The sequence below is a fragment of the Microcebus murinus genome, chromosome 7 (assembly GCF_040939455.1).
Source record: "Microcebus murinus isolate Inina chromosome 7, M.murinus_Inina_mat1.0, whole genome shotgun sequence".
Classification (NCBI taxonomy): domain Eukaryota; kingdom Metazoa; phylum Chordata; class Mammalia; order Primates; family Cheirogaleidae; genus Microcebus; species Microcebus murinus.
In genome coordinates, this window is record NC_134110.1 from 25546264 (window position 1) to 25682305 (window position 136042).

A 136042-nucleotide genomic window follows, 5' to 3' on the forward strand; every position below is an offset into this window, starting at 1 on the left:
CAGATAATGTGGGAATTTTACTTTCAACAATCATAGATATTTTATTAAATTAAAAACGTATTTATCCTTTATTTGTATACATGTACAAAGAGATATGTCCAAGAATGTTCTCAAAGGCATGATTTAAAATGTAAAAAATTAGCAGCAACTTAATTAAATATTTCTTTGTAGGGAAATGATTGAATTAATTATGGTTCATTGATTTTATGGAATACTCTGAAGCAGTTAAAAATAATATAATTAGGCTGGGCATGGTGGCTCATGCCTGTAATCCTAGCACTTTGGGAGGCCAAGGCAGGAGGATACCTTGAGCCCAGGAGTTCAAGGTTGCAGTGAGTTGTGCTGATGCTACTGTACTCCAGCCTGGGCAAGAGAGCAAGACTCTGTCTCAAAAAAAAAAAAAAAAAAAAAAAAAAGGGAGGAAAAAACCCAGTAAGTTGGCCGGGCGCGGTGGCTCACGCCTGTAATCCTAGCTCTCTGGAAGGCCGAGTCGGGAGGATCGTTTGAGTTCAGGAGTTCAAAACCAACCTGAGCAAGAGCGAGACCCCGTCTCTACTATAAATAGAAAAATTAATTGGCCAACTAATATATATACAAAAAATTAGCCGGGCATGGTGGCGCATGCCTATAGTCCCAGCTACTCGGGAGGCTGAGGCAGGAGGATTGCTTGAGCCTAGGAGTTTGAGGTTGCTGTGAGCTAGGCTGACGCCACGGCACTCACTCTAGCCTGGGCAACAAAGCGAGACTCTGTCTCAAAAAAAAAAAAAAAAAAAAAAAAAACCAGTAAGTTGCTGGTGAGGAATTTTATACATATACCAAATCTTTGGTTTTCAGAAGAAGTTTGATTAGAATGTTTTGGGGCATGGTTTTCTTTGAGTTTATCTTATTTGAAGTTTGCCAAACTTCTTGATTCCATAAATTTCTTTCACTAAATTTGGGAACTTTTCAGCCATTATTTCTTCAAAAAAATGTTTTATGTACTAATATCTTTTCCTTCTCTTTCTGGAACTCCAAATATACAAATGTTAGATGTTTTGGTATTGTTCCTCAGGTCTTTGAAGCTTTATTCCTTTTTAAATTTTTTTTTTCTCTTGTTTTTCAAGTTGGATAATTTCTATTAATCTCCTCAAGTTTTCTGATTCTTTCCTCTATAATCTCCATTTTTCTATTGAGGCACTCAGTGGATTTTTTATTTCAGGTAATATATTTTTCACTTCTGACATTTCCATGTGTTACTTTTTTTATATGTTTCCTATTTTTCTAAGAACTTCTGTCTTTCCATTCATTTCACAGTGTTTCCTTTTACCCCAGGGAGCCTTAATGGAATAGCTGCTATAAAGTCATCTTCTGGTCATCCAGGTCTGATCCTTGTGCTCTGCTGCCTGTTATCTAATCCCTTGAGATTGGGTCAGATCTTCAGTGTTTGGAATGTCGAATAATTTGGGGTTGTATTTAGGATATTTTAGATAATATGATGTGAGGCTCTGGGACCTGGTAGGATCCTCCTGAGAATGTGGACCTTTTGTTTTGGTTGGTGCTTTTCCTGGTGGGTCCAGACCATGAGTGCATCCCACCCTTTGTGTGCATGGGCTCAGTGTCAGTTCTGTCCTCAAAGCTCTTGTCGTGCTGCGTGGGTTCCCCACACATGCTGCACAGCACAGGACTGAACCCCAGACCATGCTGTTTACCATGTACAGTGAGGACCTTTCCTCTGCTCTCCTCTTCAAGGCCTCCCCGTACATTCTGGTGCCCCTGAGCCCTGTTCCTTGGTCCTCATGTAGAAAGGCTTTTCTCAGAGTTCTGGTCCCTGGGCTATCGTGCAATTTCACACCACCAGGGTTGTGCTTAGGACAAAACAGCAAAAGAAAAGAGAGGGGAAAATAAGAGGGATCCTGCATGCACGCCCTGGACCGCAAGGGTCCCTGTGCTCAGATCCTCTGTCTGCAAAGGTGGCATCTCCTGCAGGATCTTAGGTGCCCACAGTGTCACCAGCACTGCCACCAGAGGGTAGGCCCAGGACTGGGTTAGGAGAGGAAAGAAGGGAAGTGGGGGTTTCTCTCACAGCTGGCTTGCAAAGGGAAAGTTTTCTCGCAGGGTCTTTGTCTCTGCACCCACAACACAGTCGTGAGACTCAATCCATACTCAGATCAAAGCTATGGATACAGTAGGAAAAAAACTGCCCAGTGAACTTGCCACCATACCAGTTATTCTCAAGTCCTGACTTTCCTCCCCTGTCCAGCTGCTCCTGTTAGCCCTCCAGGGTCTGGCAGCACTGCATGTAGAACTGTCGTGGCCTTGCTTCATCTCCGTGAGCCTCAGAAGCCTCAGGACTTTCTCAATTGCACAGGTGAGGAAGCTGAGTCCTGGGGGGGTTAACCTGCCCAGGTCCCCACGACGGCGGGGGCGGGGGGAGCCCATGGGCACCGCACTCTTCCCCCATGGGCCTCGCTGGGCACTGGGACTCCCACACGGCCCCTCTGCGGCTGCGCCCGGTGATGGCTGCATGGACGGTAGCCAGCCAAAGGCTGAGAATGAATGCCCTGTGAGGCGTCCTGGAGTGCCTGAGAGGGAGCACGGAGGGCGGCCGGTCCTTGCTGAGTCTGGACGGCAAGGCAACTGACAGTGGGCAAATGAAGCCGCAGCGGGTAGCCAAGCCCAACGTGGTGGCGGCAGAGCACACGGGTCATGCCAGGCTCATGCGCGAGCCACTCACTCTGTGGCCAGCGCAGGGCACGGAGGAGTCAGACATGTGCCCAGGTCATAACGCACTTGCACTGTCTCCAGTTTGGAACCAAAACAAATTTAGAGGCACCCAGGATCCCTTGACAAAATTTCTCTCTAATCTCTAGGTATCTGAACTCAAAAACCTTTATATTTATTCATATAAAGAGTAAGATTCCAGGCTCTGGGATTAAACTCTTGCACTCAAATGCCAACACTGCTCCTTAATAACTGCATACTCTTTGCAAGCTACTTAATTTCTCAATGCCTCAGTTTCCCTTTTTGTAAAATGGGCATAAAAATAGTACCCAACTTATACAGTGGTTGTGAGTGCTACAGAACCTGAATCCTGTAAGTTCAAAATAACCTACAATAATTATAGAGCAGGATTAGCAGAGTGTTGCTTTTTGTTATTTTTCACATGCCTGTGGCTTTAATCTTCTTGTCTGAATATAAGATTTTTCTCCCGAGTCAGCCCAAGGCATCTTCCTAGCTGAAAGAAAATTAGGATTGTCATAAAAAGAATCACAAAAGAAAAGACTAGTTAATATTCAGACTTTTATGTTCAAGTAACTATGAAAGACGGGTTTGTGCTAGGCTTTCTGCCTTCCTTTGGCTCCTGTAGCCCAGGCGTGATTTCTCTCCAAGTCCTTCACTGCCATTTGCCCATTTCCTCCTTTTGTCTTGGAGGATAGGGAGAAGAAAAGGCAGATATTGAGGTCAGATACCTGGGTTTGCCCTTCCCTGATTCTACTAGTAGGGGTTGTTTCAAAAACACCCTGACAGGTGAGGAAATGCCAAGACCAGAGCACACATGTGCCCACAAGAGCAGCAGCATCACCTATATTGAGCCCCTCAAGGTACCCAGGCAGCGTGGAGGCTGAGGTAGGAGTGACACCTGCTATGGGCCCACAACAGGGCAGGGGACCTCACAGCAGACACATGGCTGGCAGCCTGCACCAGGGCAGAGACTGTGAGGGTCAGGGAGCACTCTGAGCCATAGCCAGCCCGGGGAACTGACCATGTGTCACATCTACTGCCAGCTTCAACACAATGGCCAGTGGACACAGTGCCACACTCTAGACTAAGAGAAAGCTGGCAATTCTGGGACTTCAGGCCACCTAGGGTCCTCCAAAGACCCTTCTACTTTAAAAAAAAGTCCTGAGAGGCCACAACCTCAGGCTAAACTGGCCCCCTGTACAGACTTGCAGCCCATTAGGGTGACACCTGACTTTGGGATAATGTGGACCAGCAACACCCCAGACCTTGTCACAAGTCGACAAAACCCTCTGGAAGAAGATGCATCATGTGGTGCCTTCAGTTTATTTCTTCTCAGAATAGTGTCCAGCACACAATCAAAGAAACCAGATCACATCAGGAGTGAAGCCGCCACAAGCAAGAACTCACAGAAATAATAGAACAAACCACAGAAACAAACCCACAAAGACCATAAAACAGCCCTGGTCACCATGTTTAATAAGTCAAACCTGAAAATGTCATGGGAATTGGAAACTATAAAAGGAGACATAGATTTGAAAAATAAGAAATTCTGGAACTGAAAAGAGTAATAACTAAAATTAAGAATTCAGGCCAGGTGTGGTGGCTCACACCTGTACTCCCAGCACTTTGGGAGACTGAGGCAGGAGGATGGCTTGAGCCCAGGAGTTCAAGACCAGCCTGTGCAACATAGTGAGACCCCATCTCCACACACATACAAAATTAATAAAATAATTCAGTGAGCAGATTTAATCAGGATATCAGATCAGTCACAGAGGGAGCAGGTGAACCAGAAGACAGAAGAAATGGAGAATGTGGCACAAAACACTGCAGAGGGCAGGAAAAAAGATCAAAGAGAACGGTAAGATGGTCCAAGGTATATCAAAGGGAGTCCTCGAAGGAAGGGAGATAGAAAATGGGGTAGAGGGAACATTGGGGATTTTCCACATCTGATCAAACACATTAATGTCCATATTCAAGAAGTCCTCAAATTCCTAGCAATGTCATAATGAAACTACAGACATTCAAAGGCCAGCCAGAGAGAAAAGTCAGATTGCCACAGAGCAAGAGGTAGACTCACAGCTGACCTCCCCCAAGCAGCAACGAAGCCAGACCAGAGGAGCTTCCACAGACAGCCAGGGACCTAGACTCTTCCCCTCTCCTCACATCTCAACACTGACCCTGGAACGGGGGCGTGTTGTGGAAGACTGAGCCATCTAAGAGGTTTGTCCCTAGATCTGGAGACACTAGCATCACCTAACAGGACCGGTTTTAAGTATTGCAAGGAACTAGGCCAGAGTTGGTTTTTGTCCCTCCTGGCCCAGGGTGAGGCTCCTGAGTATAGCTAAGTCAGTCACAGAAGTGCCTTCTTGTCTTCTGCACTACGGTGAGCCAAGGCAGAGAGAGAGCAGGGTGAGGAAGTAGAGCTTGGGAGGAGGAGGCCCAGACACAGGGGGAAGCAGCCTGGACAGCAGCAGACCTAGAACAGACTCCATGCTGCAGTCCACTGGGCTGCCCCCACCCAGGTCCTGCTCTTAGACTTCTGGGAGATTTGTTCCTTCTTATTCCATGCATAGTCTCGAAGCACACCTCATGGTCGTGCAGGCATTTAGGGGATTCATACGCAATGTGGCTGCACATCCTTTATAGCAGATGTGTTAGGGAAGCTAATGATGCCATTACAGAGCATCTGTTTTCCCTGAGGTACTTAATGTTATGCATAGAGTTATGAGCCACTCTGTGGTACAAATAGATATTCTGGTGAACTCTGACAATAGCTATATTACACAAAAGAGAGGGTGCATTTTGTACCTAGTTAATGTCCAACAAAGTGATCATTGATTTAGTTATGATTTTTCCTTTTATTTTTTGAAAAAAAGCCAGGATCTCCTACCTTGGGTATGGATTTAATGTTGATTTTATTTTATTTTATTTTTTTGAGACAGAGTCTCACTCTGTTGCCCAGGCTAGAGTGCCATGGCATCAGCCTAGCTCATAGCAACCTCAAACTCCTTCTAAGCCTTTTACACTTAGAAGAGCCTGCCATAGGCATCAGTTATCCTCCTGCCTCAGCCTACTGAGTAGCTAGGACTACAGGCATGCGCCACCATGCCTGGCTAATTTTTTCTATGTATTTTTAGTTGGCCAATCAATTTCTTTCTATTTTCAGTAGAGACGGGGTCTCACTCTTGCTCAGGCTGGTTTCACACTCCTAACCTTGAGCAACCCGCCTGCCTCAGCCTCCCAGAGTGCTAGGATTACAGGCGTGAGCCACCGTGCCTGGCCCATTGATTTTATTTTTATATTAAAATGAAAAAACTAGGCCGGGCGCGGTGGCTCACGCCTGTAATCCTAGCACTCTGGGAGGCCGAGGCGGGCGGATTGCTCGAGGTCAGGAGTTCGAAACCAGCCTGAGCAAGAGCAAGACCCCGTCTCTACTATAAATAGGAAGAAATTAATTGGCCAAGTAATACATACAGAAAAAATTAGCCGGGCATGGTGGCACATGCCTGTAGTCCCAGCTACTCGGGAGGCTGAGGCAGGAGGATTGCTTGAGCCCAGGAGTTTGAGGTTGCTGTGAGCTAGGCTGACGCCATGGCACTCACTCTAGCCAGAGCAACAGAGTGAGACTCTGTCTCAAAAAAAAAAAAAAAAAGAAAAAAACTATATTTAAAATGTAAAGATCCCTCTAAATAATAATCCAGTAACAGTCAACAACATAATTTTAAAGTAACTTTTATGGGCTGAATTCTGTCCATCAAAAACTCATGTTAAAGTTCTAACCCCCAGTACCTCAAAATGTGACTATATTTGGAGACAATTAAAGAGATAATTAAGATAAAATGAGTTTGTAAGGGTGGGCCCTAATCCTATATGACTGGTATCCTTAAAGGAGATTAGGACACAGACACACACAGACTGAGGGGTGACTGTGTGAAAAGATAGGGAGAAGGTAGCCATCTTCAAGCCAAGGAGAGAGGCCTCAGGAGAAACCAAAACTGCTGATACCTTTATCTTGGACTTCAACCTCCAGAACTGTGAAAAAGTAAATTTCTCTTGTTCATCACCCAGTCTGTGGTATTTGTTATGACAGCTCAAACAAACTAATACAGTAGCTACCTTTAAAATGAGAAGAAAGGCCGGGTGCATTCGCTCACACCTGTAATCCTAGCACTCTGGGAGGCTGAGGCAGGAGTGCTTGAGGTCAGGAGTTCGAGACCCGCAAGAGCAAGACCTCTTCTCTATTTAAAAAAATAAAAATAAAATAAAATGACAAGAAAAATATGACATTGTATTAGTTATTACACAAGTTAATTTTTTCTTTAAAGTTCCATCTTTAATTTGTAGTCAATATTATTAATAAAAAATAAACCAAACTTCCCTATGATATCTATTGCAAATCTATTGTAAATATTTCTCAACAAGGGAAATAGTCATATCTTTTTATTTTGGTTATTGCAGGACAGACATGTGTTTATTTTTCTCATCTTAATTCAGCCTCACAGCTGGGTGCAGTGGCAGCACCTGAAGTCCCAGCTACTTGGGAGGCTGAGGTGAGAGATCACGTGAGCCCAGGAGTTCTAGGCTGTGGTGAGCTATAATCGTGTCACTGCACTCCAGCCTGGGCGACAGAACAAGACCCTGTCTCTATTAAAAAATGTTTTTAGTTAAAAAAAATTAAGTTCAGGCCGGGCGCTGTGGCTCACGCCTGTAATCCTAGCTCTTGGGAGGCCGAGGCGGGCGGATTGCTCAAGGTCAGGAGTTCAAAACCAGCCTGAGCAAGAGCGAGACCCCGTCTCTACTATAAATAGAAAGAAATTAATTGGCCAACTGATATATATATATAAAAAAAAAAATTAGCCGGGCATGGTGGCGCATGCCTGTAGTCCCAACTACTCGGGAGGCTGAGGCAGGAGGATCGCTTGAGCCCAGGAGTTTGAGGTTGCTGTGAGCTAGGCTGACGCCACGGCACTCACTCTAGCCTGGAAAACAAAGCGAGACTCTGTCTCAAAAAAAAAAAAAAAAATTAAGTTCAGCCTTACACTTGTGATAGCCCTCTGCACTTTGCAATGCTGAATACCTGTGGTTATTACAGCCCAGAGCCTAACGTACATGATGCAGCAGACAATTTCATACTTACTTGTCTTTACTGCTCTTTTGAAAAAGTGATATTCAATCTTTTCAGCAAGTTTTTTAAATTACTAAAAATGCCCACATAGTCCCTGAACACAATTTGATGTACATGCTAAGATGCCACCAGGAAGGGCCTTTTACACTTAGAAGAGCCTGCCATAGGCATCAGTTATCTTCTATTCAGACATTGTTGTATGTATACACTGTATGTATACCTCTATTTCCTTCCTTCCTTTTTCTTTCTTTCTTTCTTTCTTTCTTTCTTTCTTTCTTTCTTTCTTTCTTTCTTTCTTTCTTCCTTCCTTCCTTTCTTTTTTTCCTTCTTTCTTTTTCTTTTTTTCTTGACAGGGTCTTGCTCTGTTGCCCAGGCTGGAGTGCAGTGGTGCACTCCCTGAAGCTTTGAACTCCTGATCTCCTGCCTCAGCCTCCTGAGTAGTTAGGACTACAGCCACATGCCAACCATGCTCAGTCAATTTTTCAATTTTTTTTTTTTGTAGAGATGGTGTCTCGCTATGTTGTCCAGGCTGGTCTCAAATTCCTGGCCTCAAGTGATCCTCCCACCTTCACCTCCCCAAATGCTGGGATTATAGGTGTGAGGCACCATGCCTGGCCTATGCCTCTATTTCTTATAAATAATTTATGATTAAATATATTGCTATCCTCCTGAAATCTTTTTGAAAGAATTGATAATTTATTTCCAATTAGTACTTCTAAACACACACACACACACACACACACACACACACACACACACACACACACACACGAACACACATACTCACCCATACCCACTTCCAAACTGGCTGTTGCCTGACATGGGTGGTCAGTGGCTGTCATCCAGACACGCCAGTTTCTTGCCACATGGGCCTCTACTTAAGGGCAACTCACAGGATGGCAGCAGCTTCCTTGGAGTGGGTGAGAGAGCCACAGTCTCTGCTACTTGGTCTCAGAGGTTCTAGCCCATTGCCTCTGTTGTGTTCTTAGAAGCAAGGGCAGTTCACACTCCTGAGAGGGAAGTGTACACAGGTGTGAAACCAGGAGAGGGGATTGGGGGCAGAAATTTCGAGGGGCCCTCTGGTGCTCCTCTGACCCCTGGATTGGGACCACCTGGCTTTCTCCCACCCCAGGATTCCTGGCATCTAGGACACCAATCCTGAGCCCCTGAGCTGGGGAGTCATCCACTTGCAGTGGGAAAGAAATGGGCAGGAATTCAGAGAGCAGGTCACCTGCTTGCCTCACGTGGCAGGGGGGATTTGGAAAGACCCCAAGGGTCCACAAGGTGGGAGAGAAGGAGGAGGCAGTGGGCAGCCAACCTGCAGTTGGTGCTATGTGCCATTACAAGAGGACGGGCTGTCTGGAAGTGCTGACAATGGCTCCTGAGAACAAGCATGGCCCCAAATAATGTCTAATAAATAACAAAGGGCCTGGCAGTATCTGTGGATGGGCAAGCACAGGGGCAGGGTATAGGGTGGTCCCAGTTCTGGAGCATAGGCCCAAGGAAGCCACCTCCACTGTGAGTTGGTGGGCAACAGTCAGACCCACTGTGTGGGGTGGCGGGGATAAATGGCTGAGGACCACCTGTCCACCCATACTTGCATGTGAATACATGTTACTCTTGTGTGTCTTTGTTCCCATGTGTGCAGGGCATGCTGAGAGCTTGCACTAGTCTCCTGGAGCTGCTGCCCTCAATGGAGTGGCTTAAAACAATACAAATTTACTCTCTCACGGTTCTGGGGCTAGAAATGCAAGCTGAAGGTGTCACCAGAGTTGGTTCCTTCTTGAGGCTCTGGGGAGATTCTGTCCCAGGCCCTTCTCCTCACTGCTAGTGGCTCTGGTGACCCTAGGCACTCCTTAGCCCCTAGATATCTCTCTCGAGTGTCTGCCTCTCTCTTTGCATGACCATCTTCTCTATTTCTCTGGGCCTCAAATATCCCTTTTCTTTATCTTAAGAAGGCACCAAACATTGAGTTTAGGGCCTACCCTAAATCCGGGATGACTTATCTCAAGATCTTAAACTTAGTTGCATCTGCAAATACCTTTTCCAAATAAGGCATCTTCCTAGGGACTAGGAGTTAGGACATGGACATATCTTCTGGGGGGGGGCTCTCTTTTACCCACCACAGAGCATGTATCTAGTTATGGGGACAGAGAAAGGGAAGGAAATTCATTGAGATTCTGCTCAAATGTTACCTCTTCCTTAAGAGCCCCTTGGACCCCACCTAAAACACCCTGTCAGCCCACACATCCATTTGACAAACATCTGCTGTGCCAGCTGCTGTCCTCAGCATCACAAGAAGAGCAGGGACAGTGAGCAGACACCCCTGCCCCCCTGGAGCGCTTGGATCCCAACAGAGACACAAAGTGAAGAGAGAAGAGCAAAGTGCATATGCCGGTAGGGTATAGGTGGATGCCAAGGAAGAGGCAAGTCCAGCAGGGGAAGCAGGGATGGGCTGTGATGTCAGATGGGTGACCAGGGCCAGCCTCTCTGAGCAGATGAGTGAGGACTTGCAGGAAGTGGACTCGGAGGCAGAGGGCACAGCCAGGGTGAAGACCCTGCAGTGTAGGGCCTGTGTGCCTGGAGTGGCTCAACTGGAGAGGGTGGGGGAATGAGTTAAAGGTGATGTGGCCACTGCAGGGCCTTTGTGGTTAGGGTGTGGTCCTCGTGCTGAGTGAGCAGGGACCATTGGGGGGTGAACCTCAGGTTCAATGACTCCCTAGGAGGACGGTTATACTCACCGGGACTATTTATTGCAGCAAAGAATACAGATTAAAATTGGTAGAGCAAAGTCTCATGGGAGAGTCCAGGAGAGACCTGGCACCAGCCTCCAGTTGTCCTCTCCAGTGGAGTCATGTGAATAACACTCAGCTCACACAGCAGTGTGTGTGACAGCATGCCTGGGGTACTGCCTACCAGGGAAGACCCAAGCCATGGAGTCCAGGCATTTTATTGGGTAGGTCACATAGGCACTGCTGACCTCCTGGGGGCTGACTTCAGTCTCCGGTCCTCCAGCAGTCACACTGATGCTGAGTGGCCCCAGGCCCTAACAGCTCACATTGTCAGCACAGACTCTGGAGTGGCCCAAGGCCCTGGCGAACATGGATGCTTGAATCAGGCAGCATATTCCAAGAGCTTAGAGGTTGTCTCCAGGAACTGGTCAAGGGCCAGTTTCTCTGGAAGGTGTGGGATTTGAATACCCTCAACTTCCACTGCACAGGGGTTCTAAGCAGGATCACTGGTGCTGGTGGAAGCCGGGAGCATGGGGAGCACTGCTGGTCAGAGAAGAGTGACAGCAGTGGACACAGGGAAGGGTCAGATGCAGCTATACCAAAGGCTAGGACAGAAAGAGGCATCACAGGTTCTCAGAGACTGGCAGGACTGAGCCCACAGAGTGGGGCTGGGAGGAGCAGTTCACCTGGGGTCCAGGTTTTAGATTAGGCAAGCACATTTGTCCCTAGAAAGAGGCAAAGGAGGGGCCAGGAACTGGCAGGTGGGAGAGGGAGGAGACCGTGGGAAGGGAGTGGGCTGGGGGGGTACAAGGGGATCTTAGCTGAAATGCCCGAAGGTGGCCTCCTTGGGGGTGATGTCCCAGGAAGGTGGAAAGATATGGTCGTGTGGGCGTGAAAGGGAAGCACAGAATTGCCGGCCAGTGAGAGATGTGCAGCTAGGGTTAGCTACGAATTAGTCAACCGGGTCAGCCTGCTGTGTACGGACCTCCACCTCCAGCGGCCCTCCCTTGTGTCCCCTGGGGCTGAGGCTGGGGGCATGCTGGCCCGGAGTGCCACTTGGCTTCTGAGGGCCTTCTGCAGCTGGAGCAGGCTGGAGCCTGGGTGGGCCCCCGATGCCCCTGCCCCGGGCCTTCCCCTAGACTCTCAGGGGCGCAACCGCGCGCAAAGTGGGCTGCTCTAGGTCCCGGCTCTATGCCTGGCCCGCCACAGGTCGGGTTCCGAATGTGCGTGGCCAGAGTGGGGAGGGGAAGAGGGGCAGGATCCCGCTCCTAGAACTGGACAGAGGCAGATCCCACACCCGTCCCCCACGCCATGTCTGCGAAGGCTGCAGTGAGCCCAGGGAGGCCCCGACGGACACGGCTCACGGTGGTCCGGTGGCTTTCTCTCCCCAAAGCGTGACCAGCCCCTGCAGGAGCCCGGCGGGCCCAGGAAGAGAGTGGGCGGGACATCGGATGGGAGTGGGCGGGCCTCAGCCTGGAAAGGGCGGAGCCTCTACGCGGGGCGGGGCACTCGTCGGGGCGGGGCGGGGCGCGGCCAGGACTCGGCCGCCAGCCTGGAAGCTCCGCTCCGGCTCCCGACCGCAGAGGCGGCTCGGGAGGGGCGGGCCGGCTCCACCCCGGGTCCCTCTCCCGGCCCGCCTCGCGCTCGCGCTTCCAGGACTGGAGCCGGGGTGGGGGCTCTAAGCGGCTGCGGCTCCGTGCTGGGCGGCTGGGCGGCTGGGCGGCTGGGCGGCTGGGCGGCTGAGCGCCTGGGCGGCTGGGCGGCTGGGGCCAGGGCCAGGGCGGGCCGGGAGCGGCGGCGGGGCCCGGCGGTGGATTTCGCGGAGGGCGGTGGCCTGGGTCTGCCGAGCCATGGCGGCCCCAGAGCCGGCGCCGAGGCGGGGCCGGGAGCGGGAACGGGAGGACGAGAGCGAGGACGAGAGTGACATCCTGGAGGAAAGCCCATGTGGCCGCTGGCAGAAGCGGCGGGAGCAGGTGGGCAGGGGTCGGGGGCAGGGTGACACCGCCCTCCCTGAGGTGGTGGGGCCGGGAAACCACTAGGGGCCATAGGACGCCGGGGAAGCACAGGGGCTGAAAACCTCTCCGCGGCCTCTCTCAGGCGTCTGGCGACTTGGCCAGCTCTTGGACCCCTTTGGCCCGTCGCCCACGCCCTGGTGAGAAACTCCATTCTTGAAGTCACTAGTCTCCTTCCGGGACCACTTCCCCATGCTTCTGGGATCTGCTGCTAAACGTCCTGAAACCTGATCCAAATCCCCTTAGCCTAGCCCCTGGGTAGGCCTCCGCCCCCACCAGCCATCCCCCCCCCCCCAGGACCCCAGGTCACCCACCGGGGGAATCAGGGCCTGTAGCACATGCTCAGGCTGCAGGAAGGGTGTGCACAGGGACTAAGTCCTCACCCTCAACCCTGACACCCCAGGGCACACATAACCCCTCATCCCCCCACTCCCAGGTGAACCAGGGGAATATGCCTGGGGTCCAGAGCACCTTCCTGGCCATGGACACCGAGGAAGGGGTAGAAGTGGTGTGGAATGAGCTCCACTTCGGAGACAGGAAGGCCTTCGCAGCCCATGAGGTGAGGCCCACTGCTCCCTCCTCATCCCATCCCTTTGACCACCCGTTGACTGCCCCCACCCTCCCCAGGAGAAGATCCAGACTATGTTTGAGCAACTGGCCCTAGTGGACCACCCTAACATCGTCAAGTTTCACAAGTACTGGCTGGATGCCTCTGAGGCCCATGCAAGGGTGAGTGGGCAAAGCCACTAGGCATAGTGAAGCTACAAGCTGGGTGGGGCTGCTGTGGGACAGGCAGCTGCTGGAACCTCTGATCCCCTGCTCCCCACCCCCCATAGGTCATATTCATCACAGAGTATGTGTCATCCGGCAGCCTCAAGCAATTTCTCAAAAAGACTAAGAAGAACCACAAGGCCATGAATGCGCGGGTATGGGGAGTAGGCTGGGGCAGCACGGGGGAGAGGACAGGGCTGGGGTGGCTTCAGGGACAGGGGCAGACTTGGATGGGCTGGGTGAGGGCGCAGGATGGGCTCCACAGGCCCAGCTGCCTCTCCCGCGCCCACCCGACGGAGTCGTGCGTCCGCCGCTAGGCCTGGAAGCGCTGGTGTACGCAGATCCTGTCGGCGCTCAGGTGAGAGCCAGGGCTTGCCCTCCCGCCTGTCCCCCAGCCCCCACCTCTCAGTACCCCTGACATGGCTCTGCCTGCTCTCCCCTCTGCACACCTGCAGCTTTCTGCATGCCTGCAGCCCCCCCATCATTCACGGGAACCTGACCAGTGACACCATCTTCATTCAGCACAACGGACTCGTCAAGATCGGCTCCGGTGCTGGCGGGGCGGGGCTGGGCAGGGCAGGGGGAGCAGGGCTGGGGGACAAGCCGGGAGCCGAGGGCAGAGGACGCCCAACGCCCCAGCTTGCTGACTCGGCTCTTTCTCCCCGCCCTGGCCGGCACAGTGTGGTACCGCATCTTCTCTAATGGTGCGTGGGAACCCTGGGTGGATGGGGTCCTGGAAAGGTCCCATCCGCTCAGCCCCATGCTCTTCTATAGCGCTTCCGGATGATCTTCGAAGCCCCATCCGCGCTGAGCGAGAGGAACTGCGGAACTTGCACTTCTTCCCACCAGAATATGGCGGTGAGTCCAGGGGCCCCCTCCACCAGGCCCTGTCCTGCACATCTGTCCTACTCGCCTTTCCTTGCTCTCTCCTTTTCAGAGGTTGCTGATGGGACTGCTGTGGACATCTTCTCCTTTGGCATGTGTGCACTGGAGGTACTGGCTCTGGCCTCCTAGCCCCTTCCCAGCTGAGCTCTACCCTATCTCATTTGTGCCCCTTCCCCATGCCTGATCTGACCCTGCCCCCCAGATGGCTGTGCTGGAGATCCAGTCCAATGGGGACACCCGTGTCACAGAGGAGGCCATTGCTCGTGCCAGGCACTCACTGAGTGACCCCAACATGCAGGTAAGCAGCTTTCCCTGCTCCTCCCAGGCTGGTTCAAGGTGCTCGGGCAGGGCCAGTGAGTGTTGTGGGCTGGCCCTGGGGTGTGTACTGGGCTAGTGCAGCTGAGGGTATGCCAGCTGGAGGAACCCGCAGGGACACATTCCCATCATGAAGGCCCTAAGGGATCAGCACGTTCTAAGGAGGAGACCAGAGAGATACTCCCTGTGTAGGCACGATTACTATGCCCATTTTATAGATAAAGAAACTGAGGCTTACAAGGGTTAAGTACTTTGTCCAGGGCTTTAGTGTAAGTGGTGGAACCAGCATTCCTACTTGGGTCTGCCTAACTCCAAGTCCTTGCCTTTAAACTTCCAGGAGGTGAGGAGAGGCCCCAGCTTGTCAGGGACATGGTAGGCATCAGTGGGGAGTACAGGATGAAAGCTGCATCCACAGCCTCTCTGGTGGGAGGCCAGCAGCTTAACTCTACAGACCCAGGAGACAGGGGTACATGGAAGGGCATGAGAGACAAGGAGGGCACAGATGTGGAGCAGGTGGGGATCCATCAAGGTCAGCTCCGGAGTTGAACCTGAGCTGGGGCAACCAAATGGGGGCAGGCTGTGTATAGGAGGGCTCTCATCTGTGACTTGGGGACAATAGCACTTGCTCTCCACGATTTTTGTGAGGGTTAGGGAAGTAAAGCCGGGGTGCTCAGAGCTCAGGATCTGACTGTCCTCAAGCTCACATGATCAGGTCCTGGCCTGGCCTTCCCCTATGTGTGTCCTGTGGTGTCCCTGAGGAGGGAGGACTATGGGGTAGAAAGGAGCACCTCCATTCACTGCCAGCCTCTCCTCTCCATGCCCAGGAATTCATCCTTTCCTGCCTGGCCCGGGACCCTGCCTGCCGGCCCTCTGCCCACAGCCTCCTCTTCCACCGCGTGCTCTTTGAGGTGCACTCACTGAAGCTCCTGGCAGCCCACTGCTTCATCCAGCACCAGTGTGAGGAGCAGGCCATCCCAGGGGATGGGCTGGGGGGCCAGGGTCCAGATGTGGAAGGGGGCCCTGTAGGATCTGAGACTTGAGCCACCGCCTTGGTGCTTCTGTGGCCACAGACCTCATGCCTGAGAACGTGGTGGAGGAGAAGACCAAGGCCATGGACCTGCATGCAGTCTTGGCAGAGCTTCCCCGGCCCTGCCGGCCCCCACTGCAGTGGCGGTGAGCATCTAGCACCTTGAAGCCTCCCTTCTCAACTCTCCTAGGCCCTCATGTGCCTTCCACCCCATGCCAGGTACTCGGAGGTCTCCTTCTTAGAGCTGGACAAATTCCTGGAGGATGTCAGGTGAGAGCTGGTGCAATGTCGGGACCAGACAGCTGTCAGGTCTGAGCCCCCAGCCACATTCATGTATCCCCAGGAACGGGATCTACCCACTGATGAACTTTGCAGCTGCTCGACCCCTGGGGCTGCCCCGAGTGCTGGCCCCACCCCCTGAGGAGGCCCAGAAGACTAAGACCCCGACACCAGAACCCTTTGACTCTGAGACCAGAAAGGCAAGTCCCACTCCTGCTGCTCTGTGCCATCCCTCAGACCTCCCACCAGCCAGAGAGTGGGTACCCTTCTCTCGGTGCCCAAGTGCTCCTAGCCCAGCTCTCTGCCAGGCTGACTCCATGTAGAGTTGTGGAGGTCATAGGACAAGCTGGGACACTTCCCTTTCCAGAAGCCCCTTGCCCCCTGCAGACCCTCCCTACCACTCCTGCTGCCCCCATCCCCCTGTGCCCCATGCAGCCTTCTTCCGGAGGCTCCTCCAGTCCCATCCATCAGCTTGCTGTTCCCTTGATAGTGGTGTCTTGGTGTTTCCCTTGACTTCTCCCAGCAGGGGCTTCTCTCAGTCAGCCTTGCTACTCCCTCTCCCTTTTCCTGTCCATACTCACCGTGCTCCAGAGGGCCTGGCTTTGGCCCTGGGTATGTCCCCCTGGCCACTGCCCTGATCTGGGCCACCCCTATTCTTCACCTGGATGCTGCACCAGCCCCTGGCCTGATCTTCCACAGTACAACCAGAATCCTGTCCTAATAGTCAAAACTGCCTGGCTCCTGGCTGTCTGCAGAGATGGTGGGAGCCCTTGGCCTGGTCCCACTGGAGCACCCCCCCCCTTTGGTGCTGTCACACCTGCCTGACCTCCCCTCCCTTGCTTCCCACAGTCCCCTCTTTGTTCAGGTATCCTCTCCACCTGTGAAAGCTCCTGTTCATCTTTCAGTACCCAGCCCCGCAACCCCAATGTCTACTCTTCTCAAAGTTTTCCTTAACTTGCCAGGCCACTAGCAGTGAGATGTGCTTTCTGGGCTCCTCCCAGAGATGTTTCCCATGTCAATCTCTGCTGTCCCTGTGGGCCCCTCTGAGGCAGCATCTGCTCAGTCACTGAGCTCCAGCCTTTGTGGGTGACTCCTGCAGGTGGTCCAGATGCAGTGCAACCTGGAGAGAACCGAGGACAAGGCTCGCTGGCATGTGAGCTGGGCCCTGGGCTGTGGCAGAAAGACATGGGGGGCGCGGGGGGGGCGGGGACTCCTGGCACCGCCTCCACTGACTCCGCCCTGCCTCCCCCAGCTCACTCTGCTTCTGGTGCTGGAGGACCGGCTGCACAGGCAGCTGACCTATGACCTGCTTCCAAGTAGGCCACAGAGGCCCCGGGCGGTGGGTGGCAACCTGGGGCGGCGGGCATAGCGGCGGCCTCACTCACGCGTCGCCCCTGCGTCGCCCCCGCGCTGTTGCTGTTGCCGCAGCCGACAGTGCCCAGGACCTCGCCGCGGAGCTCGTGCACTACGGCTTTGTCCATGAGGTGCGCAGGTGGGCGCGGCCGGGCAACAGGGTGCGTGGGGTGCGCCGAGCCCCTCGGTCCCCCCATGCCTCCCTCCCTGCCTGCAGGACGACCGGACGAAGCTGGCGGCCTTCCTGGAGAGCACTCTCCTCAAGTACCGCGGTGCCCAGCCCTGACCCGCGCCCCAGCTGGGGCCTCCACATGGAGAAGAGCCCAGACTTGCAGAGCTGAGTCCACCTGTGTGCCCCGGAGCTAGTGAGGACCAAGTGGGGCTGAAGCTGCCTCCCAGGCGCCTGGGGGTGGGGTTCACTCCTGGGGAGGGGAGGGTGCTGTGAGGGAGTGCATAGGCCCTGCATGTCCTTAGGGTCAGGGCTGCCCTGCCCACCCTGGCTTCCACAAGGCAGCCCTGTCCCATGTCCTGCATCCTCCTGACCATGAGCCCCTGCCCCACTACCCTACCACCCACCAGCACCTCTGAATCCTCAGCACTGGGACGCTGCCCTGCAGGGAGCCCCACTACCCACCTTGCCCACCTCATGGGTGGGGTGGGGTCAGCCCTGGACATAGCTCTGCTCAAGAATTGCTCCATCCTGTTGGGAGAGTGGCCATTCCTGGTTGGCACCATGGACCCACACAAGGAGCCTGGATCTCAAGATAGTGGTGGAGCACCTACAGGTGTCAGCCATGGCGCTGGGCGCTGGGCAGGGCCGTGATGTGATGAGAGAAACAGACGGTAGAAAGCCCTGGAGCCGAGGCTGTTGTCAGCAAAGCCTCTGTTCTTGCACAGACCAATCCTGGACCCCCTCTCTGGCCCTCCACCCACTCTGAGACCAGCCCTCTGCAGACTCTGCTCTGCTCACCCCTGCAGCTCCCTCAGTAGCCAGTTTCTCTCCTGTACACCCTGGCCTGGAGGGGTCAACAACCAGGCATCCTCCCTGCTCCTCAAACTCACACCCCTCCGTGTTACCTCCTGCACCTCCTCCCTGGGCAGCTGCTCCTTGGGCCCTGAGGATGTCACTACTGGTCCCTGTCTGTCTCCCTCCCAACTTGCGTCTCAGTCTTAGAGGTTCCAGTGTCTTCCTGGATTCTGCGCCCCCACCTCTCTGACCCCTTAGTTCTTGGACTGCCTCTTCCAATTTTAAACTGTATGTATAAATTTAGTGCATTCAGATTTCTTTTTAAGCATTTCAAATGTCAAACTAGAAAGGTTCACCACTGTATTAGTTCTATATTGCTGCTGTAAAATTTAACACAAATTTAGTGGCTTAAAATGACACAGACTTACTATTAATTCTGTAGGTTGGAAGTCTTGATGGGGTCTCCCTAGACTAAAATCAAGGTGAGCAGGCTGCAGTCCTTTCTGGAGGTTCTAGTAGGAACCCTTTTCCTGCTTAGCTAGGCTGTGGGCAGCACTGGCTTCCATGCAGCAGTGGAGCTGACCCCCCATTCCTTGCTGGCTGTCTTCTGAGGGCCATTCCCCATTTTAGAGGCTGCCCACATCCCCTGGCTCTTGGCCCCTTATTCCATCTTCAAAGCTAGCAACAGCAAGTTGAGTTTTTGTCTCTGGCTCTCTGTAGCAGGAAAGGTTCTCCTTAAGGACTCATGAGATCAGCTTGGGGCCTACCCAGATAGTATAGGCTAATTTCCCCCTCCCAAGGTTTTTAATATTAATCACATATGCAAAATACCTTTTGCCATGTAAACTAACATTCATTGGTTCCCTGGGGATTAAAGGAGTGGACATCTTTTGCGGAGGAAGGATGGCATCCTGCCTACAACACCACCCTAACCAAAAGCCAAAAACTAAAACAAAATTTACCAAAGCATATTAAATAAATGTACAAATATGGGGAATCTCAAGTTATCTTAAACATTTCAATACTATTTGTAGAATTATTCAAATTATCATACCTTTGAACTTAAAATTACCAATCTAAAATAATTTACACATTCTAGATGGAAAACCTGATGCTAAGCTGTCTAATTTTGCATGGTCTTAAACAGTTTGGTAAATTCATAACATTATACCAGTGATTAAACTGAACTTAAAAGCATCAGTACTTCATTTCTCACTTTTATGGCACAAAAAAAAAAAAAAAAAAAAAGCATCAGTACTACCATTGCTACACTTAATCATAACTATGTTGAGTTTGTCATTTTAAGTTTTATCTTTTCAGAGTTTTATCCATATTGTTTTGAAAGTGGAATGGTTTATTTGAGGCTAATAATAAATAAAAAATGTAGTCTCCTACTCTGATCCTCCCTATATTCAACTCTCTTAGCTGTTTCTTCAGACATTTGAAGTACATGTTTCTCAAAATCACATGTGTATTTTTAGTCCAGTTTATGAGTTTTTCTATATTAGGCGACCCAAGCTGGCATCCTCTGGGGGTGGGGTCACCTGCCTCGATCCTCTGAGCCAACATCGATAGTCCCAACTGTGATGGATATCACAGCTGCCTGGGTATTATTACAGTTTCATCACCACAGGTCTCAGGAGGGAACAAAGTGTCCTAGGATATTTTCTTTCTTGCACAATTTTTTGTTTTTCCTGGAGTTAATAATTGCCTTTTTTTTTTTTTGGTTTGCTTAGTTTTCTATATGTGTCTGTTATTAATTCATTGTTAGATGTCACTGCAAAAGTGCCAGTTTCCTCTCAATATTTAGGACACATCACAATTGAATGCTCAGTTTCTTCTTTTCCTGAAGCCCCTAACATGAGATTCCTTTGCCCCAAGCTGTTTGTTCTTGTACTTGTGACCCAGATGTCAGCCTGGGTCACTCCTTCCCCAGAGTCCTGGAGCACCTCCTTTCTTTTGTCTCTGAGTCTCATGCTTTCCTCTTCCTTCATCTGCCCATTTGAGGAGGAACATCCTCCAAGTTTCCTGAGAGAGGATGCATGGGAAGTTACGGAACCTTTGTCTGTCCTTATTCTAATCTCACCTGTGCTTGAAAGTGTAACTAGGTACACAAAGCTTGGCTTGGTTGGAAATCATTTCTCACCAGGATTTTGAGGGTATCACATAATTTTCTTCTAGTCCCAAGAACTCTCATGTCTTTTTGAATTCTGACTCATTGTCTATGATCTCTCTTAAGTTTTTCTTTGCCCCATTGTATTGGAAATTCTCAATGACATGTCTTGATGTACAATTTCTTTTTCATCCATTGTCCAGAAACCTGACCCTTCAGTTCTAGGAAATTCTCTTGAATTATTTCCTTGGTGATTTCTCCCCTTTTCTTATTTTCTGGACAATTTATTTAGATGTTGTACTTATCCTTTGAGAGGAGCAATGATGTGCTGGTTAGCAAGGCTCTGGAGCCTTTCTGCTGTTCCCCTGCTGTGTGGCGTTGCACATCTTCATCTGTAAAAATGGGGATTAAACAGTAGCCACTGCATAGCATAGGGTTGTTGGAAGGATTGCTTAATGAATGTGTGTGAAGTAACAGTGCCTGCCATTACACATCATTATCAAGAGGAAGTAGCCAGCAGAGGGTGGTGCTTATGACTCCTCTGATGGCAGCTACAGTAAGACAGCCCACCCCTCCCATCCATCCCCTTTTATGGTGAGGCCTCAGGTGTGCCAGGCCAGTTTCGAGCACTGGAGAGTACTGACTTGTGTGATAATTATTACATTTTCTATTTTTTAGCTATCTGATTTTGTTGTTATATATTCTGTAAGATTTCGATTATTTTTCAAGACTATTGAATGGTTCATTTTCCTCTCATATTTTTCATTTCTTTTTTTTGTTGTTGTTGTTCTTGCTGTGTATTTTTTTTTATTTCGGCATATTACATATTTTTCATTTCTAAGAGCTCTTTCTCATTTCCTGAATGTTCTTTCTCTATAGCCTCCTGTTCTTGTTTGTTGGATGCAACACCTCTAATATAGCTAAGGATATCATTTAGCTCCTCCCCCCCCTTCTGCTTCCTTTATTGTCTCTGTTCCTTTGAGTCCCTTAATTTTTATTGAGACAGGTTTTTCTCTGTCACCTGGGCAAGTGCAATGGCACAATCACAGCTTACTGCAACCTCCAACTCCTGGGCTCAAGCCATTCTCCTGCCTCAACTTCCTGAGTAGCTGGCATTACAGGTGTGTCCCACCACACCTGGCTAATTTTTCTTTTTCTTTTTTTCCGTTTATTTTTTTTTAAATAGAGACGAGTTCTCACTCTCTCAGGCTGGTCTCGACCTCCTGAGTTAAAACAATCCTCTCACCTTAGCCTCCCAGAGTGCTAGGATTACAGGTGTGAGCCACCGCACCTGGCTGAATTTTTCTATTTTTTGTAGAGATGGGGTCTTGCTCTCGCTCTGGATGGTCTCAAACTTCTCTCCCCAAGCAATCTTCCTGCCTCAGCCTCCCCAAAAGTACTAGGATTACAGGTGTGAGCCACTGTGCCCAGCTTCTGAGTCCCTTTTCTTCTTCCTCAGTTGTCTGGTGATCCTGGGCCATCCAGTTGCATCTACGAGTGAGATGGTCTTAGGGCCTGGGGCTTATGGCCTGGTGAGCTTTGAGGCCAGGCTACTCTAATAGGCACCCCTACCCCCACCCCCAGCTGCAAGTCTTTTGAGTTGCTAGCTGCTGCAGAAGGCCTCCTCTCTGAGGAACTGGGTGACACCTGTGGGAGGCCAGACTCAGCCAGTGACAGAGGTGGGAGAAGCAGTCAGGATCTCACCTACTCTTCCAATTTCAAACAGGGCCTTGCCCATAAGCCAGGCCTCAGAGCTTCTCTCCTGGACAGGGGCAGTCCCTGCCAGCTCTAGCAGGTAGGGATAGAAGTTTGGGGTCTCCTTTTTCCAGGTGCGCTTTCACGCACCACCCCTCAGACACTGACCTCTGCAGTCCAGAGGGCTAAAGCAGCTCCCACCGCCCACCTTCCTCCAGCTCCACAATATTCCACCTCTTTGCCCCTGCAGGTTTTGCTTTTAATAAAACTTTCCTGTCATTTTAGAGGGGTTTCAGGAGGAAAAGGGATTAAATATACTGCCATATTAGAAGTCTAGATTGAATTCTAAACTTGCCCAGGTTGAAAGAGATTAGCCAGGCTAGACAGAGAAGATGCTTTGTTGCCTCAGGCAGCACAGGGTGCCTGAGATTACAGATGTGCTTTCTTCCTGGTGGGGTGGTGGTGACTGAGTTGGGATCTTAGGACTGGGTGCAGCATATGGCAAATGTCCAGGGCAGCTCTTCCAACAGCACGGATGGATACTTCTAGCCTTGGAAACCGGTTCAGGGACATCAGATACAGTTTTAGGAATCTCACTAGTAACGAGAAAATGCTGCCAATTAAATGAGTGCTGCTGACTGTAGGGATGTCACAATGCAAAGACGCTGCATCTCCAATCTGAGTCTGAAGAGGCGGTCCTTTTGTCGCCTGTAATACCGGATAGTTTGCGTAGACGGGACTCGGCGTCTACGCAGACTCCCTCAGACCTGGAGGGGATAGCCGCTCTTTTCCCTGCCTCCTTGGTGAGCTACGTCTGCGACAAGTTTTTTGTAAAACACACAGAGAAACCGAGCAGTGGCCGGAGGAGCCATGGGAGCTGCCACGGCTCCCACGTGTGAGAAAACCAGGCTAGGGGCGAGAGAGCTCCCAGCCCCGCCCCCGCCCGGCTCTGGTCCCGCCTCTTCCGCTCTCCCCTCCCGGGGGGCGTTAACTGTCACGCCCCATCCCGGAAGCGCCTTCTTCTCCCACGTCGAGGGCGAAAAGGTCTTTTCTCGCGAGAGTTCCGTCCGCCAGTGCCCAGATCGCGCGAGACCGCGGAGGGAGCAGAAGTGTGTGGCGCGCGCAGCGGCCGCGACGGACGCAAGATGGCGACGGCGACCATAGCTCTCGTAAGTGAGCCGCCCTAGCCACGGACGGCCTTCAGCTGGCGGGAAGGGGTCGTTGGCCCGGCCTGGGCGTGGAGGGACCCCGGGGGCGCGGCGGTTTTCCCCAGCCAGCGCAGACCGTCCCCCGCGGACCTGGGTGGTGCGGGGCGGGGGCGGGGCGGGCGCGCGCAGACGGCCGGCCCTCGGCCGCAGCTTCCGGCCCGCGGACTCTAGTTTCCGGCTGGGTAGGCCGGCTCGGGAGGGGGCGTGGGGGCGCGTTTCGGGGGTCCAGGCGAGTTCGCGCTCTGGCCAGCCGGCTCCAGCGAGCGGCCCTTCGGCCGAGCTGGGCGATAGGCGGGCATCGCCGCCTTTCTTCTGCTGGCGGAGCTGTGCGTCGTTTTCCCGACAGAAGGCGGGATCCTGGGGTGACGGCATCTGCTGGCTTGTCTCAGTGGGCCTCTGGGTTGATGGGACCAAAAGGGGACGGGACGTGTAGAAAAGAACTCACGACTCAGTGACAAGGGGCTGGCCTTGGCTCCCTGCGCCCGCGGCTGTGAATCCTCTCTTTGCCGTTGCTTTACAGGGAAGTGGTTATCTCCATTCTGTTAATCCTCACTCAGGGAGAGAAGGTCATGCTCTCTCATCACACGTTTTTTGAGCAATCGCTTTGTTCCATGCTTTATGGGAGAGCTTTGGGGCACAGTGAGAAACCAAACTGAGGCAGCCTCTGTCTTGTACAGAGATTTGGTGGGCACAATAAACCAGTTCCTACTCAAGATGTCACATGCAGGGTGCCCAAGGGAGCTGTGATCAGGGTGGTGTGGGCACCCAAAGGAAGGAGCCCCTCAACTGCTCATTGCCCACCTCCCAGGGAGGGGGAAGGGTGCACATCGAGTGACTAACATCTGTGCACATAGCACCTCCATGGTGAAGTCTCTCTTGCCTGTCTTTTTCCACACTTAGCTTATGGGACTTATCCCATAAGCCCCCTCTTCCCAGACCTTTTCAGTCGCAGTTCATCCCTTTATTACCTGCCACCCTCCCCCCAACCTGCACTCAGAGGGATGGGATAAGGCCTATTTGAAAAGGCAACTTGGGCAGGTGGCAGGAAGCTGGACTGATAGGGGCAGGGAGTATTCTTAAACTTCCATTGCCAGACCCTGAGCTGGGGGTTGGACCCTGTTCCACTGGGGTGAAAACCAAATCCCAGAGGAGGGAGACGTTTGCACAAGATTCCTCAGCTTGTAAGGGGTAGCCCAGTGTGTGATTGTCAGGTCTGGCTAACTTTATCATGTCCTGTTTTCTCTTGAAGCCACAGGAGCAAGTGATTTTTGTGAGAGAAAACCAGAAAGAAAAGAGGTGAGGGTTGAGGACTTGGTGACTGTCCCTGGGCAGCAGTCAGAGTTGGCGGTGAAGGAGAGGGAGGCTCAGAGACAGGATGAGACACTCAGGAAGATGGAGGAGAGTGGATGCTTCATCTCCCCAAGCCCCCGCAGAGCAGTGCCCTGTGCTCAGGGGTCGGGGGTAAATTGGGGCTCAGGTCTGCTGTGGCACAGTGCCAGACAGGTGGTGTCATTGTTAAGGTGGACATGGGCAATAAATCTGACCCTTGAAGGAGGGGTTTTCAAAGTAGGGGTGTTTATTGCTATCTTAATCCTTTTGAGGTTAACATATGTGTTTGAATTATCAAGGCTCAGGCTTGCTGCAGTAGACTCCAAGAGTGAGCTCCAGCCTGTGGTCTAACTCATTCCTCTTTTAATATTTTGAATGGAAAGACTTCTAGAAGGATTGCCTGTTCCCCACTGTTGTGGTTGACACAGGAGTGAGTCTGCTCCTGGTCTTATACTGCTTCAGCCCTTGTAGGAAAGCAAATGGAGAGCTGACCTTGGCTGACTGTGGTCTGGTGGGGGCTGCAGAGGTACCTCCTCTCATTCAGGTGTGCCTCCTGCCTGGTGGCTGCAGAAACAGACAGGCAGCCCCTTCCCAGCAGGGGTGCAGTCTCCTGGCCACACTGTTTCACTTTGACTCATTGTTCTGTTCTTCCCTTCTCTGACAGCCTGACTGGCTCCCACTTGGGGCCACCCCCTTGGGTTTCTTCAGGCAGGAGTATTGGGACAATCTCCTCTCCCCATGGATGCAGCCGCTTTCTTCTGTGGGTCCCAGCCTGCAGTGTCACCTCCCAGAGAGGCTCTCCCTGGCTTCCAGGATCTCATATACCTCATAGTCACTCTTCTTCTTGTCCTGTATTTTTATTCTTAGCACTCTTTTAACTACAAGAGTCATAGCAGGTGCTGGGCAGCACATTCTTTGTCAGCAGTTGCCCATTAGGCTTCTGAGAGAGCATCTTTCTCTCTCATCTTGTTTTTTCTGCATCTGCAGTGTCCAGGCAGCACGGAGCCCGGCCACACAGTAAGCAGTGTTGCACCACATGAAGGAAATTGAACAGATAGAAGGTAGCATTCTGCAGCCAGCCCTGCACTGGGAATCTGATGCTGGATGAGATTAGTGATACTAAAACTTGCTAGAACTTGGGGCTTGCTTCCCACAGCTTAGGTACTTCACAGAGGGTGTTTCACTAAATCTTCATGGCAGCCCTGGGAAACAGATCATCCCCTTTCGTAGCCGAGTAGCCTGAGGCCTAGAAACCTCATGTGATCCTGCCCCAAGTTACTTTCCTGTCTTCCAGTGGGAAGTGCTTCTCTGTGCTCTGGCTGTTGAGGTGTGGGCAGGGCTGCGCTGCTTGATGCTGGGGGCGTCCTGAGGGTGATGGCACGTAACTAGCTGTGATCCCAAATGACCATTTCCTCCAGGGTCTGATTAGCAGAACACCCTAGTGGACTGACTTTTCCCACAAAATCTTTTCTGAGTTGTGTCTTGCTCTCAGCACTGTCCTGGCCCACGTATTTGCTAGTGCAGTAATTTGGGGGCAGGAAGTTATGAAAGTGCCCTGAGTTCACCCTATTCACAAGTGTCTGGCTGGACCTGCTAAGATCTCTTGCTGTGGGCATTGAGAGGCAGCCTCTGCTCTGGGTGTGCTCACAGTGGGTTGGGCCCATGTCAGAGGGGCCCCCTTCTCCTTTTGCTCTCTCTGGGGCACAGTTTCTAAGTAGCAGTGGGGCTGAGTTGGGCACAGCTGTGCTGGCAGCATGCAGAGCAACTTCAGTGTCGAGGCTCATTACTGCTTTGTCTGCACAGCTGGGCTTGTGCTGGTGTCCCTCCGCTGAGGGTCAGGGTACCTGAGACATGCACTGGTAGAGTTAGCCCAGCTGTTGGCCTTGTCTGTGCACATGGCTCCCAGGGTGGACACAACTGTCCCCTCATGTCCTTAGACATTTGTAGGTGTCCTTTAGCTGGAAGCCGGGTGAATGCATTCTGCCTTCAATCTCTGCTGTGTAGCCTCTGAGGGTAGAGTAGGTTTCAGGGCACTTCCAAGTCTCCCCAGCACCACAATATTGCCCATCCTCTGCCTCTATCTTGGCCCCGCCACCCCACGAGGCCATGGCAGGCACTGCTCCTTCCTTTCATGCTTCTCTGGGTGTGGGTCCCTTGGAGTGCAGTGGGCCAGGTTCTCAGCGTTCCTCCTAGTAGGCTGCTCAGAGATGTCCTCACAAGGGACCTGGGGCTGGACTTGGCCAGAGCCTGTGGAAGGCACTGGGACGGATGCTGCTTTAGGAGGGGTGGGTGAGACAGCCGGCTGCTTACTTCACCTTCTAGCCTGTTGTGGAGGAGGGCAGCTTTCTCTGTCCTGGAGCAGGAGGAGCACAGCTTGTTCTCTACCCTTTCTTCCCTGTCCCTTCCTCGGGTCCTGCTGGCAACTCTGGGGCTTTCCCTGACTTTGCTCTGCTCCTTGCCGAAGCCCTGGGCAGCTGCAGGTCTGCTGGCAGATCTGAGGCATGGGCAGTATGGGCGGGGTAGTGTTGGGAATGTTCAGGGGCCATGCTGGAACTGGTTCCTTCCTGTGCCCTGCCCAGCCTCCCTTGCTCACCCATGGGAAGCTCAGCCCTCAGCTTGGGAAGAGGAGAGGAGGTCTGGGAGGGTGGGGCTGTGTGACTGTCCCTTACAACGTCTCCTTCCTGCCTGCAGCAGGTCAATGGCCAGCAAGGAGGGGGGTCCGAGCCGGCGGCGGCAGTGGTGGCAGCGGGAGACAAATGGAAACCTCCACAGGTACTGACCTTAAGCCTCCTCTTCCTCAGGCCTAACTGCCTGCCCGCCTGCCCGCATGTCCCTGGGCCCAGAGAGGCCTGGCTAGGGGTGGGTCAGGAGGAGCCCCAAGGACCCTTTTCTGCTTTCTGGACAGACAGCTGCTCACAGGACCCTGGCCTAACCTTGTGCTGTCCTGCCCCTCCCACCCAGCCTCCAGGCCAGCCTCTCCTCTGCCCTGCTTCAGACACCAGGCAGGGCTGGGTGGGGGTGCTGGGGACTGGAGTTCAGCCAGTGTTCACTCTTAGCCATCAGCATTGTGCAGAAGGGTGGCCCACTGCTCTAGAATGTGCAGTGTTGTTTTTTTTTTTGGTTTTTTTTTTTTGAGACAGAGTTTCGCTTTGTTGCCTAGGCTAGAGTGAGTGCCATGGCGTCAGCCTAGCTCACAGCAACCTCAATCTCCTGGGCTCAAGGGATCCTTCTGTCTCAGCCTCCCAAGTAGCTGGGACTACAGGCATTCGCCACCATGCCCGGCTAATTTTTTCTATATATATATTAGTTGGCCAATTAGTTTCTTTCTATTTATAGTAGAGACGGGGTCTCGCTCTTGCTCAGGCTGGTTTTGAACTCCTGACCTCGAGCAGTCCACCCGCCTCGGCCTCCCAGAGAGCTAGGATTACAGGCGTGAGCCACCGCGCCCAGCCTAATGTGCAGTGTTTTAAGAGCCAGAGATACAGGTTTTCATTTCAGATCTCTATGTTTTAATTTAAATAAAACAACAAAACTGTGTGTAAGTCAAAGCATGGATCTGGTTAGGTCTCAGCCCTTTGCATCTTTTCCTGTCCCCAGGCTCCAGGGTGGGTGCAGGTGTACTCTTGACCCCTCCAGTCACCCAGCCCTTGGGAGTGGGTCCTACTGGAAGTGGAAATGGGCCTTGTCTCTGGGTGATCTGGTTCTTTGTGCTTCTCCATGGCAGCGCCCGCCTCCAGAAGGTTCCAGCTGGGTCTCAATGAGGTGGCTTGGGGGCCTCTTGGGGCTGGGCCCTACTCTTGGTCCCCACAGGCACATGGGGGGCGGGGGACAGGGAGGTGGTATGCAGCCTGGATCCTGGGAAGTCGTGGGGACTGAAGCTCCCGGCCCTTGGCTGGCTGTCCAGCTGGCTCTTGGTTGGTGGGAGAAGGGCCTTTTGTTCACCAACACAAAGAGGAGATTGAAAAGTTTCTAGGGGGATGGAGGGGGATTGGCATTGATTACCATGGTGACAGCTGCTCTGGAGTTGCAGCCTCTGGCTCCTGGGCCCTCTCTCCCCCTGGGGAGGAACAGGATTGTGGCCAGCTGGGAGGGTGGAGAGGACAGGCCTAATATGAGCCTGGGGCACCTGGTCCCGCCACAGCCAGCGTTTGACTGACCTTTGCGGCCTGCTTCGGGCCCTGGTTGCTTGTGGAGGGGCTTCCAGGGCTGTGTGCCCTTTGAACCTGTGCCAGAAACCCAGCACTGGGGCCAGTCATGATGGGGGTTCTCAGGGTTTGGGTCAGCCAGCCCCTTCGTGCCTCCTTTGTGTGTCTGTCCTTGCTTAACGCTCTTGTGCTGGGGAACTTCCTCTCTTCTCTATCATCCCTCTCAAGGCTTCCTCTGGATGTCTGGAAGGGGCTGGCCGGTGGTCTTTCTGAGCTGGTAGACAGGCAGGCGTGCTCTGTCTGCCGACACCACAGGCTCCACTCGGCCTAATAGCCATGCTTCCCTTCCTGCTTACACACTATGTTCTTCCCTTTGCAAAAAGCATAGAAGCGGATCAGAAGGGATGTGAACATAATCCTAGTAGCATCAGCTTGGATCTGCGGCCAGCTGTGACTGTGATCCAAGTACTGCCTGGTCCCTGGGCTTGCCTAGATAGGGTGCTGGCGGGTGTCCACTTCTGTCTCCCTATAGTTAGTCTGCTCCTGGCTTCTCCTCCCAGTGGGCTGAGGACAGCCTGTGCAGGAGTGTGGTAGGGGTGGGCTGGAGCCCTCTGTTGGGCTCTCCAGGAGGAGTGTGGTGTCTGTAAGGTTCGGAGTGGGGCACTGCCAAGAGGGAAGTCTTTTACCCACACTTGGGTGACTCTGGAAGTCCAGGTTTGTGTCCATGGCAGAGGCCCAGAGCAGCCTGGGTGCCAGGCAGCCTGGAAGGATGGAGTCCCAAGAACATCCAGAGAGCCTTGGCCCTTCTCTCCCTGCCTTAGAGGACAGCAGAGGCTGGCTGCCCTGCGTGGCATGGGATGGAGGCTCTGGGTTTAGGGCTGGGCCCCTCTCCTGCCACCTGCTGCCTATCTTGGTGGCTCCTGAGAAGGTCACTGTGGCCTGGGCCGCACAACTGCTCGAGTTTAGCCTAGGGCCCCCAGGGTACTTGCCTGCCTCAGTCTGTGTCCTACCCGTGGGTCCTAGGGGAGACAGGGGCCTGGGCTGGGGACAGCAATGTCAGGAGGGCAGACCCAAATCCGGGCCAGCCCTGGGTTTCCTTGGGAAGGGGCTGAGCCAGAGGCCATGTGCAGGTGTGAGAGAGACAGGTGGGGTGGGGTTTCTGGTGCCACATGAAGGAGAACTTGGGCTTGCTGCTTAATGATATCCCCCATTCCTCCCACCAGGGCACAGACTCTATCAAGATGGAGAACGGGCAGAGCACAGCCGCCAAGCTGGGGCTGCCTCCCCTGACGCCCGAGCAGCAGGAGGCCCTCCAGAAGGTGAGAGTGTACCTCCTGGGGCACAGCAGGTGGGAGCTAGTCAAGTTGGGGCGGGGGAAGGCCCATCTCCTCGCAGGCCGGGCCCCCAGCGCTCCTCACCACCGTCTCTCGCAGGCTAAGAAGTACGCCATGGAGCAGAGCATCAAGAGTGTGCTGGTGAAGCAGACCATCGCGCACCAGCAGCAGCAGCTCACCAACCTGCAGGTGAGCTGCCCAGCCCCACCTCCTGCCACCGCCACCCCAGGGCTGGCTCTGCTGGAGGCCACCCCTCCCTGCCACCTCCACCATCTCGTCCTCCTCCTCCTCGTCCTCTTCCTCCTTTTATGCCTGTGGCTGTCCCCAGAAGGTGTTAACGGTTCTCAGATTCTCAAGGACTCATTCTTGGGACCCCCGGGGTCCTCCCTGAGGCACGAGTGGCCCAGCCTTTCCCAGCTGTTGCTTGTTAGAGCCCCTAAAGGCCCGTGGCCCTTTCCCTGCCCCTTCTCTGTGGCTCTGCCCCTCCCTTTCTTGGTCTTCACACTGGTGCCTCCTCCACAACCCCCCACCCTTGGTGTGCAGGCAATGGTGGCTGCATGTAGGGTGTGTTCCTCTCTGCCCCCACCCCTGTAGTGAGTCCAGACCATCTGACATGGGGCCCAGGACTGAGAGAACAGTCTGGGGGTGCCTCCACTGGACCCTGCTCTAGGCCTGTGGCTGGAGGCTTCACTATCTGTGTGGAAGAGGCCAGTGTGAGACCAGCAGGTTCCTGGGCCTTGAGCCTCCTGTCCCCGCCCATCCCTCAGACACATTCATGATGCTGGGAGCTGCTATCCGTCCCTCCTCCTCCTCCCTCCCTTCTGCCCCAGCTGGCCCAGCTGCAAAGGCTGCAGGGCAGGACACCTGGGTCTCTGAGGCCCCCCTGGGCAGGTGCTGGCAGCCAGTCAGCCAGCAGTGTGGGAAGGCAGGCAGGCCTCCCTGGCAGGGCGGGGACTCCGGGCCTTGCCGCTGTCTGCGTGAGGTGTTGACGAGCGGGAGACTGCTCGGCTCCAACAGACTGAACTCTGTCTTTACTGTCTTTCAGATGGCAGCAGTGACAATGGGCTTTGGAGATCCTCTCTCACCTTTGCAATCGGTCAATAGAAATGCTCACTTCTTCCGGGGCTCATGTCCTTAGTCAGGGCTAGAGGGGGGCAGTGCAGCCCACGCGCTGGGGACCTTGCTCCCCTAGCCGGCCCTGCCCGCCAGCTCTGGACGAGCGCAGCAGAGCGCCAGGCATGGCGGGGCCAGTGGTGTGGGCACCCACCCTGGGACCGCCCCTGGGGAGGCCTCCATCTGCTCTGAGGGCCCGCCTTAAAACTAACCGGCCAGGTAACTGCGGAGGGCAGCCGGCCAGGGCGGGGCACTGCCAGCACTAGGCCCGTCTGCACCCATGCCACCTGCACGCACTGGGTGCACCCACGGACCTCCAGCTCCGTCAGTCTCCAGGCTGCCTGGGCTCTTGGGTTGGGGTCAGGCCCCTGAGGAGAGAGGGGTCCTAACTCATGGCCCCATCAGACCCTGGAGGGAGGATGGATGGATGGATGGGGTGGGGGGCTGGGGGGACATCAGCAAGCGAGAGAGGGAAGGGCAAGGGCTTGGGCCTTTGGCCTGGCTGTCAGCAAGGGGCAGGCCGCACAGCCAGGGAGGAGGAGGCAGAGGCCATTGGCTGTGCCCTGGCTGCAGTGGGCAAGAGTCTGGGGAAGGAGATGCCCCTCTCTTCCCCCTCAGAGGCAGGCTGAGGAGGAGGCCAGGCCCCATTTGGGGGAACTTGAGGGGAAGACATGGCCCTTTCTTTGGAAACTTCTACTCAGCAGGGCATACTGGGCATACTCCCTGGGCATACTGCTGTCATGGGGAGACGCACCCACTGTCCTTTTTGGAAAGCGTCTATCTCGAAGGGAGCCATCGACCCTCTGGGGAGCCCTGGGCTGTGGGGAGATGAGGTCAGGGAGGGAGCTGTCTGCCTGCCTGTGGTTGGGGAGCCCACACTGATGAGCAGACATGGCTCTGTCTTGGGGGGACTTAGACCTGAGTGACAGATCTGGTTTTATGTCTGGGGAGCCTGCTGTGAGAGGGAGACATGGTTCTACTTCTGAGGGTCCTTGGTCTGTGCAGGGAGCCTGGGGCCTCTTCGTTGGGGAGTCCAGTTTGAGGAGAGAACAGTTTCATTTTCAAGGAATTCCTAGTTTGGGGAAGATAGATATCCCACCTTGGGGAGTCCCATGTTGGGGGGAGATATGGACCTTTTAGGCCCCTCTGAGGGTGGGGAAGGCTCTGCCTGTACTACGCCAGCTGATGTCTAAAGAAGGAAGCTGGTCTCTGGCCTTTGGGACCTGTGTGAGGTAGAGAGGGTCAGGCCCTGGTCTCCCTGCGGCCTGCTGCATTTGGCTCTAGAACTCCCCTTCCTGGCATGTCTCTCCTGTGAACTGGCAGGGGAGGAAACCCTGTCCCTGAAGGCATGGGGAGGTCCCTCAGCACATACAGCTAAGCTCACAACCAAGGCCCCGGACTTACTGGGCCTGTCAACTCCCCAGCTCCAGGGAGTCCTGGGGCTGCTGCTTTTAGGGTTGCTGCTACCTTGTGATGCCCAGGGGCCAGGCCAGTGGGTCTTGCCTGGGCCAGCTCTCTTGGCTGTGGCGTGGGCTCCAGGCAGCTCTTTTTTTGTGAGAGGTTTCAGGGGACTAGGAGGGTGCAGAGCACTGAGTCCCCGCCTGAGTTGGCCCCACATGAACAGCTTCTCCTCATTCTCTTTCCAGGGAGCCCCTGGCTGGGCTCCTGAGCTCCTCCCCTGGGGTCTCTTCTGGGCAGTGGCTGCCCTGTCTTCTGCCCTCTCTTCTGGCTTCCAAATCAGTGGGTCCCTCCAGCTTGGACAGCTCCTTCCCTCTTTGGTCATAGCACTTGGCTGGGACAGTGGGAGGATCTCCCAGCCCAGCTGGGACACCTGGCCTCTGGACTGGGGGGTGGACTTGGTGAGAGGGCACATGACCCTGCCTCTGGACCACTTGTCAGCTTTGCCGCCACAGTCTGCCAAGGACCTGGGCGGACTGGGGTGCGTCTGCGTCCTGCTGCTGGGCCTGGCCTTCCTTCCTGGGGCAGGGTCCTGATGACCCCCGCACCCAGACTATAGGGGCCGAGCCTGCACCTGCTGCCGTGTGGGGAGCCCTCCCCACAGTGGAGCTGAGCGGGTGGGCCAGTAGGGGAGTGGGCTGCCCAGTCTCCTGCCACCCCTGACTGGCCAGTGGTTCTCTCCCCCTCTGTCCTGCTACAGATGGCAGCTCAGCGGCAGCGGGCACTGGCCATCATGTGTCGGGTCTACGTGGGCTCCATCTACTACGAGCTGGGGGAGGACACCATTCGCCAGGCCTTTGCCCCCTTTGGCCCCATCAAGAGTATTGACATGTCCTGGGACTCCGTCACTATGAAGCACAAGGTGAGCAAGCTGGTCGCCTGCCTGCCCACCCGGGGTTTGCCTTCCTCATTGGGCTCTCCCAGCCTAACAGGTGTGTCTCTGTGTCCAGGGCTTTGCTTTTGTGGAATACGAGGTCCCTGAAGCTGCGCAGCTGGCCTTGGAGCAGATGAACTCAGTGATGTTGGGGGGCAGGAACATCAAGGTGAGGGCAAGGGACTGGGCCTCAGGTCTCTCTCCACCCCCCGCAGACCCACAGAGCAGCCCCTCCGTAGGAGCCCGACATGGCTGGGCCTGGGCTGATGAGTGACTTTCCGTTTCCCTGCTTTTCCCCAGGTGGGTAGGCCCAGCAACATCGGGCAGGCCCAGCCTATCATAGATCAGCTGGCTGAGGAGGCGCGGGCCTTCAATCGCATCTATGTGGCCTCTGTGCACCAGGACCTTTCAGATGATGACATCAAGAGTGTGTTTGAGGCCTTTGGCAAGATTAAGTCTTGCACGCTAGCCCGGGACCCCACAACTGGCAAGCACAAGGGCTACGGCTTCATTGGTGAGCTTGGGGTGGCTGAGGCAGGGGAGGGGCCACCCAGTGCTGGGACTGGCCCTCCTCACTGCTACTCCTGCCCTACAGAGTATGAGAAGGCCCAGTCGTCCCAAGATGCTGTGTCCTCCATGAACCTCTTTGACCTGGGTGGTCAGTATTTGCGAGTAGGCAAGGCTGTCACACCCCCCATGCCTCTGCTTACACCTGCCACGCCTGGAGGTCTCCCACCTGCTGCTGCTGTGGCTGCAGCTGCAGCCACAGCCAAGATTACTGCTCAGGTGAGGAATCACACAGCTGGGTAGGCTTGAGAGTGGGTGGATGGGCTCTTGATCCTTTGGGAACTGGCTCTTTAAAGTCATCTTAAGTAGCTAGACCAGGAGCTCAGTGTGGTAGCCTTTTGGATTGCAGGAAGCAGTGGCCGGAGCAGCGGTGCTGGGTACCCTGGCCACACCTGGACTGGTGTCCCCAGCACTGACCCTGGCCCAGCCCCTGGGGGCTTTGCCCCAGGCCGTCATGGCTGCCCAAGCGCCTGGAGTCATCACAGGTGAGTCTTAGTGGGGTCCCTGCCCCCTCCTTTCCTGCCTTGTCATCTCCAGGCATGCTGCCTCGGCTTCTGGGCCCTCTTGCTCCAGGTGTCACCTGAGCCTAGGACAGCCATGGCTGACCAGCTGTGTGTTCCTGGGGAGGGTGGAAGATGGGGAAGGGGGAAGGAGTGACTGCTGGACCTGGTTGGTTTTGTTGCAGGTGTGACCCCAGCCCGTCCTCCCATTCCAGTCACCATCCCCTCTGTGGGAGTGGTGAACCCCATCCTGGCCAGCCCTCCTACCCTGGGTCTCCTGGAGCCCAAGAAGGAGAAGGAAGAAGAGGAGCTGTTTCCCGAGTCAGAGCGGCCAGAGATGCTGAGCGAGCAGGAGCACATGAGCATTTCGGGCAGCAGTGCCCGCCACATGGTGATGCAGAAGCTGCTTCGCAAGCAGGAGGTGGGCAGCCAGGTCCTGGTATGGTGGGGGGAGTGGGGGTGATCCAGACAGGCCACAGCTCTCAGCTGTCCCCTCCACCACAGTCCACAGTGATGGTTCTCCGCAACATGGTGGACCCCAAGGACATCGATGACGACCTGGAGGGGGAGGTGACAGAGGAGTGTGGCAAGTTTGGTGCTGTCAACCGCGTCATCATCTACCAAGAGAAGCAGGGCGAAGAGGAGGACGCAGAAATCATTGTCAAGATCTTTGTGGAGTTTTCCATAGCCTCAGAGACTCATAAGGCCATCCAGGCCCTCAATGGGCGCTGGTTTGCTGGCCGCAAGGTGGTGGCTGAAGTGTATGACCAGGAGCGTTTTGATAACAGTGACCTTTCTGCGTGACCTTGGCCCCATTCCCCGGACTTGCACTTACTCCTTGTTTCATTTGGGTTTTATAGTGATACAGTGGTGTCCCTGGGGCCAGGCGCCCTCTGCCCAGCCCAGCCTATAGTGTGCATAAAGTTGCAGATGCTGCTGGCCCTGAACGTCTGTGTCTGACATTGGTCCTGCGGGGCCCAGTGCGAGTGTGTGGCTGTGTGTGTCCGTCCGTCTCTCCTATAGTGGTGTGAGGCAAGGAGGCAGTGGTGCCTCCCACTCCGCCACAGGCAGGGGGAGGGGCCTCCGGGTGTGTGGAGGGAGGAGGGGTTGCCCCAGCTGGGGGATCCTCGCCTGACAGGACCTTAATCTGGGAAGCTCCGCCAGGAAGTGCTTGTGAGTGGGCTTGCCGCCTCACACCGTGGCCTGCATGGGTAGCAGGAGGAGGCTGGCACAGGGTCGCTGAAGTCCTGGGGCACGAACACCTAGACGGAGTGTTGCTGCTGCAGGGGCTGTCGTGTTTGGGGAGCCGGCCTTCCCAGGCGAGGAAGCAGGTGGACGTCATCACGCCCTGCAAGGAGGCTGCAAATTGAAACGCGCAGCCGACCGTTCCTGGGACCCCGGCGGAACGGAAGGCTGTGTCAGCGTGGACTCCAACTCCCATGTCGCTTTGCGCTCGGGATGGGAGCCTGGCTTCCCGGCAGGCTGTGCGCTGGGCCGCTACGGATCCTCGAAGGCGTCGGCGCCGCGGGGCTTTCTGGGGGCTGTAGTTCTGGCGTCGATGGTCGGCGAGGGCGGGACTCGGCTTCCCGGCGGGCTGCGCGGCGGCCGGGCGGTTGTCGGCGGGGCAGTCGGGCGGGCAGCGGCGGCGGTTCCGGCTGCGGCACAGCGGGCGGCCGGGCGGACGAGCGGGCAGGCCGAGTTTAGCGGGGCCGGGCGGGATGCGGAGCCGCCGCCGCCGCTCCCCCGCCTTTCCCTGAGAGTCTGAGCGCCGGCCCGGCCGCGCCCCCCGCCCAGGCCCGCAGTCCGAGCGTTCCGCGCGTTCCGAGCGCGGGCCGGGCCCAGCGCCGGCCCCGGCTCCGTCCCGGGCAGCCCGCTCCCTGCCCGCGCCCCCTCCCCGGCCTGGCGCTCATGCGGGCCGAGCCCCGCCCCCCGGCCCCGAGCCCGCCGAGCGCCGCTGCTTGAGCCCGCTCCCGCCCGCCCGCACCATGCTCAAGTGCATCCCTCTGTGGCGTTGCAACCGGCACGTGGAGTCGGTGGACAAGCGGCACTGCTCGCTGCAGGCCGTGCCGGAGGAGATCTACCGTTACAGCCGAAGCCTGGAGGAGCTGCTGCTCGACGCCAACCAGCTGCGCGAGTTGCCCAAGGTGAGCGGCGCCCGCACCTGCGCCCCGTCGGCGTGGGCCCAGCCCTCAGCCCCGTGATCCGCGAAGTCTGCCTGGGCGAGCCACCGCAGCCTTTAGCCGGTCCTGCTGGTTTCTACTGGCCAGAGCCCCACCCTGGCCAGCCCCACCCTCTGACCCCCGCCCCCGTGAGATGCCTAGGTTGGCACCTGGTAGTAGTGGTCATCAGATTCCTGCCTGGGGATGGGGTAGTCGCTGAGCCTAGAGGAGGAGCCTCAGAATGAGACTGTGGGGCTTCGGGAGGTGGATGGTGGGATCAGGGTGGAAGGTGGGCCCGCAATGCTTGGCAGACACTCACTTGCTGGGCTGCTCTGAAGGTGGAGAGCTTGGCCTGCTCCCCAGGCTGCTCTCCTCCTCTTCCTGGGTGCTGGGGTGGGGTGGGGGAGCCCTCTTGAGATACCCAGCTCTGTGCAACTCGCTGTACCTCCACTTTTCTTTGCTCTTGGTTTTTCTGGGGAGTTGGTTTTCCTTTCTCCAAGTCCTTTCCAAAGAGGATGCTAGAGAAAGCAGGTTATAAGAAGCATTCCTTTTGTGAAGACGAGGTGCTGAGAAGTCTGTTGCCTGGGATCTATGTTTTGTAAAGGCCGGGGCCCCGCATAGGCTTGGCTGACATTCCTGTCCACTATGGTCACCTACAAGTTCCACGTTCCTTCTCCGTATACGTCACCACACACGTCTGTGGTACCTTGCTGTTTTTTTACTGATTTTTTGGTGATTGTTTGTTGAGTTCTGACCTTGGGCCCAAGCCAGGCTCCTTGCTGGGTGCATTAGCAGGAGTCGGCGTGGCCCCTGGAGGGCTCTTCTACAGGGCAGACACAGCAGCTCAGTGTGGGTGGAGTTCTGAGTTGACACTGGGTAGGAAATGTCTTGTCCAGACACAGGGAGGCTGCTTTTCATCTGTATGAGGTTTCAGGTTGGGAGTTGGATGCAGCAGGTGTGTGTGCTGTGTATTTCCTTACTTTCCTTGAAATGGTATTGTCATGGCTGGACCTTAGGACTATATGTGCCCTGGAACAGGCAGAGTCCCAGGGACCCGTGACTATGAGCCCCTGTGTCCAGGAGCTCTTCTCTGTTCTGGAGGGACCCCTGGTACAGAGCCTGTCCCCCCTTCCCACATCCCCTCCCCACAGCCCTTCTTCCGGCTGCTGAACCTGCGGAAGCTGGGCCTGAGCGACAACGAGATCCAGCGGTTGCCTCCTGAGGTGGCTAATTTCATGCAGCTGGTGGAGCTGGACGTGTCCCGGAATGGTGGGGACTCTGGGTGGGACTGGGGTGGAGCCTGGGGCATGCCTGCTAGGGCTAGAAGCCGCCTGGAGGCCAGGGGCATCTCTCCACCATGGTTGTCTGTCACAGACATCCCTGAGATACCCGAGAGCATCAAGTTCTGCAAGGCTCTGGAGATCGCGGACTTCAGCGGCAATCCCCTGTCCAGGTGGGCGGCAGCCTGTGTTAGGGGTTGGCAGTGGGTTGTCGAAGTTTTGCAATCCTGATCTGGTGTCTGAGGTCCTCTGTTTCCTCCTGCCTAGGCTCCCTGATGGCTTCACTCAGCTACGCAGCTTGGCTCACCTGGCCCTGAATGATGTGTCCCTGCAGGCGCTGCCTGGGGATGTGGGCAAGTGAGTGTCCTCTTGGGTGAAGCGGGCAGGGAGAGGGGCTTGGGTTGGCCTTGCCCCTGCCTTGCTGAGGCCCCTGGTTTGTCTTTCAGCCTTGCCAACCTGGTGACCCTGGAGCTCCGGGAGAACCTGCTCAAGTCCTTGCCTGCGTGAGTGTGCTGGGGTGGAGCTGCCACCTGGGGGCCGGGGGCCTGTGATCCTACCACAACTCTGTTTCTTCTGCAGGTCCTTGTCGTTTCTGGTCAAGCTGGAACAGCTGGATCTGGGAGGCAACGATCTGGAAGTGCTGGTGCGGGTGGGGGCGGAGCACAGGGCGGGGCCTGGGGGTGGGCCGTCCTGGGCAGGGCAGAGCAGAGCAGGAGTATCTTTGTTAGACACTCCTTCTCTATTCCTTCTTACAGCCTGACACTCTGGGGGCTCTGCCCAACCTCCGGGAGCTGTGGCTGGACCGGAACCAGCTGTCAGCACTGCCTCCGGTGAGTGAGGGTGGGGTAGGCCTCCCACCTGGTGCCCATCTGCTCTCTGACCCTCTTCCTGCCCTCAGGAGCTTGGGAACCTGCGGCGCCTGGTATGCCTGGATGTGTCTGAAAACCGGCTGGAAGAGTTGCCTGCAGAACTTGGCGGGCTGGTGCTTCTCACTGACCTACTGCTCTCCCAGAATCTGCTGGTGCGGCTACCTGATGGCATTGGTCAGTGCACCCAGAGGAGTGTGTGGCGGGGTGTACACAGAGCCTGGCCCCAGGAGGAGCATAGGGGCCCAGACACCCTTGTCAGGTGGCTCTGTGTGATGTTGGATCCAGGTGCTATTGGAGAGTGAGGCGAGGCCCCTGACTTCTCCAGGCTCAGGGAGTCGCCCCTGAGGAGGGGCAGTCAGGCCGAGGTCTGATTGGACATCAAGTCCACCAGAGGTGGGTGGGTGGGTGGAGCCAGTGGAGGAGCCTGGTATGTTTCTGCAGGGAGATGGGGTAGGTGGGGCTGGGTTAGGTTTGTGGGGAAAGGTAGGAGGAGGCGGCATGTTCTCCGGAAGAGGGGTAATGGTTGGGGGGGCACAGGGAGGGCTCTGGCCACCCCCAGGGCCTATCTCCTGTGAGGGTGGGTTGGCACTCAGGGTTGTGCCCTCAGCGCACTCAGCTCCATTGCTGTGTCCCCCCAACACCAGGTCAGCTGAAACAGCTGTCTATCCTGAAGGTGGACCAGAATCGGCTGTGCGAGGTGCCTGAGGCCATTGGGGACTGTGAGAACCTCTCTGAGCTGATCCTCACAGAGAACCTGCTCACGGTGGGGCTCAGCCCTGGAGACATTAGGCCTGGTAGAAGCTGGTTTCAGAGTTAGCTCGGGAGGCAGAGGGGAAGGGGGATGTCAGGGCATGTAGATCGAGGGTAGGGGTGCCAGTTTGCAACTTGGTGCCTGTGGGGGCAGGGGGTGGGGTGGGAGGTGCATGTAGGGGGTGTCGGTGGTGGCCTGGCTCATGGGAGCTGCTTGGGAAGGGCACCCTTCAGATCAGAGGAGGAAGTGCACTGGCAGGGGACAAGGTGCGGCCAGGGCAGTGGTCATTGCTATTGGTGTAGGCAGTTCAGGCTTTGTTTTGTCTGATGCGTAGTAAGGCCAGGGAAGAGGGTGGATTTGCACTTAGGGAGGCTAAGTCGGGGCAGGAAGCAAGGCTGAGGCCCTGGGGACTGGGTCCCCAGCTGGGAAGCCAGGATCCACCTGTGGGAAGGGTGTTTACAGAAGGGTGTTTCTGTGGGAGATACCCCCACATAAGAGGTAAGAAAGGGGAACCTGGTTGTGGGGTTCTGGGAAGGGGGTATCCCTGAGCAGACAGGCTGGGCTTGGGGGCCACAGGAGCCCTAGGGACTGAGGGGTAAACAGAGGCAGAAGCCAGCTGGGGTGTCAGACGGGATTGTAAAGTTCAGCATTGGCAGGTCAAAGCCAGGGCACCCGTGGGGCAGAGCCGGGGTCAATAGGGTCACCAGTCTTGGAGGACCTGACGGGTGTTTAGGTGGTAGAGTCAGTTCACAGGTCCTGGCCCAAGTTTCTGAGGTCTTTGGCAGGCCCTGACTGGAGCTGGCCCACTGTGTTTGTTGACCTTATCTGCCCATTGGGAATCTCATTTTCCTCCTCCAACCCTTAGTGGCTTCTGCCAACCTCTGCCTTCCCCCCACCAGGCCCTACCCCGCTCTCTGGGGAAGCTGACGAAGCTCACCAACCTCAATGTGGACCGGAACCACCTGGAGGTGTTGCCACCCGAGATTGGAGGCTGCGCGGCGCTCAGTGTGCTCTCTTTGAGGGACAACCGCCTGGCCATCCTGCCACCCGAGCTGGCCCACACAGCTGAGCTGCACGTGTTAGATGTGGCTGGGAACCGGTGAGTGCCTGCCCAGCCCCGGTAGACCTGACATGTCCCCAGTGCCCACTGACTGTGCCTACCCTGGTCCCTAGGCTGAGGAGTCTGCCGTTTGCACTCACCCACCTCAACCTCAAGGCGCTGTGGTTGGCGGAGAACCAGGCACAGCCCATGCTCCGATTCCAGACTGAGGACGACGCCCAGACGGGCGAGAAGGTGCTCACCTGCTACCTGCTGCCCCAGCAGCCCCTGCCCAGCCTCGGTAGGTTGCTGGCAACCGGCAGCCTTGACCCAGGGTGGGCGTGGCTTCAGGCGAGGCCAGGGACTAGCCTGGGCCGCTGACGCTTGCCTCCTGCAGAGGACCCTGGGCAGCAGGGGAGCCCCTCCGACAGCTGGAGCGACGCCCCTCTGAGCCGTGTCAGTGTCATCCAGTTCCTTGAAGCCCCCACAGCCGATGACGACGCTGAGGAGGCTGCTGCCGAGAAGCGGGTATGGGAGGGTGGGGACCCTGGGCAGCACCTTTGCCCTTCCCGCCTGACCCCTACCCTGCTTCTGTTTCTCATCCCTGTCCCCAATGCAGGGCCTGCAGCGCCGGGCCACGCCTCACCCCAGCGAGCTCAAAGTGATGAAGAGGAGCGTTGAGGGCCGTCGGAGCGAGGCCTGCCCCGGCAAGCCAGAGCCCAGGCCGCCCTCGCCCCCAGAGGAGGTGGGTAAGAAGCCTCAGCAGCCTGGATGGAGAGCCACTTGCCCTCCCACTTCCCCCGTCTGTCCTGGGATGGAGCCATGAGGGCTGGGGCACCACGAGGAAGAGGGCGGGGACCAGGTTGCCAGGGAAGACCATAGCGTCAGTTACAGGGCTGTGCTGGGCAAGGGGTACTGGGGGTGGGGTTGGAGGGCAGGAGGAACAGATCAGGCACATGGGGGCATGTGGTTGGCCTGCCCTGGTGGCATGGGGAGGGTGATCTGGCCCTGTAGAGCAGGGCCTTCAGCACCTTCCCCGGGAGCCCATGCCTCGGCATCGTCAGCTTCTGGGAAGGGCTTGGGGCCGGAGCAGGGCAGGCCTAAGTTTGCTCACATAAAGCTTATTATTATTATTATTTTTTTGAAACAGAATCTCACTTTGTTGCCCAGGCTAGAGTAAGTGCCGTGGCATCACCCTAGCTCACAGCAATCTCAAACTCCTGGGTTCAAGCAATCCTCCTTCCTCAGCCTCTGAGTAGCTGGGACTACAGGCGCGAGCCACCACGCCTGGCTAATATTTTGTTTCGTTTTTAGTTGACTGGCTAATTTCTTCTATTTTTAGTAGAGATGGGGTATCGCTCTTGCTCAGGCTGGTCTCGAACTTTTGAGCTCAAGCAATCCTCCCGCCTTGGCTTCCCAGAGTGCTAAGATTACAGGCGTGAGCCACTGTGCCTGGCCACTTGGAAGCTTTTGATGTCAGGGCCTCCTGCTACAGCAGGACCAGTGACCTGGGCTGGGAAAGGGCAAGCATTGGGCTATGCAGGGCCACTCACCTGTCTGGGGAGGAGTCTCCCATTGGGCAGGCCTTTTCCTTCCCTTCGCTGGGAGAGGCTTTCCTAGGGGCTATGCATGCCCGAGCATCTGAGGCAGCCCGCTCCTCAGGAGCTGGGATGGGGAGTGGCCATGAGGGGTGAGCCTGTTGCTGTGCTGTTGTTGGGGCAGTGGGAAGCCCATGGAGGACTGCATGTGGCCAGCCAAGCTCCCACACAGCTTGACACCACTGTCTGCCACAGGGGAAGAGGCTGAGCACCGAGTCTGGCCTGAGTGGAGACTCTCAACCGTCTGCCAGCACAGCCTCCACAGGCGAGCCCATGGGTCCAGCAACTGAGACACCAGAGCTGAGCCAGCAGGAGGCCACGCTGGCTGGACAGGAGGAAGGCACAGAGGAAGACTACGAGGAGGTAAGGACAGGGAAAAGGGAGAAGGTGGGCTGTGGTTGCCACCGGCCCTGCACCCTCCTGAGTAGGTGCATAGTTGGGGTTAGTCGCAGTGACCATTGGGTGGTGCAGGATGCTTCCTGGGCAAGGGCAGGCCCTGCAGGGGCTATGCTGCTGTACAGGCCTAGGAGAGGTGCTACCCCCAGCAAGAGTGACGGTCTTTACCCTCAGCCAGACACAGCACAGTCAGACCTGTCACTCGAGTGCCATCTGCAGACCACAAACTTTTTTGCCCTCGATGCTTCTGACCATGTGGGTGCCCCCTAGCCTCAGGTCTTTGTTGGTCTCTGCATTTCTACCTGTTGCTACTTATCTCCAGGAAGAGTCCACTGGTCCCCTGGCCTTCTCAGGACTGAGATTTTTGTGTGCCCTTCACCAGGCAGTTGTCCTGAGTCCTTGTCTTTGGTACAGCAGGGACCCTTTGAAAGCTTCTGTCTGTCGCCAGCCCTCTTCAGCAGGGTTTCTGTGTGCCCATACGGACACCCAGCCACACAGTCTAGTGCTCCTGATGGAGGGTGGGGCCAGGAGCCACTGCCACTCTCACTTTCATGTCCACATAGCCCACAGTGCACTTCGCAGAGGACACACTCCTGCCTGGGGAAGACAGGGAGAACGAGGAGGGGCGACTCGAGGCCCCCTGGGCCCTGCCAGGTGGGAGGCAGCGGCTCATCCGTAAGGACACACCCCACTACAAAAAGCACTTCAAGATCTCCAAGCTTCCCCAGCCCGAGGCGGTTGTGGCCCTGCTGCAGGGGAAGCAGCCTGATGGAGAGGGCCCTGCAGTGCCTGGAGGCTGGCACAACGGCCCCCACACATCCTGGGCTCCTCAGGCCCAGGAGGAAGAAGAGGAGGAGGAGGAAGAGGACAGGGCTGAGGAAGAAGAGGAGGAGGACCAGGTCGAAGAGGAGGGCGAGGCCACCACTGAGGAGGAGGACAAGGAAGAGGCCGTGGCCTCCGCACCCTCTGTCAAGGTGGGTTTCAGGCCAGGCGCGATGGCTCACGCCTGTAATCCTAGCACTCTGGGAGGCCGAGGCGGGCGGATTGTTTGAGGTCAGGAGTTCGAAACCAGCCTAAGCAAGAGCAAGACCCTGTCTCTACTATAAATAGAAAGAAGTTAATTGGCCAACTAATATATACAGAAAAAATTAGCCAGGCATGATGGCGCATGCCTGTAGTCCCAGCAACTCGGGAGGCTGAGGCAGCAGGATTGCTTGAGCCCAGGAGTTTGAGGTTCTTGTGAGCTAGGCTGACGCCACAGCACTCACTCTAGCCTGGACAACAAAATGAGACTCTCTCAAAAAAAAAAAGGAGGTTTCAGCCACACCCTGGGCTCCTCTGCCCTTCTGGGCAGCAAGGCTGTGGTAGGGAGCAGCTGGAGGCCAGCCCAGTCCCGAAACCCGACTGAGCCTTGGCCTGCTGGCTCCTGACTGCCTGGAGAAGGTGGCGGGCGTGTGGGTGCCATGGAGGGCAGTGGTGCCCCATGTGCTCCTCTAGGCACTGGCATTCATCTTGGTCCACACTCAGGGCAGCTGTGTGGGCCAGCATCTGCCTGACGCGCCTGCAGGCACTGGCAGCTCAGCAGCACTAAGGGTGTGCTCTCCAGCCCTCCTGTGCGCAGTGGACCTGGGGCAGGATCCTCTCCTCCCGAGAGCTCCTCCCTGCATTGGGCACTGACTCCGGGCTTGAGGCCCTTCAGCTGGCCTTGTGTCCACATCTGTGGGTCTGGCAGCTGCCCTACTGCTGGCCTGCCTGGCTCTTCTGCCTTGTTGGGTCCTCCTCAAGCTCCAGCAGACCTGTGGGGCACTAGCATGTCTCTTCTTGGTCATTAGGTTTGCTCTCAACAGTTCACAAAGGGTTCCTCCCCCCTGCTCGCTGGGCACACTCAGGTGCTAGGGAAAGTCCTGGGCTACTCTGAGATCTCATTCTCCCTGGTTCCCACTGTGCCCCTACCCTGAGCATGAGCCAGTGGTGTGACAGTTGAGGGTCAGAGCAAGACAGCCTTGCCTGGGCTCAGCTCTGCCCTGGAGCACCCCCCAGCTGAGCCCTGTCTATGCTGGCAGTTGTGTGGTGTCACTCACACCTCCAAAACAGCGTGCACCCACACCCCGGGATAGTGCCAGGCCCCAGCAGGGAGGGGTCCGCTCGGCTGCAGGAGCTTGGTGTGGTCTTCCTTCTGTCCTTTCTGCTCGTGGTGGGGGTTGGGTGAGGTGGTGGTGGTCCCCGGCGGTGGCTAACCTGCATGCCTCGCTGGTCCTGTCCTGACAGGGGGTGTCGTTTGACCAGGCCAATAACCTGCTGATAGAGCCTGCTCGCATTGAGGAGGAAGAGGTCTGTACTGCTCACTGCTGCTCGCGCTCTGGTCCTGGGGCCACTCCTGACCTTGCTTCCTAGGCTGCAGGCTCTCACCTCTCCCTGCTCCCATCACTTCAGCACAAACTCCCTCCCCAAAGAGTTCCAGCAGCCACTACAGACCTGGGGGCCTGGAACACAGTCCCATGGGGCCTGCTGGCCTCTGGAGGGGCAGCTCCTCCTAGTAGGGCCAAGTGGCAGTGCTGGACCTTTCCCGTTTCCCCACCTATGGTGGTTCCATGAGCCTCCAGGCCACCTAATCTGGAGAAGTGGGATTAGCCCTCACTGTCTGGAGGGCGGGCAGTGGGACCTCAGGCCTCCATCGCTCAGAGGCAGGCAAGCCCTGGACTGACCATGCTGTGCCGTGGTGGTGCATACCTGCTGGGGTCTCTGGCCTTTCTCCAGCTGGCCCTGTGCTATCTATGCAGGCTCTGGCAGACAGGCTTGAGACCTAGTGTGGCTGCTCAGGGAAGAGCTGCAGGTGACCGTCTGTAGCACTGGCCACTTCCTTCTGGGGACCCAGGCAGCTCCTGGCCCTCTGGCCCTCTCAGACATGCCGTGTCCATTCTGTTCTCAGCTGAACCTCACCATCGTGCGGCAGACCGGGGGCCTGGGCATCAGCATCGCAGGGGGCAGGGGCTCCACACCCTACAAGGGGGACGATGAGGTGAGCAGCTGCTGCCAGGTCCAGGTCCCTGCGGGCCCCTCCCAGCCCACGCCTGCCTAACTCGGCCTTGACTGTCTCTTCTGTTGCCCTTTTCTCTCTCAGGCTTCTTGTGGCTTTAGGGGCTGTTGGGTTGGCACTTCAGACTTAACAGCTCACTTTTCCAGGTGCTTCACTTGCAGTTGGGTGCCTGGCCTTCAGAATACACATGTTCTTGGATGTTCTTAGACACAGGGGTCAGGCTCAAGAACCTGATTGTTTTAAAAACCAAGCCAGCCCACAAGTACGTTTATGCTGGACTTTAAAGCCTGAGAGCAGCTGTAGGGTGTCCGGGTCTGCACTCCCACCTTCGAGGCTACCATTTCACCTGGTATCTCTATGCCAGGTTTGGGGTCAGAAGCCTTTTCTGGGGTTGACCACCTTCCAGCTCCCAGGCTCTCAAGGCCCACTGTCCCCTGCCCTCTCTCTGCTCTGGGTGTCTGGGCTTTCCATGGCCACCACAAGCTCCTCCCAGAAGGGCTACGACTGAGAGCCCAGGCTCTGCCTCTTTCTCTAGGGCATATTCATCTCTCGGGTGTCTGAGGAAGGCCCTGCAGCCCGCGCTGGAGTCCGAGTGGGTGACAAGCTCCTCGAGGTGAGTCACCAAGTAGCAGCTGTGCTCCTTGGAGGTGCACATAGGCTGCTATTGGGGTGTTTGGCTACCTTCCTCTCAAGAGGGTCCCTCCTCCCTCTGAGAGCGCCAAGCACAGGACCCTAGCCCCTGGGTGAGGCCTGGGAGGCCCACTGGGGTGGGTCTGGGCTGCTATAGGGTCAGAGGCCTCTCCAGAAGGGGCTGCTCCAGGGCTGACGAGGAAGGTGGCCAGACCCCACCTGTGCAGGCCAGACCCCACCTGAGGAGCTCACAGGAGGCCGTGTGAGGGCAGGCCTGGGGCCTAGGCCAGGGTGGTGTTTGCCTGGGGAGCTGACACTATGTGTACTCATGTTCTCTGGCTTAGCCCTTGCCCTAACTTTTGCATGGAAACTACTGTCCCTTGGGTGGTCGGGGTCCGGGGTGGGAGTTGGTAACCTAGTGACTTCAGGTGTTCTCCATTGGACGGCTCAGATGGGGACAGGATGTTTCCAGGAATGGGTCCACAGGTGCATACTGGCCACAGAGATGTCCGCCTACCTCTCATGGCCAAGCTGTGTCCTGGCCCTGGGGCTGTACACAGGCATTTCTGGGGGCCAGGTGGGGAGCGCAGACATGCCAGGAGCCTGAAGCTGGAGGTAGGGGGTGTTCCCAGCTCAGGCACCCTCACCCTCGACCTCAGGCCCCCTATCCACAGAGGGGGTGGCGTGGAGCCCTCCTGAGCCCTCAGTGTTTGGCTATCGGGGTGGCCATGGCTGGGTCCAGAAGTGCAATGTGGCCTCTGTCCCCTGCTGCCCACAGGTGAATGGTGTGGCCTTGCAGGATGCCGAGCACCACGAGGCTGTAGAGGCACTCCGGGGGGCTGGCGCTGCTGTACAGATGCGCGTGTGGCGGGAGCGCATGGTAGAGCCTGAGAATGCAGTCACCATCACGCCTCTGCGGCCTGAGGATGACTACAGCCCCCGAGAGCGGCGAGGAGGGGGCCTACGCCTGCCCCTGCTCCACCCGGAGACCCCTGGGCCCCCCCGCCAGCGCCATGTGGCCTGTCTCGTGCGTAGTGAGAAGGGGTTGGGCTTCAGCATCGCCGGCGGGAAAGGCTCCACACCCTATCGGGCTGGTGATGCGGTGAGGCTCAGGGCCTGGGGTGGGGCTCTCTGGAGTCAGGAACAGGAGCTGCCCTCGGCGTCCACACTGTCAGCCTCACCAATAGCCACAGCCGTCCTCCCCACCCCTGCAGGGCATCTTCATCTCCCGCATCGCAGAGGGGGGCGCTGCACACCGGGCTGGCACGCTGCAGGTTGGCGACCGCGTCCTCTCGGTGAGTGGGGAAGGTGGGGCTGGCTGGCATTCTTTGTCCCATCCAGGCCTCAGCCTCCTTGACCCTGGGGCATTCTCACAGATCAACGGAGTGGACGTGACCGAGGCCCGACATGACCACGCTGTCTCTCTGCTGACTGCTGCCTCCCCCACCATCGCCCTGCTGCTGGAGCGTGAGAACGGAGGACCCCTTCCCCCCAGCCCCACACCACATTCCTCCCCGTCCCCTACTGCTGCTGTCACCACCACCCCTGGGGAGCCTGGGTTGCCACGGCTGGCCCCCAGCCTGCTGGCCACTGCACTGGAAGGGCCATACCCAGTGGAGGTGAGAGCCCCACCCCACCCAGGCATCCACTTAGCTTTAGGTGTGGAGCACTGGCTCCAGGACCCCACTGTGGCCCCATAGCCCACTCTGGTAGGAACACCAGCATGCACACCCTTTCCACTTGGGGTCTGTGAGACTGGGGTTTTGATCCAGGCAGACTGCTTGGTGTGGTTTCCCAAGTCCCCCACATGGCCATTTCACAGCAGTCAGCAGGGGCCCCTACCCCTATCCCTGAGGACCTGGCTGTCCTCTGGGGAGTCTACCAGTAACCACCCTACCTCCTGGTGTCCCCTTCTCTGCCCTGACTGAGGCCTGGCTCTTGTTCCCAGGAGGTCTGTCTGCCAAGAGCTGGGGGCCCACTGGGGCTTAGCATTGTCGGGGGCTCTGACCACTCTAGCCACCCGTTTGGCATCCAGGAGCCTGGTGTGTTCATCTCCAAGGTAGAGTGGGCCTGGCTGGGCAGCTCTGTGCACAAAGGACCATCCTGCTGTCCTGGGCATGGGTCAGTAGAGCCCCAGCTGGCTGGACACTGCCCTCCTCCCCAACAGGTGCTCCCGCGGGGTCTTGCTGCTCGCAGTGGCCTGCGGGTTGGGGACCGCATCCTGGCAGTGAATGGGCAGGACGTACGGGAGGCCACACATCAAGAGGCAGTCAGCGCCCTGCTTCGGCCCTGCCTAGAGCTGTCTCTGCTTGTGCGGAGAGACCCGCCACCCCCGGGCATGCGGGAACTGTGCATCCAGAAGGCCCCAGGGGAGAAGCTGGGCATCAGCATTCGTGGAGGTGCCAAGGGCCACGCAGGGAACCCCTGCGACCCCACGGATGAAGGCATCTTCATCTCCAAGGTGAGGGACCTGCCTTAGCTGGCCCTGAGTCCGCACACCTCACCAGGCCTCTCCCACACTGGCTCTCCCCACAGGTGAGCCCCACAGGGGCAGCAGGGCGTGATGGCCGGCTGCGTGTGGGGCTACGGCTACTGGAGGTGAACCAGCAGAGCCTGCTGGGCCTGACGCATGGGGAGGCCGTGCAGCTGCTGCGCAGCGTGGGGGACACCCTTACTGTGCTGGTCTGTGATGGCTTCGACACCAGCACCACCACAGCCCTAGAGGTCAGTGCCCCACCCCTGGACCAGGTTCTGCCCCCAGCAAAGCCCCCAGGTGTCATGATGAGCTGAGCCCCAGGTTGGCTGGGGCAGCAGATCCTTTACCCCTCCAAGTGGGAAGTGCTTAATGACCCTGAGGCAGCCCTGGGCAGAAGCCGAGAGGCATGGCCCACACAGCTGCCTTTCCTTCTGAGCTATGGACATCATGCTGTCTGGAGGCCCTGGCCAGGTTGGATGAGGTGTGTGAGCAGATGGGGCATTTCTGGGGCCCAGCATGGTGTGGTCTTAAGAGGCAGAGTCACTGGCCTTCAGGTGGGCAGCATGGGTGGCCACTGGCTGGGATAGAGATGGCTCAGACCCCTGCCCAGAGCCCACTAGCTGAGCAGAGACTGCTCAGGACTCTGCCTGCAGATGTGCGCAGGGGTCCGTGCCCTGTGCCTCAGTGGCATCCTGTTCCTCCCAGCTTGTCCCTGGCCCCTGCTTGACCCCAGGGTGTCTCTCCATTGGTCCCCCAGCAGAGAGCTCTCTCCCTAAGACCTAATGTCCATGCTGGTCCTTCACTGCCTGGACCCTGGAGCAAAAGCCATGACTGGGTGCAGCCTTGCCTCTCTTGGGGCTCATCCTGCCTCACATCTCCTCCCCGCTGCTGTGCCTGGGGCCCCTCGGCACTGTTTGCCCAAAGGGCCTTCTCAGGGCTCTTTACCTGCAGTGGTTGCTGCTCCACTCAGAGGGTGCCCCAGTCACGCTGTTCCCGGGGTGGTGGGTGGCTGTCACTGCTCCCCAACAGCACATATAAAGCTTTTGCTGCTTGCAACAGCTTTGGGGATGGGCAACCACCTTATCCTGGCTCTTTTGCAGTAGATCTCTGGGATAGTGACTTGCTGCTGGGTGCCAGCCAGAAAGATGCCCCAAGGCTGACAGCCGCAGACAGCCCACACTCCAGTATGGGGCTGCCCTGATAGGAAACGAGATTGCATTTGTTTATTTATTTAAAATATATATTTATAAATGTTTTATTCAATACATTTACTTATTTTAAACTTTTTACTCAGAGAATATCTCTTGGGGAAGGGCCCCAACATCCAGAGGGGCTGGTGGGCTCTAAGGTGCAGCTGAGTGTGTGTCCCCTTTGCTCTCCCGTATGGCCGCATGCTGCGTGCTGTAGGTGTCCTCACTGCATCTGGTGGGCCCTTCACAGCAAGTGCAGGCCTGAAACATTAAACGCTGGCCAGGCCACTGACCCTCTTCCAGATAGTATCAGTGCCACTTCTGGATCCTCCCTGGAGTTTGGGAGCTTACACTATCATTAGGTGGGTCGGGCGGGTGCAGGAGCCTGTGGTTGAGCCCCTTTTCTGCTTGTCACTGCCACTTCCTATCTCAGGACAATGGTTGCTTTTGTGTCGTAGGTGCTGGTTTTCTGTCAAGTAGGGCCTGCGTTCTGATCTTTTGTTTTGTGGGAACAGGTGTGTTTTTTTTCCATCTGTCACTTAACTTTTCCATTTTAAGATGGTGTCTTTTGAGTTGCAAAAGTCTAAATTTTTATGAATGATATTTTTTCCTTTATGACTCCTGGATTCTGGTTTTTCTTTAGGAAAACCTTGGCTATTGCGAATTATAAAAACATTGTCCGGCCGGGCGCGGTGGCTCACGCCTGTAATCCTAGCACTCTGGGAGGCCGAGGCGGGTGGATTGCTCGAGGTCAGGAGTTCAAAACCAGCCTGAACAAGAGCGAGACCCCGTCTCTACTATAAATAGAAAGAAAATTAATTGGCCAACTAATACATACAGAAAAAATTAGCCGGGCATGGTGGCGCATGCCTGTAGTCCCAGCTACTCGGGAGGCTGAGGCAGTAGGATCGCTTGAGCCCAGGAGTCTGAGGTTGCTGTGAGCTAGGCTGCCGCCATGGCACTCACTCTAGCCTGGGCAACAAAGTGAGACTCTGTCTCAAAAAAAAAAAAAAAAATTGTCCTTTGTTTGCTTCCAGTGTTTCTATAATTTTCAAAAACACATACCTCTAGGCCGGGCGCTGTGGCTCACGCCTGTAATCCTAGCTCTTGGGAGGCCGAGGCGGGCGGATTGCTCAAGGTCAGGAGTTCAAAACCAGCCTGAGCAAGAGCGAGACCCCGTCTCTACTATAAATAGAAAGAAATTAATTGGCCAACTGATATATATATAAAAAATTAGCCGGGCATGGTGGCACATGCCTGTAGTCCCAGCTACGTGGGAGGCTGAGGCAGGAGGATTGCTTGAGCCCAGGAGTTTGAGGTTGCTGTGAGCCAGGCTGACGCCACGGCACTCACTCTAGCCTGGATAACAAAGCGAGACTCTGTCTCAAAAAAAAAAAAAACAAAAAAAACATATACCTCTACAGTCCAGCTGGAATTGTTTTTCAGGTGAAGGGGAATGTAGTTGTCTCAGCAGTATTTACTGAATAATCTGTTGTTCCCACTGATTTGGGGGAGATGTGACTTCATTGTATTCATTTCTAATGTGCTCTGGGGTTTGTTTCTGGACTTGGTCCCAATGCCACACTGTTTTAAGTACTGTCACTTTATAGCATGTGTTAATACCTAATTCTAGTTGGTCAAGTCACCCACTCTTTTTTCTTCTTTTGAAAAGTTTCTATTGTCATGTGTTTTCTCTCCCAGATAAACCTGCCAAAGTGTCAGGGCACTGGGGTTGTCTTTATGATAAGTTTTTCTCAAGTATATTCCTAGGTTGCTCTTGTTTTCTTACTAATTCTGATAAATGCTAATCTCCTGGCAGAGTCCTACTGTCTGCAGCCGTGGCAGTGGCCCCTCCTTCCTGCTGTGCAGCCCATCCCATGTCCCCTTGCTGGAGCCTGGTGTGGTGGCAGCCAGCGGCCTGGCTTTGTGCTCAGCTTTAAGAGACTTTCATCTTGCAGTGTGATATTTTCTGCAGTTTCTTTTAATATTTTTTAAATTTGGGGCTATTTCTATTTATCACCTATAAGAATTATCTGAAGCAGGAGTTGGGTTTTCTGGAGTGCTTTTATCTTTGGTTTTTATATCCGCGTGCTGAGTGGGGTTGCTTCAGCCCATGGAGGTTTCGCCATTAGGCGTGGCACTTGCATTGACCCTTCACAGTGGCATCCAGATTCCTGGCTTCTCACAAAGAAGCAGGACGTAGCTGGCTGGGCCTTGTCCCTGCCGGGCCATCTGTGTTTCTGATCTCTCCAGGGGATGGGGTGCTCACGACTCTGACCCCCACCCCATCGTTCTTAAACTTGGCCCTGCCATGCTAGCGTCAGGGTTTGCCAACTGGATTCTATACCTGTCGTTTCATTCTCTGCACCAGTCTTGGCCTCAGCTCCTGGGCTGGCAGCTTCTCCATCTCCCCAGCTCTCCTGAGTAGAGTCTGTGACGGTCTACCTGTTCTGCGTTCTAGGGCTGCTGTGTCTTGAGGCTCCTGTGTGGTTCTGATACACCTGGGCCCTCATTTGCTGGAGGCCTTGGGCAGGTGCGGGCAGATGCGTGGCTTCTCCACTCCTCATTCTCCCATTTGCACAACAGAATAGCAGCAGTGCCTGCTTCTTAGGTCTGTTTCGAGGATCCCAGAAAGCAGATGGTACAGTGTGCACCTGCCTCACCACCGGCAGCACCAAAACCCCTGAGCACATCTGGGTTAATGTGTACTTTCTAAGAGAACTTTTCACTCTGATTTTCCACATGGTTTGGAATTACTTTTCTCCTCTCCTGGAGGTAACCTCCTTCTCCTTGATCCTGATGTTTGTTGTGTCTTTTCCTCCTGATCATACTGACCAAAGTTTTGTATATTTTAATAGTCTTCTCATCCAAGAGCCAGCTTTTGAATATTGATGAAGACTTTCTCTTATTATTATTTGTCAATTAGAAATAAAACTTTAAAAAGACTACCTTTCTTTTTAACATTGCCTTGATGTATGCTTTAAGGAAGAATACTTCAGTCATTCCTTCGGCATCTGTTGCTTTTATTTTTTCTTTCTTTTTTTATTTTTATTTTTTATTTATTTATTTTGTTTTTGAGACAGAGTCTCATTGTGTTGCCCGGGCTAAAGTGCCATGGTGTCAGCCTAGCTCATAGCAACCTCAAATTCTTGGGCTCAAGCGATCCTCCTGCCTTAGCCTCCCAAGTAGTTGAGACTACAGGCATGTGCCACCATGCCCGGCTAATTTTTTCTATTTTTAGTTGATTGGCTAATTTCTTTCTATTTATAGTAGAGACGAGGTCTCGCTCTTGTTCAGGCTGGTCTCGAACTCCTGAGCTCAAGCAGTCCTCCTGCCTTGGTCTCTCAGAGTGCTAGGATTACAGGCGTGAGCCACTGTGCCCAGCCTGCTTTTATTTTTTCTACAGATTTGTCTGTAAAGAAGAGGTTATCAGCTTTTTTTTATGCTGGTGTGAGTTTATTACAGAAAAGGTATGATAAATGCTTGATCCTTTCATTTGTCTTTAGAATAACAAGCCAGTGCCCTAGAAGCTTCCAAAGATGGCCACTGGGGTATCTTTTTGTTTTTAGTGTTACTTTGAACTCGAGGGTCTTTTTTTCTTGTGTATTTCAACCCATCATTTTATCGATACCGCTTGATAGGGCATTGAGATCCCAGATCCTTTCAGCATGACACTTGTCATTCAGTAGCCACTATGATGAGGATCCTGTGAATTTCCCAAGTCAGCCCTGGATTCAGCAGTTTCTGTGGAGAGCCCTGGTTCCTCTCTGTGGGAATGTTGTTAGAGCCCATAACGGTGGCCAGGAGTGTTCACCGCTTCTGGGCTGTCATTGCTTCGGCCTTTGTAGCAGATTGAGGCTGGGAGATGGATATTTTTAGAAAGAGAAAAATCATGAGTTTGTACTGTTAACATTTAACTCACTTAGGAATATAGGGTTTTATTGACTTTTTGATTTTACAGTCGTCTTTTTCTTATACATAATATCTTTCCTTAATTCATTAATAATTTCAAAATGCAGCCAGGCATGGTGGCATGTGCCTGTAGTTCCAGCAACTTGGGAGACTGAGGTGGGAGGACAGCTTGAGCCCAGGAGCCTGGGCAATGTAGCAAGACTCCTCTTTTTTTTTTTTTTTTTTTTTTAAGATAGGCTCTCATTCTGTCACCCAGGCTGGAGTGTAGTGGTATGATCATAGGCCATTGCAGTTCAGGTGATCCTCCTGCCTTAGCCTCCCAAGTAGCTGGGACTATAGGTACATACCACCATGCCCAGCTATTTTTTTAGTTTTTTGTAGAGATGGGGTCTCACCATGTTGCTCAGGTTGGTTTCAATCTGGCCTCAAGCGATCCTCCTGCCTCAGCCTCCCAAAGTGTTGGGATTATAGGTTTGAGCCACTGCGTCTGGCCCCCATCTCTCTGATTTCAAAAATGCAATGCTAATAGTATTACTGCAAGAACACTGGAAACAGGCTAAGAGTTCTTTATGGCTCCTTTGTCCTTAGGATTTCTCCAGCTAGGATGTGCAGCCAAAATACTGTGCTTGTAGTCTGGGTATGGTCTGTGCTGACCTCCATTCTGGGTTTGTCTGATGCTCCTGCACGAGTCCCAGCGTGCACATCTTTGCCAGGCTGCCACTGAAGCAACACTGCTCCTCAGGGCCTATGCAAGGTATAGCGGGTGTCCCACTACCTATGATCTTAACTGTGATATAGGTCAGGTTTCACTGCTGCAGTTACTCTTTCCCCTTTGAAATTTATAAGTTTTTGTGGGAGGTGCTTCGAGTGTGTGTGACTATCTCGTTCCTCACCACACTCCTGCCCACTGGCACTGGCACCTGTTGATGGTTCCCAATGTGTCCTTGCAGTGGCTGCTGAACAGTGTCCTAACCGTCACTCTGGGTTCATCAGTTGGCTTTCTCTGTAAAAACAAGCCTCCGTTCTCCCAGTTTGTGTATTGTCTACTTACCTGTTAGTCCAGACTCATGGGTTTCCATTTTATTTCATGGTTGACGGTTTGTGACTATCTTTACCTGTTTTGGTGCTTACGGAAGGACTGTCCAGCTGGCACTGGTCATCATCCTCACTCTGCATACCAGGACGTTCTGGGCTCATTCCACACTTTTCCCTGCCCAGCCCTGGAGTTGGCCACCTCTGCAGGGAGCACTGGTTCCTTCTAGTGCAGAGTGGTATTTAGAAGCCCAGATCTGGGCGCTGGGTATACACAGTGCTGTTGGGGTGTCCTTGTCTCAGAATGTCTCAGTGGCTAGGGAGTATGCAGCTCACTTCCGTGACATTTTCTGGAACTGCGCACGAGAGTGAGTTCACACCACAGGTCAGCTTTTCCCACGTTCTCTGCTGCGCATCTGGGCTGCTGCCTTCTCACACTCTCACTTCCACGTGGCCCCTCTGTGTATGTGACCATTCTTTCCACCCTGCCAGGCCCCCTGCTGCTCTCAGGCCTGCCCAGGGGCTTTTTGACTCAGTTATTCCAGAAATCGAGAAGGTGGGCACCTTGGTGATAGTGGTTTGTTCTACTAGTGTGTCAGACTCTGAAAGACATGTCTGAGTCACCCTTTGTAACTGTTTTTATCAAGCTCTCGCATCTCTATTGGCCTTTGCTTTCTATGTGTAGCCATCCCCTGCTTAGCGCCACAGCTCATGATCGTGGCATCGTCTCTGTCAGTGGCACCTTCTGTGTGACAGTGTCCCTCAGTGCCTGCTGGACATTTTGAACCTGAGATTCTGTCTTCTCTGGGCCAAGCAGCTACTTGTGCTCTCTGCCTGCCTGGTGTCTCTCTGCCCTCCCCCTTGTCACTTCAGTTGTATTTTGTAAAGAGACACTCAGCTGGGCCCATGTCCCAGCCCACACTGGCAGCGCGCTCCTCTAGGGAAGACTCACTTGTGGCGAGGGCGAGGGTGTTGGCGACGTCTCTTTCTACTGTGCCACTGCCTCTCCTAGTCCCTGCTGGTGCTAGAGGCCTAAGCTGGTCCCTTTTGTCCCTTATGGGGTTGGAAGTGAGCTGGGCCCTCTGCCTTTGTTCTCTTTCTCTGTCTCTCTTTTTTTTTTTTGAGACAGAGTCTTACTTTGTTGCCCTGGCTAGAGTGCCCTGGTGTCAGCCTAGATCACAGCAACCTCAAACTCCTGGGCTTAAGTGATCATCCTCCTGCCTCAGCCTCCCCAGCAGCTGGGACTACAGGCATGCACCACCATGTCTGGCTAATTTTTTCTATATATTTTTAGTTGGCCAATTAATTTCTTTCTATTTTTAGTAGAGATGGGATCTCGCTCTTGCTCAGGCTGGTTTTGAACTCCTGACCTTGAGTGATCCTCCCGCCTCAGCCTCCCAGAGTGCTAGGATTACAGGCATGAGCCACTGCGCCTGGCCTCTTTGTTCTCTCTTGATGCTCAGCTCCAAGTGCCTCCTGCACCTAGACCGTAGGCCTTACCTGTGCAGCCCCAGATGCCTTCCCTTTCTGGACACCCCTTCTGTCTCTCTGGTCATGTGGTTTTGCCAGATGATTTAGTTCTCTTTTTTTTTTTTTTCTGTCTGTGATTGTAAATTAATGGCAGAAAAATGATTTAGTTCTTTTAGGTTCAGAGCTAGTGGTTTTTGTCTTGTATGTTTGCTCTTTGAGCGTCTTTACTCAGCACTCATCCTGCAGAGTCGAGGCAGCCTGTCTGTCCATGAGCGCCACTCCGTCTTGGAGGCCATCAGCTCTCTGGGACAATTGCACAGTCAGCTCCGTTTGCCCCGCCTAAACAAGGCAGCAAAGTGCTGCAGCCTTGTATCCTTGCCGTGTGCAGGCATGACCTGTGTGCCAGCAGCCTCAGGAGCTAGGTGTCCCTGATGGGACTCAGGTGGAGATACTAGTGTAGTGTCCTGGAAGGCCCCGCAGAGTGCTCCGGAGGCCACTTTAGATACATGATCGGCCTGCCCGGCATCCACTGTGTGTCACTGGCTTACCATGGGCCAGGGCTCCAGCCTGGTCCTGGAGGTGGGACTGCATAGCCAGAGCTCCAACCTTCAGCCCACTCCCTTCCTCTCAGGTATCCCCAGGCGTCATTGCCAACCCCTTTGCGGCAGGCATCGGCCACCGGAATAGCCTGGAAAGCATCTCGTCCATTGACCGGGAACTGAGCCCCGAGGGCCCGGGCAAGGTCAGAACTGCCTGTGGCTGGCAGCCCCTGGGCCGGGGAGCCTGAGGCTGTCAGTTCCTGACTCATGTCTGCTCTGCTCGCAGGAGAAGGAGCTGCCTGGACAGAGCCTGCACTGGGGGCCGGAGGCCACAGAGGCTGCAGTGAGTGTTGAGTCGTTCATGCCCTGACAGGGGCCCCTGGCTCTGAACTTGGGGCTGCCCATCCCATGGGGGCACTGCAGCAGGGGGCACAACCCATGGGATAGTGGTAGCTGTGCCCAGGCCCCTGCAGCGTCCAGTGTTCATCCCTCCTGGCTGGCCGTGTGCTGCCCGCAGTGCCACCCCTGCTTGGCTGTGGACATGCCCTGCTAGCACCACATCCCTTCTACTCTCTAGGGCCAGAGTCTGGAGCCCCTGAAGCTGGACTACCGTGCCCTGGCCGCCGTGCCCAGCACTGGCAGCATGCAAAGGGTCAGTGTCCGGTGTGCAGAGTGGCCCCGCTGCCCTCTATTTCTGTTCATCTGCCCATGCCAAGACGAGTGCTGAAGCTGTGGAGGAAGGAGACTTTGGGTGGGGTTGGGGATTGTCAGAGGCTGCCTCCAGGCCTACGGCCACCTAACCTGGTGTCTCTCGTCCCCTTGGCTCTTGGCCCAGGCCATGAGGCAAGTGCTGTTATGCCCCCTGCTCTTTGCTGAGGACAAGAGGCACAGGGACAGGACCTAGCCAGGGAGGGGCCTAATCCCTTGGAGGCCCTTGGCCCTCCACAGCTTCCTTGCCTGCTGCAGGTGGAGGGGCTCCTGGCCTGGACGGCGCAGGGGGGAGAAGGGCAAAGGCAGCTGGAGCCAGCAGGGCTCCAGGTGGGTGTGGGTGTGTATGAGCTGCCGTGGGGTGACAGGCCACAGCAGCTGCAGGGGGCCATGGGGACCGAGAGGGGTTTGGAGAGAGGCCTAGCCCTGACAGCTGGGTTGGGCATGGACACCAGGACAGTTGTGGGCCTGGGGACAGGCAGGAGGGACATTCAGTCTCCATTCCTCCCCCAAGAGATACAAATAACCCTCCCAGAGGGGTGCCTAGTCAGCCACCACTGGGAGAGACCCCACAGGAACGTGAGTGGTTGAGGATCAGCTGAGCCTGGCCACTGCCTGAGTAGCAGAGAGGAAGGGAGGGCCGGTTCAAGGCTTGGGGTTAGGGGGCCCACTCAGGGGCTTTGGGGCACCAACCCTTTCTCCTCTGGTGATAGGCAGCCCAGAGAGGGAAGCCCCAGGCATGGGGGGGGCAGCATCTTCTGCTCAGGAAGGGGGGGTGCAACTGTGGGCGGCTGGTGGGGTCAGGCCTCCCTGCCTCAAGCACTGTTGGGGGGTACACAGGAGGGTGGCTGGGGCCGGGTGGCCTTAGCAGTCAGCCTAGCTCCCTCTGGTCTGAGCAGCAGGCAGTGGGCTCCCAGGCACTGTCCCCGGTGACTCCCAGCTGCCGCTGTCTCATCTGTATTTGGCCCATCTCTCTCTGCAAATCTCCAGTTAGCCCACTGCCTTGGACAGACACCTGGCTGCTCAGGCCAGGCCCCAGCCCCAGGCCTCCCCTGTCCCCCTAGCATTGTAGGGGGAGGGACAAAGCCCGGTAGACTCAAGGTCATAGCCTTTTAGGGAGAACCCCTTTATGCTGGCCAAGTGGTCTTCCAAGCCCATGTGGTGATATCCCCCGAACTGTGATCAGATCAGGGAAGTGAGGAGCAGCCTCTGTGTTGCCATGGCAAGCGTCTGGCTCCCCCACTCCTTCTCTTTGGGGAGCCACAGCCCTGCCTGGCCCTAACCCTGCTCTCTGCCCACTCCTCCAGGTGCCATCTGGGACAGCTGGAGGGAAGATGGCTGAGGCCCCCTGTTCCCCCAGTGGCCAGCAGGTGAGTGTCCCAAGTCACAGGTGCCCCTCTAGGTGGGAGCGGAGGACAAGGTAGCAGCCTACAGGTCCCTTGTCCGGGTATTGGGTGTTGGGGAGACAGGGCTTCCTTCCCAGCTGCCCTACAGGTTTGGGGCTGACGCTGCTTTCCTTGTGGTAACATGGAGGCCTCTGTGAGGACAGCCAAGGACACCTTCCTGGCCAGAGCTGGCTGGCAGAGGGTGGGGGTATTTGAGCTGCTGTTCCTGGAGGGGTTCCAGCCCTGCGAGATCCAGTGAGGTCTCAGTCCCAACACCACCCCTCCTCTCATCTGTGGGTCCTTCAGCCACACCATCAACACACTGCAGGGTGGTGGTGGGGTTGCCTACTTGGAGCCCTGCTCCCAGCCTTGACCCCTGACAGGCAAGAGGACGTCAGCCCCACCCAGGCTGCCCACCTGGGCTCCATCTCTCTGTCTTTCCCCCCACCATCCCACCCCACCCCTACCTGAACCCCTGATCCTGCTCTCCTCTGGCCTACCCCTGCCCTCTGCAGACAAAACCGGGGGTGATCCAGCCATTGGCTCAGGCCTGGCCAAGGGGCTCCCCGGCCCCCAGGGGCAGAGGTGGTCCCCACTGCGTGAGTGCCCTGTCCTGCTGGGGTGGGGGTGGCAGAGCCCCCTTCCTCGGCTGGATGGCGGGAGGGGGTCAGAGGTAGCAGTGGGGACAGCTGGTGGCTGGGTGGGTGGCGGCGGTACCACAGCTACTCTGCAGCTCATGCGAGCCCGGCCCCCCAGCCGCCTTCCCCACCATCCTTGGATGAGCTACCCACCAACGTGAAGCAGGCCTACAGGGCCTTCGCTGCTGTGCCCGCCCCGCACCCTCCCCACGACACCTCTGCCCAGGTATGTGGGGGGTGGCCACCCTCCCTGCCTCATGCTGTGGTGGGTGCACAGAGAGCCTGGTATGTGGAGAGTGCTGCCAAGTCTCCTCCCCACTGCCCCCAGACCCCCACGCCTGGGCCCACGGCCTCCCCGGAGCAGCTATCCTTCCGTGAGCGGCAGAAGTACTTTGAGCTGGAGGTGCGGGTGCCTCAGGCCGAAGGCCCCCCCAAGCGCGTGTCCCTGGTTGGTGCTGATGACTTGCGGAAGATGCAAGAGGAAGAAGGTGGGGGTGCACAGCAGAGGGAGGGGCCTGGGTCCCCACTGGCCTGGTCTTACCTGCCCTGCACCCCCTAGCCCGCAAGCTGCAGCAGAAAAGAGCGCAGATGCTGCGGGAGGTGGTGGCAGCTGGGCCAGAGGCGTGGCTGGCCGTGGACGGGGAGGCCCCAGACGAGGAGGAGCAGGAGGATGGCCTGGCGCAGGACCCTGCCAGAGGGTGAGCACCTGCCCAAAGTCCTGGCCTAAAGTCCCTGGCCTGCCCTGGTGTGCCCTTGTCCTCTCCCACAACACGTCCTGTCCCCTTCCCCAGGCACAGCCCGGTGTCCCCCCCACCCCTGGGAGGCAGCGTCCCAGTGCGGACAGCCAAAGCTGAGCGGCGCCACCAGGAGCGGCTACGTGTGCAGAGCCCCGAGCCACCGCTGCCTGAGCGGGCCCTGTCCCCTGCCGAGCGCCGTGCCCTGGAGGCGGAGAAGCGGGCGTTGTGGAGGGCGGCCAGGTGAGGCCCTGCCATGGGTTGCCATGCTGCCTGCCCTGGGGTCGTCCAGCCTGGGGTCACCTGTCCAGCCTGCTCTTCTCTGCAGGATGAAGTCCTTGGAGCAGGATGCCCTCCGGGCACAGATGGTCCTGAGCAAGTCCCAGGATGGCCGGAGCAAGCGGGGGCCCCTGGAGCGGCTGGCCGAGGCCCCTTCTCCTGCGCCCACCCCTTCACCCACCCCCTTAGAAGGTCTGTGGGACAGGGACAGGAGGGTGGTTCAGTCTGCCGCATGGACCTCTCCCAACGCCTGCTTCTTGTCCCCCCAGACCTTGGTCCCCAGACCAGCACCTCCCCTGGACGCCTGGTGAGGAGCCAGTGGCTGTCGCCCTCCCCAACACCCCTGAGGCCTGGGGGCGGTCCAGACTCCCCCACCCCTGGGGCCCTCACCTCTTCCTCTCCCTCTCTGCCTCTCGTGCTCACGCTGTCCTTTCAAGCCCTTGTCTGGAAAGAAGTTTGACTACAGGGCGTTTGCAGCCCTCCCTTCTTCCAGACCTATCTGTGACATCCAGGTACCTCGGCCCTCCAGACCCTTCTGCTCGCAACCCTTTTGCTTGCAACCCTCGCCTGTGCCTCTCACCTAGCCTGTCCATTCCTGCAGTCCTACCCTTCCTGCCTGCTACCCCCCCACTCTGTCCCCTGGTTGTGGGACCTCCCCACCCAGCTCCTCTCCTCCTGCCCCGACCCTATCCAGGCTCTGTGGCCCCAGCTAGGAAGCCCAAAAGTCCCTGAGGGTGGCTTCCGGCTGGTCTGGCACGGTCCTGAGCAGCCCTTCTCTCCATCATAGTCACCGGACTTTGCTGAAGAGCTGAGGTCCCTGGAACCATCTCCCAGCCCTGGTGAGTTGGGGCCCAGGTGGGGATGAGCACCCTGGAGCCTGGAAGCCCTCAGCTCACTATTGCCCTGTCCCCACCCACCAGGCCTGCAGGAGGAGGATGGAGAGGTGGCCCTGGTGCTTCTGGGAAGGCCCTCGCCCGGGGCAGTGGGCCCCGAAGACGTGAGGCTGTGCAGCAGCCGCCGCCCCATGCGGCCAGGGCGCCGTGGCCTGGGACCTGTACCCTCCTAGAGGGGTGGGTACTTCCCCTGACTTGGGGTGGGGGCCCTGCCAGCTCTAACCCCACCCTTGCCCCGAGTCTTTTAACTTGGATGTTAGCATTTTAAAGAGCCCCCTCAAGAGTTCTGGCCTCTGACTAACTGCCCCTCCCCCCAGCCAGGATCTCTTGGCGAGACTGTAACTAGTGATGTTTGTACAACCAAAGACTCTATTTTGTGGTTTAAGGAGAATAAAGTTGACTACGTTTTACCTCTGCCTGTCTGTCCCTCTGTCTGCCCCCCCAGACTAACCCCTCCTGCCCTCCAAAGCTGGCCTGGGTCTGCCCAGCAGCCCATCCTGCCTGCCCTGCCACTGCACATGTCTCATGCCCCTGCGGGGGCCGCCCCCAAGAGTACCCAGAGCTGGGCTCCCGACAGAGGACGTGGACTGGTGCACACAGCCCCTCCCTGTGGCGCAGGCACGTGCACGCGGCACTGACAAGCACACTCTATCGGGACGCATTGCCAGGCATGCACTTTATTGGGTCCAGGCGCTAGATTCCTGTGCTGGGCAGCTGCACGCGCACAGGGAGCAGCAGTTGCAGCTGCTCAGCCGGTGGCCACCGAACCCTGGTGACGAAGAAGAGACGGAAGTGTTCCAGGCGCGCCTCCTGGAACTGCGTGGGGCCATACTCCGGGCCATCAGCTGGCCGCAGCAGTGACAGATATCTCTCCTCCTGTAGCAGTGCGCGGCTCAGCAACTCCTGCGCCAGGCCAGGCTGCACGGCCTCCAGCTGCTGCTGCACGGCGGGGAACAGGTCCACCTCATGCAGGTCGAACACCAGTGGCTTCCCGTACCTGCGCAGCCAGGCGGTGAGGATGGGCTGAGCCAACCGGGGTGTGCCCAGGCCCACGCACCTCACCTGAGTGCTCCCAGCAGAGCCAGCCGCACCCTCTCAGGCCTCAGGTGCTCTGGGTTCACCGTGTCCACATAGTTGGTGTCCTGATAACGCAGGAAGGTGGCTGCCTGGCCCGAAGGGTCGATGACAAGAGGCCACCTGGGGGTGGCCATCAGATTACCACCGTAAGCCTGAACCCCCAACTCCCCCATTCCTGGCCCACAGCACTGACCGGCCGTCTGCCCGGATGCGGTCGCCAACATCCTTCATCAGCACGTCATGCAGCTCAGTGACCTGGCACCTCAGCCCGGGCACCTCCTCCTCCTCTGTGGGGATGTTAGTGTGCAGCCGCCCAGAGAACCCAGCGCCGACTCCCTCCCTAGGCCTGCCTCTCCAGCCCCCCGACCTTCGCCCGAAACTGCCCACCCTCCTGTGTCTGCTCGCGCAGCTCCAGCCTGGCCATGGCCAGTGTCTCCTCGGCCTTCTGGGCCTCCTGCCGCAGCCTGTCCACTTGGGCTTCTGCGTCCTTGATGGCCTGCAGGAAGGCACCACACTGACCTCCACAGACCCACCCCACGTTCCATCTCAGGAGGTCACCTGCTGGGCCTCCTTCACGTCCCACCCCACCCAAGGAGGCCACTGTCGCCCGTGTTTGGGAATGAAAAACATGCCCCAGAACCCCAGGCCTGCGGGAGAGAACCCCTGGGCTGATGCAGAGCAAGGAGGGGTGTCCAGAAAGCAAAGGCCGGCAAAGCCTGGTGGCCCACACCTGCAGCGTGAGCTCGGTCTTGCCTGCGAGCCTCCGCTCACACTTGTCGTGTTCCGTGATCCTCCGGTTGAGCTCACAGTAGGCCTGCTGCAGCTGGACGGGAGGGCGGGCAGGCTCTGGCCAGGGCCTGCAGGATACCTCCCCTCCTAGCTCTTCCTCCGCCTTCCCAGCCCTTTCCTCAGCTCAGCTCCCTCTCCTCCTCCCCTCCTCCCCTGGCTCCTCCCTGAGCTCACCTCCTTGTGACACCGCTGCTGCTCCTTGGCTAGCTGTTGCACCTTGAGGATCATGCTAGAGAGAGAAAGGGCTGGGTCAGAGGACCTACCTGTCAGTGCTCCCTGCCACCCTCCTGCCCGTCGCACCGCTTAGCCTCGGCCTCCTTGTGCCTCTGGGCCTCCTGTGCCCGGCGCTGCTGCTCTGCCTCCATGTTCCGGAGCATGGTCTCCGTGAGGCTCAGATCCCATGACTGCAGCACACTGGCCACTGCGTCCAGAGAGGCCACCTAATGACAGATGACATTTGTTGGACACTCAGGGTGTGCATGTTCTGAATGTTCTGCTCAACCTGGGAAGGAGGTATTTAAGGGGGAAAATGCAGGTTTCCTACCAGGTAACAGAAACACTGTAGCCTGAAGTGGTCAGCAAAATCGTTACAAAGTAAGTAGACTAAGCAAGTACCAAGACAATTATTTCATGGAAAGGTGCCCAGCACTTTCTTGCTTTGAAGCAGCCAGCAGCCAGTATAGATTGGCCCTGACTGCTTTAGAGCTGCTTTGGCTGTGATGGGCTACAGTGAGTGCCATTTAGCGAATTGTAATGCTAGAGTTCCCGCCTACTGGAGAATTATAATATCATTAACATAACATGGATTGCACAGCGTGATTCGTGTCACTGTGAACAAGCAAAGATATGATGCAAATGCTCTGCTTCACTCACTGGGAAGGTCAGGGGCAGACTCGGATTTTGCATGCAAAATCCTAGCTCCTATGGAAGAAATCCCTGTGCTGCCCAGGAGCAAGTGTGGTGGCAAGTAACCTCTAATAAACCCATCTAACTCGCCAAGCTGGACTTGGTTGGAGTCGCTCTTTGATCTCTCAATTCCCTCTCAGTTTGGGAGGCAATTTTTCTATACTGCCCCAGGATTCTGAAACTGTTGGCGTAGCTGGCAGGATCCAAGAGATGAAACGATGAGTAAGGAGGGAGCATTTGCAGGGGCTAATACCATTTTCTCTGGGGGCAATCCTGAGGTGGCCAGAGACTTCCCTGTGGAGTCCCTGGGTTACTTGATCAGTGCAGGCTGCTGCATGAGCACAGGGATGCCCCGAAAACGCCGGTTGGGAATTGAGCATTTGCTACAAGAAGGGAAAATGCTTCAGTATGGTAAAGATGGCAAACAGGTGATAGCTGTGTGAGCCGGCCCCTGACAGAATGTCGGGCCTGCAGAATACAGTGTGACAACTGGAGGAGGAATTACGACTGGAAATGGATATATGAGATACAGTCTCACTCTGATATCCAGGTTAGAGTGCCGTGGCATCAGCCTAGCACACAGCAACCTCAAAGTCCTGGGCTCAAGCGATTCTCTTGCCTCAGCCTCCCCAGCTGGGATTATAGGCACATGCCACCACACCTGGCTAATTTTTCTATTTTTAGTAGAGATGGGGTCTCACTCTTGCTCAGGCTGGTGTCATACTCGTGACCTCAAGAGATCCACCTTGGCCTCCCAGAGTGCTAGGATTACAGGTGCAAACCAACGCACCAGGCCTGTGCAGGAGTTACATAAGGTACAAATAGTGCAGCCAGCCCAGAGCCCCTGTAACAGCCCTGTGTGGCTGGTGAAGACGACGGGTAGCACATGGAGAATGACAGTCGACAACTGTGAGCTAAACAAAGTAGTGTCCCCTATACATGCAGGTGTAATTAACATTGCTCAACTGATAGAACAAGAGTCTTTGAGTTAGGAATGTTCTTGCTGTGTCTGATTTGGCTGATGCCTTCTTCATGTTTCCCTAGCAGAACATTGCCAGGACCAGTTTGCATCCACTAGGAAAGGCCAACCATGGACTTCCCAGGTGCTAACACAAGGTGCCTGCACAGCCCCACCATCTGTCACAGTCTGGTCGCACAGGACCTGTCTAGACTCTCTCTCCCTCTGTCTCCTTGTTTTACTATATTGATGATATTTTCCTAATCTCAGAGTCTCTCGCAGATTTGGAGATGGTTCTACAGACCATGTTGGATGGCTTGAAGGAGAGGGGATAAGAAGTCAACCCCCAAAAGATGCAGGGGCTTGGTGTGGCTGTCAAATTCCTGGGAGTGTCCTGGTCAGGTAAGACACATGATATACCTGGTGCTATTATTAACAAAATAACACAGCAACCTGTTCCTCAATCTATAAGGCAACTCCAGGTTATTTTAGGTTTATTAGGTTATTGGAGAATATTTACTCCTCATCTGGCACAAACTCTCACCCACTGTACACCCTGGGAAAGAAAGGTGACCAGACAGAGCAAGAGGGAGTTACCAGGGATCCTATGGGGATGAGCTGGGGTCTGTGGGGTCTGGTCTCAGCTGTGGAAGACAGCAGAATCCCGTTACCCTGTCGTACTGGAGCAACCACCACTGGACATGCAGGCCGTTGCAGCAAGTAGAGGCCGTAACTGGAGGACAAATGGTTACAGTAAAGACTGCTCAGCCCATGAAAGGGTGGGTGGAGGCCTTTTAGCCAAACCCTCTGCCAGGGTGGTGCAATCACACACCTGCGGGAATGGCACACCTATATGCAACAAAAAGCTGTCTTGTCCTCTAGCCCTTTAAGCCAGGCACTGCAGGGGGTGCTCAGACCCATCCACTGTGAACAAGGGGAGGGGCTGGTGTGGCAACGGAGCCACCCACTAGACCAGCTGCAGTGTACAAGGGCCCCCATCCATACCTGCTACGGCCTGGTACACAGATAGGTCTAGTAAGGCCACTAAACACCCGTGGTGGCAATAACAGTGCAAGTGGATACTGACACTATATGGATAGGATGGGGATTGGGACAGAGTAGCCAAGGGGCTGAGCTGCAAGTAGTTTAGATCCTAGTCACCCACGCGCTCTGGCTACTAGTCATTTGTGCAGACAGCTGGGCAGTTAGGGAGGATCAGTCTCACAATGTGGATCAAGCCTAGAGTAGTGATGGTTGGCAGGTTCCAGGCAGGCCCCTTTGGGGAATGTGTGTGGCAAGGCACCCATCACAGATGACAAGAAAAGGATGCACACCTTACAGTGTGCCACGTGGATGCCCACAGCCCCGGGTTAGCTCCTGGACACCAGGAGGCTGACGTCCTTACTCATGTCAGGGCCATCTGCCCAGGCCCACCAGCGGAGGCTGCTACACCATAACAGTGGCCACCAGGGGTCAGCCACGGGGTGAGTGATAGCATCCCTGTCCACTGCAGAGATGTTCTAGCAGCTGTTCAGAATTGGGAGGCCTGTTCCTGGCTGTGACCTAGAAGGGTCCCCTCCACTTTGGGTCCTGTACATCGAGCCATACAACCTGTCCGGGACTGGCAAGTCTACTGTATTTGCCTCATGCCCCGGAGTGAAGGCAAAGCTCTGCCGTCGCTTGTGTAAAACTCCCATAGTTGGGTTTTACAGGCCTTCCCCACAAAGCGTCCACCCAAGTGGAAACCACCAAGTGTCTCACCACGCTTAGTGTGACGTGTGCTGTACCCAGGCGGGTGGGTAGTGACCAAGGTCCTCATTTTATAGGTCGTGACATTCAGCAAAGAATTGTGACATCACAACAAAACATAGACTGGAGAATTCACCTGCCACATGATCCAATAGGGGCACGTCTAACAGAAAGAAAAAGTGGTCTGTTAAAAACTCAGATGTGTGCACTGTCCAAGCACGGCTCCTTGAAGCCCTGGGGCCTCTACAGGTTTTGAGTGGGCCACTTGCTACCACACATAGCATCCACTCCCTATGAATGTTTGTCAAGGACTGTAGAACAGGCTCCGCAAACTCTCCAAGTCACATTTGAGGTGCTGAGCCAGGGCCCCACAGCAGGTGGCCAGCCCATGCTCCTGAGCACACCAAGGGGCCTGCAGCTGAGCTGGAAGGTGCCCCCACACTCGGGGGGGGGGAGGGGTTAAGGCAGCTAAGGGTGAGGTGATGGAGGCCCAAAAGCTTTGCAATACCACCACACGAAGACATCCATACCAGCTGGAGTTACCATGGCGAATGGCACAGGCAAGACTATTGTGCCTGCTCCTGGGAGGGGAGCCTCGCAAGGCACTATATTTAAACCAGGCTCGAAGCCTGCAGCAGCCTCCCTGGTAGGGCGTATGGGGGAAACTGCATCAGCAATAATGTCACAGGGAATGGAGTCACCTCTGAGAGTCCCTTCTAACACCTGTGTCTGTGCCCATAGGCTGTTGCTTCTGCTGTCCGCAGCAAGCGGCCATGTCTTTTCAGGTTGGGCTGCAACAACGGCAGTAGGCAGCAACCAGTCCAGCTGTTGAGTGTCTGGATACCTGCCCTTGTCCAGTGGGGGTGGGAGGCCACGGGATGTGCTGCCCGTGACAACACAGAATCAGAGTGACCAGACGCACTCTCTGGGTAGTGGCAACTCTCCCCATGCAGGTGACATCAACTCTGCCATTTGTCGTGGACAGCTACCTACACCTGAGAACAGTTCCCACCTGAAACTACCGTGTTTCCCCGAAAATAAGACCTACCCATAAAATAAGCCTTAGCAGGATTTCTAAGCCTTTGCACAATATAAGCCCTACCACAAAAATAAGACCTAGTGATGGGCGTGGCTACGCAGCGTATCTGCACAACCCACGCATTTCGTCGCAGAGCGGTAAAGAAGACAGGCAGCCCTTCTCATCTGCCCCATGAGAGCTCTATTGCTCGACATGAGCGATTAGAGCCAATGTTTCTAAAGGAAATAGAGTCGCAAGAAATTCAGGATGGAATTCGGGGTTTGGAGAGTTATGATGATGTTCCAGAAGAAGACGACTTAACTATATTTGAATAAATGTAGATTGCTGTACCGTACTTAAAAAAAAATAACACATCCCCTGAAAATAAGCCCTAAGGTGTCTTCTTGAGGAAAAATAAATATAAGACCCTGTCTTATTTTCGGAGAAACATAGTAAATGATGTGCCTTTACACTGGGGAGATAGCATATAAACGTCACACGGCCAATGCATAACACTTGGGATGGATTGACATGGATGACACTGAACGTGGACTGTTACACCCAAAGGCCCCTCTATGCATAGAAAGACGCAATCTGACTGCGAATTCCTCCACTTGCCCCCGGCTGATGGGTGGGCTGCCCCCTTCAGCAAGCTTCCACACTGTCGCCCTGTGGGCATCCGACTGCGTGGGGGAGGTGGGAAACTGCTTCATCAGAGCTGGAGCTTATATTGCCCCATTGGGGGCTGGGTGGCCGTGCGGCACACAGTTGTGGCCCTACCTCCCACACAATTGGACTGGGAGTTGTGCCATGTTGTGGCCTTTCCTGCCAGGTATTACATATAAAACTCTGCCCAAGGTACCTAACAATATCAAGGCCTGAGTGCTTGTCTCCGTAGGTGGGAATGACCCCTAAATATTCCCCTGTCCCTGGGGCAGAAGCATTAGATGCTCTCACCCAGTTAATGCTCTGCCTAGTTCACTGCTGAAGCACTAAACCACACAAAAAATGCTGTGCACCTCTTAAGCCAAGAAACTACCCAAGTAAGAAAAGTAGTTTTACAAAATAGAATGACCCTGGATATACTCACTGCAGCTGGGTGGGACATGCGCCTTAGTGGGAACCACCTGTTGCACATATATTCCAGATGAAGACGGTAATGTCACTGATACTTTGAATCAACAGAAAAATGAGGAGTCTTTGATTCTTTTTCTGAGTGGTTACACTCTCTGCCTGTGCATTGTAGCTATGTTTTATTAATTGGCATAATGGTTGTATAATACTTGCTTTTATAGTTGCCTATACTGCAGATGTGGGTTATATGCACAAGTTACTGCCAGGAGAAATAAATCAATATAAGAATTATAGAAGTAATATCCCCTCATTTCCCACTCAGGGAATATTGCAAAAGAATGGGCGGGAAGATTATAAGAGCTGGGAACGAGGTATATTAAGGGGAAAATTCAGGTTTCCCACCACATAACAGATACATTGTACTAGCCTGGAGTGCTCAGCAAAACTGTTGCGAAGTTGACTAGACAAGTACCAAGATAACTACTGGGCCTGGGGAAGGTGCCCAGCACTTTCTTGGGTGTCTCAGCAATTTCTTGCCTTGACAAGGCAGCTCAAACGCCCTGACTGCTTCGGAGCTGCTTGGGCTGTGCTGCAGTGGTCTTTAGCCAACGGTAGTGCTCAAATGCTGCCTAGTTCAGAACTGTCAGACAGCTAGCACAACAGGGGTTGCAGCAGACGGCACATGACGACGGTACTGCCACACCTGATTTGTTTCACTGGGAACAAGCAAAGATACAACATAAAACTCTGTGTCACTCACCCACAAGGGATTTAAGGCAACACCACGGGGTCTGCAGACAGCTGGTTCAGAGCCCAGGCCCTGGGCAAGTCATTGAGTCATTCGCTTTTCTGTGCCTGGCCCTCCTTGTCTGGGGAGCGGTCTGCACACTCCCTCACAGCGGGCCAGTTGCACCTCGCCCTTCACCAAGAAGCTGTTTGTTGGTGGGTGGGCTCCGTCTCTAAATACCACTTGCCTGTTCCTGCTCTGGGGATACAAGCTAACGGGTGCCTGTTGTCCAGAGGGCAGGGTGTGGCCGGCTCCCCCACAGCGAGGTGACAGTGCACAGGGGAGCCCAGGTGGTGGAGTCCGCCTGGCAAACAGCAGGGGCAGAGGCGCATCTGCGCACTGGAGGAGCAGGCCCGGGAGAAAGTAGGCACCTGAGGGTGGTGGGAAACAGTCAACAGGCGCGTGGACGTGCGGCTCAGTGGGAATACGCTGGACAGCGGATGGATGCTCGGTGGTGGTGTGAGGTGGATGAAGGGGCACTGTGTTTGGGGTGAGTGAGGAGAGGCAGACACGGGCTTTGGGCAACAGCGACGGGTGAGCAACACGGAACTCCAAGGCGTCTGCGCACGGACCTGTGTGGATGGACAGAAGTCGGGGCTATGCTGCGGGGGCAGTTGGGGGGGTCACTGCAGAGCGGTGTGGAAGGCATGAAGACAGGATGAGGGAAATGGGGAGGAACTAGTTTCCTGTGGCCCTTCCAGGCAGACTGGCCGGCTTGGGGAGGGGAGAGACTCTCAGAGGACGGAGCTGGGTGGAAGGGAGAAGAATTCAGGATGTGCTGGAGGAGAGGGAAGAGAGAGAACAGAGAGAGAGAGAGAGAGAGAGAAGTGGCATGGCCCACAGCATGACCTCAGGTAGCTGTGTCCCAGAAGCCCCACTGAGCACGCGCTGATATGGCATCGGTCTGCAGACAGGGAAGGCAGAGGCAGGGAGAAGGGGCACATGGGGCTTGCAGGTCCCCGGGGGGTTGCAGATATGTCCATGAGCTACCCATGGCTTCACTCGGGTCCTGCGGGCTAGGCGCCATGCTATCTGCTTCACAGCACCTAGCACCAGTTGCTCAAAGCACAAGGGCCAAAATCAAAATATAGCCCAATGAAGCAAATTTTTAGACATTTAGAAACTGTCTGCTTTGCATACCTTGCAAAACTGTACCCAACTCCTGCCAGCCATAGGTGACATCAGCCAAGGGCTGGTGCCCTCAGAGCCCTGCAGCTCCTGTCTTGCTGCTGAATGGCATCACCCAGGCACTAAGCCTCCTGCCCAAAAACTTGTCCAAGTGCCACCAGAATAAAGCTCCTTGATCAGCCCCCAAACCCTCTGACTGCCCACACCTGCTGCTCCATCTGTCCCCTGCAGCCACAGGGTCTCCTTCCTTGTATACCCCAGGGCCAATCACTGGCCAACCCATCTGGAAGTTCTTCAGACATTCACAGCTCTCATTCCATCAGCTCCAAGTTTTCCCTTGCATGTCACCTCCTCAGTGAGGCCCACTTTGACCACCTTTCTTAAAATCACAACCCCAGCCCTGCCTACCCTAGAAAACAGACCCCGTCTTACTGCCCTACTTTTTACATTTCCCATAGCACTTGTCATACTGTTGATTGACCCAACTACGGTGTGAACTCTGTGATAGAAATAACTTTGTTTTTTTCAAGGATGTACCCAAGCACCTAGAACAGTGCCTGGCACAGATATTTTGTCAATTAATCCCATGGCTGGGCTAATGAATGAATGAATAAATGAATGCATAATATACACCTGATTGTATTGATGAATGAATAAATAGATAGGCAAAAGATAGATAGGAGAGATGGGCATATGGACAGATACACTGATAAATGAATGTACAGAGAAATGCACAGATGGATTGGTGAGTGAATGCATGGATAGACAACTAAAGGAATTTAGGAATATATGAATTTAATCGTTACTTAGGATGGGGTCCTAAGAATTGTACCCTCAGAGTAAAGGTGACCCAGAATTAGACCCTCCCAGGGACTTCAGCTCAGCTTCAAATCATCTCAATCCCTGAAATTGGTAGGGTGACTCCAGACTCTTGGTGTCCCCAGATACATGGCAGAAGCCATGCTAAATGCTCAGTGAAAGAAAATAATATCTTGTTAGGCTTCAAATTATTTCTATAAATAAAATATATGACACAACAAAAAGGCACAGGAAAAGACAAGATAATATAACTGAAACTCTGCAGAAACTACAGGTGATAGGAATAGATCCATAAGGGATCCAGATATTGGAGTTAACAGCTATAGACTTTAAAATAACTACATATACTATGAGGAGATAGAAGACTGGATTGTGAAATTTTTTTTTTTTTGAGACAGAGTCTCACTTTGTTGCCTAGGCTAGAGTGCCCTGGTGTCAGCCTAGCTTACAGCAACCTTAAACTCCTGGGCTCAAGCAATCCTTCTGCCTCAGCCTCCCAAGTAGCTGGGACTACAGGCTCATGCCACCATGCCCAACTAATTTTTTCTATATATTTTTAGTTGGCCAATCAATTTCTTTCTATTTTCAGTAGAGACGGAGTGTCACTCTTGCTCAGGCTGGTTTCAAACTCCTGACCTTGAGTGATCTGCCCACCTCGGCCTTCCAGAGTGCTAGGATTACAGGCATGAGCCACCACGCCTGGCCTAGATTGTGAATTTTGGCAGAGAGCTGGAACCAAATAAAATTTCTAGAAATGAAAATTAAAATAACCAAAATGAAGAATAAAGTGCATAGATTTGATAACTGGCTAGATATAGCTAAAGAGAGAATTAGTGAAATGGAAGACAAGTCACAAGAAAATATCCAGATTAAACTGAAACAAAAGGATGGCAAATATAGAATAGAGGGTAAAAAAAACTGTTGTAGTTATTAGTGCCGATCATCAAATATTTCGATCCTTCTACCTTTTAGACACAGGATAGAATTACACTTCCTGACCAACTTGTGGTTAGGTAGAGCCAAATGACTAGGTCTGGCACATGACCTGTAAGTAGAAGTATTTGTACCAGACCCTCAAGAGCTCTCTTTCCCTCTGGTATAGTGACCAACAATATTCAAGACGGTGTTTGCTTTGTCAGCCTGGATCCCTAAAAGACTAAGATAAGCAGAAGCCCCTTGCTAACCCTCAATGGACACATAAAATAAGTAAGAAATAAACTCATTTTGTTTCAAGCCATTGGGATTTGGGGATCGCTTGTTCCACAATATATCCTACTTTATCCTGAGTGATACAGAAATGTGGAGGCTTTGGTGAGAAGATCTAACATATATATATTTGGAGAGTGAGAATAAAGGCAGAAACAATAAAGAAGTAATGACTCAGAACTTTCTAAAACTCTGTCTTGAAGAAAAACAAGGTAGAAAGACTTGCTTAATTTGTTATAAGACTTGTTATAAAGCTACTGCAATCAAGACACTGGTATTGACACAAGGAAAGACAAATAGAGCCATGGAATAGAGGTCCTGGAATGGACCTACATACAAACAGATACTTGATTTAGGGTACAAGTGGCAATGTAGAACAAGGAGGAGCGCACAGTCTTTCACAAAGACTATGGATGTTCTTAGGACAACTGTACATCCATATGAGAGAAAACCAAGATTGATTACTGCTTTGCACAAGACAGGCCAAAATAACACACAAAAATTAATTTGAGTGGATTCTAGATCTAAATATGAAAGAGCTAGAAGATTGTATAAGAAAATCTATTTATGTCCTTAGGCATATGGAGAGATGTCTTAAACTGGCACCAAAGGCACCAACCATTGAGGGAAAGAGATAAAATTTAGTATAATAATACAAAATTTACCATGAAATTATTAAGAGAGTGAAAAAGCAAGTTAGAAGACATCTATGATACATATAACTGATAAAATGCTTCATCTAGAATATATAAACACTGCCGACCAGTCAATAAAGAAATGAAGCAGGCAACTCAAGAGAAAGTGTTCACTAAACAAACAGCCATTTCTTAAAAGAAGATGTCTTAATGGGCAATAACCATAAGACAGAGTTCTCACCTTCATTAATTAACAAGGAAATGCAAGGTGAAACCACAGTGAGATATTACTACACATTCGCCATAAAGTCTTCATTAAAAAAATACTAACAGTAACAACGTTCATGAGGATATGGAGCAATGGGACTGTAATATACTGTTAGTGGGATGGGATAAACTGGTTAACCATTTTGGAAAACTGTGCACATGTGCACTTGGGAACACATACAAGAATGTTTATAGCAGCACCACCATTATAGCCAAAACCTGGAAACAACCTGAATGCTCATCCGCAGTAAAATGGAAAAATATATTGGGGACATTCATATAATGGAACTGTCTATAGCAATGTAAGTGAACATACTGCAGCTATAGACAGCAAGACTGAATCTCACAAACAAAATTTGTGATAGAAGCAGCCAGATATATGGCATATACATTCATTTACATAAAGTCCCAAAACAGTGAAACTATAGTGTTTAGACATTCTGGCTTTGGAATGAACAAATAAATGGATGTCTAAATGAATGAATAAAGGAGGGGATAATTTAAAGACGAAATAAAGGGTAGGGTAGATAAAGAAAAGCAAGAAAGTAATCACTGTAAAATGCAAGATATGGTTATTTGGGGAGATGTATGGGGTTCTGGCAATATTTTACTTCTTGACTCAGATGGTTACTACCTGGGTATTTGCTTTGTGGTAAATCATTGAGCCTCACAACTTTGATTTGCACAATGTTCAGTATGTGATTTGCACTTCACAAAAGAAAGTTCAAACATGTAAAATCAAGGAGTGGCTAAAGGAATAGATAGCCAGAAATATGAGAGAAGGGATGAATGGATGATCAGATAAATAGTATAAGAGAGTGAAAAGACATATGAATGAGGCAATGAATTAGTAACTTAGAAATTGTGACATTTTAAAGAATAATAGCTACCATTGATTGAGAACTCACTATACGCCAGGAACTGTGCCAATGAATTTCAATCATTATCTCATTAATCTTCCAAAAATAGACAATTAGCCCCATTTCTGAATATATGGAAACTGAGATTCAAATAAGCTTAAGAACTTGTCAGTTTGTAAGTGGAAGAATTTTAATAAATGGCAAATTAAATGAAGAGATAAAATATATGAATAATGAATGAACTTATGTTTTGTTAAATAGACAATGATGAATCGATGAATAAATAATGACTTAATTACATGATAAAATAATAAATATTGGATTAATTGAATGAATGGATAAAATAATGAATTGATACCAAAAATATTAATAGATGAATGAATTTAATGGACGGATAAATGAGATAAGCAAATGGTTAGTTGAGCAAATGGATGGATGAATTCATCATTTAACAAAATGTTTGAGTGACTGTCATGTGATAACTAATAAGCATGACATTGGAGAATTGTGGGGTAAACTAAAGAAAAATTAGGAATGGTCCCTGCTTTCTCAGAACTTTTGTCAAGTAAACAGTATGAAAGTGTGTATGAGTGGATGGGGGGATGTCTGAATTAATTGTAGATAAATATATTAATAAAGGAGGAATGATTTTAAGATGGTATTAAGGGTATAATGGGTACATTAATGAGTGGATAGACTAGTAAATTTATGAATAAATGACTCATAAGTTAATGAGAGAATGCATGAATTGATGAAAGAGTAAATCTACTGGGGAAAAGACTGAATGGACGAATTTATGAAAACAATGATAGACGAATGATAGAGGCATGATAGATGGACAGATGATTGAGAGAGTGGTTTAATTCTTCTATATCATTACTGACTGATATTCTGCCAACTTGTTTCATCAATTATTGAGAGAGGTTCTTGTTACTTTATCTTGAAAGCAAAAATTTCTGCTCATTTTTTTCAACCTTTTTTCCCTCTGTGTTTCTTTTTGGATAGTTTCTAGTGCAATGTCTTCAAATTAACTAATATTTTTCTCAGTGTCTAATTTGCATCTGCCATTAATCCCATCCAGTGTATTAATGTATTGTTCACCTCAGATATTGTAGTTTTTATCTCTAGAAGTTTAGGATATGTATATGTGTGTTTAATACAGCTATAATATCTTTCAATGTTCTTGTCTACTAATTCTATCATCTGTGTCATTTCCAAGTCAGTTTTGACTGATTTTTCTCTTCATTCTGGATTATTTTTTTTTCTTTTCACATGCCTGGTAATTTCATTAAATTTTTATTTTGAAATAGAGATTTACATGAAGTTGCAAAAATAGTCCAGAGTTCCCATGTACCCTTAACAAATGTTCCCAGTGATGAATCTTATATAACTGTAGCACAATACTCAAACTAGGAAATTGACACGGTGCAAGCCACAGACCTCACTTCCAATTTCAACAGAGTTAAATGTAGTCACGTGTGTGTGTCTAGTCAAGTATAACTTTCTCACGTGTGCAGATTGGTGTGACCACCATCATAATTGAGACCGCTTCCTCATCACAAAGACCCCTGTGCTGCTCTCTCTCTATGCCTAGGCCCATCTCTGTCCCCTTCTCCTGCTGGGGGTCCCATTTGTAACCCTGTAAATCACGAATCTCTTCTCCTTGTCTACAATCTTGTCATTTTGAGAATGTTATATAAATGGAATCACACAGTATGTGACCTTTTGAGATTGGCTTTTTCTCCCACTCAGCCTAATTCTCCTGAGATTTATCCAAGTCTATAGTCATGGCATGTGTCACTAGATCATTCCTTTTCACTGCATGGAAGTGTCCCATGGTATGGATGTTTAAAGATCACCCACTGAAGGACATCTGGGATGTTTCCAGTTTTTGGCTACTACAAATAAGGCTGCCATAAACATTTCTGAGCACATTTTTGTGTGAACGTAGTTTTCATTTTATTGGAATAAATGTCCTGGAGTGTGACTGCTAAGTTACATAATAAATATATGCATAGTTTTTTTTAAGAAACTGCCACTATTTGCCAGAGTGGCTGTTCCATTTTACATCCTACCAGTAAAGTGTGAAAGATCCAGTTTCTCTGTGTCCTTGCCAGCATTCAGTATAGTCACTATTCTTCCCTGCAGCTGTTCTGATAGATGTATGATGATGTTGAGCAAACACCTCCTCGTGTGATTATTTGCTGTCTTCAGCGAAGTTTTCTTTGTGTCCTTTGCTCATTTTATAACTGGATTGTATGTTTTATTTACTGTTGCGATTTGAGAGGCGCTTATATATTCTAGATGTGTGTCCTTTGTCAGATATGTGGATCACGAATGTTTACTCCATGTCGGTGGCTTGTCTTTTCTTCTACTTGCCAAGGTCTTTTGCAGGCAAAATTTTTACATTTTGATGAAGCGCATTGATTTATTTTTTCTTTTTGGATGGTGCTTTTGATGTCATGTCTAAGAATTCTTCATTAAGCCCAAAACTTTTCTCCTATGTGTTCTTCTAAAAGTTTTGCACTTTATTTTTAATTGAAATTTTAATTTTTAATCGAGATTTAATCTAAATCTTTATATTTAACTCAAAATCATTTTGAGTTAATTTTTTATAGGGTGTGAGGTTTAGGTCAAGTTCCATCTCTTTGCCTATGGGTATCCAACTGCTCGAGCACCAGGTGTTGAAGAGACCACCCTACCTGGGTAAGATATGAGCACCACCCCCTGTGGCTCTTCTCAAGTCGCTGTCCCTGTGACTGATCCACAAGCCCTCCTGGACCCCAGATCTGCTGGAAAATGTCAGCACCCTCAGATTCCTACCTATGCCCCCCCCACCATTCACTATGCCAACACATTGGCCCTGCCCACCCTGCCAGCCCAGGAGGGACCACCCATTGCAGACAGGTGGAGAGAAGGGAGCTGGACAGGCCCCATGGCAGCATCCACAGGAGGAGAGTCTGGGTGGGTGCAATGCCCAGGCCACAGAATACTCAGCTGGGCAAAGCCTCTGGTGCCGGATGTGGGAAGCAGGGATTTGCCACAGCCTGAAACAGGTCCCACAATTTCCACACAGCATCTCAGCTTTATAGATTTGGGTGGGATATGGGTGGCAGTGGGGTTGGGGGATGCAATGACTGAGAAGGGACTGTGGTTCAAATTAAGTTGTTTTAAAGGAAACTAAGGCAGAGGCATTTTGTGACCCAATTCCCCAGCTCCTGCTCCCACAGGATGCATCAGCTTCACCTGACCCTGCCTCCTGAGCCCAGGCAAGTCCAGGCACCCACGTCCCCAGCCTGGCCCAGGGCAGACAAGTAGTCATTTCCTACACAGTTCCAAGGCTCTAGGGAGGAGGGCAAGGCCCAAGGTCCATGGAGAAACAGGAAGAGTGCTGAGAGTCAGGGGCCAGATGGGTGGGCCAGTTGTTGCCCTTGCCAGGTGAGGCCTCAGCCAACCCGTGGGGTAGCCAGCCTCAGTTCCTTTGTCTACAACAGTAACACTACTTCCTCAGGTGGACAAGAGCATTGAAGGAGATGATGGAAAACCTGGCATAGAAGGCACTAAAAAAATCAGACACTCCCTCGATTGTGGGCTGACAACGAGAGTTTTCAAGTCAGAACTTCTGGGAAAAGCATAGGGCGTGGCAAGGCTGGGGACTAGCTCTGACGCAGGGCCACCCAGGCTTCTGACAAGGGAGATGGAGGGGACAAGCAGTGACCTGCTTGCGTGTGCGTCTGCCCAGCCAACACCTACCTGGCTCGCAACTGCACCGCTCCGCCCCGCCCCGCCCCTGCTCCGCCCCGCACCTTGCTGGGCCCTCACCTGCTCTGGAGTGCTCCCGTCCTCCGCGTACACCCGGGGGTCTGCTCCGAGCTTTAGAAGCACCTCCACAGCTTCCAGGTGGCCCCTAAAGGCTGCTCGGTATAGCGGCGTCCGACCGTAGGCACCCTGCGGAAGGGGCTCCCTGAGCCAGACCCCAGCCCCGCCCTGCCAGGAGGAAGCCACACGCCTGCCCTCGGACCCCGCCTCTCGGCACTCTGGGCCCAGAACCCACGGTGCCCACCTTGCTGTTGGGGCTGGCGCCGAGCTCGGCCAGCAGCTGGATGGCCAGAGGCTGCCCGCCCGCGGCCGCCTCCGACAGCGGCGTGTTCCCGTGGCAGTCCTCGCACTCCACCATGGCCAATCGCCGCTGCAGCCGCCGCATCTGGCCGGCCTCGTCGTGGCCCACGCCCTCGCGGGTCAGCAGCTGCTCCACCTGCGTCGCCCACCCGGGGTCACCTGTCTGGCCCCGGCTCCGCCCCCCATCCTGGCCCAGCCCCTCCCCTCCCCCAAGCGGGCCCGCCCCGCCATACCCCGCCTTGGGCCCGCCACACCCCACTCCTACTCGGCCCCACCCCGTCCCGGGCCCGCCCCTACTCGGCCCCTCCCGGCCGGGCCACTGACCTCCTTTAGGACCGCCCGGATCTCGCCCAGGTCCCCTTCGAAGGCGGCTTCCAGCATCCGACTGCGGCGCTGCAGCTCCTCCTGCCGCTCCCGCCGCGCCGCTTCCTCCTGCTCGCGCTGCCGCCGGGCAGCCTCCTGCTCCCGGCGCACCAGGGCCAGGAAGGCCTGCGAGGCCCGAGGTCAGTGCCCCCAGCCCAAGATCACTGTTCCCCCAGCCCTGAGAGCATTGTCCCCCTAGCCCTGAGATCGTTGTCTCAGCAGCCTCGAGGTAACTGTCCCCCCAGCCCTGATGTCACTGCCCCCCAACCCCAAGGTCACTGTCCCCAGTCTGAGGTCACTGGCTCCCCAGAGCTGAGCTCATCACTGCTGTTCTGAAACATTGGCCCCTTGCTCTGAGGTGATGGCCCCACATCCTGTACTCCCACCCACAAACCTGAGTCTCCATTTCCCCTTCCTCCAGCCCTGTCCCTGGTCTCACCTCCCTCTGCAGCTTCTCCATCTGCTCCAGGTACTCCTGGTGCTCCTGCCGGCGGCGGGCCAGCTCCTTTTTGGCCAGGAGCTTCCGGAAGGTACACTGGATGATAGTGGCCGCTTGGTCCTCCACAGCTGGCCCTGAGGGTGGAGAGAGGGCTCATATCAATCCCTGTTTTCCCCTCTAAATGCAGCTGAGGGGAGCTGGGGTTGGGGGAGCTCCAACCAAGCCAGGTGTGCCCTGAGCACCAGGTGAAGCCAGCCCAAAGACTCCTCCGCCCCCTACAAAAGAACCAAAACTCTTCTCAAAACCCACTAACAAGCCAAGCCAGACAAATACACCAGCAGAGACCAGAAGAGGGTTTTTCAAGTGGTAGCCAAGGTGGCAGAAAGGGGCAGAAAGTCTCCCTCCCACCTCTGGGGACCCTGAAAGTCCTCACTTAGCCTACACCTTGAAGTTGGTAGGAAACCCTGAGAGAAGACGAGAGATGGCCTGCAGCAGAGAACCCCGGAACCCCAGGACTCCCCTCCTGTATTCAGGCCCTGAGCACCCACAGGCTGGACACTGGGCTAAGTGGGGACTGCCCAAGCCTGGAGAGGGTCTCAAGCCACAGCCCCACTGAACCCAGAAGAGGGAACAGAGCCCCAGGCCCCAGATGAGCACCATTCTCGCCAGGCTTGGCCTCGCCTAGGGCACCCACTTGGGGCAGAGGAGAGGTCTACAGTGCTCGGCCTGGTGGCAGCTTGCAGGGAGGAGGGCAGAGAGGGCCAGCTATGCAGTGGCAGAGGCCTTCACACCCGCCCTGCACCTCAGCATCCAGGTGGAGTCAGGCACCTATTAGACTCTCTGGGCCTCCATGCCCCTTTCTCTAAATGGAGAAAGAAATTTGCAACACATAAAGGATGATATTGAACTCCTGCAAATCTATAAGAAAAGGTTAAGAGTCCATAGAAACATGTTCAAAAGAGATAAACAAGCATTTCCTAGAAAATGAAAAAGGATTAAAACCTTTGAAAATACATTCCATGCAATGCAAACTAAAACCACCATGGAGTATTATTTTATATCCAATAATTTTGCAAAATGTAAAGACAGACAATTCCCAGAGTAGGTAAGGATGTGAGAATGGGAGGGTTAACACATGGCTGTTGGAAGCAGCAACAGCAAACAACACCAAAAACAATTTGGCATGTCCTTCCCACAAGGGAGACATTCACCTGCCCCGTGGTTTAGCTATCCCACTCCTGGGTACATTTGAGAAATTCTTGTACGTGTGCACCAAGAGACATACACAAGAATGTTTGTGCCTGAACACAGTCAAGTGTACATCGGCAGTAAACAAGTAAACAAATGATGGCGTATTCACACTGTTGAATATTACAGAGCCGTGAAAATGAGCGCCTCACAATGAGCAAAACGACATGGATTAACAATAGGAACAAAATTATAAATGTGGCCGGGCGCGGTGGCTCACGCCTGTAATCCTAGCACTCTGGGAGGCCAAGGTGGGTGGATTGCTCAAGGTCAGGAGTTCAAAACCAGCCTGAGCAAGAGCGAGACCCCGTTTCTACTATAAATAGAAATAAATTAATTGGCCAACTAATATATATAGAAAAAAATTAGCCGGGCATGGTGGTGCATGCCTGTAGTCCCAGCTACTCGGGAGGCTGAGGCAGCAGGATCGCTTGAGCCCAGGAGTTTGAGGTTGCTGTGAGCTAGGCTGATGCCACGGCACTCACTCTAGCCTGGGCAACAAAGCGAGACTCTGTCTCAAAAAAAAAAAAAAAAGAAAGCAAAATTATAAATGCAAAAGCTGGTCTCAGAAGACTACATATACCCTGGCAACATTTTTGTAAAGTTTAAGACAAGAAAATCTGAAGGATATATTATTTATGGATAGATGATTTTTTGAATTAGATGATTAGATGATTAGATTGAATTAGATGAATTAGATGATTTTTTAGAATTATATTTTAAAAGTAAGGGAATGATGAAACCATTTGTCACAGTGGATTCATCTGTAGGGGCAGATGTGGAACCAAGAGAGGGATACAGCCCTACTGGTGACATGCTGGCTCGTACATTTCATTATCCTAACTAAGGTACATGTATAAGTCACATGTCCTTGTGTGTGTACTTTGTTTTTTGTTTTTTTTTTAAATAGATAGGGGTCTCGCTCTTGCTTAGGCTGGTCTTGAACTCCTGACCTCCAGTGATCCTCCCACCTCAGCCTCCCAAAGTGTTAGGATGATGGGCGTGAGCCACCGTGCTGGACCTTCGTGTGTGTGTACTTTGTACCCTTCCTTGCTTCCTTCAGTCCTTCCTTCCTTCCTTCCTTCCTTCCTTCCTTCCTTCCTTCCTTCCTTCCTTCCTTCCTTCCTTCCTTCCTTCCTTTTTTTTGAGACAGAGTCTCACTCTGTTGCCCTGGCTAGAGTGCCATGGCATCAGCCTAGCTCACAGCAACCTCAAACTCCTGGGCTCAAGCAATCCTTCTGCCTCAGCCTCCCAAGTACCTGGGACTACAGGCATGCGCCACCATGTCTGGCTAATTTTTCTATATATTTTTAGTTGGCAAATTAATTTCTTTCTATTTTAAGTAGAGAGGGAGGTCTTGCTCTTGCTCAGGCTGGTTTCAAACTCCTGACCTTGACTGATCCTCCCGCCTCGGCCTCCCAGAATGCTAGGATTACAGGCGTGAGCCACCGTGCCTGGCCGTACACATTTTCGAAAAGAGGTTTCTTACGCATCCAGCCATTCCTTGAGCTTCACTAGTTTATTTTCATTTGTTAAATTAGATTTAACATTTTATTTTAAAAATGAGATGTATAAAATATCTCTGCCATTATAAGTTCTTTTTCTCCACCTCTTTCTGCCTCTCTATGTAATTATGGAAATTTATTTCTGTAAACATGGAGAGAGATATCTGGAATATTCATTAAATGTTTGCACATTTGTTATTTCTAAATAGTGGGATATTGAATGACTTGTTATTTGTTGAATTTTCTTTTGCTTTACATTTTTTAAAAAATCTTCTGGATTGAGTTGTCATTACTATCGCTGTTAGTATGCAATTGTTTGAAATAAGATAAATACATTACAAGTATTGAATATATAATTATTAAGTGTGAAAACAAAAGCTGTGTCAGAAAGGCAAATGATCGTAAGATAGACAGGTTTGAATCGGACTGTCTCACTCCCAGGTCCCTGGGCCACCCCAGTGCCACTCTGCGGGGCCCAGCGGGAGCCGCCCTGAAATGTGGGTGCCACAGACCCCGCGCGGGGTGAGCTGGGCGGCTGGGGACGGAACATAAAGGACCCCGGCGGCTGGGCGCCGGGTGGGCTGCACCGGCCTCACTCTTTGTGTCTGCCCATCACTCTCTGCCGCATGCTCCTAGCCGCTCCGCTCAGCTCACTGCTCTGGGACAAAACCTTGGCTCAGGCTCTGTTTTCCCAGGAACTGGAGCTAGCATCGTGTGCGCCAGCAGCGCTCCAGAAAGCCTGCGTGAGCTGGCTCCTGGCTGCCCACCCTCCCGAAAGCCAGGAGGACCCCTTTGCTGACCAGCTGGGGCTGGTCACCGCGTCATCTCTCCGCTCCAACCCATCTTCCTCCACTCGGCCTCAGACTAGCCGCACTCATCCTCTAGCACCAGCCCCGCCAAGCTCCGCCCCTAGTGCAGGGGGAGCCCACCCCTGCTGTCCCCAAGGCTCTTGCTAGCTCTTGTGCCACCACTGCCACCACCCTGGCTGCACACGCTGCTTCCCGCTGCAGTTGGTCCGTCTCCACGTCCTTTCTGCACTCCTGAAGGGGCAGAGGTAACAGAAACAGCCAAGTCCCAGCTCTTGGGGCAGCCTCTGATCTCCTGAGGCTGAGCCCAATGACAGCCACCCCCCGGGAGGGGGGGTGTCCCAGCTCCAATTCTGCCAACTCCATGGCTCCTAGTCCTCACCTAGGGGATGAGTTGCTGCTGAGCATCCCCAACGTAGCTCCGGGTCTCCTCTTGGACTCTTTTGGATTCCAACTGCTGTTTAACCAATTCTTCACATTAACGTTCCATATTTAACTTGAGCGAGTTTCCTGTTTTCCTGACTGTGCCCTGATAGACAAGTACTTGGTACCAGAACATGCCAGGAAACAGAGCCTAAAAGATCGTTGTGCAGCTGATCTGGTTGTGTTCTTCACCTTGACATGGTGCCAAGCTGTTTGCCAATGAGAAGTGCGGTGGCCGTAATCCATGGCAAGAAGTGGTACCACAATTAATTAAATTATCACCTGCAGTTGCAAAGAAGCCTAGTCCCCTTCAAGAAGAACCACACAGCGCTGCCACAGTGTATGCAGTGAATCTTCTTCCACACCTTCCCCAGGAGCCTCTGTCCACTTACTAGCATGACTGTGTTCCAATGAAGGTTGAATCCAGACCTTTCAGGAACTACAAACCACTGATTCTGATTAATGCTAAATTCCTGGGGCCCCAGAACACTGCTATGGTCCACCAGTCTAGGTAGGGGCTTGTGGTAAGAAGATAATGGAATTTTGGCCCAAGTTCATCTCATGTTGGTCCTGGTAGTTCTGCAGATACATCCTACAGTTATTTCCCAAGTTCTTGAACAGGTAACTACAAAAGACATACTCAGAAACCATCAAAATCCTCACATTAGCATGATGACCCATGGTGTTAGGGGTATCACGGTACAAAATGTTAAGTGGAAGCCCCACAATTTCTTTCCTACCAGGTCAATGAACTAAAATCCACAATGCACATCTGATAAAACTGCAGAGATTAGTGCTACTCTAAAAGATTTGAAAGACACAGAGCTGGTGATATCTCACCCCCCTCCCTCCAACTTACCTCACTGATTTGGACTGGGCAGAAGGTGGGTGTGTCTTGGAGAATGTCTGTGGATTATGGTAAACTCAATCAGATGGCGACTCCAATTGTATCTGCAGTTCCAGATGTGATATCTTTTCTGGATCTAATTGATACCATCTAATTGGCACCTGTAATGGGCCATTGGCCTGGAAAATGCTTTCCTCCCTATAATAATTTGCAGGTATTATCAGAAGCACTTAGTTTTTACCTAACAGGACCAGGAACGTGCTCTTACATTCTGGTCTCAGCACTAGGTCAATCCTCTCTGCTATAATCTAATCTGGAGATCATTGTTGTCCTGCCATCCCATAAGTGCTGCGCTGACACACTGTGTACCACATTGATGACTTTCGGCTGATTGGACCTAATGAAGAGAAAGTAGCAGACATCTTGGACGCCTCAGTGAGATACACAAAAGCTGTGAAGATTACAGGGTCTTACGATGTTTCAGCGAAGTTTCTGGGATCCAGGGGCCTGGGGCATGTTAGAATATTCCCTAAAAGATGAAAGACAAGTTGCCCTACCTTGTACTACCTAACATTATAAAAGAGGCACATTTGGGAGGCCTGCGTGATTTTTGGAGACAACATCCAAGTGTTGCCAGCACAAAAAAAAATATGTCACATTTGTGTGCTTTAACCCATTTGCTGAGTAACTCATAGGCTTTCAGCTCTGAGTGGGCTCTAAAACCAGAGAAGAGAAGGCAAGACCAGCCTCCGATGCAAGCTTCATTGCCATGTGAGCCTTGTGACCCAGGAGGTCCAGGGACATTCAAACTGGCTGTTGCACACAGGAATGCTGTTTGGAACTTCTGGGGAAACCCAGTAAGAAAATCACAGCACAGAATCCTAGAGTTTCAGAGCAAATCCATGCCCTCTTCTGTGTAAAACTGTTCTTCTTTTGAGAAATAAACCCTAGTTGGCTGTGGGGCCCTGGCAGACCCTGGATGCCTGGCCACAGGGCATCAAATAACTACACAACCTGGGGTAGCCATCGTGAACTGGGTAGCTGAGCCATGAGCCATGAGACTGGGCATGTGCTGGCAACTTGTCATCTAGTGGAGAGGAAATATAAGAAACTGGGTTTGAGAAGGACTTGAAGGTACAAGGAGCAGGTGGCTCAGATGCCCCTGGCAGCCAGTCCTCCTACATTGCCCCCCTCCCGATGACATCATGGGAAGTTCCTCATGGCCACCTGGCTCCCAGGACAGGCTGCACAGTGTGCTGTGGCTTTAACCCTCAGTCAGGGTGCCCTTGACAGTGAGAAGCACTTTGAGCTGTGGATTTTGTTGTCCACTTTGTCAGGACTACAAGACTGCCGAAGAAAACACTGCCATTGTTCAAGGTGGTAGTTAATGGGTGGCCGGGATGGCAAGAAAGACCAGGGTCAGAGAGTAGTAAGGACATCTGGGAAAGAGGGTGTGGGTGGTGGTACAAAACACGAAGATGGTTGTGCTCTTTTTTGAGTGTTCCCCCAAATACAGGCATTTGGGGAAATGCAGTAAGAGGACAGGAGGCCATGTGCTGTGGGTGGCCATCACTCTCTTCTAGCCACCCTGACACTTTATTGATGCACCGAGGTAACAAGCAGACACAGCAGCAGAGATGGAGGCTTTCCTTGGGCTCCATGACATGGATTCCCTCCCCTCCAGGCTACTCTTGCTACTGTCACCACAGAATTCCTAACTTTCTAACAGCAGAGACCAACACTGAGCTCTCAGCATGGCCCCACTCCCCAAGGGGCCAGCCAGTCATCTAGTGGCAGGTTCTCCACACAGGACCCTTTCTATCATGAAAGGGCAGTATATGTCCTCACTGGAGGAATGTATTCTGCATATTTTGTCCTTCTTGCCTGCAATGATTTTGCCAGTGTCACTATAGGCTTATAAAATATTTATTCCACATCATGGTAATATACACAACATTGCTACTAAGGAACTTATTTCTCAGCTAACTTCATGCCCGTGGAATTCACTGGTCTTACTATGTTCCCTATCCCAAGAAGCAGCTGACCTGATAGAATGGTTTAACAGCCCACTGAAGACATGCTTACAGTGCCAGTTGGGAGATTATATCCTGAAAATTTATCATTCTGTCTTAGGAGATGCAGTATATGCTTCCAATAAGTGACTGATATATGGTACTATGGAGGAAAGACTCTAAAACAGTCCCCAGTTACCCCTTGCTCCAGGTATTAATGCCTTACGGGATCCTTTCCCCTTGAGTGTAGGTGGGACCTGTTGCTTCTAACCAACAAAACACAATAAGGGTGATGGGGTGCCACTTCATAGTCATGTTACATAAGGTTGCTACTTTTTTTTTTTTTATATATATTTTTTTTTTTTTTTTGAGACAGAGTCTCGCTTTGTTGTCCAGGCTAGAGTGAGTGCCATGGCGTCAGAGCTCACAGCAACCTCAAACTCCTGGGCTCGAGTGACCCTTCTGCCTCAGCCTCCCGAGTAGCTGGGACTACAGGCATGCGCCACCATGCCCGGCTAATTTTTTATATATATATCAGTTGGCCAATTAATTTCTTTCTATTTATAGTAGAGACGGGGTCTCGCTCTTGCTCAGGCTGGTTTTGAACTCCTGACCTTGAGCAATCCGCCCGCCTCGGCCTCCCAAGAGCTAGGATTACAGGCGTGAGCCACAGCGCCCGGCCAAGGTTGCTACTTTTATCTTGGGACAAGCAGACTCTTTTCCCTGTGGAGAAGCCCATGTGGCAAGACTGACACCAGCAAGACATGGAGGCCCTGTCCAACAGCTGACAGGGAACTGAATTCCACCAATGGGCATGTGAGCTTGCACATCCATCCTTCCCCAGTCAAGCCTTGAGATGAGATTACAGCCCTGGCTTACACCTTGACATCAGCAAGAGATGCTGAGCCAGAGACCCAGTGATGCTGGGCTGGACTCCTGACCCACAGAAACAAGGAGATAATGAAGTGAAAGAATCTGATTTCTAGAGTTACCATATTATTAGATTCAAATGTCCAGTTTTTTAAAAAGTCAGAAAGCAATAAAAAAAAAACCAGGACAATGGTCTATTTAAGGGAAAAAATAAATCAGCAGAAACCATCCCCGAAAAAGACCTGATGGCACATTTACTAGACAAAGACTTTAAAATAATTATCTTTTTTTTTTTTTTTTTTTTGAGACCGAGTCTGACGTTGTTGCCCAGGCTAGAGTGAGTGCCGTGGCATCAGCCTAGCTCACAGCAACCTCAAACTCCTGGGCTCACGCAATCCTGCTGCCTCAGCCTCCTGAGTAGCTGGGACAACAAGCATGTGCCACCATGCCCAGCTAATTTTTTGTATATATATTTTTGGTTAGTCAATTAATTTCTTTCTATTTTTAGTAGAGACAGGTCTCGCTCAAGCTGGCTTCGAACTCTTGACCTCGAGCAATCTGCCAGGTCTTGGTAGAAGAGCCAAGTGGGAGTCCATGACACTTCCTCCCTCCAGCAAAATAATGGCTCGGCCTCCCAGAGTGCTAGGATTACAGGTGTGAGCCACCACGCCCGGCCTAAAATAATTATCTTAAAGATGCTCAAAGAACTAAAGGAAGATGTAGATAATTCACAAAAATGATGTAAAAACAAAATAGAAATATCAACAAGGAGACAGAAAACCTAAAAGAGAAACCAAGATGAAATTCTGGAGCTGAAAATTATGATCACTGAAATGAAAAATACACTAGAGGGATTCAAAGAGAGATTTGAGCAAGCAGAAGAAAAAAATCAGTGATCTTGAAGATAGGACAATGGGAATTATTGAATCTGAGGAACAGAAAGAAAAAATAATTAACAAGAAGTGAACAGAGCCTAAGGGACCTGTAGGCTCAACCATCAAATAGACCAACATATGCATTTTGAGAGTCTCAGAAAGAGAAGAGAGAAAAGGGGGCAGAGAGAATGCAGTCATGCATTGCTTAATGACTGTATGTTCTGAGAAATGCTTTCGTTACTGTGTGAACATCACAGAGTGCTTACACAAACATAGATGGCCACAGGGTGCACCGTGTCCGTCGTCAGCTGGTATCTCTCAGCCTGTCCCTCTTTATTGGCTTTGTAGTGCTGGGACCAGGACTCTGCAAATCCCAGTTTTCCTTTGCCAGCTGGCTTCCTTTTATTCTGCCCACAGGAGGCATGAGAAGGAGACTGGGAGGCAGGAGGAAGGAAAAGGACTTACTCTTTCCTGTGTGCCCAACGTTCCCACTGGCAGTGCCCCAGCATTCACCCCTACACTAGCAGCTGGCTCCATGCCAGGAGAAGTGCCCCTTCCCCTTGGCCAGAGGAAGGCGGTCTTCCCTTCTGTAGACCACATACAGACCTCACCTGAAGTAGGTGCCATGAAAGATGACGTCCCTATGACCCCTCATTGCACCTAGGCCAATAATCAGAGTCCACTGTCAGGCCAGATTGGCAGAGAAGTACCAGTCTGCTCAGGAAGCAATAGCCTACTTTTCAAAAATGCAGGAACTGGCTAATATTACCCTGCAAAACCACTAGTGAAGGAACACTAGAAGGAACACCTTCACTAGAACAAGAAATACACATATGAGTGAACCATCAGCACCTCTGAGGAGCCCTGTGGTAACTGTGCTCTGCAGGCTGGAGTGGATATTGGGGGAAACAGCTGTGGAACTTCCTGCCCTAACATCCCTTGGGATGATGGATTTTAGAACAGAAGTTGTTAGTGGCAGCATTTATTAAGTCAGTAAGTATGAAATGTCTGATTTCCTTAAGCATAAGTTTGACAGTTAATATCTCTGACATTTCACTTTGACACTTCTTGTTTTATTTTTATTGTGAAGGTACACCCTCAATCTTTCAAACACACAGCTTGGCTTGCGATTATTTTTCAAAAAACTATTTACAGCAATTTTTGTGAAACCATGGATATGTCAAAAATTCCTGTTATTTCTGAATATGAGTTCCATCATGGAGCCAATGCAGCACAGACAGCTTGAAAGTATTGGGAATGATGTGGCTAATGAACACACAGTACGTAGATGGTTTGAGAAGTTCCATTCTGGTGACTTTAATCTTGAAAATGAATTAGCACCAAGGTTTGATGTTACTATTCCTACAATATTGGACCATTTGGAACAAATCACCAAGATAAAGAAGCTGGATAGATGGGTTCCACATGAATTTAGTGAATGTCAGGAGAGAAATCATCTTGAAGCCTGCCTTTCTTTGCTGTCACAACATAAAGACCAACCATCTCTACACTGTATTGTTACGTGTGATGAAAAATGGATTCTTTTTGGCAATTGCAAGTGTTCAGCACAATGGCTGGATAAAGACAAAGTGTCAAAACACAGCCCAAAACTGAATATTCATCCAAAAAAGATAATGGTGTCTGTTTGGTGGTCCAGCACTGGTATTATCCACTACAGGTCATGAAACCTAGTCAGTTGATTACAGTGAATGTCTATTGCAACCAGTTGGATGAAATGATGAGGATGCTTGTGATTAAGCAGTTGAAATTGGTCAATAGAGACAGGGCGATACTCTTATAAGACCACAAGTGGCACAAACAACGCTGCTCAAACTACAGAAGCTGGACTTGGAAATTCTCTGTCATCCACTCTATTCACCAGACCTTGCACCAACTGACTACCACTTCTTCCAGGCTTTGGACCACATCTTGCAAGGGAAAATATTCAATTTTCAACAAGCTTTGGAAAACGTCTTTCGCAATTTCATCACCACTTGCTCTTCAGGCTTCTTCGCTGTTGGCATAAACAAGCTACCCTGAAGATGGCAAAACTGTGTAGCTAGTTTACACAATACTTTGATTAATTGTACTGCTTCTTGTTTGAGATATAATAAATTAGCTTTTGATTTGAAATTGGACATTTCGTATTTAATGACCTAATAACTATCAGAGGCAAGGTGGACACAACAGGCAGCAGGTTGTTGTGGCCTGAGGGTGACACAGAAAGCAGTCAATGGGGTGTTGCTCAATTTGTATAATCAGAAAAAAAACACTCACCAGGCTCTGCCAGTCAGAAATCTGACATCAACCACCAGAGTCTTCCACCCAGTTTTCAGATACAAGTCAAGTTCAAATCTTCACAGCTCTCACATTGAAGAGTAAGCCAGATGCCTCTATAAATACTTTCCCAATACTAAATATTCTAGGCCAGGCATGGTGGTTCACACCTGTAATCCCAGCACTTTGGGAGGCCAAGGAGGGACGCTTGCTTGAGCCTGAGCAACAGAGCAAGACCCTATCTCTACAAAAAAGAAAAATGTTTGAGCCTGAGCAACAGAGCAAGACCCCATCTCTACAAAAAAGAAAAATTAGCCAGGTGTGGTGGAGTGCACCTTCCCAGCCACAGCTGAGATAGAAGAATCACTTGAGCTCAGGAGTTGGAGGCTGTAGTGAGCTGTGATTGTGCCACTGCACTATAGCCAGGGTAAAATAAAAAATAAAAAAATAAACTGATACTGATTCTAGGACTATTGGAATGTCATCATGGGCATCTGTTTACAGAGTGGAGGCCTCGACAGTAGGTCCGGTGGGTCTGCCCTGTGAATTCGAATTCAGATAGACAGATTTAGCTGCTAGCAGAATCTACACTGGCTCCCTGGACAAAGGGGCAAGGGTAATTATGGTAGAAGAGCCAAGTGGGAGTCCATGACACTTCCTCCCTCCAGCAAAATAGTGAACCAGATAGAAATCATGCTTTCCTGGAGGGACTGTGGGGATTAATACCAACACCAAAGACAAGGGAGGCAGGAGTGGTTGTCCCCATCACATCTCCATTAAATTCACCTGTCTGGCCTTAGCCAAAAACAAACTAATAATGGCAGAATATGAGAGACTACTGTAAACTTGAACAGGAGGCAGAACCAGGGAGGGCTGTCATGCTAGAAGTGGTCTCTTCACTGGGGCAGATCGACACAGCCTCCTGAGCCCCTGGGAGAGTCACAGTGCAGACATCTGCAGTGCTGCAGCCAGGCCATGCCTTCCATGGTAGAAAACTAGTCTTCATTTGGAGAACAGCTCCTGGCATGCCACCAGGCCCTAATAGAACACGTCGCTGGAGGCAGCTGTCACAAGCTGGGTTTCCTGAGCTCCACTTGCTCATGACTTTGGGCTGCATGGCCGCAGTCCTCTGCATGGTAGAAGTGCTATGCCCTGGGTTGAGCCCAGATGGCATGGGTGAATCCCATGGCCCAGCATCCGCCTCACCAGCCCCCCCCCCCAGTCTGTCTATCCGTCTGTCTCTCTCTCTAGTAGCAGTGACGCCTCCTGGGAGCTGCATGGATGGGGGGGGGGGGAAAGACTCGTGGCTGGTGCACAGTCAGCCCACACATTGGTGTTAACTCTAGCTTAACTCCCAACCACATGGCAGCCGCCCCTGGACCGGGAGGGCCTGAGAGGCAGCAGTGAGGGACAGTCCCCGCTGGGCACCTGGTCACTTACTTACTGTGGCTGGGAAGAGTCACCTGACAGCTGCATCTGACTTGGGCACTGCAAGGGGCTGGGCTGGTTCATCAGGAGCCTGAAATGGACAAGCTCCGGATAACCAGGATGTGGGAACCTGGGGAAGGTTGGGGTCAATGAGTTTCGTGGTGCACACCTATAGTCCCAGCTGAGGCAGGAGGATTCCCTGGGTCCAGGAGGCTGAGGCTGTAATGAGCTATGAATGTGCCACTGCACTGCAGCCTGGGTGACAGGAGAGACCTGCCTCTAAAAAAGAAAAAAAAAATTTTAAAGGTTAGGGGATGCACCTATCAGGGATATGGGAGCACCATGCTCCTGGGGCTGGCTCTGTGCTTCATAGTGATGCCCCCAGAGAGAGTCCATTGCAGAGGAGGTGTGGAGAGCAGGGTGGACATCATGACTGTTCTGTGGATGGCAGCTGGCGGGCCCTGGGACAGAGTGGCCATGGTGGCAGAGATGGTGGCTACCCCAACAACACGAACCCCTCTTTTCAAGACTGATCTAGACCAGAAACTGTCCATGCTGGACAAACCTTCCTTATGATTTGTATGCTCTGGCTGACGGTTTGGACAGATCAGCAGAAAGCTGGAGAGAGCAGGGCTGAGGCAGTGACGAGGAGGCTGGGGGAAGATGCTCTTGGGATGGACTTCTTGGAATAGCCCCAGAGTGTTAAAATAGTGTGTCCATGTGATGGTGACCAGGTGTCCTATCAAAGAAGCTTCTGAGTCAGCAAGACTTGTGCTGAGGGCACGTGAGCCCCACAACCATGGCCATGGGGCAGAGCCTACACACACTCTCTACCCTAAGTCCCATCCCTGAGTCCACCACCTGCAGGCAGAGCTCTTTTTTTTCTTCTTTTTTTAACCTTCTATCACCATGCAATGGAATGGATTTCTTTTAATTTAATTTTATTTATTTTCTGAGACAGAGTCTCACTCTGTCACCACGCTAGAGGGCAGTGGTGTCAGCCTAGCTCACTGCAACCTCTAATTTCTGGGCTCAAGGGACCCTCCTGCCACAGCCTCCTGAGTAGTTGGTACTACTGGAGTGCACCACCATACTGGCTATTTTTTTTCTATTTTTGGTAGAGATAGGGTTTCCCTCTTCCTCAGGCTGGTCTCAAATTCCTGAGCTCAAGCAATCCTCTCGCCTCAGCCTCCCAGAGAGCTGGGATTACAGGCATGAGCCACCAGGCCCGCTGGCAGAACACTTTTATTTGACCTCTTCCACATGAAAGGTGCACCATCTATGCTGGCTAAAATACACCTTCCTCCTGGGTGTGCACAGTCCTTCCCACCCACTCCCCCATGCAGTCCTGGCACCGGCAAGGCATTGCTTTGGCACTGGGACCCCCTCTTGTAGCAAAAGGAGACAGCACAGCAGGGTCCAGGGGGCTCACTTTACTCCACGTCCCAGAACAGCCGGCCTCAGAGTGGAACAGCCTGCAGAAGGCTCTGGGACTCCTGTGCTGTGAGGGTAGGGGCTGTTCTGGAGAAAGCAACAGGAGCCCACTCCCTCTACAGAGAGCAAAATGGGCCATCCACACCTGCTTCCCAACACTGAATGCAAGACTAGAACCTCTCAATTTCCCACCAGGAGTCTGGATGTGGAGCAGGTGACACCAAGGCACAGGAAGAATAGATGGTTCCTGGTGGAGCTGCAGCAGAGAGGCCAGCAGCAGTGCTGGCCTTCAGGGACAGAGATGCTGTCACCAGACTTTGCCTAGGGCTGAGCCTTGCCTGTGTTCTCTGCTTCCTCTCTCACTTCTGCCCCTCTTCCAAGCCCACAGCTCCAACTACTGCATATCATTACAATACATTCTATTCTGCTTGAATTTCATAGAATCTGTTTCTACTGTGCAAAATCCAGGTCATATACAACTTTCATAAAGCAATATCCATACTTTACACACCTTCGGACAAGTTTCAGACTTCTCATCCTGGCACCTGAGGGGCAGTGCACAGGTGACTGAAGGTGCTGGGAGTGGCACAGGTGACTGGAGGTGCTGGGAATGGCACAGGTGACTGGAGGTGCTGGGGGTGCACAGGTGACTGGAGGTGCTGGGGGTGCACAGGTGACTGGAGGTGCTGGGAGTGGCACAGGTGACTGGAGGTGCTGGGGGTGCACAGGTGACTGGAGGTGCTGGAACTTTATCTGGAGGGTCAGCCAGCATGGCCCAACGTTAAGCAGGGACGAAGCAGCGTCAGGGGAGTGTGGGATGGGAATCTGACCCCATGTGGAGAACAGACTAAGAGAAACAGAGTGGGAGGCGGAGGCCGGTTGAGGGCAGGGTGGAATGGGAGAAGAGGAGCTGGTGGCACCAGGGCAGAGAGAACAGAAAGATCTGGGTGTGGGAGGAGGCAGGACATGGGGTCACTGGGGGGAGCTGTCAAGGGAGAAGGGTCACGGGGGCGGGGGAGAAGGGGTTGGTGTGAGCTGAAGATCCCGTCTAGGAGCAGCGAGGAGACCGCAGTGGGAGCCACGGAGAGCCGAGGAGAGGATAGGGCCTGGGGCTGAGGCCCAGGGTCTCACGCGGACATCCAGTCCGGCCGCCTCGGCGGCTCCCTCTCCTGCCACCAGAGGGCGCCGCATGCAGAGCGAGGACCCGCGGGGACGGCCCCGACCACCGCGAGGGCCTGAGGCACTGAGGACAGGGTCGCTCCGAGGGGCCGCGCCCCCGGGCGGCGTGGGGCACGGAAAGCGCGGGGAGGCGGCCGGCTAGGGCAGCGACGGCCTGCCCGAGGCGACCATGAACGTGCACATGCACACGCATGCGCGCCCACGCCGAGCGTGTCCAGTGGCTGTCCAGGGCCGCGCGGGTCCGGTTCGCCCGCCCCATCCCCAGGGGCACTGGACTCTCACCTGCAGGGACCGCGGGGCTCTCGGGGGACGCCGCCTCCCTCGCCTGCCCGCCTGTCTTCCTCTGCGGTTGGCGGTTCTCTCCGGGCTTCCCTGGGGAAAGGGGCCTGTCAGTGCAGTTGGTGGGAGGTCCCCCTTCGATCTCCGGAGGCATTTATGGGGCACCGGAAGGGCCGATGCGTCCTGGCTATTAGGGCGCTCCCACCGCAGCCTCCTCATGAGGTGAGCCCACGCGACACCTTTAATGAGCAGCTAGGCAGCGTCCTCCAACAGCAAATACTACCCTGCCCTGGGGTGGTGTGGGGGGGCCGGGTGGGGGACAGTGCTGGGGGGGCCAGCAGACAGAAATGCACCTGCACTTGGGTCTTGAAGCCTCAGGCTCTTGTGAGCCCGGGATCGACATGATGCAGCCTCTGGTAGGAGACCTCACTAGCTGATCCTCCACAGTCCTGCCTGCTGGTCCTGCCCCTCCAACACTGTCCCCGACCCTGAAGTTGTGCCACTTCCCTCCCAGGCCCTTTCCCATCTCTGTGTGTCCAACTTAGTGCTCTTCTGGTAGTGGCTGTCCATCTCCTCCTGAAGCCTATGTGGCAAGGGCTGACCAGGAGGGGGGTGCCCTGAGCAGGCTGCACCAGGCAAACCAGTCCAGCCAGTGTGGCAGAGACAGCTGTGGCTGAGATGAGGGCCCTGGGCGTGGGTGTGAGTCAGCGGCCCCGGGCTGGGGAAATGCTAGGGAGGAGGCCATCTGGAACCCGCCCTCCCACAAGAAGCCCAGGGAACCAGCATTTGAGGCTGGCCTTGCATCCCCATCCTACAGGCCCAGAGGCAGGCCCTGGTTTCAGTGAGCAGGGCAGCTGGACCCCCAACTAGGATGGCATCAGTAGCCCCCACCCTGCCCCCAGGGGCAGGCAGAACTCTTTCTTTCTGCCCCATCTCAATCCACAAAATGCCATCTGGGCCTTTGAAGGCCCATTCTCTTCCACAAGCCCCCAGCAGTGGCCAAGCTCCATCCAGGCAGGAGTCCACCATGCTGGGTCGACTGGCTCTTTTGTCTCCACAGAGCACCCCAAGCAAGCTCAAAGCCCAGCAGGACTCCCTGATCACACTAACTCTGAGAGTTGTTTGGGCCACGGGAGCTCGGGGTGGGCTGGGATGGGGGCTCCCATGGCCAGTTAAGTTGGGGTTGTCTGTGGCCAGTGAGGGCCTGGGTCCCAACAGTCAGTGAGGCCAGGATGCAGCTCCTGGGCCTGTGGCCTGCAGTTTGAGTTTCCTGTGACCAGGGGAGGGATGGGGGAGCTGGGGTGGGGCAGGTGGGGGGGCCTCAGTATCCGCCCAGGGCAGGACCAGGCACGCCAGCTCTCAGTATGCAGCCGGCAGTCTAGCTGCTGAGAGCTGCCTCCTCCAGTTTCTCTCAGTCTCCCTCCCAGTCTGGCCAACGAGGCCCGTGGCCCGTAAAGTCCTGCGCCCTGTGTCAGCATGTTAGTCAGCCTTCTTGGCCTGGGTGAGCCACCGCGCCGCCGAGTCCCTATAAACTCCCTGGCGTGGCCCAGCCCCACCGAGTAGGGCCCGTGAGGCCTGTAGGCAGAGCCAGGCCAGGAGCCGCAGTGCTGCGAGCACCAGCCAAGGGGCAGGGCAGGCACCCGGGGAGTACAGGAGCAGGGGCCGAGCGTGGCATGGGGCAAGCAGCCACTGTAGCCTCCCATGGATTCCTCTGAGCTGGTCTGACTGAGGCTGGCCAGCTGAGGAGCCAGGGCCCCTAGGGAGCAGACATCGGGTGAAAGAGGCGCCGCACGCATCCAGGGCCATGTCTGGGAAACGAGGTCGAGCTCGCAAATCCCGAGCCAGGAAGGCTGGCAGGGCCCAGCAGGTGGCTGAGCAGGGCCCTGAGGCTGAGCCCCCGCCTCCCAACACAGGGGGCCCTCAGGGTGAGACGGGGGTGGCCCCTACAGGGCACGTGACCAGCACCAAGCCTGCTACCCAGGGACACCCCAGGGAGGCCAGGCCAGAGCAGCCACAGGCAGCCTCAAGGCCACAGCAGGCCACTGCTCCGGGGTCTGAGCCAGTGCTAGTCTTCACTGGGCCTATGGAGCACTGTGGGGCAGGGGCTCCCATGCCCACCTTGGGCCCTGAACTGCTGAGGCTCCATGAGGTCCAGCTGTGCCTGGCCCAGGAGCAGCTGCTGCTGGAGGACCGGCAGCGGCAGGTCCAGCTGCAGATGCAGATGTGGCAGGAGGAGCAGGCCTGGCTGCAGCAGCTGCAGGAAGAGCAGGCCTGGGTGCACCTGGAGGGGCTGCAGCTGGCCATGGCCCTGGAGCAGCTGCGCAACGAGGGTCTCGAGGTGCTGCAGACCCAAGGCCAGGTAAGGCCTGGACGGGGCGGGAGAAGGGGCTCCAGACAGTCTGTGTTGGTGTGGTGGCTACTTGAGCAACCTACAGATGCCTGTGGAGGGCCAGGGTGCCAGGCTGGCTGTGGGACCATCTTTACATTTGCCAAGTAAGGCTGGTGCCCACTGCACAAGGCACTGCAAAACCAAGCAACAGCAAGCACACCCAGCCTGGCCCACTGTTTCACAGGAGGAAGGTGGGTAATTGTGCAGGGACAGAGGTGTCGGTGAGGGCAGGCAGCTGCAGGGGCTGTCCAGGGCAGTGTATGGGCTGACCTGTGGGGCGAGGGCCTGGGTGCACAGTTAGCAGGTAGCAGAACTGAGGCTCACAGGCCCCCCAACACAGTGTCCTGGCCAGCTTGCTGGTCTGCCTGCCCTGCCCCTGTTTATTGGAGGCGTCTACTCAGGGCTTGAGATCACATAGCAGCACGCGGGGCCTGTGCCCATTATCCTCATTCCAGGAGGGCTGCAGGCCTCAGATGCAGCTGGGGTTATTTTGAGGAATGAGGATTTAAACCCAGCGTGGTGCCGAAGAGTAGTCACCACCATCCCACCAGATCCTGTGAATCTGGGAGCTCTCTGGTGTCCAGGAGCTTGGTCCAGTCCTGCTCTGAGCAGAGGGGCTGCATCTAGGAAGCAGGATAAGGTGCTCTCTTAGCAATCACAGACCCCAGTGCAGGCCTGGGTGCTGGAGGGCCCTAGAGCTGCAGCCTTGAAGGTGTTTGAGCCATGACAGAGAATAAATGGGGCTCAGAGGAGGGGTGTGATAACTGGTGAAGGGGGTGGGCATGGGCGGAGGTCCCTTTTTAGACCTCTACAGCAAGATGGAGCCCAGGAGAGCTGTCACCATTCAACCTGGAAGTAGCAATGGAGAGGATGGCCTGGGAGCAAAGAAGCAGCAGAGAAAAGCACAAGATGGCCTAGAAGGAGCAGAAAGTCAGAGTGGACCACATACTTAGCCTGAAAACCCCCAACTTAGATTTAGCCCTGTTCCTGTTTCAAAACCCAGTTTCTGTCACCTGGGCCCCTCCCATTCACTCCTGTCCCCTCCCATCTCTATGTGTTCTAAAGCTGTGCTCCTCTGAGCACTGCCCCCAGCCCCCATCCCAGCTCCAGGGGTACAAGACTCAGGGCCAGGGTCTTGGATGAATGTCACACCCAAGCCCAACTTGGAGATCCCTGAAGGCCACTCTTCTGGGGGGGGGGGTCCCTAGGTGGCTGCATAGAGGGTCTCCCAGGTCAGTGTTTGGGTGGCAGTGCCCTGGAGGCTAGAGGGCACACTCACCAGCAGCAGCTCTTGGCTTGGGCCCCAGGAGAGATGCTTGCCTCTTCCCTGATGCAGCTTTGGGCGCACTCTTCTTACTGTTCATTCTCCTGGGAGGTGGGTAGGAAAGGTGCAGGGAGGGTATGCTGAGAGTGGCAGAGGCGGGGCAGTGGGGAACAACATCACAGACTGCTGTGGACCTGGGTGGACAGACTGCAGGAACACAGGCTCCCCAAGCACAGCTTCCTGAGTGGTTCCTGGTCTGCCTGCCTGCCCCTAGTTATCTGAGCGTGTGCCCAGCAGCTTGAGCAAGGCAAGAACATCTGGCCCTGCAGCTGTGCCCCCCATCCTCACTTGCCTGCCAGCTCCACCCCTGGCTTATCCCATCCTGCTGGGCCCCAGAGTCTAGTGTACAGTAGCCTTCTGTCTGTTCCTGCTGCGGGGCTACCAGCTGGACAGCCTTTGTCCTAATGTCCAGGTATGTGTGAAACCCCCTCTGCTGAAGCCACCATGCCTCTCATCTGCCCTCAGAACCAAGTTGACTGTGAGCCTGACCCCCTGCACCCCCGGGACACTGACCCCTTCCCACCCTCAGACATTCTGTTGTGCTGGCCTTGGCAGATGCTGTTATAAGGTCTTGGGAGCAACACCCCTCTCTCTAGCCCATGCAGCTGGTCCCCAAGTTCACTGCCCCTGGGAGGCCTCTCCTGCCTGCTCTAGCTTGGTAAGGGTCCTCCCTGGTGCCCCAGAGCCCTGCACCCACTGCAGTGCAGTTGCCTGGGTGCTGATCTGACCATGTTCCCACCGTGCTGGCACCAGTGGGTATCGCTGATTGGGGGAAGGAACTAATGAAACTGGGAGTGACCCTGAAAACAGAGAAAATAGGATCACATGGCAAGACGGACAAGGAGGAACAAGATGACTGAAGACTGGCAGAAAGGGTTCCAGCACGGCCAGCACTGGGGCAGGAGTAGCAGGGCAGTAGGGTCTGGCTTGGACAGATGGCTTAGTGTAGGGCAGGGCCTTACTTGGGGGATGAGCCCTACGCCAAGGCCTGAGGGGCAGCTGGGGGGTGGTGTGTGAACAGGTCAATATGTGCATGGGGGGAGCGTGTCAGTATGTGGGGCTTGGTGGGCATACCCAGTCCCGGTGTGGGTGGAGTGCTCTCCACATACACATGGGGTCCTATATGTGTGAGGGAAGATCCCTGTGTTTTCAGAGTCAGTATGTATGGGGGATTGTCGGATGTGGCATCCACTTTGTGTTGGGTCAGTGCCTGAAGGATCCCCAGGTGCAGGTGGGGTCCCCTGTATGTGCAGCTATGTGTCTGTGACTGGCATGTGCAGGGCTTGGTATGCTTGCAGGGTTCTGTGTTCCTGAGATGGCTCCTGTGCTTGTGGGGTCGGTGTGCATGGGAGGTTAGTGTGTGTAGGGTCCCTTATAAGTGTGGGCGTCGGTGTGGGAGGATGGGAGAGAATGATCAGGGATCGGTCGGGGCCTGTGCGTGCAGGGTCCCTATGTGCCTCTGGGGTACTTGTGGGGATCAGTATGGGCATGGAGGAGTCAGTGTTTAGAGGTCCTATGTGCTCGCCGGATCCCCAGGCTTGGCTCTGTCCCAGGCCCGTCTCCGTCCTGGGCCCGGCTCCGCCCTCGCAGCCTCACCTGCCTTACCAGTATCCCTCGACTTGCTAGAAGCCCCGCCCCTCGCGTCTGGCTGGCCTGTTTCCTAGCGACTGAGCCGGAACTTCCGAGTCACCCCGTCTTCCGGGGCGAGGGTCAGGGGTCAGGCTAGGGATTTTTTTTTTGAGCCTCGGTTAACAGATGGGTTCTTGGGGTCTCGGACTCCTGGAAGTAGGGGCCTTGGTGGTCTCCGGCAGCGTGGGGACAGGGTCCCAGGGCGCGTGGCTTCAGGGCACCGACGAGTCCGGGCGGAGGGCCGGGGGCCGATGATGCAGGCCGGGGGTCGGGGGCGGGCTGGGGTCCAGGGACTTGGGGCGGGATCCAGAGGCTGGCCAGGGGCCGGTGGCGGTGGCTGGGGCTGCGGCGGGCGCCGGGCGCAGGAATGCAGGCGCGCCGCGGGTGGGGCCGCCCCGCCCCCAGGTGCTGCCCGGGCAGGCAGGAGGCAGGAGCGGCGGGCGGGGCGGGGGCGGGCGCGTGAATCAGGCCGGGCGGGCGGGCGGGCCGCGGCAGGGAGTGGCTGCCGGACCGACCGGACCGCGAGGCCGCTGGGCGGCGGTCGGCTCCTGCTGCCCCTGTGCCGAGACCCCGCGCACCTGGCCAGGTAGGGCCCCCTCCCCCGGCCCGAGTAGGGCGGGGCGGAGCGAGCGGGAGGCAGAGGCCGGGCGGGTGCCCCTCGGCGCGGCCCCACCTGGGCAGCCCCCCTTCTCTACCCCCCCCCCGCTTGTACCTGGGCCGGGGCCATGCGACCCCGAGGGGGCGGTGGGAGTGGAGCGCGGCCGCGCGCGGAGACTGGCGGCGCGAGGCGCTGCTGTGCCGATACGGACGTGAGCGTCCTCGCACGTCGCTGGCCCAGGAAGAGCCTAGAAGGAAAGGGCCAGGGGCCCGGCTAGGGCCTGCCGGCCGTCTTAACCCGCTCCCGCCCTTGTGGCCTAGCTAGAGTATGGAGAGGGTGCTGGACATGGCTTGTACCCTTCCCTGGGGACGCCCTGCCCAGACCGCCATGGGCTGGGGTGGGCAGGGCACGGCCTGTAGTCTCGCGTGGAGAAAGGCGACTGAAGGGACGCCTGTCCCTCGGTCCACATCCCTGGACTGGGGTGGGCGGAAGAGACACACAGCCAGTGCAGGCTAACTTGCTGAGTACACTAACCTCCTTTGGCTCTTTGGCGACCACCCGCAAGCTACAACGCCGACTTCCGGTCTGTGAACCCTGTGTGCCCAAATCCCGCTTTTCAGTCCACCTCCCCGTTGCCCAGTACCCCCACACCCGCCTCCCCCACGGGTACTTGGCACAGGGTCACCCCACTTTGTGTGGGACCTCAGATTGTTTTCATGGGATCCTCCTTCCAGGCACTTAGGCACCCCACTTCCAGGGTGAGAAGGATAGGGCCCTTGAAGTCTGAGGTGAGGGCCCTGGAGACACTGTCTGGCTTCAGGGCAGAGGTCAGCGGCAGAGGAGCTAGTTCCTGCTGAGTCACTGGACAGGGTGGGATAGCCCTCTCCCCTTGGGCAGGCATTGGTAGGCAAATGTGTGGGGAGCAGGCTGTTGGGGGTCTCCAGTGCACAGTCCAGGGGTGTGAAGACCCATGAAAGGAAATGGGCAAGGAGTGAAGATACTGAAGGTCGTGGGTATTGCTGCTGGAGACTGAGTGGGCACCTGGTGGGGCCCCTGAGGCCTGGGGTGCCCCTTGCTGACCAGTCATGTCTGCTGGGAGGGCTTCTCACCTCAGGGGCCTGCCCTGTTCGCACTGCCTGGACAGTGTATGTGGATTCCCCTCCACAGTAAAGTCAGAAGGAACAGTGAGACCCCAGCACAGACAGGCCTGCACCTCTCACCCCCACGTGGTCTGCCTCAGTCTGCTCCTGGGACAACCAGGACAGTGTGCCCTGCCCCCATACGTCAGACACAAAGGGGACTGGATGTAGTCAAGAAATGTCACGATGGCTTTTCCTGAGACAACTGGGCCTGGAAGCATCTCTGGGCCTGGTGGACTGAGTGGTACACAAAGGTATCCCCCACCTCCCATCCCCACTTCATGTTCAGTGTCCAGTTAGTGGGTCACCCACCAGGGAAACCAGACAGGACAGCTGCCTGGGTTGTATACTGTAGGCTCCTGAGCCTAGCATGCTCAGGCAAATGTCTCCTTCCAACCCTGGTGCAGTCCAGCAGGCCACTGCCCCCATCAGCTGCGCACGGCTGCATGTCAGGGACACACACCTCCATCTGGGCAGAACCACTTTGCTTCCTCAGCTAGGACCAACATTTGGGAGCCCATGTGCTAGGCAGGACAGGGGCCCGTCCCCAACCTGAGGAGCAGTGGGGATGGGGTGAGCAATCTCTAGGACTTTCCTTCCTGGGCTGGAGGTAGGCAGGTATTCAGGTAGTTAAGTGATCCTGTGCGGATGGGCCCTGGGAGCCCAATAGAGGCCAGGCCCCCACAGAGGCCCTTTGGAGAACGGGGTAGGCTGGGGGCCCCAAGACAAGCCCCACAGCCACAGTGAAAGGCTCTGACTTCTTTCTGAATGCAGCAAGGGGCTGGGTAGTGGCCCCAAGACTTGAAGAGGGCTGGGCCTGGCAGGGACAGGACTCTGAGCACATGGAGAGCCACATCTATGAGGGTGTGAAGTGCAGGCCCTGCAGGGACCTGTAGGCACCAGGGCGCATGGAGTGGAGCCCAGGAAGGTTTTATGTAGGATGGGACAGTGGCAAGATAGATGTCAAGGAGTGGGCCAAAGGAAAGGGGGCTGGTAGACAGGGACAAGGTCTAGGGATCAGCCTTCCAGGGCCAGAAGGTCAGAGTGTAAGACCCTGAGGATGGGGAGGAGCTGTGGGTGGGGCTGAAGGCTGTCATCAGTAGCCCTGCCTGCTGCACTCACCGCTCACCTGGGCCAGGTGTGGTGCCAGCCCTTAACTACACTATACAGTGGAGGTAACAGGCAAGAGAGGAACTTTGACTTGCCCAGGGTGTCTGAGTTGTTCCAGGACAGATACACAGGTGGTGTGGGCAGCACCAACTTGTCCTGCAGAAACAGTGCCAGGGGCCCATGAAAATGTTAATGTCTTAGAATAGGAAGAAAAAAGTGAATATCATAACAGTGGTCCCAACCTGGATTATATTTGTGTTTAAAGCAAAAGTCATAAAATATTTTAAATATATCTACAGAGGAAGAGACCCACAAAACAAAAACATCTAGCCATAAAAGTCATAAAGAGGGAGGGGGCAGCTCCTGGGTGCTGGTGAGAGCAAGGGCCCAGCTAGTGAGGCCTGAGGAAGGGGAGACAGGACTGGGGTACCTGTGCCCTGGCACTCTGCTGATGCCCCCTGGCTAGAGGGCATACTGGGCTCTGGGGCACTCTCTGTGAGCCTGGCTTGGCTGGTCCCCCGGAAGGTCTCCCAGGCAGGGGCTAAACTCCAGCCCACTCAAGGTCACTGACAGTCCCCCTACATGTGTGTCCACTTGAGAAGGTAGGGGATGTGGTCCCCAGTGCCCCTGGTAACCCGTCTCCCTGCCCCTCCAGGCCCCTGGCCCCAACATGGCCCGTCGATCCCAGTGCTCCTCACAGGGGGACAACCCGCTGGCACCCGGGTACCTGCCGCCTCACTACAAAGAGTACTACCGCCTGGCAGTGGATGCGCTGGCCGAGGGTGGGTCAGAGGCCTACAGCCGCTTCCTGGCATCCGAGGGGGCACCTGACTTCCTGTGCCCTGAGGAGCTGGAACATGTGAGCCGCCACCTGCGGCCCCCACAGTATGTGGCCCGAGAGCCCCCTGAAGGCAGCCCTCCCGATGTGGACATGGATGGCTCATCAGGCACCTACTGGCCAGTGAACTCAGACCAGGCTGTGCCTGAACTTGACCTGGGCTGGCCCCTGACCTTCGGATTCCAGGGCACAGAGGTAACCACACTGGTGCAGCCACCACCACCTGACAGCCCCAGCATCAAGGAGGAGGCTCGCAGGATGATCCGTTCTGCCCAGCAGGTGTGTCAGCGTGGTGGGCAGGCAGTAGGGAAGGGTGGCCTGAGTGCACACAGGAGTGGAAGTGAGGGGGGTACCACAAAGCATGGCCAGCTTGTGGTGGGGTGAGCCCCAGGGCTCAAGCTGCGGCGGGGGCTCACTGGCAGAATTCTTCCAGGGCTGCCAAGGGTGTGGCCACCACAGGCTGCAAGTTCCGCACAGGTTTGTTTGCCCATGGTCATGGCCAGTGCCTGGAAACTCAGTTGCTTTGGGAGGGAAGAACACTCTCCCAGCCTGGATGGCCTTTAGCCAGCTGAGAGCTTCTTAGCCCCCTTAACCCCAAGCAGTTGGCAAACGGCAGAGGAAGCCTGTTAAACCATGGAGACTGAGGCAGGAGGGTCAGATGCTAAAGACCCCTGCCCCGAGTAGTGACCCACTCACAGGGCAGAACTGAGGCTGGGGCAGCCTAGCCATCTGTAGGGCAAAAGTATTTCAAGACTCCCCCTGCCTTGGCCATCTCCAACCAGGGTTCTGTGCCCAGGAGTGAGCCTGCAGGCCTTGCTCTGCTTTGGGATTCCTTATGGACCACCAACCCAAGCAGCAGGCCCACACCCCCTTCCTGGGTTTCTTCCTCCACACCCACCTTCACAGACATGGCCCTACTCTCCCCTTAGAGAGGTGAGTGGCCACCGTACAGTGTTTGTGGGTGATCCATGGGCTTGGAGGTAAGACTGGAGAATGGCATGGGGACTGCAGGGGAGTCTGGCCATCTGTCCTGACCTGCACCCCCCAGGTGGTGGCGGTGGTGATGGACATGTTTACTGATGTGGACCTGCTCAGTGAAGTGCTAGAGGCTGCAGCACGCCGGGTCCCAGTCTACATCCTACTGGATGAGATGAATGCGCAGCACTTCCTGGATATGGCGGACAAGTGCCGAGTCAACCTGCACCACGTGGATGTGAGTTATGGGGAGAGGGGAGGGTAGAGGAGGGGAGGAAGGGGAAAGACCCCAGGCAGAGACCTAACTCCCCTCCCGCCCCAGTTCCTACGAGTGCGTACAGTGGCAGGCCCCACCTACTACTGCCGCACGGGGAAGTCTTTCAAGGGCCACGTGAAGGAGAAGTTCCTGCTGGTGGACTGTGCTGTGGTGATGAGCGGGAGCTACAGGTGCGCCCAGCCCACTGCCCCCCAGCCCTCGCCCCTCCAGCCCCTCCCCGAGGGCTGCCTCCTGGAGCCCCGGAACCCCACTAGGGCCATCATCTGCTGCAGCCCCGCCACAGTCGGGCTTGTCCCGCCCTGGTCCTCGCAGACGCTCGCATCCCCAAACCTCTCCCCACCCAGCCTGTGCCTGCTTGGCCCACTCCCTTGCCTTGACTCTGGCCCGATCCGTCCACAGCTTCATGTGGTCCTTCGAGAAGATCCACCGCAGCCTGGCGCACGTTTTCCAGGGCGAGCTGGTCTCCAGCTTCGACGAGGAGTTCCGCATTCTCTTCGCACAGTCTGAGCCGCTGGTGCCCTCAGCTGGGGCTCTGGCCCGCATGGATGCCTACGCCCTGGCTCCGTACGCGGGGGCTGGGCCCCTGGTGGGTGTCCCTGGGGTCGGGGCGCCAACCCCTTTCTCCTTCCCGAAACGAGCGCACCTCCTGTTCCCACCACCCCGGGAAGAGGGTCTGGGCTTCCCCTCTTTCCTCGACCCCGACCGCCACTTCCTGTCGGCCTTCCGCCGGGAGGAGCCGCGGATGCCAGGGGGCGTTCTGGAGCCGCATGCGGGGCTGAGGCCACTGTCGCGGCGGCTGGATGCTGAGGCCGGGCCGGCGGGGGAGTTCGCCGGCCAGCGGGGCTTATTCCAGGCGCGGCACCTGGAGATGGACGCCTTCAAGCGGCACAGTTATGCCACCGCGGACGGCGCGGGCGCCGTGGAGAACTTTGCTGCAGCGCGGCAGGTATCACGGCAGACGTTCCTTAGCCACGGCGACGACTTCCGCTTCCAGACCAGCCACTTCCACCGTGACCAGCAACTCTACCAGCAGCATTACCAGTGGGACCCGCAGCTCGCACCTGCGCGCCCGCAGGGCCTGTTCGAGAAGCTTCGCGGTGGCCGTCCAGGCTTTGTGGACCCGGATGACTTTGCACTGGGCGCCGGGCCCCGCTTCCCAGAGCTCGGTCCCGACGGGCACCAGCGGCTGGACTATGTGCCGTCTAGCGCGTCGCGCGAGGTGCGCCACGGTTCAGATCCCGCCTTTGGCCCTGGCCTCCGCGCCCTCGAACCTAGCGGGGCCCTGCGCCCCAACCTGGGCCAGCGCTTCCCGTGCCAGGCTGCAGCGAGGCCGGGCCCAGACAGCACAGCAGAGGCGGAGCCGGAGCGCAGGGGTGGGCCCGAGGGACGGGCAGGGCTGCGGCACTGGCGCCTCGCCTCCTACCTGAGCGGTTGCCACGGGGAAGATGCGAGCGATGAGGGGTTGCCGGTGCCCATGGAAGCCGAGGTCTATGAAGACGATGTGCTGGCTACCGGGGGTCGGGCAGCCGCCGGGGACCTGCTCCCTTCGGCCTTCCGCGTCCCTGCAGCCTTCCCTACCAAGGGCCCGGTGCCAGGCTCAGGCAGCGGTGGCGGCGAGGTCCAGGAGGAGGCAGGCCTGGCCAAGCAGGACTCTTTCCGCTCGCGCCTGAACCCACTCATCCAGCGCAGCTCAAGGCTGCGCTCCTCGCTCATCTTCAGCGCGTCACAGGCTGAGGGTGGGGGCGGGGCTGCAGGGACCAGCACTGAAAAAGTGCAGCTGCTGCACAAGGAGCAGACGGTCAGCGAGATGCTGGGTCCTGGCGGAGAAGCTGTGCGCTCCTCGGCCTCCGCCAAAGTGGCGGAGCTACTGGAGAAGTACAAGGGCCCGGGCCGTGACCCCAGTGGTGCTGGGGGCGCGGTCACTGTCTCCAGCCACAGCAAGGCTGTAGTGTCCCAGGCGTGGCGGGAAGAAGTGCCGGCAACAGGAGGCGTGGGGGGTGAGCGCCGCAGCTTGGAGAGTTGCTTGCTAGACCTGCGCGACTCTTTTGCACAGCGGCTGCACCAGGAAGCCGAGCGACAGCCAGGAGCCGCCACGCTCACTGCTGCACAGCTTCTCGACACGTTGGGCCGGGGTGGCACTGACCGCCTACCATCCCGCTTACTCTCTGCCCAGGGTCGCTCTACGTCCCCGCAAGGGCCGGACAAGCCCCTGATGCTGGAGGGGCCTGGGGCACAACATGTGCCTCTTTCTGAGCCAAAAGGGAGCCCTACCTCGGCTTACCCTGAGCGGAAGGGGAGCCCTACACCTGGGTTTTCCACTCGGAGAAGCAGCCCAACGGCAGGATTTGAGCAGAAAGGTAGCCCCACCTCAGCCTACCCGGAGCACAGGGGTAGCCCGGTGCCTGAGCGCAGAACCAGCCCAATCCCCCCCGTGGCCGATCGCAGGGGCAGCCCGGTGCCTCCGGTGCCTGAGCGCAGGGGCAGTCCGGTGCCCCCGGTGCCTGAGCGCAGAGGCAGCCTCACCCTCACCTCCGGGGAGTCTCCGAAGACCGGGCCAGCAGAGGAGACCGTGGGCGGCCCCATGGAAGTCCTGCGCAAGGGCTCCCTGCGCCTCAGGCAGCTGCTGAGCCCCAAGGGTGAGCGGCGCTCGGAGGATGAGACTGGTTTCCAAGTGCCGCAGGAGAACGGGCAGCCGGAGAGTCCCCGGCGGCGGTCGCTGGGCCGGGGTGACAGTGCAGAGGCTGCCACAGGAGACGAGCGGGGCACACGGTCGCGCCTGGCCTCAGCCACAGCCAATGCCTTGTATAGCAGCAACCTGCGGGATGACACAAAGGCAATTCTGGAGCAGATTAGTGCCCACGGCCAGAAGCACCGTGGGGTCCCTGCCCCAGGCCCCAGCCCGGCCCACAGCAGCCCTGAACTAGGCCATCCACCAGCTGCTGGCGGCCTGGCCCCAGATATGTCCGACAAGGACAAGTGTTCAGCCATCTTTCGCTCGGACAGCCTGGGGACCCAAGGCCGGCTGAGCCGCACTCTGCCAGCCAGCGCGGAGGAGCGCGACCGTTTGCTGCGCCGCATGGAGAGCATGCGCAAGGAGAAGCGAGTGTATAGCCGCTTCGAGGTCTTCTGCAAAAAGGAGGAGGCCGGCGGGCCTGGGTCAGGGGAGAACCCTGCAGAGGAGGGCACCAGGGACAGCAAGGTTGGCAAGTTCGTGCCCAAAATCCTGGGCACATTGAAAGGCAAGAAATGAGTGTCCTAGCTCACCAGCCCAGGCCAGGGTGGCCATATCACTGCCACCATCGTCCAGAGCATGGCTGGGCAAGGAGAGCCACCCTTTTGTGCTTGAGTGGTGGCTGCCAGGCCCTCGTGCTAGGGAAGTTTGGAGTGAGTGCTGCCAGAGTGGGGCTCACCTGCTGGCCTCCCCAACCGTGGGGCTCCAGCCCTTCACTAAGGTGCTTCTCCCCAGCTCCCTTCTCTCAGGATCCTCAGCCTCCCGGCTCATGCACCTGCCTTGGCCACCTCTTTGGGCTCACGTCCTCTTTGGGACTTCATTCAGCTCAGGGACCCATCTCTTTGTGCCTTAACTCCCCATTCTTTCTGGGGCTTCTTGTTTCCTCAGGGCTTCTGTTCTCAGGGTTCCCTCTCCTCAGGCACGGGCCCTTGGCTCCAGCCTCCTTGCTGTCTCTTGACAGACCCACCCTCCCTTTCTCAGGGCCTCTCCCTTGGGGGTCATCGCTCTTGCCTCTGTCTCAAGTGCTGCGGGCTTGCTTCCTTCCCTGTGTGGATTCTCCTGGCGTCTTTCTAGGTGGCCTGTCCTCTTGCTGCAGGGAAGGCTGGGCTGACTGCAGGCAATTTGAGAGGGAGGGGTGGAGCTAGACCCAAAGGAAACCTTTCTCAGATGGACAGGGAGGCTGGATAGGGTGGGCTACTGAGAAGGGGGTACAGGGGACCCCAAGGGGGTTCCTTGCCAGCCCAAACCAAAGCTGCCTGGGCCAGGCCCAACCACTCCTGTAGCAAGGCCCTGGTCAGCACTGGGCTTTGCAGCACAATAAAACATAGTCTGGACAGATGACCTGTGGCCCGGCTTCATGAAGTGTCCTGTGCATAAGTGCCATCACAAGCCATATCCCAGAGAGAGGCTGGATGCAGAGCACTGTCCTTGACAGGTGTTGGGCCAGATGAGGGCAGGTGACAAGCTGTGGTAGAGCTTGGGCCCCACCACGAGGCACAGGTCCTACGGGTTGGAGTGGCCCTTGCCCTGTAGGTGCCCAGCAGACCCTGACTCCACCCTGTCCTTGGACCCTTTCCCCTTTGTCACCAACACACAGAATGTGTTCCAGTTTCCTGGCTTACCTGTCTTACATCTTTTTGTACCTTCAGAGAGTAATTTTAATTGACTTGGAATGACACATTTTGGTACCAAATACTTATAAAGTCCCCCATTGTTAGATGTTAGCATTGTGAAATTAGTTTCTGTATTCTGCTATTTTTCTTCAGATAGATGTTTTCGTTTTTGTTTTGGCTGGGCAAGGTAGCTCATACCTGTAATCTCAGCACTCTGGTAGCCTGAGGCAGAAAGATCAATTGAAGTTGGGAATTCGAGACCAGCCTAGGCAACATAGTAAGACCCCATCTCCACAAAAAAATAAGAAAAAATTAGCTGGGCATTGGTGGTGCACACCTGTAGTCCCAGCTACTCAGGAGGTTTGCTTGAGCCCAGGAGTTCAAGGTTATGGTGAGCTATTTTAATATGATTGTGCCACTCCATTCCAGCCTAGGCAATAGAGCAAGACCCTGTCTCTAAAGAAAAAAAAATTTTTGAAGTATTTCCTACTCCAACAGCTGGAAAAGGGAAATGAGCCCATTTTCACTCCCTGACAGTTCACTGGTTACTAAAGCCACCATCAAAGTGGGGGTGACAACAGGGACTTTGACCAGGTGGAAAAAGTCCACCCATGTGCTAACAGGTTTGTCTTGGTGCTGCCTGGCATGTCACTGTTCTGAACAGATGGGCCCCCAGAGCCTCCTGCCTGCACCTTCCACATCTTGCTGAGTAAGACATCTAAAACATGATGTGGCACATTTTGGTGTTAACAATAAAACACAATACACAAATTATTTCAATGTATTCCAAATATATATAATCACTTAGTTATATGTTACAGGCTTTAACCTTCAGCTAAATTGGTGACCTTCCCAATTTCCCTTGTGGACACCACCGCCCATCCCTGTGGGAGCAGTAAAGACCCCTCCGCATGTGTCCTTCGAGCTCCTCCCCCAGCATCTCCTGCTTCCTGCCCCTGCCTGCTGCGTGGCTGTGCCCCTCCCCACAATGCTCAGCCCTCAGTGTGGGCACTCACCTGGGGCCTGTGCACACCAAGTCCGGCTGGCCCATCCCAGCCTCATCCCGCAGCTCCTGTCCAGCCTGAGTCCCTCCCTGGCCTCTTCTGTCCTGCTTATCAGTCATCATGGGGTGATGCCTCAGGCTCTGGAAGCTCAACCTCCTCGGCTGCCCATCAGGAACAACCTCCTTGGCCCCACCTGTGGCTCACCTTTGGCCCCTCCCTCTCCTCCCTCTGCCTCCTCTGAATCGTCCCCAAGCCCAGTTCTCTCTGCTTCCCAAATCTCTCTTGGTCACCCAGTCTGGACCCAGCACATTGTGGTGCAAGCTCCCACCTTCTGCTCAGCTCCCACTGCCCACACATTGTCCTCTGGCTTCCCCAGCGTGGCCAGTGGCTTTTGTCACAGACCAGGACTCCCTGCTCCTGGCAGCCCCACCCCTACAGCAGCACTTGTACCTGTTAGACTTCGAGCTCTACTGCCAGGCAGCTGGGATGTGGCCCTGCTGTGTTCTGGCCTCAGCCCAGGGTCAGATGCGGTTCGGGGCACCCATGGTACCATGGGACGCAGCTTTGTGTCCACTGGGCCCCTTTCATCTCTTTAGCCCACCATACCCCTGGCCTGAACTCACACCAGGTCCTTTGCCTGGTGGGGAACCAGAGGAGGTAGTCTTAAGCCCAACAAGATACCTCATCCCCCGCCCTCCCCTACTAAGACCTGGAGACAAGCCAGGTGCAGTCACTGTGATGGCAGGGCATAGGCTGTGGCCACCAACTTTGGAGAAAGGGCAGGGGACATTTGGGGGCTAGGGGAGGAGCAGGACTCTAGTCTAGGGTGGTAAGCATGGTTCTGTGGTGGCTTGTACCCAGGCAATGGCAGGCCCACCCGAGGTACAGCCTGGACCCTGTAGCAGCCCCAGGCTGGTGTCTGATGGTGCAGGCAGCAAGGCACTATGGACAGAGGACAGGAAGCTGGAGCTAAGGTGCTCCCACAGGCTGGCCTTAGGTGGCGTGAGCCTGGAGAAAAGCCCTGTGCTAGGTGCCCGTGAGGCGGCGCGTGGCAGGAGCCACAGGGTGATAGCAGACAGTAGCCACTGCAGCTTCCCACTGGGCTCAGGGGTGGCGGGGTCCTCAGACAAGGATGGGCTCCAGGAAAGGGGTGGAGGTGATGTGGCTTTAGAGGAAGCCCCTCAGAAGGGGGTAGATGAAAAATGGATGGTTAGGTGGGGGACAGACAGCCTTTATTGGAGGAAGTCATTGGGACGGGTGGGGTCCTCATCTTCCCTAAAGAGGCCAAATCTCCCCAAACTTGAATGTGGCCATGCAGAGAGGGAGGGGACTCAGGCGGCTGGGGCCAAGGCAGGTAGAGCAGCTCACGCGTGTGGTCCTGGGAGCAGAGGCAGACGGCCCAGTGCTGAGTGGCAGATGGTACCATAGGCTTGGGAGTAGCCGCCGAGTGTGGCCCGGGCAGCCCCCTGGGCCTCCTGCAAGGCAGAGGAGCTGAACATCCTCCGGCCAGGCCGGGGCTCTGAGGGCAGCCGTGGAGGGACCTGCAGGCAGTTGGGGTCAGCTTGAGGGGGGACTGGTTGAGGGGAGAAGAGGAGGGGAGGCCCTTGAGGGGTTGGGGGAATGGGAAGGCCAGGGAAGGGAGGGGGCCACACTGGGACCAGACCTCACCAGTGGCACGCCAGCCGCCCTCACCCCACAGGGCTGGGTCCAGTCACTGCGGATCAAGGCTTGGTTGGCTACTTGGGCCGCAGCCTGCCAGGTCAGGGAAGGCACCACCCCTCTCATGTTGGGCTTCACCTGGGAAGGGGTGCATCATTGGGTCACTGAAAGGTACAGAAGATGGGTTCCTCCTGTGCCCACCTCATCACAACTTACCCGAGAGGGTGCTGAGGGGGACTCTGCCTCTGTCCCAGGGGGTGCAGGTTGGGGCAGGGGGGCCAAGTTCTGCCTGGAAATGTCCCTTGCTGCACTGGGGGAATCTATGGGATGGGAAGATCAACCCTGGGGGTCAGAAGTCCTATGCTGTGTATACGCAGGGGTCCCACACAGAAGGGGCCAGCCCATGCTCCGTGGGGGACAAAGACCACACACCATGCTCCAGATCAGGACTGGGGCTATTCTGAGGCCTGAGTCTGGGGTTTTGTGCAGGTGCCCTTGAGAGATGCTGGGTGCCGGTTCTGGGCTTGAGCAGGTGCACCTGGGTCCCAGAGGGCCTTGGCTTTGTTCGTAGAGGGGCGACCCCCAAGCCCTCCTCTTTCCGGACGTGGCTGTTGCCTCTCCGCTCCAAGATCATCTGTGGGAGAGGAGGGAGCTCAAAGGTGTACATCGGGATGTGGAGGCTTTGGGAGTCATTGAGGTAGAAAGCCTCAAGGGTGCGCATGGATAGGGAATGAGGAGGGTCCTGGGCCAGAGCACCTGATAGAGGCGGTTGCGATACTCAGACGCAGAGAGCTGGACTCCTTCGTGCACTGGGAGCTGCACATCCGCCTCCTGAGTCCTCTCTTGGCCAGGGCAGTGAAACCTGCAGGGGACCAGGGAGGCCGGTATAGGCGAGGGGAGAGCTGGCTGCAGTCAGGCAGCCCCTCCAGCTCCCACCCCACCCCTGCGCTTTGGGCGCCTGCCCCCACCTCTGCACGTAGGGGTGCTGCAGTGCCTGGGCAGCGCTGAGCCGCTTGTCAGGGGCAAACACCAGGAGTAGCCTGAGGAGGTCCAGGGCCTCTGGGGGTGTGTCTGGTGGCAGGATGGTGTCTAGCGTCTGTTGTGACCTGTAGGTGCCACCTGTCATCTCTCCAGAGCCTGCGGGCCCCTTGTCAGATCTGTGTCTGCGGCGTGGGGCACAGCTTCCAACCCTTGGTCCCACCCCACTTTCCTGTCTCTGTGGACCCCCATGCCTGATTTGCAGACACCTGGGAGAGTGGGAGACCCCTGCCTGCCCTCTGAGCCCTCCTCCAGGCCCCCCTCCAGCCACCCAGGCCAGGGTGCTGTCCCGAAGCCCCTGGTGCCAGCACTGGGGACTCCTGGCTTTCAGCATGACCCATCATAAAAGCAGGGCAGGGCATCACCCAGCAGACTGGCCCCAGCAACATGGCAGGAAGGCCCCCCCAAGACAGGCCACCCCTACCCCTCACCAAAGTGACCCCACTCACCGGGACCCCAGGCCGTGCAGAATGGAGGAGCTGTAGCCTGAGCCGAGGGCCAGGAGGTCTAGGGGTGGGTGGCAGAGGGTGTTGGGACCAGAGGCCTGGGCAGGTAGGGAGTCTGGGCCAGCCATCCCTTCTGGGCTTCTGCTGTCTGACAGGACTCAGTGCCCCAATCTGCCCTGCCCAGCTCTTAGCACAGTGCCAATCCTTGGCCCTGCAGCCTACAACGCTCAGGGACGTTGTTCTGACCTGGCTGGACCTCCCTTGTGCAGTTGCCCCCCCACCTCTTCCCTGTCCCATCCCTCCTCTGTGTGCTGCCCTGGCCTGTCAGGTGCTGTCTCCCCACAGCTGCATCCTCTGGCCCTCAGCATCCCCAGTGCCCAGCGCCAGGCTGCTGAGGCACACATGCCTGCACGCCTGCACACATGCTCACCCCCCTCGGATGGAGGCGGGATGGTCTCCAGGATCAGCTCCAGCTGGTGGAGCGTGGACGCGCCCTGGAACAGGGGCCGCCCTCGAAGCATCTCCCCCAGGATGCAGCCCAGACTCCACATGTCCACCCCGGGGGTGTACCTGGGGCAGGAAGGAGTGTAGGCATGAGGGAGACCCAGAGACAGAGTGGGGGGTTGCTGGGAGTGTAAGGTGAGGGCACAGCGGGGGGTGGGGGCCAAGGCAGGCCCAGGGGACAGGAAGGCCTGGGAGCCCTGGGGGGCAGGAGGGCAGCCCTAGGGAGCCTACAGGGAGAAGGGGGGTTGGGAGTATCTCACTGTTACCAGCTTGAGGACAGTAGCACCTCCGGAGCTCGGTACCAGCGTGTCGCCACATACTGGGTCAGGGCCTGGCCCTCAGGCCCCTCAGGGAAGTTGCTCAGAGAGCGGGCCAGGCCAAAGTCACAGAGCTTCACCACACAGTTGGCATCCAAGAGGACATTGGACGGCTGGAAGAGGAGGTGGGCTGAGGACTGAGTGAGCCATTGGGGGATGGAGGCTGGGGGCTAGGCAGACGCAGTGTGGGGCTGCACCTTCAGGTCCCGGTGGATGACTCGCCCTGAGTGGATGAACTTGGTGGCCCGCAGGAGCTGGTAGAAGATGTAGCGCTTGTGGACGTCCCTCAGCAGCCCGCCCTTCCTGATGACGGCATCCAGGTCAGTGTCTGGGGACAAGGCATGCCCATCAGTCTGGGGGTGTGGAGACCCAAGGAAGGACATGCAGGTCAGTTTGGGGCCAGACAAGGGACACCTGGGGAGAGCCAACAGGTCTGTCCCACTTTGAGTCTGCCCATGGCCTGCAGTTGCCCGGCCCCTCCTCAGGCTTCTCAGTCCTGCCCACTGTCTTTGTTGGTACAACAAGAAAGGTTCGTGGAATTGTTTCCATACTTTATTTCATGTTGCCTTTGTTTTATAAAATGAGTAGAAAAAGGGAAATGCAGGTGCAAACCATGGACAAAGCAGGAGCCTCATGCAGGTGGGATTGAGGTGGTCACTGCCAGGCTCTGGAGGCTGACACTTGTCAGCTATTTGTCCTTGGGTACAGGGTACAAGGTGAAGGTACAAGCCACTATGGGGACCCAGGCAGCAAAGGGACATAAAGAGGGAGTCAGGCCACCAGGTGGGGTCCCAGGGCCAGGGCAGAGGTGGGGCTGGGGGCTGAGTGAGGCCTCACTCACCCATAGACTCCAACACCAGGTAGATATCCCTGTCATTCTCTGCCCGCATCAGGTCAAGGAGGCGGATGATGTTGGGATGGTCCCCAAACTCCTAGAGACAGAGTTGGTGGTTACTGCTGCTGTGAGGCCGGGGCTGTACCCTGGGGGTCGAGGGCCGGCTTCCCCCTTGTCTGGAGAGACCCAGACCTGGGGAAGGGGAGCAGGCAGGACAGCCTAGGCCACTCACCTGGAGGAGTGTGATTTCCCGGAACGTTCTCTGGAAGAGACAGAAACAGGAGTGGGATAGACAGAACAAGAAAGAAGCCCAAATCCTGAAAGGTCCCAAAGGGGCTGGTGCCTGTCACCCAAACACCCACTGGACCATGGGGTCACAAAGGGGGTATGCTACAGGAAATACCAGGAAACCTGCTGTGATTGGGTGTCAACTTTACACCTGAGATTCCAGGCACCCAGCAATATCAGTCCCACCCCTGCTCTCCGCCCTTACCTGGGCATCTGTCTTATCTCTAAAGGCATCAAAGATTTTCTTGATGGCAACAACCTCACCAGTCCTCCGGTCCACTGCCTTCCACACAATGCCGTAGGCCTGGGGAGGAGTACGGTCAGCCTGCCCAGCCAGCCACACCCTGCCACCCAGATTGCCCCTGCAGACAGAGGCTACTTGCTCCCATGCTGGGTCCTGGGAGGGGACAGGAGTGTGGTGAGGCCTGGCGCTCTGGACCCTGCACCTGCAGGCTGCCCAGCTGCTGTGTGGGACTCCACATCTTCCAGAGGAGGGCTGGAGAGACCCCTGGAGAAGGTGAGTTTGCAGATGGGAACTTCTGGGCAGGAACTGAAGCCTGCCCCTCTCAGGGATGGCCTTCCATCCTTCCAGCTGCCCAGGATTCTTGATCCCTCTCTCCCTCACATATACTACATCCAGCCTGTCAATAGCCTGCTGGCTCCACCTTCAGATTTATCCAGAACCTCACCACTTCCTACCACCCTGGTCTGAGCCTTCAGCATCTCTAGCTGGACAGCAACTCTACCCTCTTAGCTGATCTCCCTCTGCCACTTCTGCCCACCCCCACAGTGGGCCCTCAACAAAGGGGGCAGGGTGAGCCTTGTAAAGTGGTACCAACGGCTGCTACAGCTCCCAGTGTCAGTAACAGTAAAAGCCAAAGTCCTTGAAGTTCCCCAAAGCCCCCCACACAATCGGACACATATCTCTCCTTTTTCTCCCTTCTCCCCTCCCCTCCCCTAGTTCACTTCTAGCCAGACACACACAACGCTGTGGTTTCTCCAAGGACAAGCAGGCCTTGCCTCAGGGCCTTTGCACATGCTGTGTGCACCACCTGGACTGCTTTTCCTCCCTGCTCCCATTACACACCCAAGCACACTCACGCAGGCACACACGTTCACATACACAGCCTCACGTGCTCACACACACAATCGCAAATACACACAGCTCACACATGGTTCCAGCTTTTCCTCCACGCCCACCCGTTTCCCCGCTCAGTCTTTCTTGGGCCAGGCCCCTGCTAGCGGGCTGGAAAGCCTGTGGGCCCACCTGGGCTGATGCTGGGATCTACCCTTCCCCTCAGCGACTGAAGCTAATCCCCGCATCAGGGGGCCGGGGGAGAGGCGGCCCTGGAAGCAGGGGTCTGTGGGAGGGTGGGGCCCTGGCTATCACTTGCTTCCAGAAGCCAGGACCCTGGTGTGGGCACTGTCAGGGTCCTGTAACCCCGAGAGAAAACTGAGGCACAGAGGGCTCGACGGCTTGCTCAAGGCCACCCCCACACACACACACAGTGGAGGAAGCAGGTCGCCAGCGTCGGACAAAGCAGACCCCCGAGTGGACGCCCAGGCGCTTCCCCGGCGCTCACCCCCTTCCCGAGCCGCCGCTTGAGCAGGTATCTCCGGGCTACGTGGTGGTCCACCTCGGCGGCGCACATGGCGGCGGGGGACTCTGGCTCAGGAGACGGCACAGGCTCTGCTGGGCAGGACCTGTTGGGCGCTGTTGCCTCGGGAACCGACCCGACAGAGGCGCCGCGCCTGCCCTCGCGCCTGCGCCGGGGACTGGGGCGGGCCGTGGCCCAAGCCCCGCCCCCGCCGGGCCGCGCGGAAACCGCCTACCTTCTGTCCCGCCGCGTTGGCGCCGCCCCGGGCTCTCCGGGCTCTCTCGGCTCCTTGAGGCCCCGGTCCGCTCCGTGTCGCCTGCCCCAGCTTCTTGGAGGCCTCTTTCCTCGCTCCGCTTCCCTTGGATGCCTGGGGCTCTACGAGTGGTCCCGGGGGCAGAAGCGTCGCGCAGACGGAGCTTCTGTCCAGAGCTTGGGGCCGCGCGCTCCCGCCGCTGCTCCCCACCGCGTGCGAGTGTCTGCGGCGGGCAGGTCCCGGGACGCGGAGGGAGCCTGCGTCGGGGTCTCGCGTGGGGAGGCCGGGAGGGCGAGCTGGAGCGGGCTGGGCAGGGCGCGCCAGACTGTGGGCAGCGTCTTGGGAAGAGGAAACAAGGTGAGGGGACTGCGGGGCGGGGGCGCCCAGGGAGGGAAGTGGGAGCCACGCTTTGGACGCTAGAGGAAGAGACTGGGCGGGCGGCCGGCCAGGCAGAGACCCCGAGGTGGGAGTGTGCCTGGCGCGTCCGCGGCAAAGGGGGCCTTCGGGGCTGGAGCCCAGGGCCGGGGACCGAGGGCTTTAGCTGTGGACTGGGGGTCATGGGGCAGGAGAGCAGGAGAGGGGAGGCCATGCGGGAGGCGTGAGGGCTGCACCTGGCTGTAGCAGAGCCCCTGGATTTATTGCAGGTTGGACTGTAGGCATGAGACAGGAATGTCAGCTGCCCAGGGTTCATGGTAGTTTCTAGAGGCACAGGGCTGAGGTGGGGAAGGCGATGGGTAGAGCAGGTTTAGCGAAGAAACTCTGGAATTGGGATATTTTAAGTTTAAGATACTGTTTAGACATCCAAGTGGAAGTCTTAGACGAGATTTTGGAGGGAGGAGGTGACACATACTGGGTGTTGGTGTCTGGTGTCATTTAAAGCAGCAGCCAGGTGAGACCACCGGTGTGTGCAGATACCTGCACCTGGGCATTCAGAGTGAGCTTCTGGAACTGCCCAAGAACCATCTTTAAAAATTTTAAATCTATTGCAGATTGATAATTTTGTAAAATGCAGTAAAAATGAATTACTAGAAAAAAGTTAAGAGCCATAGACCTACAAAATAAAGCCCCAATTTTTTTATTAGATTCAGCAGTCATAAAATTACCCTGTGCTACAGCTGTAAGTTTCTTAACTCTTCCTCTGGGTTTCTGACTTTCCGCACAGTGGACCCATACGTAACACATCGTGGGTGGTGCTGGAGCCGAAGGAGAGCTCTGCAAAGCGCAGGTCTGCAAGGAATGAAAGCGCGAGTCAGAGCCTGAGACCCCACTAGTGCCTCCTGGGATGGCTACTCACCTAGTGTGGTGAGGGTGTGCAGGGGCTAGAATGCTCCTGCTTGGTTGATAGAGTTATAAAATGCTACAACCACTTTGGAAAACAATTTGGCAGTGTCTTAAAGTATTGAACATAAATATGCCTTCTCATCCAGACATTCTACTCCAAGGAACTTACCCAAGAGAAATGAAAACATCCATACAAAAAGTGGGTGTGGCTGTTCATAGCAGTTTTATTTGTAACAGCCCCAAGCAGGAAATAACCCAGATTTTGCTTTCAACATTCGAAACAGGGAAATGGCTAAACAAATTGTGGCCCATCCAGACAATGGACTGATCTTCAGCAATAAAAAAGAAGAAACTATGGATACAATGGCACGGGTGCATTATCATGCTGCCAGGAAGAAGCCACAGCTCCCCTCACAAGAGTACCCTGAATGATGCCATTTATATAAAATTCTAGAAAATGCCAACTACAGACAGATCAGTGGTGGCCCGAGGGTGGCGGGTGGAGGCAGAGATGGATTATGAGTGGTAGGAGAACACTTTTGGAGGTGATGGAAATGTCCCAATTAGGGTGAGGGCTTCAGGGGTGTATACTTATGTCAAAACTGTTTAAATCGTGCACTTTAAATATGTGAAGTTTATGGTACTCCAGTTATTCCTCCATATAGAGGTGGAGGAGTAGGGATAAATAAATGAAAAAAAAAGAGGAAGGAACAAGAGACTTCTGGTCATGATGGGGTGGCTGGTACTGGACATGCTCCCCCTTCCATGAGCAGCTAGAAAAATGGACACGATATGTGACAAAAGTCACATCTACAAACACTGGACATGAAATAGTGCAGGACTGCCATGTCAGAACACAAGCCACACGGCCAGGCGAAAGTCCTCTCTACCCTGCTGCTGAGCATCAGGCCAGGGAGGAGTGGGGGGTGTTTCCCAAGGCCAGGCAAAGAACAGCCATTGTGGGGCGGGGGGTACAACCTGGATAATTCCCAGAGATCACATAGGGAGGGGACCTTTACATGCCAAGAGCCAGGGTGGAGAGCCTTTGTTGAACACCAGAATATTCAGGAAAGACCCTGACAGTTCCCACCTCAGATCTGTTGAACTACTTCTAGAGTAAAGTGTACTCTACACCCACTCTGGGTGTTGAAAACAAGCATTGAAAGGAATGAGATGATACAAAAATAGTTTAACTGCCTACCAAAGCAACCTTCCATACTCTTTAAGGGGAAGCAACAACAAAACAACACTTAATAACATAAAATTCACAATATCCAGCAATTAAAAATATGGGCAAAGGCACATGAATAGACATTCCTCTAAAGAAGATAAACAAATAGCCGACAGCACGTGAGAAGATGCTGAGTGGCACTGCCATTAGAGAATGCAGGTCAAAGACACAAGAGATACCATTTCACACTCCCTGGGATGGTTATAATTTTTTAAAAAATCTTGGCAAAGATGTGGAGAAACTGGAATCCTCATACACTGCTGGTAGGAATGTGAAATGGTGCCACCATTGTAGGAAACAGTTCAGCAATTCCTCAAAAGGTTAAACAGAATTACTGTATGATCCAGCAATTCCATGCCTAGGTTTATGCACAAAAGAATTGAAAACAGGTATTCAAACAAATCCTTGTACAGGAGTGCTCAAAGCAGCACTAGTCACAAAAGCCAAAAGATGAAAACAACCCAAATGAATGGTTAATTTTATGTTATGTGAATTTTGCTTCAATAAAAAAAATTACTAGGCTGTGAAGAAGCAGGAAAGTATGAGCTGTAACCCAGAGAAACACCCATTGAGGAAAAAGACCCAGATATGAGGGAGATGATGGAACTAGTGACTTTAGAAACACCTATTATAAATATGCTGATGGATTTAAAGAAAAGCATGAATATAGTGAGATGAGAAAGGCAATTTATTAAAAAGAACCAAATAAAATGTCAAAAGCTTAAAAATAAAATATCTGGAATGAAAAACTCATTACATAGACTTAACCACAGAAGAGATGGTCTGTTATTTTTTTAAAATGTGGGTGATAAAAAGCTCTTTGGTTAAAAAAGTTTTTTAAAAAAGAAGAGATGGTCAGTGAGCTTGAAGACAACAATAGAAACTATATTGAAACACACAGAGAAAAAATAACTTGTGGGACAGTTTCAACAATGGGGTAGTGGTGTAGAAAGTATATTGGAGAAAATAATGACTGAAATTTTTTCAAATTTGAAGAAAAAAATGTACTCACAGATCCAGGAATTTAAAGGAAGCGTAGGCAGGGTAAACACAGAGGAAGCTGTAACAAGTAATAACTAAATTACTGAAAAACAGTGATAAAGAAAAAATGTTAAAGGCAAACAAAGGAACTTACAGAGGAACAAAAATCAACATGTAACTTCAGAGTTCTTGTCAGAAAAAATTTCAAGCCAGGAGACAAAGCAATGACATCATTAATGTGCAAAAAGAAAAAGGAGGGAGAACCCTCTGCCAATCTAGAGTTACCTACCCAGAGAACAAATCTCTCAAGAATGAAGGGAAATAAAGATTTTTTCAGGCAAAAGCTGAGGGTATCTGTCACCAGCAGACCTATACTACAAAACATACTAGTGAAAAATTTTTAGGATGAAGAAAAATGACTCTGGATGAAAATTTGAATTGACATAAAGAAACGCAGAGCCAGAAATGGTAAATAGGTAGCTAACTCTAAAAGACATTTTTCTCATTGATTAAATTTCATTAGAAGATAGTTGACTCTTTAAAATAAAAATAACATCAATATACTGTGGGAGCTATAACTTATAGAAGTAAAATGTATGACGCCAATAGCACAAAATATGAAGAGGGAGAGTGGAAATTTACAAAATATACACAATTATATATTGTCAGGTTCTTAAATTATATGTAAAGAATTATTATTTGGAGATAGACTGTGGCAAGTTAAATATACAATTCCTTATCTTAAAGGTAAACATATGTAAAGAGTTATAGCTAGTGAGCCCATTGTCTAGATAAAGTGAATATTTAAAATTAATCAAAAAGAAGGCAGAGGCTGGGTGAAGTGGCTCACACCTGTAATCCTAGCACTCTGGGAGGCCGAGGCGGGAGGACCGTTTGAGTTCAGGAGTTCAAGACCAGCCTGAGCAAGAGTGAGACACTGTCTCTACTAAAAAATAGAAAGAAATTAGATGGACAACTAAAAATATATAGAAAAAAAAATTAGCCGGGCATGGTGGCACATAGCTGTAGTTACTTGGGAGGCTGAGGCAGAAGGATTGTTTGAGCCCAGGAATTTGAGGTTGCTGTGGGCTAGGCTGACACCACTGCACTCTAGGCCAGGCAACAAAGTGAGACTCTGTCTCAAAAAAAAAAAAAAAAAAAAAAAAAAAAAGCAAAAGGAACAAGACAAGGAACCAATGAGACAAATAGAAAATAAACAATGAGATAGTAGACTTAAACCTAACCATATCAATAATTACATTATATACAAATGGTCTAGATACTCCAATTAACAGGCAGAGACTGTATGACTTTATTTTTAAAAAGGTAAAATCCAAGAAATGTTTTAATTATACATATACAAATTATAAACATAATATATATATTAAATATGTTACAATTAAGAAAAGTACCTTAATTATAGAGACGTAGTTAAAAGGATGGAAAAAGATATGTCATGCAAACAGTAATGATAAGACGGCTTTAGCAGTTACATGAATATCAAAGTAGACTTCAGGCCATGGGATGTTACCACAGATAAAGAAGAATAGCTCATTATAATAAAAGTGTCAATTTATCAAGAAGATATTGTAATTCTCAGTGTATGTACCTAATAACAAAGACTTGAGATACATGAAGCAAAACCTGACATAAATGAAATGAAAAATAAACCCACAATTACAGTTGGAGACTTTAACACTCCTCTGTCAATAATTGATAGAGCAAGTAAGCAGAAGATAAAGATGCAGGAGACCTGAACAACATCATCCAACTCAGCCTAGTTGACATTTAGAGGACAATGCTCCGAATAAAAGCAGAATACGCATTCTGGCGTGTGTATGAACAAGATAAAACATATTGTAAGTACCATAAAACAAAGCTTAATAAATGTAAAAGAATTGAAATCATACACATTATGTTCTCTGATTCCACAGAATTGGATTAGAAATAAGTAACAGAAAGACATTTAGAAAATCCCCGAAGATTTTGAGATGAAATGGCACACTTCTATATAATCAATGGGTTAAGAAATCACAAGGTCAATTAGAAACTGTTTTGTACTGAAAGATAATGAAAACATAACGTATGAGAATTGTGGAGTTGCTGCTAAAGCAATGCTTAGAGGGAAATTTGTAGTTCTAACTGCTTGTATTAGAACAGAAGAGAGTTTTTAAGTTTCCACCTAGAAAGCTAGAAAAAATAGTTAATTAAACCCAAAGTAGGTAGAAAGAAGGAAATAATAAAGATGAGTACAAATAATTGAAATGAAAGACAGACAAGCAAAGAAGAAAACCAACTAAAAGCTGGTTCTATGACTAAATGGACTAAAATCTAGCTAGACTCATTAAGACTAAAAGAGTCGTAATGAGTCTTTAATCTTAATAAGAGTCTTTAGTCATTAAGACTAAAAGAGCCAGCGTCAGGAATGAAAGACAGTACATCCTTACCAAATCCTTCAAACACTAAAATACAATAAGAGATTATGAACAACTTTACACCAATAAATTTGACAATTTAGATGAAATGGCAACTTTATTAAACAAGTGGGAATATAATCAATAGAAATATGAATCAATATAATCAATAGAAATATAATCAATAGGATTATATTATAGGAATTATAATCCTATAGGATTATAATTATAATAATAATCCTATTATAATTATAATCCTATAGGATTATAATCAATAGGAATATAATCAATAGAAATATGAATTGAAAAGCTATATGACTATAAATAGAAAGAAATTAATTGGCCAACTAATATATAAAAAAAATTAGCCGGGCATGGTGGCACATGCCTGTAGTCCCAGCTACTCTGGAGGCTAAGGCAGCAGGATTGCTTGAGGCCAGGAGTTTGAGGTTGCTGTGAGCTCGGCTGACGCCACGACACTCACTCTAGCCTGGACAAGAAAGCAAGACTCTGTCTCAAAAAAAAGAAATAAAAGCTATGTGCCCGCAGGGACAAAGAGAGTAGTAGAGGACACATAGAAACGGAGGGGGATGATAACAGCTTGGGCAGGCGGAAAAAAATCAGAGATGGACATGCTAATGAAGGGTCTGAGGTGGGGAAGCCAGGAAAGTCATTACTCTTGACTTAGAATGCTGCGGCCAGACACCCCCAGCCCTCACTGCCCTGGGCAGCAGGAACTGCCAGTAGACAGTAGGAGCCTTAGTAAACTTGATCAAGAAGAGCCAGTTCCTGGGAGGCCACAGAGCAGCTTGGGGTGGCTGGGAGGCAGCTGCTGAAGCCAGCATGGATGCCTAGCTGGTCCCCAGAGAACAGGGAAAGAGTGACCAATAGCAGGGCAGCCCCCTCCATTCCTCACCTTTCCCCATGCAGCCCAGGGAGAGGAGGTGTTGCCACCATGTCACTGTGCAGGCACTTGGGCTCTCCACGCAGTAGGAATTAGCCAGAGGCCCATAGGGAATCACAGGCATGGCTTCACTGGGCTCAGATTTGAACACAAAGGAGATAGCGCTGCTTAAAGAGCAACCAGACTGGCCGTCTGAACAGAGCGCTAGGGAACTTTTAAAGGGGAGAGACAAAAAGTTTAATGCCAAGACTGAAATCACAGTATGTAGAGGCGGAGTTTTGTTGGCAGCTGCCCTTCTGGTGGTCATGGTGCTTCGTACATCGCATGTGTTATTACCATGTTAAATCTCCACCCTTGGGCATGATTTCTAGCATTGAAATGAGGAAAAAGGTCTAGGAGCAATCAACTTTGGGCTTCATCTTGGCAGCACCCAGTTTGTGGTGGCTTTGACTGGGGCTGGCAGACCCCTACTCCAATGGTTGCCACGTCCTATTAAAAAAAGCAGGACTGGCAGTGGGCACGCCTGTAATCCCAGCACTCTGGGAGGTGACGTGGGGAGGATCGCTTGAGCCCAGGAGTTAGAGGCTGCAGTGAGCTATGATGACGCCACTGCACTCCAGCTGGGGACAGCGAGACCCAGTCTCAAAAAAAAAAAAAAAGCAGAACTGTCTTCTATTAAAGCTGGGTGTTAATCATATTCAAAGCTTCTGTTCAATATTGTAAGCATACTTACCCTTTTACTTAAGACAGTCAGGCAGCCAAAGTCCACCTCCTACACTATCTCAATTCTGCCCCTGAGAATGTGGCCGATAAGCAGAATTATACAAATTATACAAACATTAGAAAAAAAATTGTTCAGTGTGAACTTCATTACACTTCATTATTAAATCAGTTTTCTATATGGCAACATTAAACCATTTCCAACTTTTTCTGTTTCCCTTTTTCATTTTACTGCAATTACTTTCACTTGGATTCGTTTTTTCCTATTTACACTTTTCAGTGGACCTTTGATTCACTGTTGTTGTTTTTTAATGTGATATTATGCATTTTCTCTTGGGACCACTATTTCTACCAAGTCCAACTTTCCCTGTCCAAATATACTTGCAGGTATAAATTTTGTCAAGATGATCTTATTTTCCCATCAATTGTTAGTCAACAATAAATTTTGTTGCATGCAGTTGTAACCTTCAGCCTTATTTTGAGCACATTGACCTGGACTTTGTATTTACTTGTATTTAATTTTTAGCCTCCTTTTGGGAGTCATGGGTGGTTCCGGAAGGCATGTCCAGGAGATCCAGAGTCAGGGAAGTGGGCCTATTGCCGTCCAAATCCCCCGGGCTGGAGCAGTGTGGCCCTAGCCTCTCTGTAACGCAGGAGACAAAACTCCGATGGACCCCATCTCCCGGCAACCACAATTCACAGAATGGGCCAGCCCCTGCCATGGGTGTCACCATCCATCTGCCATTGTGTGGGTTGAGGCCTCACCTTGCCTCTGAGCATCACAGCCAGAGAAGGAGTCAGCCCTGCCCCCTTGTGTCAGTAGTCTCAGCCACCACCACCCATCTCATGCACAGCCTCTCCTTCCCCTAGTGGGGGGAACTGGTGGACTCCTCCAGCACTGGTTCCAATGTCGTCCTCTCCCCTTCTGCGGCCAGCATGAGCTACGGACTCAGGTGTCCCAGGCCCCACCACCCTGTTCCTGCGGTCATTTACTTGGGCCTCTCTCGGGAGGGTGGTCTCTCAAATCATGGGTCCAGAGGCATGGACTCAGAAGTAAGAGTCCATGGAGGTGCCCAGCTGGGCACCCCTCACACACACACACACTGCCTCTCAGAGGTGTCTCTGGAGCTAGGTGTGGGCATCTTCACTGCCACCTGTGTGGGGCTCTGGACCTGAGCCTCCTACTCAGGGCCATCCTCTTCCTCACAAAGAGGTAGGGGAGCACCCTGGGCCCTGTGCAGGCCCACCCAGACCATACCCCAAGCCCAAGCTGCTCCCGTCAGGGAGGACCAGGAATGACCTGGGCAGGGCTCCTGCGGGCACAGGCCTGGTCCTTACACTTGGCGGGGGGGAGCTCGTGGCCCTCACTGTACTGTGCTAGGGAGGGCAGAGTGTGTCCTGTAGAGGCAGCTGTGGCTGCGGGGGCTAATACACACCGTGGCCAGGGTATGGATGTTCCAAGTGGGGCTGACCGTGAGCCTCATGTGGACCTGGCATCGGTTCTGAGGTACCTGGCCATGGAGGGGAGGGTCCTTACCTTAGCGCTCCTCCCTAAGACAGCCCAGGTGGGGTGGGAGGGGCAGGCCTGCAAGAATGGGGGAAGGAGACAGGATCAGGCTGAGCCTAGGACACAGAGAACAACCGGCACTGGGGCCTCCAGCATTTAACCCAATCAGAGGACACACTGGAGTCCAGGCTCTGCTGGACCTCACTCATGTTCCTGCCTGTCGTCCCTTTTGCCATGGCAATCGCCATCAGTTTGTGCTTCTGATCAAGGGACAAGTTACTCAGGGTGGAACTGGGGCATTTCCTCCCACTAGGCCTCTGGGCGTCCCTTTGTCTAACCACTGGTCAACATCTGGCCGCCCCGTGGGTCTCAGACTCCTGCCCAGGGCTGAGCTCCAGGGACAGGATCTCTGACAGCACCTGAACCCACACCCAACTCTACCTGTGGGCAGGTGGAAGGGTTGTCAGGCACTGGTCACAGACGGCCCAGAATGCTTTGCCCCTTGCCCCAGGGCACATGGCAGGGATTGGGAGAAGACTCTAAAATAGGCAGCAAGCACAGGGAAGCAGGAAGAGCCTTCCAAGGTCCCAATCACAGCCCTAATGCTTCCACGAGGCCTAGAACACGAGGCTCTGTGACTCGATTTCTCTCTCTGTGAAGTGGAAGCAGAGACTGCTGGGAGAGCTTTGCCCAGGGTCAGGCACACAGTCCAGCCCCACTGGCTACTTTCAGAGGAGGGGAGCTCACTCCAAGTCTTTGGAGACAAGGAGGGAAGGACAGTCAAGGCAGGAGGAACAGCAAGCCAGGGCCACAGAGGGCGCGCCCATGGGAAGGCTGAGAGCAGTGAGCAGTTTCCCAGGGAGAGGCCAAGAGTGACACGGTGCTGCAGCCTTCAGGGTCCAGGCAGGTGCCAGCATGGTAGGCTGGCTGGGTAGCCCCTGAGCAGACAGCATTCACCCTCCTCCAGTGTCTTGCCAGCTGCAGGGGAAGTGAGTGACCCCTGAGATCCTCCCCAGCTTGAGTCTAAGGGAGGTGTAGTTTTTGGCCACAGGTGGACAAAGACCACCACCCCATTCAGGGAGGGAAGGAGAAACCCTCAAGGGTGGGAGAAACGTCACAGGTAACACCTGACTTTGAATCCTGAAGCCTCAGAGGCGAGTTCTGTCTCCCATGGACACTAGGGGCACCCCTTCCTAACACAGTGAAAGAAGGGGCTGGGAGGGGCGGTCCTGGGGAGGCATCCCAGCCCACCTCCAGGCCAGACGTCCTCCCTACCCTGGGAGGAATCACTGCACTCTGAGGCCAGCAGCGCAGGGCAAGCCCCAACAGGCAAAGGGCAAGATCCTCTCCTGCCTCTAATCCTCTAGGGTCAAAGGCCAAGGTAGGGGGCAGAGGTTGAAGTGCTGGTCTGGGCAGAGGCCTGATGGAGTGGATGGGTCAGCCGGGCTGAGGCCAGTGCAAGGGCGGGGCTGGGGCTGAGAATGGATAGGGGGTCTGGGGAGGGCCAGAATGGGCCAGAGCCAAGATGTGCCATGGCCTGGGACAGCACAGGGTCTAAGACTGAGGGGGACCAGACTGGCCCGTGTGGGCAGGCCTCCACCTCTTGCTGCCTCAGTTTTCCAATCTGTCAAACGAGGACAGTGAGGCCAGGTGAGTCCTGAGGGCGGCAGGTGGAGAGTGCCAGCGTGAAGCCCCGGAGAGGAGCTGGAAAGCCCCGTGAATGAGCTCCACTGCAGGGGTGCAGGGTGATGTGTTCCCAGGATTCTACTTGGTCTTTTCTCAATTTTCTGTATGAAGTTAGGCACCACTTTCATGTTAAAAGCCCATATTTTAAGGCCAACATTCGGATGCTGTTTTAGGAATTTATAAATCAAAGTGTCTTTAAGAGTTTAATGCTAACACAGATTCTGCACTGTCTGCAGTTCGTATCATTTTATTTTTATTACAAATGACATTTTTATAAGGTAGAAAAAGCCTCATATGTGTTCCTAATTTGAAGAGGCCCTGCCACACCTTTCGGGCAGATTACATAATCAGAGCAGGTCCAGCGATGCCAGTGAAACACCAGCATTCTAAAATCAACCTTCTAAGACCATTTTCAACACAGATCTACAAACGTGGTTTCCTAAACCGTGCCCCTCACAACGTACAAGTCAAGGATCCTCAAGTCTGCCCATATTCCAGCAATGGGGACAAACCTAGGCAGAAATTCTATGATGACAAGACACAAAGCAGGTGTAGGTATAAACCATGAGTCAAAGGACCAGAGGTAATCTCCAACCTAACAGCGCCAGAGCCAGGCACTGCAGGAAGTCCCACCTCCATTTTCTTGTCAAGATTGAGTCAAATAGGCCAGGTGTAGTGGCTCACACCTGTAATCCTAACACTTTGGGAGGCAGAGGTGGGAGAATTGCTTGAGCTCAGGAGTTCGAGACCAGCCTGAGCAAGAGTGAGACCCATCTCTACTATAAATAGAAAGAAATTAGCCAAACAATTAAAAATAGAAAAAATTAGCTGGGCGCGGTGGCACATACCTGTAGTCCCAGCTACTCGGGAGGCTGAGGCAGGAGGATCACTTAAGCCCAGGAGTTTGAGGTTGCTGTGAGCTAGGCTGATGCCACAGCACTCTAGCCCAGGCAACAGAGTGAAGCTCTGTCTCTAAATAAATAAATAAAATAAAAGATTTAGTCAAATAAAGTCTACGGCAAAAAGAGAAACAGCCAAATTCCTAATGGAACCCTTATCCCCTCCAGCCACCCGGCAAACCGGGAAGGGAAGCCGCCAGCCTGGTGTGGCCTCACGGGCTGAGCAGAGGTGGTTAGGGATGTGTGGGGTTAGGAGCTCCAGAGAGAAACGCTCTGTATGCAGGCTAATCGCATAGCATTCGAATGGACTCAACACTTCCCAGTAACCCTAATTCCTATGGGACCTCAGAAGAAGGGCTGAAAAAATCTTGAGATGCTTTGAGGAAAGGACGTGTCCCTGAAGAGAAGCAGCCCCAGGGAAGCCTCCACGCTGATACCACAGGGTTCACACGGACGGGTGGGGAGAGGCTCGCTCAAGGGTGGAGGGGACCGTCAACCCCCTCCTCATATGGGGGGTAAAGGGGTAAGAGACCATTGGTGGAAGAAAGGCGAATGGCACTAAGTCCCTAGCATGTGGAGAGTTGGGGCCCTTCAGGCTGCTGCTCAGGCTGTTAGATTCAGAACCAAGTCTAGAATCATCCTTCTGAAGCAAAAGTCCGGCAGGTCTCAGGCCCTACCCCTGGGGGCGCATCCTAAGAGGGAGGGAGTTGTGGGGAGCAGCCCAGCGTTGTCCAAGCAACAGGGTGGGGCTGGGGGAGGGCGACTAAGTTCTGTCTCCATAGAGACTGTGCGCGCTGAGCATCAACATTACTAATGTTGGGTGTACCCCGACGGAGCCCACAAGTAAAGGTTGGCAATGCTGCACTGATCCCCAAGACCCTATATCCCTGATTTTGCCTCTCCCAAACCTCCTTACCCTAAGACGCGTCCCACCCCTGGACGTGGAGTATTTGGGCTGGGGAAGAGGAGGGACTAAGCTGGGGGAGCGGGAGGGGTCGTTGCCCTCACGAGTCCGGGTGCCCCAGGCCCCAATCCATGGCGCCCAAGAAGAAACGCGGGGTGAGCACGGGGCGCCGCGAGGATGCCGAGCCGCAGCTGTCGGAGCGCGCGCAGTACCTGCAGCGCGAATACACGACGCTCTCGGAGCAGCTGGCCACTTGCGAGGACCGCGTGGACCAGGTGCTTCAAGAGAACACCTTCCTGGACCGCGAGGCACAGCGCTTGCGCGAGGAGAACCGGCTCTACGCCAGCTATATGAGCACGCGCGCCCAGCGCTGCGCCAACGCCATCATCCGGCTGGATGAGCAGAACCGCGTAGACCTGGCGCAGATTCACTGGCAGCGTGCGGAGCTGGCGTTGCTCTACCACGGGCGCGAGGACGGGGTGCGCGCGCAGCTGCTGGAGATGGAGGCGCGCGCAGCCCAGATGGCGCGGCAAGTGCAGGAGCTGCAGCCCTTCAAGGCCAGTGCGAGCTCCTGCGGACAGGGCGGGACAGGGCGGGCGGCGGGGCCCGAGGGGTGGCGCAGAGTCCTGCGCTGACCCGCGCCCCCTCCGCAGGACCTGCAGCTGGAGCAACTGGCACGGATCCGGGCGCTGGAGCGCGAGCTGCTGCACATGCGCGTGGAGCACACACAGCTGCTCCACCGTGTGAAGCGGCGCTTCCTAGAGGACAAGGCGGCTTTCGAGCGCGAGGCGCGTCAGCGTGTGCAGTCCCTGGCGAGGCGCGCGGAGCGGGAGGCTGCGCGCGCGCTCGTCGCCCACACTCAGGCCATCAAGGCGGACAACGGGCGCCTGCGGCAGGAGCTGCTACGGCTGCTCCGCCGGGCCCAGTTGCTGCACCACACGCGGCGCCAGCTGCTGGAACAGCGAGATAAACTGCGGTGCGAGCACGAGGACACGCGGGATTTGGTGCGCGTGCACAATTGGCTGCGCAGGGGCCCAGGTGGCCCGCTGCTCTGGCAGCCGCCAGACTCCCCGCGGCCTGCCTCGCGCCCGGGTTCGATAGCCGCCCCCGTAGGCTCCGCGCACACTTCTCCCCAGGCCGGGTCTCTGGTTCCGTCGCGCGTGGCTTCCCGAGCCCGGTCTGTCCAGTCCCGCGCGGCCTCCCGAGACCCATCTGTGGTCTGTTCACGCACAGCCTCTCGGGTCCCATCTGTGAATGCTTCGCGCGTGGCCTCCAGGGACTCATCTCTGGTCTTGTCGCGCGTGGCCTCCCAGGTCCCATCGCAGGTGGCCTCCAGGGTGCAATCGATGACCACTTCGAAGGCGGCCTCCCAGGTTCCATCCCTGACGCCGTCACGCGCAAGCTCCCGGACGCTATCAGTGGGACGGTCAGGCGAGGGCTCTAGGATGTCTTCTCAGTCCTCAATGGCCTCGCAGGACACCCTCTCCCTCGCGAAGTCTGTCCCCAAGACTTCCTCGGGTCTATCCCGTGATCGGGTTCTCACTCCACAGTCAGAGGAAGGCCTGAACACTGACACTGCCGCAGAAGCCTCCTCTGAGAGAGCCTGAAACTACAGGGAGGAAGGCCAAGGAGGCTCTGGGGTGGGTGAGCTGGTATACAGGACGCTTACTAGGTGGCTGCAATTGTTAATAAAGATGTGACCTAGCTTGTCCAGTCTGCAGGGGCCCATCATTCATGTTTCCAGTTAGCAAGAAGGGAGCTCCCTGCCTCCTTTCCGCGTGTGTCCTCTGGGACTCCCAGTGCTGCCTGGATAGCAGCCCCCAGCCTGAGCCCGCAGGGGTAGGGGACGCTGGCAACTCTGGCAGCCTGTCCTTGAGAAACTGAAGTTTGGCAGCAGAGACAGGTGGCATAAGAGGAGCTGCTGTGTCCCACAGGGCCAGGTGGCACACATGGGTTGGGTTCTGAGTGCCTCAGGGAGGCTTTACGTTTAAACTACTGGGTGTTTTGGAGTAATTTTATATTTGAATTCTAACTTAGGGAAAGTTGCAATAATAACACAGGGAACTCCTATATGCACCAACAGCTTACATTTCACCCTGTGTGTTTTGTCTATGTGCATGTGCATTATTTTTCTAGGCCCTTTGAGACTTATTTAGGTTGGAGCTATTGTGTCCCTTCAGTGTGCCCTTCAGCTATTATGCCCACTTCAGTGTGTATTTCCTGATCGGGACAGTTTCCTTCATTACTGCAATGCCATGACCCAAATCAGGAAATTTACTATGGAGAAAATATTCTTTTATAGCTCTCCGGCCACTGTGCAGGGGACCAGATGGAAAGCGGAGAGGGCCAGGCCTGTGGCCCAGTGAGGCTGCTGCTGGAGCATTTGTTTGATATCAATGGCAATGTTCACTTCAGAAGCGGGGCTTGCTGTTCTGGAACCAGCAGGAGGGCACCTTATCCCTGTCACAGCAGCAGCTCAGTGCAGCTGAGCTTTGTGGCAACCCTGAACGGCCTGTACTGTATCCTGGTCCGAGGCAGCTTAGCCACCAGAAGCTGGTGGCTAGAGCTCTTCCTTCATCCCCATGTGTTCCCTGGTAGAGTCACAGCTGTCAGACCAGCTGACCCTGCCAGCAATGTAGTGGGCATGTTGGTGGTGATGCACCCTAGGGGCTGCAGGGGCCTTGAGGTGGAGGACATGGACCTAGACATGGTTTTTGACCCCCAATGGCAGCCTTCATCTCACATTTGGTTATGGAGCAGGCCCAGAAGGCCAAGAACTCCCAGGAGCAGAAGTCCTTTTTCACCATATACTGGATGTACATCATTCCAGCATCCTGTTCCTCATGATGTCAGGAATGCTGGACACCAGGGGCTGGGGCAGAGATAGTGGTGGGGACAGTGGCCAGTGAGTGGCTGGGGCTGGTCAGCACTTGTCCTCTGTCACCCAGGAACCTTCCTTCCTGCTAGAGTCCCCCATGTTCTTGGCCATCCCAAGAAGGATTTGCCAGCCTCTCACATCTTGCCATCCTATGAAGGTAAGTCACGCTCCTCAGGGCTGGCAGGCTGCCCAGGCAAGCCCCTTGTCCTCTCTGGGGCTCTGCCATCCTGTTGACAGAGGAGTGACTGGATTGGGGGCCCTTCAACACAGATGCCTGCGTTGGCTGCACAGCTGCCTCCCCCATGGCCTGGCTGTAGCCCCAGAGGCTTCCTTTTGCCCACAGAATAGAGTCCCAGTTCCTGGGCCTTTCAGCCAACTCCCACCTCATGCAATTTGGGAACTTGCCAAGTTTTCTCCATCTCCATGCCTTTGTTGGAGATTCGCTCACCCTCCTGTCTGTGGGCTCCCACGCACCCCCTCAACTGACACTGGGCTGGGCCTGGGCTGGGACACAGCCTCCCTGCTGTCTCCCCTTAAGGGCCCCTGGGGCCCCCTCAGGGACACTGGACTGGCCAGGGGCACCATGGCTCTACTCCTCCCAGCACTGCCCTCTGGGGTTGCCCTCTGACTTTTTGTCTGTCCGGTGCAGATAATCCTCACCCTCAGGCTGCCAGGCCCTCCGCACGCCTCCAGGCTTGAAGGAAAATGTCTAAGGTAAAAAAGAAACAAAACCAGGGCCAGATGCTGTAGCTAGAACCCCTTCTCCATCTTCTCGGCCTGAGTGTCTCACCTGGGATGGGCCTAGGAGGGGCACCAGGCCTTTCCTATTCATCAACCCTTTAAGTCTATTTAAAAAGATTGACAATACATTGAAATGTGGGAACGTTTTTGAAATGTTACAGCTTCCAGCGGCCAATTGCAGCTGTTGTTTTGCCTACAAGACTGTTATGATGTGCACCGTTTGAGATGGCTGTTGGTTTAATGTTATTCAGACCCCAGAAAATGGCTATCCTCGTCATGCTCATTGCTGTAACCGCTCAGCTGTGTTGTATGGTAGGTTATTATTAAAACTGTTCCCCAGAGGCTAAAACAATCCATCACAGCTCTCACTGACATGGTGTTGCTTGCCCCAACAGTGTCCTTTGTAAGCTGGCCCCCTCCAGGGTCGCGCACTGCATTTAGCTTTCCTGTCTCAATGTGTACATGCCCGTGATTAAAACACCCCCAGTGGAGGTCTGAATTTCTCCAGCTGCACAGGGTGGACCCACGGGCCTGCCTGGGTGACGGGTGGTGCTGGGCTGTACTTTCCGCCATGGCTGCATCACTGCCTCGAAGAGGGCCCCACAGACCTCCCTGCAGGGACCTGGACCTCGGGCCCATGCAGCCAGGTTGTCGCCGGAGCATGCAGCCTTCTGGTGCAGGGGCACCTGGCCTGGGGGCAAGAACTGCGATGGGGAGGAGGACAGCTGGGCGCTGGGGAAGAAAATAAAGGGAGCTCCCCCCATTGGGACAGCTGGAAAGTTAGTTCTTTTTGAATGAAGATCCAAACGATAAAGAAAAGTAAAAACACCTGTTAGAATGGATAAACTCCAGAACACCGACAACCCAAAATGCTGGCAAGGATTGTAGAGCCATGGGAGCTCTCACTCGTTGCTGGTGGGAATGCAAAATGGGACAGCCACTTTGGAAGACAGTTTGGCAGTTTCTTAACAAAACTTAATGCCCTTACCATAGATCCACAATAGTGCTCCTCCGTATTTACCCAAAGGAGTTGAAAACTTATGTCCAGACAAAAACCCACACTTAGATGTTTACAGCAGATTTATTCATAATTGACAAAACTTAAGCAACTTTGATGTCCTTTGATAGGTGAATGGAGGAAACTCTGGGACATCCAGACAATATTATTCAGCAAAAAGAAATGAGCTATGAAGACATGAAAACACATGGAAGAAACTTAAATGCATATTACTGAGAAAAGCCAATCTGAAAAGTCCACGTACTGTAGGATTCCCACTATATGACCTTCTAGAAGAGGCAAAACTGTGGAGGGGGGTGAAGTGGGGAAGGATGAAAGGGCAGAGCACAGAGCATGTTGAGGGCAGTGAAGCAACTCTGTATGATGCTGCAATGGTGAAAACTTGTCATTATACGCGTGTCCAAACCATGGGATTTACAACACCAAGAATGAATCCTAGTGTAACCGGACTGTAGTTAAAAGTAATGTATGGGCCGGGCACGGTGGCTCACGCCTGGCACTTTGGGAGGCTGAAGCGGGCAGATTGCTCGAGGTCAGGAGTTCGAAACCAGCCTGAGCAAGAGTGAGACCCTGTCTCTACTATAAATAAAAAAAGAAATTAATCAGCCAACTATTATATATAGAAAAAATCAGCTGGGCATGGTGGTGCATGCCTGTAGTCCCAGCCACATGGGAGGCTGAGGCAGGAGGATTGCTTGAGCCCAGAAGTTTGAGGTTGCTGTGAGCTAGGCTGACGCCACGGCACTCACTCTAGCCTGGGCAACAAAGTGAAACTCTGTCTCAAAAAAAAAAAAAAAAAAGTAATGTCTGAACATTGCTCATGAGTCTTAGCAGAGGAACCACACTAAGGGGAGATTCATAACAGGAGAAACGGTGTGGAAGGACACATAGAAACTCTGTATTTTATGATCAATTTTTCAGTAAACCTAAAACTGCATAAAAATAAGTCTACTAACTTTTTTTTAAAAAGTAAAGACATGAAAGTATTGGAAGCAAATGTGGAAATAATCTTGAGGAGTAGAAAGCATTCTTTAACAAAGAAAACCCAGAGGCATAAAAGAAAAGATTTTATGTGAAGGCAGAAAAATTAACAAGAAAAATTTTATGGTAAACTATATCATAAACTGAAAGACAAATGACAATCTTGGCAGAAATATTTACAACAAATAAAACAGACACAAGATGACTTTCTTTTAAAGGAGCTATACGAAAGAAATAAGACCCAACAACCCAAGAGAAAAAATAGGCAAAAGACTTGAACACTGAGGAAGAAACACAAAGGTTAATGCATATCTGAAAAGACCAATGCTATCCTAGGAATCGGGCAGTGCAAGTTAAAGCAATGCCACAACGAGAAAGATCTTTACTCACAGTAAGTTGTTTCAGAAGGGAACCCTG

The 136042-nt window shown here is 54.2% G+C and overlaps 7 protein-coding genes across 32 annotated transcripts; 5 read left to right on the forward strand and 2 right to left on the reverse strand.

Moving 5' to 3' along the window:
• The first annotated feature begins 12128 nt into the window (after positions 1-12128).
• On the forward strand, positions 12129-19587 carry NRBP2 (nuclear receptor binding protein 2). Of its 2 annotated transcripts, XM_012760303.3 has the most exons (18): positions 12130-12551; positions 13027-13149; positions 13218-13319; positions 13427-13516; positions 13679-13719; positions 13817-13911; positions 14042-14065; positions 14136-14219; positions 14299-14354; positions 14449-14544; positions 15386-15518; positions 15632-15734; positions 15808-15858; positions 15932-16067; positions 16967-17020; positions 17120-17183; positions 17296-17351; positions 17438-19587. In XM_012760303.3, the coding sequence occupies exons 1-18, from the start codon at positions 12429-12431 to the stop codon at positions 17504-17506; spliced, it is 1500 nt and encodes a 499-aa protein (XP_012615757.1). In that variant the 5' UTR covers positions 12130-12428; the 3' UTR covers positions 17507-19587. The 2 variants fall into 2 exon arrangements, with proteins under 2 accessions (XP_012615755.1, XP_012615757.1); XM_012760301.2 differs by lacking the exon at positions 17296-17351 and having other exon boundaries at positions 12129-12551.
• Positions 19588-23044: 3457 nt separating this feature from the next.
• PUF60 (poly(U) binding splicing factor 60) lies at positions 23045-35470 on the forward strand. 6 transcript variants are annotated; one of them, XM_012760143.3, is made up of 12 exons: positions 23045-23164; positions 27224-27304; positions 29901-29996; positions 30111-30200; positions 31057-31107; positions 33283-33444; positions 33533-33625; positions 33757-33970; positions 34052-34242; positions 34373-34508; positions 34709-34944; positions 35028-35470. In XM_012760143.3, exons 1-12 carry the CDS (start codon positions 23141-23143, stop codon positions 35325-35327), a joined length of 1674 nt encoding a protein of 557 aa, XP_012615597.1. In that variant the 5' UTR covers positions 23045-23140; the 3' UTR covers positions 35328-35470. The 6 variants fall into 6 exon arrangements, with proteins under 6 accessions (XP_012615597.1, XP_012615599.1, XP_012615601.1 ...); XM_012760144.2 differs by having other exon boundaries at positions 23062-23164; positions 27227-27304; XM_012760145.2 differs by lacking the exon at positions 31057-31107 and having other exon boundaries at positions 23046-23164.
• Positions 35471-36117: 647 nt separating this feature from the next.
• Positions 36118-61948, forward strand: SCRIB (scribble planar cell polarity protein). Of its 10 annotated transcripts, XM_012760124.3 has the most exons (38): positions 36118-36667; positions 37834-37951; positions 38057-38135; positions 38230-38319; positions 38409-38465; positions 38542-38605; positions 38718-38792; positions 38861-39005; positions 39476-39594; positions 40482-40681; positions 40756-40922; positions 41019-41149; positions 41241-41366; positions 42415-42582; positions 43179-43589; positions 44884-44946; positions 45545-45634; positions 46188-46265; positions 47061-47384; positions 47497-47577; positions 47659-47901; positions 48231-48341; positions 48450-48743; positions 48818-49006; positions 56994-57104; positions 57188-57244; positions 57479-57553; positions 58917-58979; positions 59510-59593; positions 59751-59858; positions 59961-60120; positions 60192-60330; positions 60424-60609; positions 60695-60837; positions 60915-60952; positions 61083-61157; positions 61433-61484; positions 61566-61948. In XM_012760124.3, the coding sequence occupies exons 1-38, from the start codon at positions 36509-36511 to the stop codon at positions 61709-61711; spliced, it is 5019 nt and encodes a 1672-aa protein (XP_012615578.2). In that variant the 5' UTR covers positions 36118-36508; the 3' UTR covers positions 61712-61948. The 10 variants fall into 10 exon arrangements, with proteins under 10 accessions (XP_012615578.2, XP_075861058.1, XP_012615574.2 ...); XM_076004943.1 differs by lacking the exon at positions 57479-57553; XM_012760120.3 differs by lacking the exon at positions 44884-44946.
• A 241-nt stretch (positions 61949-62189) lies between these two features.
• Positions 62190-100449, reverse strand: IQANK1 (IQ motif and ankyrin repeat containing 1). Of its 9 annotated transcripts, none has more exons than XM_012760133.3 (14): positions 100234-100439; positions 98584-98672; positions 94919-95008; positions 79733-79866; positions 79255-79419; positions 78875-79066; positions 78634-78759; positions 63705-63844; positions 63579-63633; positions 63346-63438; positions 63003-63111; positions 62809-62902; positions 62601-62735; positions 62190-62535 (listed from the first exon to the last, which is right to left on the reverse strand). In XM_012760133.3, the coding sequence occupies exons 2-14, from the start codon at positions 98666-98668 to the stop codon at positions 62232-62234; spliced, it is 1722 nt and encodes a 573-aa protein (XP_012615587.2). In that variant the 5' UTR covers positions 98669-98672; positions 100234-100439; the 3' UTR covers positions 62190-62231. The 9 variants fall into 9 exon arrangements, with proteins under 9 accessions (XP_012615587.2, XP_012615585.2, XP_075861065.1 ...); XM_012760131.3 differs by having other exon boundaries at positions 100225-100439; XM_012760138.3 differs by having other exon boundaries at positions 62331-62474; positions 100225-100446.
• A 304-nt stretch (positions 100450-100753) lies between these two features.
• On the forward strand, positions 100754-109272 carry FAM83H (family with sequence similarity 83 member H). 2 transcript variants are annotated; one of them, XM_012760127.3, is made up of 5 exons: positions 100754-100843; positions 103760-104221; positions 104991-105155; positions 105240-105364; positions 105594-109272. In XM_012760127.3, the coding sequence occupies exons 2-5, from the start codon at positions 103775-103777 to the stop codon at positions 108442-108444; spliced, it is 3588 nt and encodes a 1195-aa protein (XP_012615581.1). In that variant the 5' UTR covers positions 100754-100843; positions 103760-103774; the 3' UTR covers positions 108445-109272. The 2 variants fall into 2 exon arrangements, with proteins under 2 accessions (XP_012615581.1, XP_012615582.1); XM_012760128.3 differs by lacking the exon at positions 100754-100843 and adding an exon at positions 100870-102248.
• Positions 109273-110381: 1109 nt separating this feature from the next.
• Positions 110382-117388, reverse strand: MAPK15 (mitogen-activated protein kinase 15). 2 transcript variants are annotated; one of them, XM_076004954.1, is made up of 14 exons: positions 117213-117388; positions 115835-115933; positions 115574-115603; positions 115348-115438; positions 114704-114834; positions 114456-114619; positions 114116-114255; positions 113689-113746; positions 113170-113307; positions 112958-113063; positions 112634-112835; positions 112418-112521; positions 112235-112339; positions 110382-112083 (listed from the first exon to the last, which is right to left on the reverse strand). In XM_076004954.1, exons 1-14 carry the CDS (start codon positions 117279-117281, stop codon positions 111907-111909), a joined length of 1614 nt encoding a protein of 537 aa, XP_075861069.1. In that variant the 5' UTR covers positions 117282-117388; the 3' UTR covers positions 110382-111906. The 2 variants fall into 2 exon arrangements, with proteins under 2 accessions (XP_075861069.1, XP_012615764.1); XM_012760310.3 differs by having other exon boundaries at positions 112211-112339.
• Positions 117389-129886: 12498 nt separating this feature from the next.
• Positions 129887-131703, forward strand: CCDC166 (coiled-coil domain containing 166). Its single transcript, XM_012760330.2, has 3 exons — positions 129887-129952; positions 130129-130564; positions 130661-131703. Exons 2-3 carry the CDS (start codon positions 130139-130141, stop codon positions 131612-131614), a joined length of 1380 nt encoding a protein of 459 aa, XP_012615784.1. The 5' UTR covers positions 129887-129952; positions 130129-130138; the 3' UTR covers positions 131615-131703.
• Positions 131704-136042: the final 4339 nt, after the last annotated feature.

Bases quoted from the DNA above. Each gene is read 5' to 3' on its own strand.
- NRBP2 (XM_012760301.2), top strand. From the start codon at position 12,429: ATGGCGGCCCCAGAGCCGGCGCCGAGGCGGGGCCGGGAGCGGGAACGG. The intron at 15,735-15,807 runs GTGAGCATCTAG...ACCCCATGCCAG, and splicing joins CGGCCCCCACTGCAGTGGCG to GTACTCGGAGGTCTCCTTCT. The intron at 17,021-17,119 runs GTGAGCTGGGCC...TGCCTCCCCCAG, and splicing joins AGGACAAGGCTCGCTGGCAT to CTCACTCTGCTTCTGGTGCT.
- PUF60 (XM_012760143.3), top strand. From the start codon at position 23,141: ATGGCGACGGCGACCATAGCTCTC. The intron at 23,165-27,223 runs GTAAGTGAGCCG...TCCTGCCTGCAG, and splicing joins CGACGGCGACCATAGCTCTC to CAGGTCAATGGCCAGCAAGG. The intron at 34,509-34,708 runs GTGAGTCTTAGT...GTTTTGTTGCAG, and splicing joins AGCGCCTGGAGTCATCACAG to GTGTGACCCCAGCCCGTCCT.
- SCRIB (XM_012760124.3), top strand. From the start codon at position 36,509: ATGCTCAAGTGCATCCCTCTGTGGCGTTGCAACCGGCACGTGGAGTCG. The intron at 38,793-38,860 runs GTGAGTGAGGGT...TCCTGCCCTCAG, and splicing joins AGCTGTCAGCACTGCCTCCG to GAGCTTGGGAACCTGCGGCG. The intron at 46,266-47,060 runs GTGAGTCACCAA...TGCTGCCCACAG, and splicing joins TGGGTGACAAGCTCCTCGAG to GTGAATGGTGTGGCCTTGCA.
- IQANK1 (XM_012760133.3), bottom strand. From the start codon at position 98,668: ATGAACAGTAAGAAGAGTGCGCCCAAAGCTGCATCAGGGAAGAGGCAA. The intron at 95,009-98,583 runs GTGAGTGTGCCC...CCCTTTCCCCAG, and splicing joins CAAGCCAAGAGCTGCTGCTG to GGAAGCCCGGAGAGAACCGC. The intron at 79,867-94,918 runs GTGAGAGTCCAG...CTCCACCCTCAG, and splicing joins GAGCCCCGCGGTCCCTGCAG to GGCCAGCTGTGGAGGACCAA.
- FAM83H (XM_012760127.3), top strand. From the start codon at position 103,775: ATGGCCCGTCGATCCCAGTGCTCCTCACAGGGGGACAACCCGCTGGCA. The intron at 105,156-105,239 runs GTGAGTTATGGG...CTCCCGCCCCAG, and splicing joins TCAACCTGCACCACGTGGAT to TTCCTACGAGTGCGTACAGT. The intron at 105,365-105,593 runs GTGCGCCCAGCC...ATCCGTCCACAG, and splicing joins GTGATGAGCGGGAGCTACAG to CTTCATGTGGTCCTTCGAGA.
- MAPK15 (XM_012760310.3), bottom strand. From the start codon at position 117,281: ATGTGCGCCGCCGAGGTGGACCACCACGTAGCCCGGAGATACCTGCTC. The intron at 115,934-117,212 runs GTGAGCGCCGGG...ACTCCTCCCCAG, and splicing joins AGCGGCGGCTCGGGAAGGGG to GCCTACGGCATTGTGTGGAA. The intron at 113,308-113,688 runs GTGAGTGGGGTC...TGGCACCTACAG, and splicing joins CTGCACGGCCTGGGGTCCCG to GTCACAACAGACGCTAGACA.
- CCDC166 (XM_012760330.2), top strand. From the start codon at position 130,139: ATGGCGCCCAAGAAGAAACGCGGGGTGAGCACGGGGCGCCGCGAGGAT. The intron at 130,565-130,660 runs GCCAGTGCGAGC...CCCCCTCCGCAG, and splicing joins AGGAGCTGCAGCCCTTCAAG to GACCTGCAGCTGGAGCAACT.